Raw genomic sequence first — 131,667 nt, 5'->3', positions numbered from 1 at the left:
AGCATTACTTATGGAAAAAAAGATTTAGTCACAGGTCCAGAGGATGGAATCTTAACATGGAAAAATGAGGTTAAAGCCATCAATGTGGTCAGTTGTAAGCAAAAAAAAAAAAAAAAAAGTCAGGAGAATCCAAGACACCCAGACTGTGTTCTTGTCCCATTTCCTGGACTTGAAAATATTGGCAGTTTCCCTCTTTATATAGAACAAATGGATCTGGAATAGATGTAACCCTTCAGGAATCACCATGGGAATTGATAAAGTCCTTATGTTTCTGAAAAATATTTATACACAAAATAGAATATACTGTATAACCTCCATTAGGTAAATATATATATATATAGAAAAATATTGACATAATTACCAGAAATATTAATAGTAATTATCTCTGATTGATGGGCTTATGGAAACTTAATTTTCTTCTGAACACTTTAATCTTCTAGCTTTTCTTTGACTTGTTTTTCTTTTGTAAACAGAAAAAAAAAATGTTTTCATGCTCCTGCAGTCTTTTGAGATCTTCTGGGGGAGGAAGAAACTTTCCTCTACCCTCTGTGGTTCTTTCAGTTGGTCTAATAATTAAATTTATATGAGATAGATTAACAAGAGAAAATAACAAAATTTAATTACATATCTATGTCTGGGAACCCCACATACATGAAAGATTCAGGGATAAAACGTTAAAATGAGGTACACATGGCATTCTGAGTTTAGGACAAGGTAAGATGCCTTGTGGCTTTAGACGCGTGGCAGGTCATTTGCAGAACAGTAAGAAAAGCAGGTGTTCAATAATTAGAGTTTTCCCTACCCTATATATAGGTCATAAAAATTTATTTTTGGTAATAACTCTTATTATGGTCAAGGCCCCTAATTTAAATTCTTCTAGGTAGTTAAGCTACCCTTGAGCCCAGAGGCTCTTGGTTACCTGTAGGTCAAAGTAACCTGCATACCCTAAAGACAGATCTTGGGGTGAGTCATTCTGAGCCCCTACAATATCTGGGGCTGATGGCCGGGGGCATCCCAGACCAGCATGATGCTCAGACAGTGGCATCAGTTCAGGTTTATCAGTTGTTAAGATATTCAAGTTCTGTTGGTGAGCAGCCACTTCCCTGGGCTCCCTGAGTCCCCCCGCCACGTCCTGTAATCCAGAAGAAAAAGGAAAGGCCAAGGATCCGAGAGAGGGCTTCAGGCTCTTCCTCTAGGGCTAAGCCTGAAGTCCAATATGATGAGTTGGTGACTTTGAATGACTGGCTTTTAAAGTTTTTGAATCTCCATCCTGCCCTAAAATGCTGATTGGGGCTGCCCAGTGGCACATTTCACAAGGGAGCATTCAGCAAACAAGTACACCTTCACGTTGCGTAGTGGGCGAGAAAGCAGTGCCTCCCAGGAGGGGAGGGGCTTGCTATGAATTGGGAGAGGAAGCCGCGAGTCCCAGGCAGGAGGCCCAGTCCTAGGCTCACTTCTCAGTACCCAGGCCATCAAATAGTCTGACTCCGGAGATCTGAGGAGGAGCCTAGACTTCCTTTGGCTAGTCTCTATGGTTTCCAAAGTAGTTGTGATGCATAGTTAGAGTTTCAAATTTCCAAATGAGATACCAAAGTCTAAATGGAACCATAGCAACAGGACAACTTAAAGAATGAAGCAGAGCACCTGTGGAATTGGCATAAATGGAGCCGCTGTGTGTTGCTGGTGGGCTCTAGAGAGAGTTTTGGGGAGGAAAATAATTTTCCCTCTACCCTCCTAGGTTCTTGACTGACATGCTCCTGTAATAAAGGACAGACAAAGAGCAGAAAAACAGAGGTTTAACAACATGTATACCTCCTATGTACATGGCAAATAATCAGGAAACCTAAGTCCCCCAAATGGCACAAGTCAGCACCTTAAATACCATCTCCAGCTGAAGGTCGTGGGAGGCCAGCCATGGGAAGCTATCAGGAAAAGCACAGCAACCAAGGGAAAAGTTGTGCAGGTTTAGGTTGCCTTTTCTATGGAGAAGAGTCTCTAGAGATTGACCAGCAGTCACCCTTCTCTGGTACAGAGCAGGAGACACCCTCACAAACAGAGACTTTCCTTAAAAATGTAAATGTCTCTTACAGAAAGGGTGACTTCTCAGTTTTCAGAGCTTCTTCTGCCCTAGTGTTGCGTGTGTGTTTTTTAAAGTCATCCTAAAGTAATCCTTAGGCCTAAAAAGGCATATTTTGTGATGAAACACTCTAGTTCCTCTCAGGATAAATAGGTGCAAGCAAGCAATAAACATAAGAAAAGATGTTTAAATTAACTTGTATTTAGGAACATAAAAAATAGAGCAAGGAAATACTTTTTTTTTCAGATTGGCATGCATACCTACCTACCTACCTACATACATACATACATACATACATACCTAGCAACATCATAGCCAGCACTGGTGACGTTATATAGAAACTAAAAGGTTTATAAATGTGTTGTGAAAGTGTAAGTTGGTACCACTCTTTGGAGGGTGATTTGGGAGTGATTATTAAAATTATAAGACAAATCTCTAATCCAATAATCCCACTTTAAAGTCCAAAAAGCTATCTTTTCTTATCATCCTTTGTTGCAACTTCTCCTCTCTTGATTTTTAAATGTTGAAATACCTCCATGGCTCTGACTTTGCCTTTGTTTTATTTATTCTCTAATTACCTACACACTCTGTATAACTTCATCCAACTCCAAAGTAACCAAGAACAGTGCATTTTTACCTCTATCCCTGACTTTTCCACGGAGCTCTGAACTTCCTGCTTGATATCTTCATGGGGTGAATAATATTCATTCCCTGTTGACATGGTCAAAAAAGAACTCTTGGTCTCCCTCTTCCCCCAAATTTATTCTTCTCTCAGTCTTCATATCAGTAAATGACACATTTGTAACCTCAGTTGTTAACTTAAAATTCTAGATGACCCATGATTAATCCCTTTACTTGCCATTCATGTCTAGGTCATTGTTAGGTCTCCGCTGTGTCTTCAGAACATTTGCCAATGCATTCACTTCTCTCTGTCTCCGCCACTGTCTTTGTCCCAGGATCTGTCTTCTCCCACATGCACTAATGTAACCATCTCTTAACAGGTCTCTGTGCTTTCTCTTTTGCTCATCTACAATCCATTTTCAGAGAGCAGCCACCGTTATTCTTGTCCTTAAAGCCCTTCATTCACTTACCTTTGAACTTAGGAAACACCTAAGTTCAAGTTCTCAAGTTCTTGATCTATGATGCGCTTCCTACACTAGTCTCTACTCACCCCTCCAGGCTCATTCCTTAGACCTCCTCCTCACCCCCAACTCACTAAGCTCTAGGCTCACTGGTGGCTTTTCTGTTCCAGTTTATATTATAGGGTCTTATCACTTACTTTTTTCTCTTCCTGAAAGGCTTGAGCTCCAGCTCATGACCTCTAGCTTCTCAACATCACGCAAGTCTCAACTGAAATCATTCCCTCCCCACGAGAAGCCACCCCTGACCTCCTGATCTCAGGAGCCTCCCCAACCTCTCATCACAGCTGTACTCTTTGTTTTTTACTTGTCTTCCTAGTGCCTCTTTTTATCTGAAATTACCTTATTCATTCTTGTGCTTATTGTCTATGTTGTCCTTCTATAATATAAGCCCTTCTTTGCTGCTGAATGCTCAGTAGCTTGAAAAGTGCATGGTATATAGTAAGCATGCAATAAATATTTCTTGAGTGAATGAATAAATGTGCCACATGATTCCACAGGAGGGAGTGTGCTAAGTGTACCTAGATATATTTATAGATATATTTGTATAAACGAGGGAAAAAGTCAGGAACGATGCCCATCATTCTAATCTAAGGATGGACAGAAAGTCATTATGGAGACGTTTACTTCTCACTTTCTGTAATTTTTAATGTTGTGATTATTAGAGACACTTTGTCGTTTCTGTATTTTTCAAATAAAATCAAATTTTAAAACAAGAATTGGCTTAGCTAAGAAACATATGAGCTACGGTTTCTCGTTATGAGCTCTTTGCCGGACCACGTGTGACATTGCTGGTCTTAGAGCAGGGCCTGAGGATGAAGGAGTGTCGACTCCCTGGCACCCTAAGGACGTACCCAAACCCCCTAGCATGGCACCAGTGCCTACCCACCCTGCCCTCCCAACTCCATTTTCACCGCCGTTGCTCTTCCATCTTCCTCATTGCCCTGCGTCAGCAATTGTCAACCTTTTTCATTTCATGGCACACATAAGCTAATTACTAAAATTCTGTGGCATGCCAAAAATATATATGTTTTTGGCTGATTTGACAAAAAATAGATATCATTTTGGTTTATTCACACCAGATAGCTGCCATTGTGAGGGCTGTTGTCATTTTTTTTTCTTTAACACTCTAAGGGAAAAGAGGTCAATGCCCCTGACTAAATAGTCAGGTACTGCATGTTTTAAAAATTCTTGGGGCTCAAAGGTTGAAAATTGTTACCCCAAGTCTAAGCCACCTTTTCCAGACTCTGGCCTTTATATTTCTGTCCAGCTCCTTGGAAAATCTCCTTACCATCTACCTAGCAAAAGCCTAGCCCAGTGGTACTCTATGATACCTGCTCTTATTCCTTCAAGCAGTTATTTGGTGTTATTCCCTTGATATTCGCACAGAGCTCAACCCACCTGTGTTACGGAGCTGCAACCATGTTATCCTTCCTTGGATCCCTAAAATCTAGCAAAGTCCTTGGCACCCAGTAAATAAATACTCAGTAAAAGTTTTTGGAGTTTGAGAAAACATTTAAATAATGTTACAGACCTTTTTATAATAAAACACCAGGGTATAACATGTCTTCATAGAAACAGTATAATGAAATCTCATTAAATGAAAAAAAAATGAGAAGGCAGATCAGTCTAATTTAGTTAGCTAGAAATTTTAGAGATAATGCCTTTCAGCTTATTTCTAATACATTTAAACCATAATTGAGAATCCTCACTAAAGAACACTTCTATGTGGTAAGTTCAAGGCTTAGGATATGATTTATTTGTAATTAGCACCAATTAGATCCACACTGAGTTAAATATATCTCCTGTAATTATATTTACCTTCTCAATTTGCCTTACAAACAATCATTTTATGGAAGATGCCAAATTTCATATGGGTACAAAAGAGGGAAAATTAGCATGCCCATGTCCCAAGTGGGATGTGTCCAAATTAATGAGATTTTATTGTGTGACAGTCATAGCAAGAGATTTACAAGATTGAGGAGGCATTCGGGACATTGTTCTAATCCTTTTCTGATCGTTCAGGAAATGTGTCATCCAAATAATGGGTTATTGCCCCAATGCATAACATTCCCAGGAATGTGCCGTGCTCTTAAAATAGATACTGCCCTCAGAGCGAAAGCGAGTCATTGATTCCACAGCCTTCAATGTTCTGGATGTGCACAGGGCCCGGGAGGGGTTGGGTTGGGGTCCAAAAGAGCCCCACGTGACTCATACTTGGGATCACAATAGTAGGCCCATGTTTGCAGACATGCTGCATGTTGGCCAGAGATGTTAATTTTAAAAGGTCTTTGTTGAGTTTGATAGAATCATAAAACTGGAGTACTGCTGAGCTATAGATTATCATTTGCTGATCTGTTCAGCAAACAGTGATTGACAGCTCCCATCCTCTGTCCCAGGTACTATGCATGAACCTCCATACTACCTTTTTCCCTAAGATTTAGGAGTTGTTATCTCCTCTAGCAAGCCCTCCCTGATACTCTTCGGCCAAACCGCCACCCTCCCTTAGGTACCCCACCTTGAATCTTCTGGGATCTATATTCCATATGTGTTTTTCACATGGTTTTGTTTTTACTTTTATTTTTCCATTACAGTTTACATTCAACATTATTTTGTATTAGTTTGCGCTAGATAGCATAGTGGTTAGGCAATCATATACTTTCCAAACTAGTCTTCCCAACATTTCATGTACCTACCTGGCACTGTGCATAGTTATTACAATATTATTGACTATATTCACTATACTGTACTTTACATCCCCCTGACTGGTCCGTGACTACCAATTTGTACGTACTCCCTTGCTTTTTTTACCCAGCCCCTCTACCCCCTCCCCTCTGGCAACCATCAGTCTGTTCTCTGCATCCATGGGTCTGTTTCTATTTTGTTTGTTCATTTGTTTTGCTCTTAGATTCTACATATAAGTGAAATCATGTGGTATTTGTCTTTCTCTGACTGGCTTATTTCACTTAGCCTAATGTCCTCTAAGTTCATCCATGCTGTTGAAAGTGGTAAGATTTTATTCTTATTTACCCCCAGATAAAACTTCATTGTATAAATGTACCACAGGTTTTTCAATCCACTCATCTATCGAGGGGCACTTGCATAGCTTCCAGATCTGGGCTCTTGTAAATAATGCTTCAATGAACATAAAGGTGCATATATTCTTTCAAATTAGTGTTTTGAGGTTTTTTTGAATATATACCCAGAAAGCAATTTTAATGTCATTACTTTTCCTGAGCTTCCTGAGAAAAGATACTAATGGGTCTTTTTTATAACCTCCATGCCTGGCTCATAGCATGGCCAGGGGCTGGCTCTGTATACATGGTTGTTGAATAAATCATATAACCCCTACCTTTGAGAAACTCAGAGTGAAGAAGTAGAGAAATGAATAAATAAATAGTAACAATACAAAGAATAATTCTATGTAGAGAACCTAGTACTATGAACTCCCTCATGGTAGGAGAAATAACTAATTGTCTAAAAGTGATACAGAGCCCTGGCTAATGTGGCTAAGTGGACTGAACATCAGCATGTGAAACAAAAGGTTGCTGGTTTGATTCCCAGTCAGGGCACATACCTGGGTTTTGGGCCAGGTCCCCATTTGGGGGCGTGCAAGAAGCAACTTGTCAGTGTATCTCTTACACATTGATGTTTCTCTTCCTGTCTTTCTCCCTCTCTTCCCTCTCTCTAAAAATAAAATCTTCAAAACAAAATGAAAAGTGTTGCAGAAAAGGGAATTAGGAATAAGAAAGGGACAGGTAGAGAGTGACCTTGAGCCAGAGATGCCAACACATGCCACGGCACAGAGGCGTGGGAGAGCATAGCGCGTCCATGGAGTGCTAAGTAGCTTTGGAGAGCTGGAGACGGCAGTGGTTCTACAGCATTAGTGTGCTTAAAAATTAAGTTGGGAACTTGGTAATGATGCTAAATTCCCAGCCTACTCCCCACATATTCTGATGCATAAAATTTAAGGCCACAGAAAATTTCATTTTATATAATAATAATGTATCAAATTATTCTGATACAGGTGGTCCCTGGATATTGTCCAGGATGGGGGTGGCGAAGTGGTTTCAGAAAGATCAATTTGCATGAGATTGCTCACTTCAGTGGAATTAAGTGAAAACCCATAGACTAGTGAAGAATTGGAGAATTTTGCCAGTTCAGTGTTGGGCGGGGGTGTTGGGCTAGTACTTTAATGTATAATATTTCTCATGTACATTTTTCTACTTTGCCACCTTCTTCGTATTTTATGCATATTATTAGTATTGGCGTGAATTACTTGATCTCCAAACCTTTTAAAGCTTTTTAGAACATGCTTTCTCATCTGGAAGGTCACTATATTTGTATAAATCAGGTAAAATGGAACCACTCCAGTTGGAAAGGATGGCCCAGCTCCCAGTCCACAGTCTGGCAGCAGAGACAAGTTTTCGGTACCTTTGAATAAAGATTGCCTTCATTGGAACATAAACATCCTGCTTTCATCTGCTCCTCTCCTTTGCTTTGTTGTATGTGCCTGTGAGCTATATACGTTCTCCTGAATTTTCAGACTTCACACACTTTATTTTGAGGAATCAATGTTTATATATTACTCTTCTCCAATAGAATAGATTCTTCTTTCTCACCACTATTACCAGCATATCCTACCTGACATATGTCTTTCTATTAAATTCAAGATCTCATTGCAATTTACCTGAGGGATGGGAACTGGGTCTCATTCAACTTGTGAGCTTCCCAGAGCCCAACAGCACAAGGACCTTGCTAAGTGGTTTATAATTCAGTTCAGTAAAAAGGTGTTCTTGTTTTCTCTCAATGAACTTGATGGTAGACAATGTGGGCAATCTGGTTGGAAAAACACTAATTATTTGGCATTTTCTCTGATATAGGCTTTGATTGATATAAGCAAAATCAGTATCTTTGTTCCCTTAACACATATTCAAACTTACCTCTAATTCACAATCAACACTAAAAAATAATTAAGGGCTACAGATGTTTCTGATACCAGGGGACTAAGTATTTATTGAGAGACAGTTACTTTATCGCACATAATTCAGTGTGAAGGCCAAGCCTATTCCATGAAGCAGGGTGGACATTTAGTCATCTGACTGAATGCCAACTTGGAGCTTTCGTGTGGTATTTAGATTAAATTGTTGCTTTTCAAATAGTTACTTTGTGACAGGGATTAATAAAGATGGTAACAGCTTAGAACAGGGCCAGGTGCTTTGGAGAAAGGAAATGAGAACAAAACTGGTACACAAGTAGTTGACTCAGGGCTGGTGGTGAGAAACAAAGTTCAACAACAAGAGGATCCACAGCAGACCGGGCGAAAGCAGGTGGTACGGCAGCAGGTGGTCTGGCAGCAGACTGGACGGCAGCAGCTGGACACACAGCAGCTGGGGCGGCAGCAACCGGAACCACAGCAGGAGGGGCGACAGCAGCTAGAAATGCAGCAGCTGGGGCGGCAGCAGCTGGACACACAGCAGCTGGGGCGGCAGCAACTGGAACCACAGCAGGAGGGGCGACAGCAGCTAGAAATGCAGCAGCTGGGGCGGCAGCAGCTGGACACACAGCAGCTGGGGCGGCAGCAGGTGGTCCTGCAGCAGGTGGTCTGGCAGCAGCTGGGGCGGCAGCAGGTCTCCTGGCCGCAGCCCTGGCCAGAGCAGACGGATCCACAACAGGAGTTGACCATGGTGTCCGAGGGTGGAGGTTCTGGGTGAGTTTGCAAGAGTGAGTTTTCTGAATCTCCTTGCTCAGGTCCCCTTTTATACCCTGTTGAGGCAGCTTCTTCCTTGTTATTGTTTATCTTAATAGGTAAGTAATTATTCAATTATGTCATTATAACCATTTTTCTTGCAAAATTAGATAGAATGCATTTTTCCTTTCTATTATATATCTTCACTCTAATCTTTCCTTCCAATCCACTGTTGTGTTTCTCCCTTGTGAGTATCGTCTCATTTTCAGGACTGCAGCTCTCTCTTCCAATTGGCTGGGATGAGATTGACCACTTGTTACTAAGTGTCCATGTGTTTGTTTTTCCATGACTCAACCTAGGCCTAAACTGTGAGTCATGGGTTCAGGACACCGAGCAAATGGGACCGCAGATGTGGAAAGTCAACGGGAAACAATTCCCACTGAGAATGATGTACTGAGGGATCCTAGAGAGGAGGAGGCAAAGCCCCCTCCCCCCGCCGCCCCTACTCCATGAATGTTTCTTGAGCAGCGAGCAGAGATGTGGCTCTAGGTGCAGGCTGGTGATTAGTGAGTTGGAGAAGGAATCCCAAAAACTGCATTTTTGGCATATTTTCTCATGTCATTCCTGATTTTTATTGGTAATGTTGCTCTGTTTAGTATGTGAATTTTGTATGACATAGATAAAAACCTTGTTAAAATATGGTTTGAATTCAAAATGCGGTAAAATGTGATTTGTACTCATGATCATTTTTGTTTCGTCGACGGCATGCTATGTCTTCAGAGATGCATTCCAGTGTAAGCAGCATCGAGGGGAAAAAGTGACCTGTGACAATGGCCCTGGTCTCTTCTCCAAACTAGTTTGAACTAGCATATGGCCAGAGGGTATACTCTGTCTTAAAAAGATGATGATTCATAGTTAATAATCCTTTTGATGTTGACTATCTCTCCCGTTTCCGGAAATAAGTTCTCATCAGTTATCTACTAATTAGGAGAACAGGCCTACCACTTATTTTCAGAAAATTCATAATATTTAGGGAATGCTTCCTCCTTGAGCAATTGTCCGTGGGCCATCAGAAAAAATGTCATAAATAATAACCAGGAAAATTTTGTTCATTGGTCCCAAATTTGGAAGCCAGTGTGTAAAAGGTCTAACAGGGAAGACTTCACATTCTGAGAATGTTTCTGCTCAGAAGTCCGCCTTTTATACCTGACGCCATGACCCACTCGAGCTGCTCCGCTTGCTGCCGGCCCACCTGTTGTGGGCCCAGCTGTTGTGGGTCAGGTTGTTGCCAGCTTTGCCACCGTCTGACCTGCTGTCAGACCACCTGCTGTAGGACCACCTGTTGATGTCCCAGCTGCTGCTGCTGCCCTTGCTGCGTGTCCAGCTGCTGCCAGCCCGGCTGCTACTGATGCACTTGCCCACCAGAAACTCATTTCTTCGACCATTTAGCCAAAGTTTCTGTTCCTGGAAGACACTTGCGTCCTAAATTTGCTGAGGAACAAACAATGTGCTGACAAGACTTCTTTGTCCTCTTTGTATAATTCTTGGGCTCTATTCAAGGGTGCAGTCTACTTCCCTTTGATTTGATTCTTCTTCGTTTCCTCGTGATCAGTGTACTGGTTGGCTCCATCTGATTTTCACAGGAATTCATGGTCTCAGGCCTGACCAAAGTCCTCATCACCTCTTACCTCTATGATGTTGAAACAAAATATTAAACTATATATTTAGCTCTCCACAATGATCAATATTAATCATTTTTTTTAGGTGTATGCATTGTGTTTAGTCATTTAGGTTACTGAACTCATCACAGTCAGTTTGGATTCTCTTCCTACCTGTTCTTTCCTAGTAAAATCTGTACCGTCTTGCATCATATGGTATTTTATTTGTTTGTTTGTTTATGGCACTTTCTTTATGAAGCCTCCCTTTTGAGTTGCATTTTATACATTTTATCTGATTCAGGCCTCACAGTGGCCACATAGGATGGGCAGAGCAAAGCTTATCATCCCATTATTGCTCTCCCTTTTATGATCAGAAAATGATTGGCCTGAGTTGTTTGTACAACTCGGGATTGACACAATAAGTCCTCTGCACACAGATCTTTTGGTTCCAAGGGACAGGCACTTTCATTTACATCTTTCTACAGGTAGAAATAACACTGGTTACTGGGCAGAGGAAAGGTATATATTTTGAGTTGCTTGTCTAACAATGGAAATAATTACACCTTTCATACACAGAACCGTTTTCTCTGTACAGAGCTCTTCCCAAACACTCTTCCTACTTCTGTGACCAATAGAGACTACTTAAAGAGCCTTAGTCAGCGAAGGCAGCCCTGGCAGCTTCTCTGGGCTCTGACCCATGCCTTGCACAATCTGTCATCAGAAAGTCACGTGAGCGTGGCTGGTACTCCTGGCCCTCCCCTTGACCAGAGGAACCTGTTGTTTGATATCATAGAATTGACATTGGTATTATTTCGTTTATCTCAACAGAAGTTGGGATTAAGATTCACTCTTGCAAAGCACATGCGCTCAGGCTATATATCCCAGACTCCCAAACTTTGAGGCAGTTTGATCTCCAGACCTGGACATTGTTAAAGGAAGATAAATGTCTAGAGTTGTAAGAACTGAGTTAACTGTTCAATGGACATATAACTCTTTGATCCAACCATAACCTCTAGGCCATAAAAGGAAACAGTACAACTTCCCATGTTCTCTGAGATAAAGACTCATAAGCTAAGGGAAATCAAAATCAGGGATGTCAGGAAAAAGTAGGAACAAGGAACAAGAAGGAAGGATGCACTATTCAAAGTCAAGATGGGCATTAGGTTGGTTTCCAAATGGAGGAAACTTGGATCTTTGGATGAAAAACCAAATAATAAAGAGAATAGCTATATTAACTATCAAGGGTTAATATAGCTCTGGGAGAAAGATAAGTGTTTATTATTTTAAGAGGTCACCCTCTTAAGAGATGTAAAGATGTTTATGGGTAGTTAACACACTAGATGTAACAGAAAGTGTGAAGCGGGGTTTGCTTCTTTTGTTTATGACTGTATCCTTGACTTAACATAAGCCATATCTCAAAGTTACAAATTAGACCTCAGACCAAGGCACTAACAAGAAGCCATGGCACATCCAGAGTTTAGTCCTGACCTAAATGACTAAAGACTATGCAATTTGTTTACAACCCCATTTACTTTTGCAGAAACCTAGTGGAATAGGGCGTATGACCATGGAACACCTTAAATTTTGTCCAGTAGCAGTTACTATGCCACAGATGGAATTTTCATTAAGACAGATCAACAGCTTCTGGTCTGAAAAGGGAGTGGAAAGTAAGAAATGCTCCCCGTGAAACAAGCTGTGATCAGTACACCTGGTTATACATTTGGTTGAGAAGAAAAGTGGACGAGGAAATGGTGTTCATGGGCTGTGGGTCCGTGGGGAAGAGGTTGGCTGATTGGTCTGAGGTCTGGAAGGGGTAAGACAGAAGGATCAGAGATGCAGGGAGCTGGAGAAGAATCTTGTGGATATAACTAGGTACGTGGACAGAAGGCGTTCCCTCGCTGTGTCCCACATCAGTGCCCACCAGAGAGTGGACATGAGACAGTCAGGGGTTTGGAATAACTCACTCTGTCTCCCTCCCCGGGTGCTCCAGTACTTGCAGATAGACCACAAACAGCGTCATTACAGTGGCAGGGACAGAGGCTTTGCGTGGGACCAAGAGCAGGAGCTCTCTCTCACCACGGCCGCCTCTGCTGAATGTACTATTTGCCGGCAGCAGGGACTGATGCCAAGCCCTTAATATGGTGGCATCCCTCATAAAAACTAACTGAAACAAGTGGCTTAAAGTTGGGGATCACAATATAGGGTCTATGTTTTTCCAGGAATTACTTATTTCCTTTTTTTTCCTACTATAGGTACTCAGGAGAAGAAATCATACAAGAGTTTGATTTACATGATGCCAAGAACAAGTCCTGGTGAATGAGCCTCTCTTTAGGAGGACACGCAATGGATGTTCAAAGTTACCTGATGCAAACAGATTGCACAAGGGGCTGGTCAGAGCCTGGAGCAAAGAAAGCCCCCTGCATTCATGAGAGCTCTCAAATGCAGCCACTGCGCCCCTAATTGAAGCTCTCTGCGTCCCGGCTGAAACAGCAGCAGCTGACCGAGGTGCGGGACACTGATTTGGGAAGAACTCAGCCAGCACACATGTAATTTGCATATGTAAATTACATGTGTGCTCCTTCCATCGTCAAAGAAGAAGCTCAAGTACACATGTTGCTGGTGTTCTGTCCCAGTTTTACCTCCACTTGTCCCCACAGGTCCACGTAAGTGCCCCTGGGAGGAGCAGGAGCCCTGGTCTTCTACCTGAGTCTGTCTGTCACACAGAGAAATGTTCGCACCTGAGCAAATGGAGAATGTGACTGAGGGGGCTTTCATGAGGCTCAGAATGGAAATGCATGGGGTGCGCAATGAGTGATGTAGGTCCCTGTATCAGGAATGCTCTATAAATCAACAGCTTGGGATGATAATGGCACAGGATTTATTAAGAAATACAAGTAAGAATTTCTGCATCTACAGAGACAACTCGCAGTAATAATAAACATTTTAAAAAGCAGGATATAAGAACCATGAGTATGCTGAAAAAGGAACATGATTATGGAGACTAAGATGAGTAGCAGAAACCCAAGAAAAAGTTATGAGAGTTAGTTTTCCTGAGTTAACTCAGAGGATGTTAACTCCATATCATGGACGCATGAAGCCAGCACAGGAGCCAAAAGACATGGGAAAAGAAGCAGGGTGAAGCCCGCTGCACTCTGTCAATCCAGTTCACAGCTTTTAAATAGGCAGAGGAGTCACAAAAATGTTGGTGACCACATGCTGGCTTTCAGCAATGTTTGGAACTAAATTTGTTTCCAAAATTGCAAGTCAGTTAACAGAAGGTGTTATGTGAAGATGGTCGTTCTTAACGCAGGGCGATCAGCAGCAGCAAGGACGGCAGCAGCTGAACACACAGCAAGGCCGGCAGCAGCAGGACCCACAGGAGCTGGACCCACAGCAGGTGGCCCTCCAGCAAGGGGAGCAGCACATGGCATCCGGGATCAAAGGTGAGTTTCTGTTCAGAGGTGAGTTTCTTAGATCCTGATGACTTCTTATGTTCTGGGGTTTTTATACTCTGGGCCCCCAATGTTGGGACCAAAAACATGACCTCCCTTGGTTCTGTTTCTGTTGTTTTGGTCATCACAGGGAAATTGTCAAGGAGGAGGTTGCTCCCTTAATGAGATGAATCTTTAGAAAAGTGTCTAATATGTTTCTTAATGGAGAATAATTCATAGAAGCTTTTTCAGATAAAATGAAGGGAGTCACATCATCAGCATGTGACCAGCCCGACAGTGACCGGTGGGGGGGTGGGGGGGTGGGCATGGGTGGGAAGAAGGGGAAGGGCCTAGTCACAGAACACGTATGAATGGCCGCGGACATGGACACCGGTGCGGATACGGACTGTGGGAGTGGGGCGTGGGATGGGCGGAGGGGGTCAAAGTGGGAAACACTGGGACAGCCGTAATAGAGTAACAGTGAAAAATGATTAAATGAGTGAGTCAGTCAGCTCTGAATTCCTGTGACCCAGTTTGAACCTGATGTGGCTCCCGGTTTTGGATTTCTTCATGGCCTATAAGACTAACCAGCAGTGCGCCTGTGGGGTAGGGCCTGGGAGCAGGTGTTCTCTTTTACGCAATGCACTAGAATGCCCCACAGGTCACTTTGAGACACACACGCCCTGGAGGGGTTCCAAGGAGACTCTTGGAACCAAATTGCTGAGATTTATTATCTATTTGAACAGAGACAACAAATTTCTAATTTTCTAAAATAATTGGCTGTTTCCCTAGTGATGTTGTATTATTCCTGGGAATTTAAGTGAGAGATTGTTTTTAGCCCTCAACTCGCATTCTAGGAAGAGAAAATTACCACAGAATACAAAAGCATCAGCACAGTTCACTGAAGAGAATCTTGGGGGAAGGGTGAAAGTATGATTTATCATTCTGAAATAACAAGCTGATGATGTCGAATTATCACCTGAAAATCAAACACATGAAATATATAATATAGGAGTCCTGCCAGTTTGGACTCCTAAAAAAGCAGTTACTATTTGGTGAGGGATAATTTTCCTGCAGCGGTAGGGAACAGACAGAAATACATGTGGAATGCAGGGTTTCACTGGGAATGCCTCATGGTGGGTCCAAGCTCAGTGACAACCACCAATGAACAATGACAGCAACTACAGCAAGTCAGTCGGATGTATCTGGAAGCTCAGACCTGTACAGCTTTGAGATGAAAATGTAAGTGGCTTTGAACAGGAACAGAAGACCCACATTGTGGATCTGAGCCTGTCCATTATTAGCTCTGTGACCTTGCACAATGAAATGGGGTCCCTCCCTAAAATTCGGTGATAATAATGGTGGGGAAGGGCTCTTATGATGCTCAGAAAGAATAATGCATATGGCATGCAATATATATTTAAATCCTTATGTCAGAAATTCTGCACAATAAATCAAACACAATATGGATGAATTATGGTATAGAATTTATTAAGAAACATAGGTAAGACTCTTGCTTCTACAAAGACAACTCAAAGTGATTATAAAATGGGAAAACATGATACAAAAACCATGAGTACATTGATAAAGAACATATGATTATGAAGATCATTGACCAATTGCAGAAACCTATGAAAAAATTAGGAGACTTTGTTTTCCTAAGTTACTTAGAGGAACTGGGTGATCCTACTTCAAAAATCAAAGCCAAGACCATAACTCCATATCAAGAATGCATGAAACTGGCACATGATCCACGGGCACAGAAGGAAGGTTAAAGTCCTGTGAACTCCATCAAGCTGACTCAGAACTTGTAGACAGGCAGATGAGTCAGAGAAATCATGGTCCAGCGTAGTCGTTGAAGAAGACACCTTGTCTCCATAATGGCAAGTCAGTTAACAGAAGGTGTTTATGCAGGTGGTGGTTCTCTGACAAGGTGATCAGCAGCAGCAGGGCTGGCCGCAGCAGGATCCGCAGCCATAGGATATGCACCCAGGCACGCAGCAGCAGGTGGGGTAGTAGCAGGTTCTGCAGACGTACACGGGACAACAGGAAACGGGCTGGCAGCAGCTGGACCCGCAGCAGCTGGACCCGCAGCAGCAAGGCTGGCAGCAGCTGGGCTGGCAGCAAGGGGAGCTACAGCAGCAAGGCTGGCAGCAGCTGCTCACACAACAAGGGCGGCAGCAGGTGGGCTGGCAGCAAGGGGAGCAGCACATTTTGTCAGGTGTGCAGGGTGGGTTCCTTTTCAGAGGTGAGTTTCTCAGATACTGATGACTCCTTCTGTTCTGAGGCTTTTATACTCTGGACCCACAATGTTGGAACCAATAAGCGGGCCTTTCCTTGTTTTTGGGGGGGGTTTTTTGGTATTTACCTTGGATCTGTCTAGGAGGAAATTGTTCCTTGAGTGTTCTGAGGCTTTTATAAACTACCCTTTGATCTTTTCCTTAATTGGGAATCCTACTTAACAGCCTTTTCCAGAAATGAGATAGTGCAGAGTCGTCTGCAGGAACATTTCCGGTCATGTGACATCACGTGGTCATGTGATATTTCCTGCTGTTTGGGGAAGGTCGGAACAGTTGCTACTTTGTAGTTGTGTTTCTTTGGCCGTGTTTAGATTGAGAGGAGCTCTGAGATGTTAGGACCTGATGGTTCTGTGTTAAGAGAAGCTCCGCTTGAGTCTAAGTTTTGACTTAGTCCCAGAACGTCAGGTTCAAGGTTCTAGCATGCACCTGTCTATGGCAACCACTCAAAATGCATCTCCTAGTTCTATCACAGATGCGTGGGTAATTGACCCATTGTACGTCTAATGTAAATTAGCACTGAAAGAGAAGAGAGGCACAAGCAGTCCACTGGGTTTCCGGGCACCAAGTCACTCATGTTCCATCTCTGTTTTCTCATTGTGACAGTATCTTAGGTGAGACATTTTATTTTCTTTATTGTTTATGCTATTACCATTGTCCCAAATACTTCCCTGTGTCCCCTCGTCCCTGGCCTCCCACACTCCCTCAGGCAATCTCGATAGCGTTGTCCATATCCGTGGGGCAGGCATATGTTCTTTGGCCACTCTATTCCCTATGCTGTATTTCACATCCCCATGACTATTCTGTAATTACCAATTAGTATTTCTTAATCCCTACACCCACTTTTGCCTGTGCCCCTAACCCCACTCCCATCTCGCAGCCATAAAAACATTCTCTATATCTGATTCTGTTTCTGTTCCTGTTTGTTTAGTTTGTTTTTTAGATTCAGTTATTGAATTGCCATGTTACTGTTCATATTTTTTACCTTCTTCTTCTTCTTAAAGAAGACCCTTTAACACTTCATATAATAATGGTTTGGTGATGGTGAACTTCTTTGGCTTTCTGTTACCTGGGGAGATGTCCTTTGATTCTAAATGAAAGCTTTGCTGGATAGAGTAACCTTGGTTGCAGGTTCTTGCTTTTCATCACTTTGAATATTTCTCGCCAATCCCTTCTTGCCTGCAAAGTTTCTTTTGAGACATCAGCTGACAGGCCTATGGAACTCCCTTGTAGGTAACTAGCTGCTTTTCTCTTGCTGCTTTTAAGATTCTCTCTTTGTCTTTAACTTTTGGCATTATAATTATGATGTGTCTTTGTGTGGGCCTCTTTGAGTCCAAATTATCTGGGACTCTCCGTGTTCCCTGGTCTTGTATATTCATGACCAAGTTAGGGAAGTTTTCTGTCATTTCTGTTTCAAGTAAGTTTCCAATTTCCTGCTTTTTCTCTTCTCCTTCTGGCACCCCCATTACGTGAATGCTGGTACACTTGAAGCTGTCCCAGGCCTCCTAAACTATTCTCATTTAAAATACTTTTTTTTCTTCTTGTTGTTCTGATTGGGTGTTTTTTGCTTCCTTATATTCTAAGTCTCTGATTTGATTCTCGGCTTGATCCCCTCTGCTGCTGATTCCCTGTAAATTGTTCTTCATTTCAGTTACTGTATCCCTCACTTCTGACTGTATCTTTTTTGTGGTTTCCTTGCTCTTTTTTATGCTTTTGAGGTCCTCGCTAAGTTCACGGACCATCCTTGTAACCAGTGTCTTGAACTCCGCATCCAGCAGACTGCTTGTCTCCATTTTGTTTAGTTCTCCCTCTGGGGCTTGCTCCTTTCCTTCATCTTGGTCTTGCTCCTTCATCTCCTCATTCTGGCAGCCTCCCTGTGTTTGTTTTCACATAGTAGGTAGAGCTGCTGTGACTCCCTGGTTTGGCAGAAGGCCTAATAGAGTAGGTGTCCTCTGGGGTCCAGTGGCACAGCCTCCCCTACCACCCAAGCTGGGCACTCACGTTGTGCCCACTGTGTAGGCTGTGTACACCCCTGTACTGCAGCTGAGTTTCGATTGCTCGTGAATCATTTTTCACATATAATGTGTCATCATCTCTTACAAACATTTCTGTATTTTTCAGCTGCTGTCTCGCATATCATGTCCACCCATGGATTAATCTGGAAGTGTCTTCTTTCTATATTTTCCCTTCTTTTACTCACTCGGCCAGTCTACAGGCAGATACCTCCTTGAAGAGACCACAATTCTTATATTTTTAAGGGAATCACAGAAACAAATCTATTCTTACTCTACCGTACTTGTTTTTAGTAAAGAATAGTTTTTTCTCAATAATCTAACATTTTGTCTGTTTTGGTTACATCGTACAGCTGACATAACTCAAATTAACCTCTCTTTTCAAATTATAAACATCCATACCAAGGTGCTAACAAGGAGCCATACATATCGAGGGAGGAGGGCACAATTTAGTGCTTACCTCAATGGCTAAAGAACACGAGTCATAATCTTAACACAATTCCATATGATTTCTGCAAAAAACAAATTTATTATGATACATGAACATTCAAAACGTAAAACATCATCATTTGATCACTCCAGCATGAGGTTTTATGCCAGATGGAGAATTTCCACTACAGCTGATCAACAACTTCTGGTCTGCAAAAGCAATGAAAAGAGGAAATATTCCCAATGAGAAGGATACTCATTGTACACAAAGAGTAGTTCAATGGCTACACATGTGGAGAAAATGAAGCTAAGGAAAGGTGCTGTTGTCTATTTGCAAATGCTGAAAGGTCCGATGCATTGATACCATCCCTGGATGGAACAAGATCAGAATATAAAGACATTTGGAGAAGAGTCACATAGATATGGGCGGTCTCCAAACAGAAAGTGTTTCCACATTGTGTCGCACCTCAATCCCCCCAGGGAGTATCCACCACTTAGGAGACACTGCACACTCATGTGTTTTGCAAAAAGGAGCGGGAACAAAGTCCAGGGTGGCAGGACAGGGTCTTAGGGATCAACAGCAGAGGCTCCCTTTCCCCGTGGCTGCCTCTGCTGTAAGGGCTGCTGTCATAAGCAGAGAATGGCGCTGCACCCTTCTCTGCAAGGTGAGTCACGAAAACAATCACCAACACAGAGGCAATGTTTCACAGTGTGCCACTGTTGTAAAAACAGCAATTCTCCCTTGTTAGGATTATGTGTTTGGAGAGTACAGCTGTCTTCCCTGTCTGCAGTGCTATCCACCAGCTTGCATTATCACTGCCGTAGGATCCTGGATAGCACCAGGGAACCCACGCTATGGTGAGCAAGGTCAAAAATAGGCACGTAACTATGGATCCACTTGTCCTACCATACAGCACATGGCAGAAATTTCTGGCCTGATAAATAATGGAATGGTGTTTTAGATGTGCAGCAAAGACACCAACGCAGAGGTAACAACTTGCAGGATTGGTATATTGTCTTCTAAATGTGGTATATATTTTGACTCAATGACCATTATTTGCTTTACATCTATGGAGTACTAAATATATTTATAGGTAAAGGTTAGTCTACATGAATTCAGAAACAATGGGTGAAAGTAGAGGTGACCCTCTTACTGTAACCTCCTGCAACATACTTGAGCTTCTAGGCTTCCTATCCCAGCATGCCTTTAGGCTCTCCTGGGTTGGTAATTTTAGTCCCGTGAAAGGTGCATTGTTTATCAGGGAATGGAAGGTAATTTTACAACTATCATCTGGTGTGTTTGGACTCCTCGTATCAGTAGAGTAGTGGGCAGAGAAAGCAGTGACTGTTTGGTGAGTGCCAATTACCGTGAAGAGGTGGAGAGCAGGGAGACGGACCTCTGGAATGTGGGCGTTTACTGGCGTGTCTCATGGGGTGCTCGGGCCCAGTGACAGCCTTCACTGAGAGGTGACAGCACCACAGCTCGCCAAGGGGGCAGTCACCCGAGGCTCAGACGGCTGCACTTTGGCATGTAAGTGTAAGTGACTTTGAGCCGGAACAGAGGACCCTGTCCTGGATCTGAATCTGTTCATTATTAGCTTGTGACACTACACAATGTATTTGGTGGTTGTTTTTTCTTTTTCTGAAATTGTAGATAATGATTGTTGGAGGCTCTTTCCATGCTCAGAATGGATGAAGCATCCATTCTATGCAACATGTATCTGAAGCCCTATATCGGGAATGCTGCCCAATAAAGCAAACACAATATGGATGCGTTATGACATAGATTTTATTAGGAAACACATAGTAAGACAATTCAGAGGGATCCTGAAAGAAGAAAGCCTTATACAAGAATCATGAGTACATTGTAAGGAATAATGATTATGGAGATTATTATTCAGTTACAGAAACCTAGTAATAAGTAAGGAAGATTTGTTTGACTAAGTTACTTAAAGGGGGAGCCATAGATCCTGACTTTAGAGTCAAAGCCAAGACCATCCCAGCATGTCAAGGATGCACAAAGCTGGGACAAGATCCACACACACGGTAGGAAGAGAACTGAAGGAAGTCCTAAACACTCCATCAAGCCGATGCTTTAAACAGGCAGTTGAGTCACAGAAATTATGGTCCCACAGGCTGGTTGTCAACAAAGCCTAGAAGGTTAATTTGTTTCCACAATGGTAAGTTGGTTAACAGAACTTATTAGGGCAGGTGGTGGTTCTCTGACAAGGTGATCAGCAGCAGCAGGGCTGGCCGCAGCAGGATCCGCAGCCATAGGATATGCACCCAGGCACGCAGCAGCAGGTGGGGTAGTAGCAGGTTCTGCAGACGTACACGGGACAACAGGAAACGGGCTGGCAGCAGCTGGACCCGCAGCAGCTGGACCCGCAGCAGCAAGGCTGGCAGCAGCTGGGCTGGCAGCAAGGGGAGCTACAGCAGCAAGGCTGGCAGCAGCTGCTCACACAACAAGGGCGGCAGCAGGTGGGCTGGCAGCAAGGGGAGCAGCACATTTTGTCAGGTGTGCAGGGTGGGTTCCTTTTCAGAGGTGAGTTTCTCAGATACTGATGACTCCTTCTGTTCTGAGGCTTTTATACTCTGGACCCACAATGTTGGAACCAATAAGCGGGACTTTCCTTGTTTTTGGGGGGGGGGTTTTTGGTATTTACCTTGGATCTGTCTAGGAGGAAATTGTTCCTTGAGTGTTCTGAGGCTTTTATAAACTACCCTTTGATCTTTTCCTTAATTGGGAATCCTACTTAACAGCCTTTTCCAGAAATGAGATAGTGCAGAGTCGTCTGCAGGAACATTTCCGGTCATGTGACATCACGTGGTCATGTGATATTTCCTGCTGTTTGGGGAAGGTCGGAACAGTTGCTACTTTGTAGTTGTGTTTCTTTGGCCGTGTTTAGATTGAGAGGAGCTCTGAGATGTTAGGACCTGATGGTTCTGTGTTAAGAGAAGCTCCGCTTGAGCCTAAGTTTTGACTTAGTCCCAGAACGTCAGGTTCAAGGTTCTAGCATGCACCTGTCTATGGCAACCACTCAAAATGCATCCCCTAGTTCTATCACAGATGCGTGGGTAATTGACCCATTGTACTTCTAATGTAAATTAGCACTGAAAGAGAAGAGAGGCACAAGCAGTCCACTGGGTTTCCGGGCACCAAGTCACTCATGTTCCATCTCTGTTTTCTCATTGTGACAGTATCTTAGGTGAGACATTTTATTTTCTTTATTGTTTATGCTATTACCATTGTCCCAAATACTTCCCTGTGTCCCCTCGTCCCTGGCCTCCCACACTCCCTCAGGCAATCTCGATAGCGTTGTCCATATCCGTGGGGCAGGCATATGTTCTTTGGCCACTCTATTCCCTATGCTGTATTTCACATCCCCATGACTATTCTGTAATTACCAATTAGTATTTCTTAATCCCTACACCCACTTTTGCCTGTGCCCCTAACCCCACTCCCATCTCGCAGCCATAAAAACATTCTCTATATCTGATTCTGTTTCTGTTCCTGTTTGTTTAGTTTGTTTTTTAGATTCAGTTATTGAATTGCCATGTTACTGTTCATATTTTTTACCTTCTTCTTCTTCTTAAAGAAGACCCTTTAACACTTCATATAATAATGGTTTGGTGATGGTGAACTTCTTTGGCTTTCTGTTACCTGGGGAGATGTCCTTTGATTCTAAATGAAAGCTTTGCTGGATAGAGTAACCTTGGTTGCAGGTTCTTGCTTTTCATCACTTTGAATATTTCTCGCCAATCCCTTCTTGCCTGCAAAGTTTCTTTTGAGACATCAGCTGACAGGCCTATGGAACTCCCTTGTAGGTAACTAGCTGCTTTTCTCTTGCTGCTTTTAAGATTCTCTCTTTGTCTTTAACTTTTGGCATTATAATTATGATGTGTCTTTGTGTGGGCCTCTTTGAGTCCAAATTATCTGGGACTCTCCGTGTTCCCTGGTCTTGTATATTCATGACCAAGTTAGGGAAGTTTTCTGTCATTTCTGTTTCAAGTAAGTTTCCAATTTCCTGCTTTTTCTTTTCTCCTTCTGGCACCCCCATTACGTGAATGCTGGTACACTTGAAGCTGTCCCAGGCCTCCTAAACTATTCTCATTTAAAATACTTTTTTTTCTTCTTGTTGTTCTGATTGGGTGTTTTTTGCTTCCTTATATTCTAAGTCTCTGATTTGATTCTCGGCTTGATCCCCTCTGCTGCTGATTCCCTGTAAATTGTTCATTTCAGTTACTGTATCCCTCACTTCTGACTGTATCTTTTTTGTGGTTTCCTTGCTCTTTTTTATGCTTTTGAGGTCCTCGCTAAGTTCACGGACCATCCTTGTAACCAGTGTCTTGAACTCCGCATCCAGCAGACTGCTTGTCTCCATTTTGTTTAGTTCTCCCTCTGGGGCTTGCTCCTTTCCTTCATCTTGGTCTTGCTCCTTCATCTCCTCATTCTGGCAGCCTCCCTGTGTTTGTTTTCACATAGTAGGTAGAGCTGCTATGACTCCCTGGTTTGGCAGAAGGCCTAATAGAGTAGGTGTCCTCTGGGGTCCAGTGGCACAGCCTCCCCTACCACCCAAGCTGGGCACTCACGTTGTGCCCACTGTGTAGGCTGTGTACACCCCTGTACTGCAGCTGAGTTTCGATTGCTCGTGAATCATTTTTCACATATAATGTGTCATCATCTCTTACAAACATTTCTGTATTTTTCAGCTGCTGTCTCGCATATCATGTCCACCCATGGATTAATCTGGAAGTGTCTTCTTTCTATATTTTCCCTTCTTTTACTCACTCGGCCAGTCTACAGGCAGATACCTCCTTGAAGAGACCACAATTCTTATATTTTTAAGGGAATCACAGAAACAAATCTATTCTTACTCTACCGTACTTGTTTTTAGTAAAGAATAGTTTTTTCTCAATAATCTAACATTTTGTCTGTTTTGGTTACATCGTACAGCTGACATAACTCAAATTAACCTCTCTTTTCAAATTATAAACATCCATACCAAGGTGCTAACAAGGAGCCATACATATCGAGGGAGGAGGGCACAATTTAGTGCTTACCTCAATGGCTAAAGAACACGAGTCATAATCTTAACACAATTCCATATGATTTCTGCAAAAAACAAATTTATTATGATACATGAACATTCAAAACGTAAAACATCATCATTTGATCACTCCAGCATGAGGTTTTATGCCAGATGGAGAATTTCCACTACAGCTGATCAACAACTTCTGGTCTGCAAAAGCAATGAAAAGAGGAAATATTCCCAATGAGAAGGATACTCATTGTACACAAAGAGTAGTTCAATGGCTACACATGTGGAGAAAATGAAGCTAAGGAAAGGTGCTGTTGTCTATTTGCAAATGCTGAAAGGTCCGATGCATTGATACCATCCCTGGATGGAACAAGATCAGAATATAAAGACATTTGGAGAAGAGTCACATAGATATGGGCGGTCTCCAAACAGAAAGTGTTTCCACATTGTGTCACACCTCAATCCCCCCCAGGGAGTATCCACCACTTAGGAGACACTGCACACTCATGTGTTTTGCAAAAAGGAGCGGGAACAAAGTCCAGGGTGGCAGGACAGGGTCTTAGGGATCAACAGCAGAGGCTCCCTTTCCCCGTGGCTGCCTCTGCTGTAAGGGCTGCTGTCATAAGCAGAGAATGGCGCTGCACCCTTCTCTGCAAGGTGAATCACGAAAACAATCACCAACACAGAGGCAATGTTTCACAGTGTGCCACTGTTGTAAAAACAGCAATTCTCCCTTGTTAGGATTATGTGTTTGGAGAGTACAGCTGTCTTCCCTGTCTGCAGTGCTATCCACCAGCTTGCATTATCACTGCCGTAGGATCCTGGATAGCACCAGGGAACCCACGCTATGGTGAGCAAGGTCAAAAATAGGCACGTAACTATGGATCCACTTGTCCTACCATACAGCACATGGCAGAAATTTCTGGCCTGATAAATAATGGAATGGTGTTTTAGATGTGCAGCAAAGACACCAACGCAGAGGTAACAACTTGCAGGATTGGTATATTGTCTTCTAAATGTGGTATATATTTTGACTCAATGACCATTATTTGCTTTACATCTATGGAGTACTAAATATATTTATAGGTAAAGGTTAGTCTACATGAATTCAGAAACAATGGGTGAAAGTAGAGGTGACCCTCTTACTGTAACCTCCTGCAACATACTTGAGCTTCTAGGCTTCCTATCCCAGCATGCCTTTAGGCTCTCCTGGGTTGGTAATTTTAGTCCCGTGAAAGGTGCATTGTTTATCAGGGAATGGAAGGTAATTTTACAACTATCATCTGGTGTGTTTGGACTCCTCGTATCAGTAGAGTAGTGGGCAGAGAAAGCAGTGACTGTTTGGTGAGTGCCAATTACCGTGAAGAGGTGGAGAGCAGGGAGACGGACCTCTGGAATGTGGGCGTTTACTGGCGTGTCTCATGGGGTGCTCGGGCCCAGTGACAGCCTTCACTGAGAGGTGACAGCACCACAGCTCGCCAAGGGGGCAGTCACCCGAGGCTCAGACGGCTGCACTTTGGCATGTAAGTGTAAGTGACTTTGAGCCGGAACAGAGGACCCTGTCCTGGATCTGAATCTGTTCATTATTAGCTTGTGACACTACACAATGTATTTGGTGGTTGTTTTTTCTTTTTCTGAAATTGTAGATAATGATTGTTGGAGGCTCTTTTGATGCTCAGAATGGATGAAGCATCCATTCTATGCAACATGTATCTGAAGCCCTATATCGGGAATGCTGCCCAATAAAGCAAACACAATATGGATGCGTTATGACATAGATTTTATTAGGAAACACATAGTAAGACAATTCAGAGGGATCCTGAAAGAAGAAAGCCTTATACAAGAATCATGAGTACATTGTAAGGAATAATGATTATGGAGATTATTATTCAGTTACAGAAACCTAGTAATAAGTAAGGAAGATTTGTTTGACTAAGTTACTTAAAGGGGGGAGCCATAGATCCTGACTTTAGAGTCAAAGCCAAGACCATCCCAGCATGTCAAGGATGCACAAAGCTGGGACAAGATCCACACACATGGTAGGAAGAGAACTGAAGGAAGTCCTAAACACTCCATCAAGCCGATGCTTTAAACAGGCAGTTGAGTCACAGAAATTATGGTCCCACAGGCTGGTTGTCAACAAAGCCTAGAAGGTTAATTTGTTTCCACAATGGTAAGTTGGTTAACAGAACTTATTAGGGCAGGTGGTGGTTCTCTGGCAAAGTGATCAGCAGCAGCAGGATCCGCAGCCATAGGATATGCACCCAGGCACGCAGCAGCAGGTGGGGTAGTAGCAGGTTCTGCAGACGTACACGGGACAACAGGAAACGGGCTGGCAGCAGCTGGACCCGCAGCAGCTGGACCCGCAGCAGCAAGGCTGGCAGCAGCTGGGCTGGCAGCAAGGGGAGCCACAGCAGCAAGGCTGGCAGCAGCTGCTCACACAACAAGGGCGGCAGCAGGTGGTCTGGCAGCAGGTGGTCTGGCAGCAGGTTGGCCGGCAGCAAGGCTGGCAGCAGCTGCTCACACAGCAAGGGCGGCAGCAAGTTGTCTGGCAGCAGCTTGGCTGGCAGCAAGGCTGGCAGCAGCAGGACCCACAGCAGGGGGACCCACAGCAGGTGGGCTGGCAGCAAGGAGAGCAGCACATGGTGTCAGGTGTGGAGGGTGGGTTTCTGCTTGGAGGTGAGTTTCTCAGATTCTGATGACTCCTTCTGTTCTGAGGCTTTTATACTCTGGACCCCCAACATTGGGACCAATAAGCAGGACTTTCCTTGTTGTTCATGTCTTTTGGTGATTACTGGGGAATTGTCAAGGAGAAATTTGCTCCCTTTGTGTCTGAAGGTTATGTAAAAACTGTTTGATCTTTTCCTTAATTAGGAATATTACTTAAGGACCTTTTCCAGAAATGAGACAGTCGGGGATCATCCCCAGCAATATTTTGGTCATGTGATATTATGTGGCCATGTGGTATTTCCCGCTGGGCTGGGGAAGATCAAAACAGTTTTCTCTTCCTAGTTTTGTACCTGTGTCCATATTTAGATTGGGAATTCTCTGAGAGATTCAGGAGTCGATGAGTTCTGTACTGAATGCAAAGCTGCTTGAGCCTAAGACTGGGCTCCCAGAAAGTCAGATTCAAGCCTCTACTACTAGAACGCCTTTCCCAGTGCCATCAGACACACTTGGGTAGAAGATGGAGGGCACTTTTGTTTTTCATAGGCAAACCAGCACCCAAACAGGTGACTGGAGGCAGAAGCAGCCCACTGGGTTTCAGAGCATCAGTCCATCCACACTCCTTCCCTGTTTCCTGGCTGCGTCACTATCTCTGGGGAGACACCCAAACTGGCACGTACTTTATTTTATAAATTAAGGCACATAGGTGAGAGCAAATGATGGCCAAAGTTTATTTGAATATGCAAAGTTATATTTTTCAATAAAAGTGGAAAATTGTCACCTATACATTTTTTAATGTTTTTACTTCTTCTTTCTCACTTCTAGATGTGTCTGCAGGAGTGAAATTGCCGTGTCGTAGGGAAAGCATTTAGCCAACAGAGCAGACAGAGTGGAGCAGTGTTTCAGCATTCCACTGCCAGCGGTGTCCCTTGCTTTCTGATAGTTGAGCCTCCTCATTTCTGCTCGCAGACATCGTAGCTTTTTTGGTTTTTGTTTGTTTGTTTGTTTGTTTTTGCTGAGGTATATGTGACATATAAATTACCTCCAAGTGTAGAGCGTAATGATTTGATATTTGAAAAACGATCAGCACAATTAGCCTAGTTAACATCTCTCAGCATTCATAGTTATTAGTTTTCTTGTGATAAACACTTTCAAGATCTTCTCTCTTAGCATCTTTCAAATATGTGATGCAGTGTTGGTAACCATAGTCATCATGCCCCGTGTTGCATTCCCATGACTAATTTATTTCACACCTGGAGGCTTGTATCCCTTGACCCCCTTCACCCATTTTCCCCCTCTGCACACGCCACCGCTGCCTGCCACCAGTATGTACCTGTAAACTCAGTTGTATTTTTAGATTCTACATATAAGAGAGATCATATGGTATTTGTCTTTCTCTGTACGACTTACATCACGTAGCACAGTGTCCTCTGGCTCCATGGTGTCATAGATGAAAAGATGTACTTCTTTTTTATGGCTGAATAATATTCTGGAGAGTGCATGTGTGTCCCCTTTTCTTCATCCATTCATACGTCAATGGGCAAGCATGTAGGTTGTTTTCTATCTCAGCTACTGTAAACAATGCTGCAATGAACATGTGGGTGCATATATCTTTTAGAGTTAGTTTTTTTTTTTCAGATAAATATCCATAAGTGAAATTGCTGAATCATTAGGCAGTTCCATTTTTAATTTTTGAGTAACATCCATACTAGTTTCCATGGTGGTTATGCCAATTTAAATTTCCACCCACAATGCACAAGAGATCCCTTTTCTCTGCATTTTCACAAACCCTTGCTAGGCCTTGTCTTTTTGTTTATTGTCACTGTGACAGGTATGAAGTGATATCTCATGGTGGTTTTAATTCGCATTAATAAGTGATGTTGAGCACCTTTGCATGTACCTCTTGGCCTTCTGTATGTCTTTGTTGATAAAATGTTTATTCAGATTTTCTGACCATTTTCTACTTTAACTTTTTTGTGGATTTGAGAGTTTTGTTTTTGTTTTGCTATGGAGTTGTATGAGTTCTTTATGTATGTTGGCTATTAAGCCCTTATCAGATGGATGATTTGAAATATTTTCTCTCTTTCAGTAATTTACCCTTTCATTTTGTTGATGCTTCCCTTTGTCGTACAGAAGTTTTTCAGGTTGATGCAGTTCCACTTGTTAATTTTGTTGCCTTTGCTTTTAGTGTTATATCCAAAGAAGTCATTGGCAAGACCCATGTCAAGGAGTTTATTACCTCTGGTTTTGTGTAGGAGTTTTGTGGTTTCCAGTCTTATATTTGAGTCTTTGAGTTAATGTTTGTGTACTCCCAGTAATTCAGTAACATTCTTTCTCCTGCAAGTGCCCAGTTTTCTCAACACCATTTATTGAAAAGACTGTGCTTTTACCATTTTGTATTCTTGGTTCTTTTATTATAAATATATTGACCATTATACTAGGGTTTATTTCTAGGCTCCGTATTTTGTTCCATTGATATATGGCTGATTTTATGCCAGTACCATACCTTTTTTATTACTATAGGTTTGTAATATAGTGTGAAATCAGGGAGCAAGATGCCTCCAGCCTTGCTCTTATTTCTCAAGGTTATTGTGGCTGTTCAGAAATCTTTGGAGTTCCACATAAATTTTAAGGTTTTTTTCTATTTCTGTGAAAAAATGCCATTAGAATTTTAATAGGGATAGTATTGAATCTGTATATTGCTTTGAGTAGTTTCAACATTTCACCATATTAATTCTTCTAATCCATGAGCACGGAATATCTTCGATTATTTGTGTGCTCTCCAGTTTCATTCTTATATAGCTCTAGTTTCAGTGTATAGGTCTTTCACCTTCTTGTTTATATTTATTCCTAGTTATGTTATTCTTTTTTATGCAAATATAATTAAATTATCTTAATTCCTCCTTCTGATAATTCATTACTAGTATATAAAAACACAAAAGATTCTTGATATTTATTTGTATTCTGCAACTTTCCTGAATATTTTGATTAGTTCTAACAGTTTTTTGATGGCATCTTTAGGTTTTTCTATACCTAATATCATGCCACCTGCAAACTGAGTCCGTTTTACTTCTTCATTTCTGATTTAGATGCCTTTGTTTAAAACAATTTTTTTTGACAAATTTCTCTGGTGAAGACTTTCAATACTAACCAAAAGTGGTGAGCGTGGATATCTTTTCTTTTTCTTAGTCTTAGAGAAAAAGCTTTCACTTTTTCAGAATTGAATATGTCAGCTGCAGGTTAGTCGTACATGGTCTTTATTATGTTGAGGCATGTTCCCTCTATACCCATTTTATCGAGACTTGCCAGCATAAATCAATGTTGAATTTTGTTCACTGCGTTTTCTGCATCTATTGAGATGATCATATAATTTGTATCCTTAATTTTGTTCATGTGCTGTGTCACATTGATTTCTGGATGTTGAACCATCCTTGCATCTAAGGAATAAATCCCACTTGATGGTCTGTGATCCTTTTAATATATTGTTGAATTTTGTTTGCTAAATTTTGTTGAGGGTTTTCCATCTGTGTTCATCAGAAATATTTGCCTGGAATTTTCTTGCAGTATCTTTGTCTGGTTTTGGTATCAGGGTAATGGTGGCTTCATAAAATGGTTTTGAAAATGTTTCCTCCTCTTCTATTATTTGGGAAACATTGGAAAGATTTGTATTAATTATTCTTTAAAAGCTTGGTAAATTCACTACTGAAGCTGTCTGCTCCTGGACTATTGTTTTTTGGGAAGTTTTTAACTACTGATTCTAATGTGTTATTAGTAATCACTCTGTTTAGATTTTCTATTTACTTATGATTTAATCTTGGTAGATTAATGTGTCTAGGAACTTATGCATTTCTTCTAGATTTTGTAATTTATTGGCATAAAACTGTTCATTGTAGTCTCTTATGATCTTTTATATTTCTGTGGTATCATTTGTAATGTCCCCTCTTCCATTTCTGACTTTATTTGCATCTTCTCTCTTATCTTGGTGAATCTAACTAAAGGTTTGTCAATTTTATTTCTCTTTTCAAAAGACCAACTCTTGGTTTTATTGATGTTTGCTATTGTGATTTTAGTACCTATCTTGTTTCTTTCCACTCTCATCTTTGTTACTTACTTTTTTTTTCTACTAACTTTAAGAATCTTTTTCTTTTTCTAGCTCCTTGAGGTTAAAGCTCTTTCCTCTTTTTCTTCCTCCTCCTGTTCTTTCTTCTTCTCCTTCTTATTCTGCTTATTCTAGAAAGTGTGGCTGCCCACCAACTTGAAGAAGCAGAGAGACTTCTGAAAGAAGCAAAGGGCAAGTTGTACACGAAGTTTTTATTAATTACCTCACTGCTATGGACTGAATGTTTGCTGCCTCCCAAGATTCATATGTTGAAACCATAACATTCAGTGTGATGGCATTTGGAGGCGAGATCTTTGAGAGGTAATTAGATTTGGATGAGGTTATAAGGGTAAAGCCCCCATGATAAAATTAGTGCTCTGATAATAAGAAAAGGAATCTACAGCCCTCTCATCCTCCCTCCCTCCTACTGGAGGATACAAGCAATAAAGAAGCCATCTGCAACCAAGGAAGAGGGCCCAACCAGACACCTAATCTGTCAGCATCTTGATCTTGGACGTGGTAGCTAGCATAACTCAGAGAAGTCAATGTTATTTTCTGACCCACCCTCTCTACAGTAGTTTGTTTTAGCACTGCAGGCTGACTGAGATGCTCACCCTCATTCCTTGGATCTCAGCGTGCTCAGATGGGTTTCCTTCTGCCGGACTGAACTTCCATGTCTTAGGGCTCTTTCATGCAACAGCAAAGCCACCTGAGAAAAACAGCCAGTGATTCTGCAGAGCTGTTTATAATATAAAGACTTCGGCTCCTTTGTTTGTCAAGTAGGAGAATTCTAAAGTGTAGGTTTTCATTCATTTCTGATAGTTTGCCCCACGGCTAAGCTCTAGTTGCAAACTGTGATCCTGGCTTCATATGCCCCTTTGCCAGCATCATTTGCTCAATTCTCTGCCAATGTGATCTGCTGTCCTAAATAAACTATGTTCATTTGAATCTTTTTTCTCAGGATACTTTCTCTGAGAAGATAAACTATGACTTTCATTAGCCTCTCTCACTCTTAATTTGTTCTCTAAAATAAGAACATACATACCTACCTTGAAATTTTTTTCAGGAATTAAAGATAAGTACATAAAGCATTTAATAAATATCTAGCAAATGATAGGCAATCCAAATGTGTTAGTTCTTCATCTCATTCACCCAAAAATTCAGCAAGAGACAGCAGTCAGCAAGTTTGGTCTTAAAAGTCCTTTAAGAGCCTCCTAGATGTTTAGTCTTGAAAGCTGGTGTGTGGCCTGGACATCGGCAGTTTTGGCCCATCAAAGTTACCTCTACTGCTCTGAAGGAGAGAACCAAGCCTTACCTCACTAAGTGTTCTGGGAGAGTTATTAGTTTGGGGCCAAAATAACCAGACCTCTGTCTATCACGTCTCCTATGACTCATAGATTTCTCAGCTTTTCTTCCTTGTTACATTCTCCAGATAGCATAGAATTTCAAACTTTCCTTTTCCTCTCATATCTCATATTTGCCTCACAAAACATAAGAAGCTATTTTCTTCTATTCCTTACATGGTTCAAAGGGTATGGATTTTTAAAAGTCATAAAGCCCATTGCATTGTTTCCCATTCCCTAACTTAATTCTTACTTAATTTTCTTAAGAATATTTTGCTCAGGAGAACAGATTACCATAAATTGGGGGACTACAACATATGGTCCATTTTCTTTACCAGGAAAATTACTCAATTTCTTGCTTTGTTGATAGATACTCAGGAGAAAAAGACAATTCAGAATTTGATTTACTTGAGATTAAGAAGCAAGTCCCTTTAGATGGGACTGCCATGAGGACATAAGGATGCTAAAAATTATTGGATGAAGATGATTTGCATGAGTGGCTGAACAGCACCTGAGACAAACTAAGGCTCCCTGCACTCATGAGAGCTCTACATGCTATCCCTGCTCCCTAACATGTAGGGGCAGATGCTCAGATTCGGGACACTGAGTTGAGAGGAATGTTGTAAAACAGACGTTATCTGTCTGTAGGAGGGATTATTCCTGCCATTGTTGGAGTAGAAAGTCAATTGCACATATTAGACCTCAGTACTTAGTATCACTGCTACTTGTATTGATCTCTAGATGAAGGTGCCCTTGAGCAGGAACAGAAGCCTCTGTCCTAGATCTGAGTGTCCTCATTAGCTACATGACATTACACAATGATATTTTCTCATCTAAAACTGTGGGTGATAATTTGTGGCAGGCTGTTTTGCAGCTCTAGTTGGATACTGCACATGGTGTGCAAGAGCTATATGTGCAGTAAAACAAGACACAATACCAGATTTAAAATGGTACAGATTTTATTAAGAAATGTATAAGTAAGATCCTTGCATCCAGGGAGAGGTTACAAAGTGATCGTGAAAAGAAGAAATAGGATAAAGAATTATGCATACATTGAAAAGAAACTATGATTATAAAGATACTGATCAATTCAGGACCCTATTAAATAGTTATGAAGATAAATTACTTAGAGGGAGCAAGAGATTCCGACTTCAGAGTCAAAGCCAGAACAGACCTCCATACTGAGGATGCGTAAAGCTGGCAAATGATCCACAGCATGGGAGAAAGAGGATCAAGCAAAGTCGTCTGTCGGGCATAGAGCGGATTCACAAGTTTTTAAGTAGGCTGATGCATAACAGGAATTTTGGTGATAGTATGCTGTTTGTCTTCGAAGTCTAGGAAGTGAAATTGTCCACGTGACAAATTAGTTAAGAGAAGGTATTATTTCTGGGTGGTGGTTCTTTGGGGAGACAATCCACAGCATGAAGGCTGGCCGCAGCTGGCCACACAGCAAGGGTAGCGGCAGCAGGACACGCAGCCGGTGGACCCAGAGCAGGTGGGCCTGCCGCAGGCGGGCCTGCAGCGAGGGGGGCAGCTCATAGTGTCGGGTGTGGAGGGCGGGTTCCTGTTCCGAACTGAGTTTTCCAGAACCAGATGACTCCTTCTCTTCTGGAGATTTTAAATATGGGGTCCCCAAAGTTGGCACCCATGAGCAGGGTTTTCCTGGCTCTTATTTACATTTTTACAGTAGTCATTTGGAAATTTTTAAGAGGAAGTAGTTCCGTAAATGTAATTAATCTTTTCAAAAAATTCTGAGTCTGTTTCTTAGTTGAGAATAACTCATAGGAACCTTTTTTATGTATAAATAAGAAATGGTCACATTATCAACATGTGACTGCTTCAGTCATGATTGGGCCCTCTGACCCATACAGTTCCTGCTGGCCAGGCAGGTCAGAGCAGTTGGTGACTTTTATGCCTTATCCGTTTACTACCAGAGTCATTTAGGTCGCTGACTGTACATCACTTTTCTTTTTTAGCTAATGAAGTAGTTAGAGTAGGAGAGATGATACCTGACATATCTTAGAGTATTAACATGTTCAAAACATTTTGTGGTTTAACATTCATCTTAAAAAGTACTCAAATATATAATTTGTAACTTGGTAAATTGTTATTAATTTACAACATGATAAATTATCACAAAATGAACACATCCATGTCATCCTGGTCAAGAAATAGAATTTTCCCCCTTCCCCTTCAAATTATAGTGCCCACTCATTACCAAATCAATTCTGTATGTAAGTTCAGGCTGTTTTTAAGCTTTATATGAGTGAAATCATAGAGAAGTGGCTACTTTATCTTTAAATGATGATTGTGAGACTCATCCGTGTCTTATCTGCAGCTCATTCGTTCTCCTTGCCACCTAACCTTTCAGTGAATGAATCTGACACAATTAAGTTGTTCGCTGTACTGTTGATAGACTTGTATATGAAGATTGTGTTTGGGGCCAATAAAAACAGGGTTGCTGTGAATGTTTAGTACAGGTCCTCTGGGAAACAGATACAAACATTTCTGTTGGGTAAACATCTACAGGTAGAATTGCTCATAACATTGCTTAGTCAAGGTGTTTATACTATGCCCTGTAAAAGTTTTCCCATTTTTATTACATTTTTCCAGGATATTTTACTTTTTATGCTATTATAGGTTACAATTGGTTTAATTTTAACTGTTCCTGACATATATAAAAACAACTCATGTTTGTGTGTTGATCATGTAACCAAATTCCTTTATTTTTAATAGTTTATTAATTCATTTTTTGAACATTTTACATGCACAGTCATATCACTCATGCATGATAGGATTGCTCTTAAAGCTGACCTTTAAAACACAGATAGGAGTGAAATCAATTGATGCGAGGCACCTCGAAGAGAAAGAATGTTAATATGCCTAGTAGAATGTTCGCTACCCACATCGAGGACTTGCACAAATGAATGTGTGTTTCTTAAAAGGGCACGTGGCAGTCAACCACAGAAATTCAGAGTTAGGAGAGGCGCCCAGGCAAAGGTGAGCAGTGCCCGGCCAGCACCGCACAGCGGAGGGGGCACCACACTTGAGTCTTCCAGTTCCTCGGGCAAGACCACGTGTTTGGTATGAATGCAGGAGGTGCCACTAAACAGTCCATTGTTCTAAATTATTTCTTTGATTCTTTGCTCAGAAAGTAACCTTCCTGTTATTATTGGACTTCCCTTTTTGACATCTATGTATAGACAAACAACTGGTCAAATAACCTATAAAACTAAAATTACTATAATTATAATTGTGGTTAACAAATGAGCATATTAGTTTAAGGAAATGGATAAAGTTGTTATGCCCAATGACGGGTCTCATTGTTTGTGAATAAGATCAGATGTCTGAGTCTTCAAGAATCAAAATTCAGACCCTAGTATTTTGTCTCAGTTATAAATATCTACTTGAAAGCATTTGAGACAGAGCTTTTTCTAAGTTAATGGACAAGATACTTTTTCATGACACTCTATTACTTGTTTTAATGTTATTGTGCCTGAACAAGACAGAGAATGTAGAGACCTCACAGAGCCTCAGTAATGGAAAGCACCCTTAGAGTCTCCTGTTTATTTAGTTGATACTTCCATACCTCCGGTGATATGATGACCTACAAGCATGGGAACCCATCCCATTTGCAAATGTGTCATTAAACAGAGCTTCCTTATGTGAGCATCTGCCTTCCTGGGCTTCCTGCGTCTTTTGTTTATTGGGATCGCTAGTGATTAAGACAGTCATCGGCATTGCAGAGCAGTTCTCCTCTCATTAGACGTCTTGCCTCATGATACTCCCTGCTGCAAAATCATGTTCCCTGCCCTCTGATCTCTGGCATATGTTTCCTCACCTCGCTGGATGCACTTCTGAGTAAGGACAGCATTTCCCTACTGATGGCATAGATTTTATGATGCTCATTTTTCCTGAAGGCCCTTGTCACTAATCCTGAAAATGGATTTTGATTTTTAAGGTGAACTTCAGAGTTCTTTCTCAAAATATTCTAGATGTTACCAGATTCTGGTTTAGTGGAATGAGATATTCTTTAAATATATGGCCATGCTATATCATTCTTATTATTTACGTCTGTGCCAGTTTTGTAAGATGCTTCTAGTTTACCTTATCCATTTTCTGTACTAAATTGCCTCTGAAGTTGTGCATCTGTTTATTTCTGATTTTATCTTTAACTGTACCTTTTCTATTGTGAAAGTAGAAGACAATACATTTTGGTTATGGGAATTACAATCATATGGAATAGTCCTCAATTCCTGTTCTGCCATTTACTAGCTGTATGTTTGGGGGAAAGATGGAATATTCTTAAACCCACTCATGAATTATTTCTCAATATAATGTGTGATCATACCTTACAAATATATCTTTATTTTCCCACTGCCATCTTACATTTATGTCCACCCATGTATTAACCTAGAAGTGTTTTTCTTTCTTTTTTCCCGTATTTTACTCGTTTAGTACATCTGTAGTCAGACACTTATCTTCTTTAGAGACTCTAGTTCTTACATTTTCAAGGGATATTACAAAAATAATATATTATCACCTCTATTATGTGTAGAGAATAGTTTTTTTCTTTGCTTTTCCTCAGTAATCTAAGATAGTCTATTTTGTTTATCTTTGTATCCCTGACTTAATACAAACTAACTTCAATTTTCAAATTATAAACATTAAAACCAAGGTATTTATTAGAAATCATAGCCCATTTATGGAGAGTTTAGTGCTGACCTCAATGACTAAAAAATACATGGGTGGTTATCTCCATCACAATTCCATTCAGTTCCTTCAAAACCTAATTGATTATAATGTATGAACATAGGCTACCTAAACTTCATCGATTGATGCCCCAATAGTAGCTTTTATGCCAGATGGAGAATTTTTACTACAATGGATTAAAAACTTCTGGTCTCCAAAGACAATGGAAAGAGGAAATATTCCCAATGAAAAGAACTGTGATTAGTACAATGGTCGAGTGGGGGGAGCGAGGTGGGGTATATGTGTGTATGTATGCATATAGTGGGGTATATGTGTGTATGTATGCATATAGGAGAAAAATGGCCTCAGGAAATGATGTCCATTGGCTACTTGCAAAAGGTGAAAGGTCTGACTTATTTATCTCATCTCTGGAAAAAGCATGATTGGAAGATAAGGACATTTGGAGAAAAATCGTGCTCACGGAAATGGTGCGTCAGCAGACAGCGCTTCCTCTTTGTGTCCCGCATCAGCGCCCCCTAAAGAGTGCCCAGCACTTAGGAGACACTGGACAAAGTACAAGCTGGTATGACTCATTTTGTCTAGTACCTCAGGCGCACCAGTACTTGCACAGGAGACGTGAACAAGTAGCAATGGTGGCAGAAACTGAGGCTTTGTGCAGACCAACAGCGCAGGCTCCCCCTCCCACAGCCGCCTGTGCTCCATGTGCTGTTGTCAGAAGTAGAGAATGAGTCCTTATGGACAAAAACATGCATGAAAACCAACCACCCCAAACCGAGCCACTTCCACATTGAGAAGACTACAATGCTCCCTTACTGTGATTGCATGCTTGGCGAAAGGAATTGTTTTTCCTGTCTGTGAGGCTGTCCATCTACCACCTTACAGTATTATTGTCATAGGATCCTGGATATCATCACTTTGGACAAAGGGACCCACTCTGTGATAAACAAGGTCAACAGCAGGCACATAACCATAGATCTATCTATCCTACCATGCAGCACATGACAGAGAATTTGCTGGCCTGATAAAATATTGGAATGGTCTCATACATGTGCAGAAAAGACACCAACATAGAGGTGACAACCTGTGGGATTGATTTATTGTCTTCTGGATGTGGAATGTACAATGGCTATTGTGTCATTAACATATATGTAAGATCACATATACCCATAAAGGGTAGTACACATGGGTTCAGAAAACGGTGGGTGGCAGTTGGAGTGAATCTTCTCATATTAACCCCCAGTGACATACTTGGGAGTCTATGCTTCCCAGCCCATCATGGCAGTAGACTCTTGGATTGAAGGTTTTATTCCTGTGAAAGGTGCATTTTTTATCAGGGGATGTAAGGTAATTTTACAACTATCATCTGGTGTGTTTGGGCTCCTCATATCAGTAGAGTAGTGGGCAGAGAAAGCAGTGACTGTTTGGTGAGTGCCAATTACCGTGAAGAGGTGGAGAGCAGGGAGACGGACCTCTGGAATGTGGGCGTTTACTGGCGTGTCTCATGGGGTGCTCGGGCCCAGTGACAGCCTTCACTGAGTGGTGACAGCACCACAGCTCGCCAAGGGGGCAGTCACCCGAGGCTTCTTTGAGATGCAAATGCAAGTGCCCTTGAGCAGGAACAGAAGACCCCTTCCTCAATCTGAGCTGGTTCATTCTTAGCTTTGTGGCATTGAACAATTAACTTTTTTCCCCCTGAAAAATGGAGGTAATGTTTGCGGGGGCTATTTTGATGCTCAGAGTAGATAAGGCTTATAATACGCACTATGTAGTTAAATCCCTATATCAGGAATTCTGTACAATAAATAAAACACAATATGGATGAATTATGGCGTAGAATTTATTAAGAAACATAGGTAAGACTCTTGCATTTCAGAAGATGATTCAAAGTGGTCCTAAAAGAAGAAAGCCTGATAGAAGAAGCATGCGTACATTGATAAAGAATATATGATTATGAAGATCACCTATTAGTTACGAAACATATTAAAAAGTTATGAGAACATGTTTGACTAAGTTACTTAGAGGGACTGGGTAATCCTGACTTCAGAGTTATGGCCAAGGCCATGACTGCATATGAAGGATACACGGAGCTGGCACGTGATCCACACACACTAAAGGAAGAAGACTGGACAAAGCCCTCTGCCCACCATCAAGCTTATTCAGCTTTTGTGAACTAAATGAAATGAGTCAAGTGTGTTGGTTTTCAACAAAATCTAGGAAGTGAATTTGTTTCCAAAACGGCAAGTCAGTTAACCGAAGATGTTGTGTGCAGATGGTGGTTCTTCGACAAGATGATCAGCAGCAGGAAGGCTAGCAGTAGCTGGACACATGGAAAGGGCAGCAGCAGCAGCTGGGTCAGCAGCAGGTGGTCCTACAGCAGGTGGTCTGACAGCAGGTTGGACGGCAGCATGGCTGGCAGCAGCTGGACACACAGCAAGGGCGGCAGCATGGCTGGCAGCAGCTGGACACACAGCAAGGGCGGCAGCATGGCTGGCAGCAGCTGGACACACAGCAAGGGCGGCAGCATGGCTGGCAGCAGCTGGACACACAGCAAGGGCGGCAGCATGGCTGGCAGCAGCTGGACACACAGCAAGGGCGGCAGCATGGCTGGCAGCAGCTGGACACACAGCAAGGGCGGCAGCATGGCTGGCAGCAGCTGGACACACAGCAAGGGCGGCAGCAGCTAGACACACAGCAAGGGCGGCAGCATGGCTGGCAGCAGCTGGACACACAGCAAGGGCGGCAGCATGGCTGGCAGCAGCTGGACACACAGCAAGGGCGGCAGCATGGCTGGCGGCCAGGGGGGTGGCTGGCAGCGCATGGCGGCAGCAGCTGGACACACAGCAAGGGCGGCAGCATGGCTGGCAGCAGCTGGACACACAGCAAGGGCGGCAGCAGCAGCTGGGCTGGCAGCAGGTGGTCCTACAGCAGGTGGTCTGACAGCAGGTTGGGCGGCAGCATGGCTGGCAGCAGCTGGACACACAGCAAGGGCGGCAGCATGGCTGGCAGCAGCTGGACACACAGCAAGGGCGGCAGCAGCAGCTGGGCTGGCAGCAGGTGGTCCTACAGCAGGTGGTCTGACAGCAGGTTGGGCGGCAGCATGGCTGGCAGCAGCTGGACACACAGCAAGGGCGGCAGCATGGCTGGCAGCAGCTGTTCTCGGTTGGGCGGCAGCATGGCTGGCAGCAGCTGGACCCACAACAGCTGGATCCACAGCAGCTGGGCCTACAGCAAGGGGAGCAGCACATGGTGTCAGGGGTGGAAGATGGATTTCTATTCAGAGGTGAGTTTCTCTGATTCTGATGACTTCTGTTCTGGGGCTTTTATACACCAGACCCCCAATGTTGGGACCAATAAGCATGGCCTTCCTTGTTGTTCACAGTGTTTTTGTAGTCACTGGGGAGTTGTCAAGGTGCAGTTTGTTCTCTGAGTGTTTTGAGGCTTTCGTAATTTGCCGTTTGATCTTTTTCTTATGTGGGATTAGTACCTAAGAACCATTTCCAGAAATGACACAGGAATCATCACCAGCAACAGTTCTGGTCATGTGACACCATGTGATGATGTGATAGCTCTTGGTGCCTTAGTCTGAAGGCCAAAACAGTTGTTTCTTCTCAGTGTTATTCCTTTGATCGTATTTAGATTGGGGGGTGTCCTGAGAGGTCAGCACCTGACCGATTCTGAGAGTAATGAAGAGCTGCCTAAGTCTGAACTCTCAGAAGGTCTAATTCGAGGCTATGAAATTTATCTGTATCTTTGGAAGCCTGCTCAAAATTTGCTCCCCAGTTCTATCAGAGACAGTTGAGGAGAGGACAGTGGCCCATTGTTTTCCCATGCAGATCAGCACCCAGATGGTAGACAAGAGGCAGAAGCTGTCCACTGGGTGTCAGAACACCAGTTCTTTCATGTTCCATCCCTGTTTTCTAGCTGCATCAGTGTCTCGGGTGAGACATCCCAACTGGCACGTACATACTTTCTTTTACAAATTGAGGCTCATAGTTGAGGTAAGATGATGGCCAAGATATATTTGAATTTGTAAATGCATGTTTCAACAAATGTGGAAAATTGCCAGCCATAATCTCCTAAAATTCTTTTTTGCCCCATTCTCAGTCTTCTAGGTACGAATGAAGGAGCGGAATTGCTTGTGTCATAGGGAAAACGTATAACCAACAATGTAGACAGAATAGGGCAGTGTTTCAGCATTTCACCACCAGCGGGGTCTCCTGCTCTCCCTGATATCGTGAGCCTTCCGAATTCTACTGCTATGTAACTGTACTTGGGTTTTAAAATTGAAATATAATTAACATGTAGCATTTTATTAGTTTCAGGTATAGGACATAATGATTTAATGTTGGTATATATCACAAAATAATGACTACAACAGTAAGTCTAGTTGATATCTATCACCATTCATAGTTACAAAAGCTTTTTTCTTTTGCTGAGAACTTTTCGGGTATACTCTCTTTTCAACTTTTAAATATTCAATCCAGTATTTTTAACTATAGCCTCCAGACTATACATTACATGCCCATGACTCACTTATTTCATAACTGGGAGAGTGTGTCTTTTGACATCCCCTTCACCTATTTTGCCCACCCCCCTCCCCCCTTCTGGCTACCACCAATGTGCTCTCTGTATCTCTGAGGACATTTTTTTTATGTCGTGCATATAAGTGAGATCATATGGTACTTGTTTTTTTCTGTCTGACTTATTTCATTTAGCATAATGCCTCAAGGTCCATCTGTGCTGACACAAATAGGAAGATTTTCTTCTTTTTATGATGGAATGGTCTTTTATTTTATGTATATCTCTATATCTATGTCTATAGAGATATATATTATATTACATCTATATACTGTACCAATGTAGATAGGTATAGACATATGTTACACTTTCTTCATCCTTTCATATGTCACTGGACACTTAGGGTACTTCCATGTCTTGGCTATTGCAAGTAATGCTGTAGTGAACATACTGGTGTATATATTTACTTCAGTTAGTGTTTTTGTTTTCTTCAGATAAATACTCAGAAGTGAGATTACTGGATCATAGGCAGTTCTATTTTAAAGTTTTGAGGAACCTCCATTCTGTTTTCCATAGTTGCTGAATCTGACCAACAGTATATAGGGCTCCCTTCTCCCCACATCCTTGCCAACACTTTTTAGGTCTTGTTTCTTGGATTATTATCATTGTAACAGGTGTGACGTGATATCTCATTGTGGTTTTGTTTTGCATTTCCCCAATTACTAGTGATGTTGAGCAACTTTTCATATACTGTTGACCATCTACATGTCTTTGCCAAATAATTATTCAGGTCCTCTGCCCATTGTTCAATCAGGTTGTTTGTTTGTTTGTTTTGCTCTTGAGTTGTATAAATTCTTTATATATTTTGGAAATTAACCCTTATCAACTATATAATTTGCAAGTATTTGCTCTCAACCAGTAGGTTGCCTTTTTATTTTGTTGATGCTTTCTTCAACTGTATAGGAGCTTTTTAGTTTGATGTACTTTCACTTGCTTAATTTTTTGCCTTTGGGTGTGTGTCAACTCAAAAAGATTATTGCCAACACCTGTGTGAATGAGCTTGCTGCCTATGTTTTCTTCTAGGAATTTTATAGTGTCAGGGCTTACATTCAAGTATTTAATCCATTTTGAGTTAAATTTTGTGTATGGTATAAGGTAGTGGCCCAGTCTTATTCTTTTGCATGTGGCCGTATCATTTTCCCAATGCCATTTCTTGAAATTACTGTTTTTTCCCCTCATAGTGTATTCTTGGCTTCTTTATCATAAATTAATTGACCATATATGTGTGGGTCTATTTCTGGGCTCTCTATTCTGTCCCATTGATCTATGTGTCTGTTTTTATGCCAATGCCATATTGTTTGATTATTATAGCTTTGTTATATAGTTTGAAATTGGGGTGCATGATGCCTCCAGTTTTGCTCTTCTTTCTCAAATCACTTTTGCTATTCAGGGTCTTTTGTCATTCTACATAAATTTTTGGATTTTTTTTCTATTTCTGTAAAAAATGCCATTGGAATTATCACAGGGATTGCATTGACTCTGTAGATTGCTTTAAGTAGTATGGACATTATAACAATATTAATTTTTCTAATCCATGAGTGCAGAATATCTTTCCACTATTTGTATTTTTAAAATTTTCATATATGTCTCTTAGTTTTCAGTATACAGAGAGGGAGGCAAGAGAAAGTGGTGGGAGGAAGGGAGAGAAAAAAATTTGAAGAAAAAAAGTTTACTAGTGTATAGAAATACAACAGATTTTTATATATCGATTTTGTATCCTACAACTTTCCTAAATTTGTTGATTAGTTCTAACAATTTTTGGTGGACTCTTTTAGTATTTTTTATATATAATATTATGTCATCTACAACTAGAGTCAGTTTTACTTCTTCCTTTCTGATTTGATTGTCTTTATTTCTTTTTCTGCCTAATTGCTATGGCTAGGACTTCTAATACTCTGTAGATTGAAAGGGGTAGGAGTGGGCATTCTTACCTGGTTCTTGATTTTAGAGAAAAAGTTTCTCTTTTTCACCACTAAATATGATGTTAGCTCTGTGCTTGTTATATATGACATTTATTATGCTGAGGCACATTACCTCTAGACTCACTTTTGAGACTTTTTAGCATACATGGATATTGAAGTTTGTCCAATGTTCTTCTTGCATCTCTTTAGGTTATTATATGATTTTTATTCTTCATTTTGTAAATGTTATGTATCACATTGATCAATTTGCAGGTGTTGAATCATTCTTGCATCCTACTTGATCATGGTGTATGATCCTTTTAATGTATTGCTGAATTCTGTTTGTCAATATTTTGTTGAGAAATTTGCATCTAAGATCATCGGATATGATCCTCCACTTTTCTTTTATGGCAGTGTCCTTGTCTATTTTTGATATCAGGGGAACGCTGGCCTCATAAAAAAGGTTTGGGCTATTCCCTTGTATTCTATTTTTTTAAGAGTTTGAGAAAAATTGTAATAAATTCTTCTTTAACTGTTGGGTAGAGTTTACCGATGAAGCTGTCTGCTTCTGAACTTTTGTTAGTTAGGATGTTTTATTACAATTCATTCATCTTACTAGTAATTGTCCTTTCCTGGTGTTCTGCTTTCTACCTTGTTAATGTTAATGTAGCAAGGTTGTATGTTTATTTGTCCAATTCTTTTAGCCTGTCCAATTTGATATCATACAATTTTTCTTAGTAGTCTCTTAAGACCATTTGTTAAGAAGGTAAATCTTATGTTAATGTTCTTACCACAATACAAAAAAAGCAAGGAGAGAGAAAAAAATCTTTTGGAGGTGATGGGTATATTTATTACCTTAATTATGGGAACGGTATTATGGTGCATGCTTAAGTGCGAACTCATCAAAATGTATACATTAGACAAGTACATTTTTTTGTGTATTAAGTGTGCCTCAATAAAACTGAGGGAAAAGAAGAAACATCAGAATTTCATGACTTACTTTTCATCCTAATAACACTTATTTGTTTCCCATAGGAAAGTCCAGAAAATTGGTCACCATACACATGGGGAAGGAAAAGTCTTAATAGCCTTATTCTCAAGTTAGTGATGCCCTGTTTCACATTCAAAACTTCTCTGCCACCTGACCCACAGCAAATGAGCCATCAAACTAAAATGCAGCTTTATCCTCCCAAGTCACCAGAAAGAATGTGGCTTATTACAACCTTTATTCATCACCTAAGGGGAGACATACTGTGCTGTGCAACATGAGACTAAGACATAGACCATCTAAAGGCAGAAGTCATGTGACAATTTTCTTTGAGGAAGCTGAAGCAAGACAGATGTGTGAGAGATGATTCAGGAAGAGCTGAACTGATGAATTCTAACTTATCAAGAAAAGGAAGCAATGTTTCCCATCATTCTTGAAAAGGTTAACCAGGAAAACAAATTTAGCTAATTTGATAATTGCCTGTTGATTAGGATAAACAATAACAAGGAAAGAGAACTGCATCTCATGACAGCAGCCCCTTAGCAGGGTATAAAAGGGGAGCTGGGGCAAGAAGGCTTCCAAACCTTCCAAACCTTCCACATCCACCTTCCTGGAAACTCACCCAGAACCTCCACCCTCTGACACCATGGTCAACTCCTGTTGTGGATCCGTCTGCTCTGACCAGGGCTGCGGCCAGGAGACCTGCTGCCGCCCCACCTGCTGCCAGACCACCTGCTGCAATACCACTTGCTGCCGCCCCAGCTGCTGTGTGTCCAGCTGCTGCCGCCCCTCTTGCTGTGGCTCCAGCTGCTGCAGGCCCACCTGCTGCATCTCTAGCTGCTGCCGCCCCATCTGCTGCCAGACCCCCTGCTGCCGCCCCACCTGCTGCATTTCCAGCTGCTGCCGCCCCTCCTGCTGTGGCTCCAGCTGCTGCGGCTCCAGTTGCTGCAGGCCCACCTGCTGCATCTCTAGCTGCTGCCGCCCCACCTGCTGCCAGACCCCCTGCTGCCGCCCCACCTGCTGCATTTCCAGCTGCTGCCGCCCCTCCTGCTGTGGCTCCAGCTGCTGCGGCTCCAGCTGCTGCAGGCCCACCTGCTGCATCTCTAGCTGCTGCCGCCCCACCTGCTGCCAGACCCCCTGCTGCCGCCCCACCTGCTGCCAGACCCCCTGCTGCCGCCCAGTCTGTTCTAGCAGCTCCTGCTGCTGATCGCCCTGACCTGTGCCCACCTCGTTGTTGTCATCCAATCTTCTTAATGTCGTCCAACTGAAATGTGTCATGAGAGGCCAACTGCACAACCTCAGTTCCAACTGATTCTTAAACTGACTTTGGCCTCCAAATACACTGCTCCCTCCCCACCGTATTACCATCTCCCAAAAGAACACAAAGTTTGAATTTCCTCTTGAAATCTTTCAACCAACATGTCATCCCATTTTATATATTTCTTCCTTGCCAGATTTTCTCATATGGAAAGGTCCCTAAGTCTTAAATAAATCTTAATTTTCCAGCATACAAAGTAAAAGCCTCATGTTTCATTATTTTCTTCTTGTTATCTTTAGCTATCAATTGCTCTGTTTTTTCTGCAGAGAGCAGGCTCTAGCAGAGGATTGAAAGGATTCTATCTCTATGCTCAGGCATTCTTACTCTAATATAGGAAGGCGGTTTCTTATAGCAAACACTTTGATCTTGCTGCCTGTGGACATGCTCCGGATGAAGGAGCAAACCTTGGAAAGGCCGGAGTTGGGAGTTAGTGTCTCTGGGAGCGGTACTCAGCCGCTGGACGGGAGGGGCGGCCAGTGCTCTCGCTTCGTTCTCCTGGGTGGGGACACGTGCCAGCGGCCAGAGGGCCTCCGTGGAATGAACCCCAGCTGCCTGCAGGAGCAATCTCCTTACTACATTGTCCTACACTGGCCTTTGTGTCCCTTCCCCAGACCACTTCCCAGGCTCCGTGCTGTACCTTTTCCCGAAAAGGTACATCTTCCAATAAACTCCCAGATTTCAAACCCCAGTTGTGGGGTCTATTCCTGAGGGCCCCTAACTTAAGACACCAGTGTTCTAATCTCATCACCAGTGTCCTTCAAAAGTTTGTAATATGTTAGGAATGGCTGCCGACTGTCAGTGTCAGCTCAGATCCCGTGACCAACAGCATCCGATGGGGGTATTCCGGTTTCCTCTGGGGAAATGGCAGTGGACTCCTTTGGGAAAGGACCAGAGAGATCGCCGCTACATACATTTGCTGTGGTCCTTAGTTTTGGAGGACGGGCCTCTCTTTCAATGGGTCAGTGGGTTGTAGGTCTGGAAACTGGGTGAGGGGATCATGATTTTCCACTGAGATCACTGATCTCAGCCTGCGGCTCACAGAGCACTCTGCCCCAGCTCTCATTCCAAACTTGCAGCCCGTTCCATATTTGTACCCACGTTACTTCTTACAGTTAAATGCTGCCACCTGGTCTCTGCTGCTTCAAGGATATTATCATCCCCCTGGCTCCTCGGGAGCTCAGTTCTGTAACAATATTCCCTACTACAAGCTCCAGCTTTAGACAATAGACTGCCCTGTTGCTGAATAATGCCGCCAACCTCCTTACCTGCTCATTCCGCATTCCTTCATTACATAGCATACCCTCTGAGTCCTCCTAGGGAACTTATTGGGTTTCCTGGCCTTACCACTAGATCTATTCGAGCATATTAACTTCTGTGCACCCTTTGATCTCTTCGTCCTCGTCTCTGTGTTGTGTGGTACTAGATAAATCTGGGCTAACTGTCTGTTGTTATGTGATATTACCTCAAGTTTTAGCAGCTTAAAATGACGCTCGTGACTGTCTCACAGTTTTGGTGGGTCAGGAATCCAGATACAGCTCAGCTGGGCTCTCTCTTTGTGTAATGACGCATAAGGCTGCAACCAAGGTCTAAAGTCTGGACTGGAGAAGAATCCACTTCCAGGTTCACTTACGTAGCTGTTGACAGGATTCCGTTCCTCGAGGGCCGCTGGAGCGAGAGCCTCAGTTCCGTGCGGGTCGGGCCTTGGCAGCACAGATCTCTCCCCGAAAGACGCTTATTTCATCAAAGCCAGTGAGGGAGAGAGAAGGTTGGCTAGTGAGATGAAAGTCCCAATCTTTTGAAACTTAACCGCTTGAAGTTGCCATATGCTCTTGGTTAGAAGCAAGTTATTCAGGAGTCAGGGGAATTACCTAAGACTGTGACCACCATCTAAAGGCCGTCTAAAGGCTGCCTGCTACAACCCTTACATAATATCGAGTGAAAGAATAGAGACACGTAGTACACATATTAAGATTCCACTCATCTTTAACTATGACCCTCCAGACTAACATTCCCAATTTTCTTAGATGCTTTGTGGTTTGCAATCATTGAGAACTAAAACTGCCCTTTTTTTTTCTGAAACCCTACACACTGAAGGTAGATGACTTGATATAAACTTCCGAGAAATTGCCACAATATTTCAGGTTTAGACAATTTTCTTCATACCTGCAGCTATGTGGGGCACTCAGAGAGCTCACCTAAACGCCTGAGGACATCGTCGGAAACATCAAACTGCAAAAGATGATTTGACCCCTCCAGATAAAAATATTATTTTCTCTTAAATGGCTGTCCTCTGGACTCAGGCTGGGTTTATAGTTTGCTCCAGACATTAAACTTCATTTCTCTTTTTTTCCCATAGAAATGCTTTATTAAATAACTGTTTTTTCACACAATAGAGTTCTAACGTGGGAAGCCCACCAGCCTCTCCTCACTCCTGGAATAAGACACAACAATTTAACTGGACTGACCTAATCTCAGGACTGAGAGACCCGGTTCAATCAGTTGCAAAGGAATTGATCAACTTAGCTTTTGGATTGTGGAACCTCTTGGGGAAGTTTCAAAGGCAGGGCTGTAAGGGAGCAGAATCTGCCACCCAAAATATGTCTCCTGGACATAAGGAATATTTTAGCTGATTATTTTTAAGATACAGCAAAGGAGAAGCTCTGAAAACCAATTGGAAGTTACCCTTTGTAAGAGACATTTACATGGGTAAGAAAAATCTCCCTCTGTAAGGGTGTCTCCCACACCGTACCTGGAGGAGGGCAGAACTCAGTCTCTAGAAACTTATCGATGGAGAAGGCAAGGACTTAACACTGCGTAACAACTTCACCCTTGTTTGCTGTGCTTTTCCTGGCAACCACCCATAGCCAACTCCCCACCCACAATGTCTTCTTTTGTCTTTAGCGGAAGTGGCATTTAAGGCAAAGGCATGTGCCATCTTGGGGGCCATGACTTAGATCCCGAGTCTCTCCCATGTATACAGGGGTCATACGTGTTATTAAACTGTTGCTAGTTTTTTCCCTGTTAATCAGTTTTTGTCAATTTAATTCTTAGACCAGCAAAAGAACCTAGAAGGGTAAAGGAGAAATGTTTCCTCTGCAACACGAAGTTGGACTCAGGCAGGGATTCACTTTGTCACTGCAAACATGTCAGCATCACGCCCGTCTCCCCAGGAATGATTCCCAATCAGAGTACAGCTGTAGGAACAAAACCGAGGAGAGAAAGTGTACTGAGTCTAATGAGGCATCAGGAGCTCTGAGAGTGTGCCAAGTGGCCAGACTGTGAATGAAGCAGGAACGATGCTGACAATGTGGCCATCTTCCTTATATCTGGAAAAGTTTCTATGACTTAATCTCAGTTAAGAAACACATCAAACAGTTATTTTCTACATATTCATAATATTTTGAGGATAACTTCCTGTTTTGCAATTCCCAGGACCATGGAAAATAATATAAACAACAACGAGGAAAGTCCTGCTCAGTGGTCCAAAATGAGGCGGGGGGTGTGGAGGAAGGGGGTCCAGTGTATAAAAGCCCCAGGACAGAGGAGTCATCAGAATCTGAGAAACTCACCTTCAAGCAGAAGCCCACCCTCCTCACCTGATACCATGTGCTGCTCTCCTTGCTGCCGCCCAACCTGCTGCCAGACCACCTGCTGCCAACCCAGTTGCTGCCAGCCTTGCTGCCGCCCTTGCTGTGTGTCCACCTGCTGCCGGCCTTCCTGCTGATGTTCATTTGAGTGTCTTTAACAATGGAAGTGATATTCTCTTGCATGTATATGCAGATAACACCTGTTTACAAAGTTTTTCCCAAATTGGTGTCCCACACCTCAGCTGCATTTTAGGGCCCTGCTGTGTGCAGAACCCTTTCCTGTCTCCGGTGCAGTTCCTGCTCTCGTGGGCATCCACTCGTGGGGGCATCCAGTGTGTCCTCACAAGGGAGGTGTCATCTAAAGAGACTTCTTTGCCATCATGTAAATCAGATTGTTGTATGACCTCCTTCTCCTGAGCACCTATTGATGAGAGTAAAAGGGAGTCAATCACTTCCTGCGAAACATGGTATGTTCCCCAAGTTTAAGGCACTTTGTCATTCTGATTAAAATATTAAGAGAATTTAGTAAGGACCAAGTTGGGAAGTGAGAAGCTATGCAATGGACATGTATGGCATAATACACGAACCTTCTAAGGAAACAGAGCAATCTCCTGTGTTTTTTGAGTCCACTCTGAAGCATTTGAGAGAAATAAAAAATTTGTGTTCCAGGGGAATCGGAAGAATGTGAGAGAGAAGGAAAGGAGAAGAGCCTGTGCATCCCTAGTAGTCACGCCAGACAGAAGGCGGGTGCTTTCGTCCCAAATGAGCAGTGCTGCCCGAACATTCACTGAGGTTAAGGCTGGAACCTGCTAGGAACCTGGATCGCCTCCGTGGGAGCAGTGGTAGTACCTCTGCTGCGCTAACCAGGCTGGTACCCAGGACACGTGCTGGGTTCTGAGACTGGGTGTTTGGGATGCTCTGAAGAGACTGCCAAGGCCAAACTTGCTGACTGCTGTTCCTTGGTGGCTGTTTGGATGACTGAGATGAGAAAGTAACATGCTCTGGGGGACCTACTATTTGCTGGCTATGCATTAAGTGCTTTATCTACATATCTTTAGTTCTTGAAGAAATGTTCCAGGTAGGTATAAATGTTCCCATGTTTGAGATGAGGGAATTGAGACTGAGGAGGTAAAGTAATGTCATAGTTTGGTCTCTCCCAGAAGTTACTCTGAAGAAAAGATTCAAGTGGATGTTGTTTATTTGGAAGGTGCAGGTCTCACTGGTTGAGGAGGGCGGTTGTGACACAGGAAAGGGACACCATTAAGCCAGTATCACAGTCAGCAGTGAAGTGTATACCTAAGAGGAAATATCACAAATGCTATAAAACACATACTTTAGGATTGTCCTAATTGAGTAATGACGGAGATGACACTTTATAAACCAACTCTCCGGAAGCATTGGGTGAGTGTTTTTCTCAGTGTGACATACACAGGCAGCACAACTTTCAGTTATTACAAGGGGAAAAAAAACCCCTCAGGCATGGAGATACAAACCTGGCTGGTAAAAACTGGCCCGAACACACTAAGATCCAAACTATATGGTGTGTTCAAAACCTCATCTACAGTCTATGATTTTCCCCACTCAAATCCAATATTGGGTTCTTCAGTGTGGTGGAAACCCATGGCTTCTAGAAGAAGGAGAATAGGAGGAAGAAGAGGAATAGGAGGAAGAAGAGGTGGGGAAGGAGGAGAAGAAGAGGGGGAAAAGAGAGAAGGAGGAGGAGAAGGAGGAGGAAGAGGGGGAGGGGAGCTAGGAGAGAGAAGAAGGAAGAAAAATGAAGGAAAGAAAAAGAACAGGGACGAAAAAGAAAGCAACACAGTAAATGTGCAGTCAGTGGTGTGAGGTCCCTGACTCTGCGGGTTACAAGGTTAGGACTGGAGTCGCCAACTCATCCTCGTTGCCCAAACTGGCCCAGTTATACCACTGGAGAGGCCCATAACCCGGGAAACCCCTCAGTGCTGGGTAATCAGAACTATTCGTCACCCAGGAAGTAAAATGACTGATGCTTTCAGTCCCAGCTTCAGCGTCTACCCACCTGCTTTGGCTCTGCTGTGCTTATGAAACAGATTATGCCAAACATCCTCGACTCAAGTGTCTGCGACAGAGCTGGGACACATGGGCGGGACAGGTTGCTCCCGAGGGACATCTGTCATGGTCTTGAATCAGGCTTTCGTGGGAGGTTTGGACTCAAGCATGGATTCAGTTCGTCCCTGGGAACGTGTCAGCACCCTGCCACACACCACAGAGATACTTCCCAATCTCAGTCAGCGGAGAGACGACGCGGGGGAGGACATGTGTCCTGGCCCTTGCCAGGCCACAGGGCACTGTGTCATGCGACCAGGATACGAACAAAGCAGGAATGATGCTGATGATGTGGCCACCTTCCTTTTATCTGAAAAAAATTTTCTAGGAATTATTCTCAATTAAGAAACACATTAAACACTTGTTTTCTAAAGGCTCGTATCATTTAAGGCACAACTTCCTTTTTACAACTCCCCTGGTGAATATGGAAAACAAACATAAACAACAACAAGGAAGGTCCTGTTTGTTGATTCGAACTTGGGGAGGTGCCGTGTGTAACAGCCCCAGCATAGGAGGAGTCATCAGATTCTGGGAAATTTACCACTGAACAGGAGTTCATACTCCATCCCTGACACCGCGACCAATTCATGCTGCTCCCCTTGTTGTCGACCTTCCTGCTGTAGGACCACCTGCTGCCGACCCAGCTGCTGCTGCCGCCACCCTGACTGTGTATCCAGCTGCTGTTAGGCTTGCTGCTGTTGACCGTCTCACCGTGCAATCTTGTCACACAGATTAACCTGATAATCCACCTGTCACCTCTTCAGTTACTGCCACGGACATTTAGCAGGCTGCCACCATCTCTTTATTAGTTATTCTTGATGAAAAGGTTTTATTTAAAACCTCAAAGACCACTTGTATGTGTAAGCCCAATAGGCTGGTTTTAAGAGACAGCCTCTGTGTTTAAGCATCTGTTGTGTTCCTGGGGCCGTGCCAGCACAATTAAGCCAGAGACTTACCTAAAGGCACCTGTTCTTTGACATCAGAGGTCTCCTTCATCAGGCCACGCAGAGTGTGAAATATTTTTAAAAGGATCAGGTAAAACACATTCCCTTGGCCATGTCATGCAACCCTAAACTTTCAGTCCTTTTTTTCCCTTAACCAGAACCATTACCAAAGGAATTAAGTATGGACGCAGCCCTATGAATTGAGCTAACCACATCATGAAAACCTTACCTTTGAGCCATTCCACTCTCTCTACAAAACACCATCCTGAGTTTTATGAGATGAAGCTGAAGCACAAATCAAACACAGATGTACCTGGTATTCTCTGAAGAGGCTGCCTAGTTAGTTCATAACAGGAAGAAAAGAAGTCGAGGTAATATTTGTTAATTAGATTTAGATTCGGTCTAAGTCAGTGTTCCTCAGCCTTGACCCTGTTGACATGTTGGGCCAGATAATCCTTTGCTGGCTGGGTGAAGGTGCCCTATTGCAACCATGAGGGAATGTGTAGGAGCATCCTGACTTCTACCCACTAGAAGTTAGTAGCACCCCCTTCTGGTAGTGTCATACAGAGCGAAGGTGGGTGGGGAAAGTGGGTAAATGTGCAAAACACAAGAATAAAATCTATACTATAGAGGCATTATCTAAAGGTATAGAATTGGATAATAATAAATGTGACATCAAAGCTCAAGTGATGCAACAAAAGCAGTGTTTTGAGGATAATTTATATATTTAAATCTTTATGTGAGAAGAAAACTTAAAAATAGTGAATTAAATGCCCCATCTTAAGAAACTAAGAGAAAAGCAATAGCATTGCCCCCAAACTACACAGAAGAAAAAAATAGAAAAATAAAAGAGCGGAAATTAATAAAACAGAAAGCAAAGGAAAAATGGTGACTTCAACAACGCCAAAATTTGCCCTTTTAAAAAGTGACCAAAATATTTTATTTCATTTATCTACTTATTTCTGTGCTGGTGTTATGTTGTTTTAATTGCTGAGACTTTTATTGGATTTAATTTTTTAAATATTTTATAATGGACTTTGACATTTAAACAAATTAATAAATAAAATCAATCTGCATTTTTAAAAGACAGAAAGAAGGAACCCCTACCTTTTGCAACAACATGGATGGAATTGTAGAATATTATGCAAAAAATTTTTTTTTAATTTTAAAAAGTGAACAAAATAGATAAAACTTTTAGAAAATTGATCAGCTAAAATGATACAAGACAAAATTCAATAAGATTATGAAAGAAAATTTGGGCATAAGATATGGATAAAACAGATTTTTAAATTATTTTAATTATCTATTGCTTTATTACAAACTACTTATTACTAAAAAACAACAACTGTTTACTGTTTCTCATGAGTTCATGCGCTCACTGAGCTCAGGGCTTTTGCCCCACATGGTACTGACTGGGAAGAAAATAGTCACAGCACAGACAGAGGCAAAGGATTCATCTCAAGAACGTAATTCTCACAAACCAATAACCATGAACAACCCAATAGAAAATTGAGTAAAATATGTGGCTGGGAATTTTATGTTAGAAGAAACACATGTAGGCAGTCAAAGTAAAAACAATAACAACTCAGAATCATAAGTAACTGAGAAAAACACAAATCAAACCTCAACAAGATTCCCACTTACACCATTATATTGCAAAACAGTTTAAAAGTCTGACAATATCAAGAATTTAGGGAGGATGCGAATCCACTGAATCTCTTGCATGTTTGAGGGGGGTGGAAGGTGGTATAAATTTGTGCAGCCACTCTAGGAAACAAATTGGCATTTTCTCCTAAATGATAGATCTGTCAATCAAATATGCCAATAATCTCACTCCCGCGGCTTTACTGACAGCCCTTCTATGACTTATCTTATTAAATCGTGAGGCTTCTCAGTCGGGTGGAGCCTACTTCACCTTGATTTGTTTCTTACTTATTTCCTGTACATCAGTGCACAGCTGCTGGTCGGCTTCAAACTGGTCAACACTTTCCCCTCTAAGAATCTTTAAAAAACAAATTCTTACCACTATTCTCTTAAGTCTCTGCAACCATCTTAAAATTTGTGATAACCAGTCAGGGAAATGCTTTCTGGAAGCACTGTGTTGCACAGAGCAGGGAGGTAATGGCCGCGCTCGGAGGGAAAGGCACGTGGTTTGCTGGCAAAGGGCTCTGAAAGGAGGGCAGCGCCCACAAGGGCAGGGAGGTGTTCAAAAATGCCATTCAGGTTGTACAGCGTCGATGCTTCTGATGGAGCGAAAGTTCAGAGGACCCAGAATGAGTATAACCTGAAGCGTGGAGAAACTCTTTGAAAGAGCTTCCCAAGGATGGAATGAACCACACTGAGCATATAAATTTTTGATTACTAGGCTTTTGAGCATTAGAACTGACAACCACTTGGCAGGAAGTTTATCAGGATTCCTGCCATGCCTGAGATGCTTTGTCTCCGAACACTCCACCTTACCCCTTCATTATTTAATTGATTGCTACTGATGTGTTATCATTCTCTGAAGTCCATAAGCATTCAAACAGCTTATGCTTTAAAGAAAATGTACACATTGTCATGATAATAGGCATTCCCTTGGAGGGGGAGGGTGGGGAAGGCTATCTTCCAAAAAGCATTCGGGTAGAAATTCACAGCCACGGTTAAGACTCTGGACCTGATTTTGTTTACTTACCAAGGGTGGAGCCACCTGTTGGAGCAGACGCACGTTAGCCAAGCCCATAAAGCAAGGGTATCTATTGATAAATGCACAGGAGAATGCACTGTAACAGCAACTTCTCAGCTACCACTGAGCAAGGAATCAGTACCAGAAGTTAAAGGAGCTAAATGTCAGATGGCATCTGACACATTTATTTCACAATGGTTTCACCCATGGAACTTGGAAACTCACAGTCCTGCTGTAACAGGGTGCAGCTAGCTCCCCCCTTCACAAAGGGGTTTTGTAATGGGGTCCAGAGATTGGGGTGTCCAAGGAAAATGTATGATATTCTCACCACCGACCCTACAAGGCGGGCCTCCATGAGGGATGGAAGACAAGGAGCAGGGCCATTGAGTTACTCTGCATATCAGCAACAGACCAGCTTCATAAGGGACTTGGAGCAAGGCCATTGAATTACTTTGCATGTCAATAACAGCTGGACAGCTTCATTCCTCATGTGCAAAGATGATTGTTTTGCACATCCACAAGGCTAACCAGTAAAGTTTGCAGAAGTTGAACAGAGGATGTAACTGGGCGAGCAGCTCCGCAGGTAGCAGTGCCTGCTGAAGGGGTTGGGGACAGGGTTGCTGGGGAGGATCCCTGTTGGGGTTGGAACCCAGGCACTGCAGCCTTGCTAGAGGCTTTTGACCACACAGTTTTGGGAAGCAGAAAAGCAAGATGTAGCAGCCACGCAGGCAGCTCCCGTGGTTACAGCACGCATGCATGGGAGCTTAGAGATCGTTCGCCTCATGCCATGAGGGAGCAATGCGAAGACCATGTGGGAAGGAAAGGGGAGAAAGGACTCTTGCCTGTGTGCCACGAGAAGGTGCCACATGGGTTTGGCTTAAGAACTAGAAATCGCGGCAACACAGGTGATAGTGCTGGGAACCGCAAGAGGCCTGCCTAGCCAAGCTCCGGACTTCTGTTTTCTTCTGAAAGATGATTTGCTGATATGTCATTCTTTACATGCATCAGCAAGAAGAACCAGGTCTCTCCCGTCAACCCTGCGACTACCATGTCCCCTGCGGAGGCACTGCCAGCATTTGCTTCAGCGCTGTCTTAACTCTGAGTCCGTATGATACCAAGAGCCACAGTTAAGTTTCACACTGCTTATATCTTCAGTTGGATCCAAATCAACACCTCAGACTTCGAAGACATCCTTCCTTTTAAGATGACTACATAATTCGGTTTGGTCCTTTTTGACGTAGACTCCTGGGGGCTGGTGGTGTCTGCCGTCGTCCCGCTCGTGCATCTCATTCATGCCACTGCATTGTGGACATCAATCATGGAATCCACGTTTTGGTTCATTTCTACCATAATATCTTTTGGTTATTTATGATATTTCTAACTGTATTTTAGAATGACTGGATTTATTATCTTTCTCTTCTCTTCCAAAAAAGAAAAAAAAAAAAAAGGAATCCTTGGTGATGTGGACTTATCGGAATATTGCATTGACTCTTATTATTTTGTGTCTGTGTTCACTCCCAGCATATTCCTCCCCCTCTCCCATGAGTGACACACTTGTTAGGATTTGGATCAAACATGAAGTCAACCCCTAGATCACGCACTCCAGTGCAATGGTAAGAACAGCGATTGATTTCAGGGAATCAGCCTCTTTGTTTCATTCATTTCTTTCACTTTAGTGCCATGCAACCTCCAATCCCGAATCTGCTCTGCCCGCAAAGGCTCTGCTGTTCCTCGGCTTCAGCCAGAGCCATGCATCAAACCCACGATTTAGGTCACTCTCGTCATTGTCCTCCAGCCACCCTAGGGCCAAGGACTTTGGGGAAGATCTGAAAGAGTGTAGCAACAACGTGTCCATTTACAAATATTAATGGAAACCAGGCCCTAGAGGGCAGGCCTCGTTCAGTCTCAAGGCACCCAACAGACTTCCTAATCCCATCCCTTTCTGACCCCAGGAAAAATCTCTCCGTTGGAGGCCTTTTCTAAGAGGGGTTGATCCTGTGTCAGCCCTTCCTGGGGCTCCTTCTCTGAGGAAGCTTGATTTACAACACCAGGAGGGGCCACTATCAGACTTCTCCTCCGTGTCCAAAACATACTTCGAATAAGCCTAAATCATGTAGATAGTGCAAAGCCGATAAGGAAGCATGGACACCCCACCTCCTTCCTATTGTCCCTGTGTTCAGGGTTCGTAACCTGGCTGTGAAGCCTTCAGACCCTCTTTGTGAATAAAAACATTCCTTGTCCGAGACAAGGGCATGAGAAAAAGCGAGCTCTTGAGCCTCACTCAGATTCTTGCTTGAAACAGAGATTAAGATGGAAAGGGACACCTCTCATTAATCTTCTGCCTCTGAAGGTTGATTCCTAGCAAAGTTGACCCAATTCTTCCTAAACATTTCCCTTTAAGTGTCTAACGGTAATAAATACAGCAGACCAGAAAGATACTTAATATACAAAAAAACAACTAAGACCCCAAACGATCCCTATGAGGATATTTTCCCCACGCAAATAGGTGATTATAAGAAGAAATATAATTTAAGATTCATTGGTAAAATTATAATTATGATATAAGAAAGGAGGACTCCTCAATATTACCCATGGATGCAAAGGATAATATTTGAATTATCTAGAAAAAAATTGGGGAGATTAATGGCCCAAAATGGATATAAACAGTATAGGAGAGAATTTGTTTTCTCTAACGAGTTTTAGTTCCCCGTCTTTAGAAAACAATGTTTCTCAAATACTAAGACACCTTTCAAGTGAGAACAGGAAAACCGTATTTGAAAAATCACAGGGAAATTAAGACATAAAGAAACTAAATGGGCATTGGCATCAGAGATAATTTTCATACAATCTGAGCTGACTGAAATAAGGACTCTCTCAGAAAGTAATGAGCATCCCAGCATTTGCAATAAACACGTATATACCAGAATCTGATTTACAAGAGCTGTTTTGGCTTGCTGACCCTTGAACTGACTTACAATGTTTGTGAAGGCTTTAAACAATCTCTCAGCTATTGCACAGTTATCTATTATACAATATATTGTTGTTTGTATTAGCATTTATAGAGTTTTCTATATTTCAAATTACCGAAACATCATTGTGTTTATGCCTGAATCACTGCTTTCTCCTATTTCTCCTTGCTCTCAACCAGCAAATATTAATTTCCTTCACACAGATCTGTCCTAGGAAAGGTGCATGACAGTTGGGCATCCTTGCATTGAGTAACCAACTCTTCCTTCCCCCTCTTTTCAATGAGTTAACTCCTTTTCTGATGGTTAGAGATAACATGTATAACAAGCTACTTATATTAATCCCTCTGGTAAAATAATATGTTATCAGAGAAATAACAGAATTTGACTTTTTAAGAACAGATCCTAATCTTCATTGCCCTTGTTAGAAGGTTGGACTCAATCAATGGTCATTAGTGATAGTTTGGATTTAGCTCATGAGTGTCATTAGAAATTAGATATGCATATGACTTTTCTACCCCCATCCTCCACTTCTGCCGAAGTGGAAGACTTCTGCTTTTCTTAATAATTGGTTAATTTTCCACCTCAAAAATGTCTTCCTTTCATACTTTTTTATTGTGCTTCTAATTTGTTTTCTACCCACTATAGTCATTTGAATTATCTTCTTTGCAACTAAAGCATTTCCGAATTTATCACCTAATAAACTCTGTTCATCTTGTATTTCCTTTTGTGACCTGAATTATGTGTACAATATGCCCTTCATAAGCCCTTAGATTTAGAGGCTATTTTATATTTTACAAAATTCTTCTACATCTCTTCCCATACCACAAAGGCAAGAGGCCAAACCTGAAGACATCGGGCTAGGACTGTGAACCTCATCCAAGGCTGCCTTGGAGCGTAAGGAGCCCATCCACAGAACCACGCAGATTTGGTTTGCAGCACTGAACTAGTCATCGTAAAATCACTCCCATCAAATACTTCTCCAGCTCCAGCTAGGTTCAGGGCATTGCTCAGAAGTTTCTGAGGCAGTGCGTTATATGAGCAAATTCACTTCCTGATGTCATAGTTCTATTGCTGTAAAATGAACCCATTTATATAGGCAAACTGATGAGATCAACAAAAGTAACACCCCATGTTACACATCACACACATAGGAAAATCCCACATTATGTTTGGGACTTAGAGGCTCTTTACACATGCTTTTTGGACCATTTGTATGTCTCCAACGTTGCCTTCCATTCTGTTTTCCTCATTTATAGGCACTGGGATAACTCCCTACTGATTTTTAGCTGCCTCAGTCATCATGACTATCCTTTGCCCTTGACCTTCTTTATCCTAGCCCACTATGCCAGTCTCGCGTTCAGGGTTACCAAGAGAAGCAATACATAAGTTTTGCTCTTTGGAAGTGGGATTTCTCCGGACAAGTCTGATGTGTAACCTAGTTGTTAAATAGCTACCAAGACAACCAGAAAAATTACAGGCAAAATTCCATTCTAAAAGGCAATGGTAGAAAGAACGGTTTAAGTTGTCTTAATTCCTTTTAAACTATTTTTCCTGTGTGTGATTATTGTCCTAATACCTTTTTAAAAAAATTTTCTTTATTTTTATTGTTGACACTATTACAGATGTCCCCATTTCCCACCACCACCACCACCACCTTCACTAGTGTTTGTGCAGTCGATGTGTGGCCCATGACACCACTGCTTCTTCCAGTGTGGCCCAGAGACACCAAAAGGTTGGACACCCCCCAGAGGATATAACAAACCGAAACCAGTAGTTTGCCCCAGGGGACCAGGATTTGGGTGTGGTGTTGGGGGACCAGGGATGTTCATTTTTTATTTATATGTTGTTTTTCTCCCTCAAGCCTGAGGTTTTTTTTACATTAAAAACAAAGATTGTGATGTTTCCTTCTGAAAACTTGCAATAGTGTGGGGGATGAGGGGGACAGAGAGAGAGACAGGGAGGTTTTAATTCTTTTTGATGTGACTAAGGAGATCACAGCTTATTTCAAAGTGACATTAAGAAGTTTGATGTGAAGTAAACTCCTCACTGCGGTGCTAATATTTTTTTTTCATGATGTATTTGCATCAGTCCTTCACCCAACTCCATGAACTGTCAACATGTCTGTATCTGGCAAGGAAAATCCAGTAAAAAGGGTCTGTTCTTCTTAGCTCATGCTGAAACCTGGGACTGAGATAAGATCTGAGATCTCCCTCAGGGATGATCTAAGGGATGTAGCACCTGGAATGTGAAGGTTATGCTAGGAAGGCTCTTATTTTGTGTCTGTCTTTTCAGACAATGGGGGATAATCAGATTGGAAAAATAACTAAACATTTATATGGACAAATTGCTTCAACAAACATCTATATTGTCTAAGTAAATTTATGTCACTTTACGCGGTGCATGTTATCTCCAGAGCACTTAGAGGATAGAAGTAAAGCTCACATTGCCACTGAGGAATCTTAGACAACGAGAGATGCCGGATGTGTTCAGACAAGCAAATGCCCTCCCATTTTCAAGTTCTTGCAAATCATACACCTTTAAGTTTGATCTCACTTAAGGTAAAAAAAAAAAAAAAAAGTTCTAGAATGGACTGTTCAAAAGACCCTGTGTGAACCACTAGACAAAGAACACAGGATGACTTAGACCAAGTCATGGCAAATAATTCAACTTTTTATTATTGATAGATTAGTTGATCAATGAAATTAAGTAGAAAATGAATGTGGATTTCAGCAAGGCAATTTGAAAAGGACTCTCATATTACCTTAGGAAGAGAGAGCAGAAATATAGGCTGAATACGGTGACAATTGCCAAAATATGTCTCATTTCCAATGACAACATCTCGCTTTACCCAATGATAATAGGTACTTGACCCCAAATTCAAGGTGAGACCCTAGATAAGAGATGTCCTAGAGGGGCAGTCAGACAGCTTGAAACTGAGCTACTGAATAGCCTTTTCTGCAGATTCTCAAAGCACCTGGAGTTTTCCAGGGAAGAAGCTCTAGGGCTACCTTGAGCTCAAAGTAAAGAGTCATATACCTGAAGTCCATGTTAACTCTGACTTTGAAGAACTCTCTCTTATATACTATGACCATAAAGACATCAATTTGGCTGGAGTAGGACTATGAACTTAGCAACAGGCTTGCAAAGGCAGGAGCAGAGAATATAAACACAGGGACCAGGAGACCATTTGAGGAGTGACAGAAGTGTCCCCCATAGGACAGATGCCACCTCACCAAATACAACCTTAGTCATTCAAATCCCAGCAAATTTCCTAATGGGGCTGAGGTCTCTAACAAAGAACGGTACTTAGCTCTATCTTCAGGCAGACATGACCTTGGGGAAATACTGGACTGTGCTCCAAAGAGAAGGATGACTACTGGGCTGGTCAGACAATGGCTAGATCTTGACCTAGGCTCTGTGCATGCCCTTTTTAAAGGAACATTGAATAGGTGGAAAATGCTTTGAGGAAAGCAGCTCTGCTGGGAATGGAACTGGAAACCAAATCATATGAAGAAAGGAGATATCTGGTGATAATTACCCAAGAGAAAATAAACTATTTGGGGGAAGGGAATGCCTTCAAATTGGGAATATCTGTCTGCAAAAGATAGATTAGATGTCTGTTGCATGGCCTTATGGGGCCAAGAAACAAAACCAATCATGGGAGCTATAGATACGAATTTTGGCAAAAATAAGTGGAAACTCCCCCTTGGAGCTGCCCAGAGAAGCAGTGGAGGCTGAGTGTCCCGTTCTCTGGAGATGGTCAAGCATGGACTCAAGTGAAAGTAATACAGATGTTGCAAAATGATTGTGTAAATAAACGTGTAATTCGGCCAGCTGATTTGCAAGATTCCTTAAGCCACTAAGATTTAATGAAGTCAAAGATGATCCAGGCTTTATTGTCCTGAATTTTGACCAAGGCACCAGAGTAGAAAAGCTACTTCTCAAAGTGGCTTTGCCACTAACGAATCCATCTCCCCTCTTCTTCAAAAGCTTCAGCTGCTTTGAAGTTCACACCATCAATTCCATTGCCCTTCCTTTTGGTTATTTTCTGTCAGTTTTCAGGAACCTGCACTCATTCATTTGTGGGTCGCTGTCTTTCTCTCCTCCTCTAGACCTGTCTTTATGTTTAGTGAATTCAACTTCTATGAAGATAATTCAACTTCATCTAACATTTTGACTTCTTCACTGGCCATGAACTGTTCCTTCATCCCATTCCAGTCACTACCAGCATAACTTCCTGAACCTTATCATCGCAAAAGTGGAACCTATTTGATGAACAAGTGAGGAATTAACCAGCCTGTTTCTTTTAAAAAGATTTATCACATGTAGTCAGATACTTCCTACCAAACTGTCTTTCAGAGCCATGGGGGATTACATGAACAGTAATAAGGAAAGGGTCTTTCCCTCTCACTGATGATAATTTTGGCAAAATCATTATATTAAAAACCTAGGAAAGAATGTATTCTGAGATTTTGGAAACTTGACTCTGCATGGAAACCCACCCTCCACACCTGACACCGTGACACTCTCATGCTGCAATCACTGCTACCAGCCCACCTGCTGGAGGACCACCTGTTCCAGGAACACCTGCTGTCAGCCCCCCTGATGGGGGTCCAGCTGCTGTAACGAAACCGGCATGGGGTCCCCCTGCTGCCAGCCTCGCTGCAGACCCAGCTTGTGTGCTCCCTCTCGGGATGGTCCCTCTCCAAAACCAGACGCCATGCTGAGGGGAGTGCCAGCTGTACAGAAAGGCCACGTCTAGGCACTCGGGTTGATGACAGTCCCAGCTGAGCCCCTCCCAGGCATCGCACACATGAGTAAAGAAGCTAAGTCATTCCAGCCTCTAACCATCTGAGTATTTCCAACTGAGGTCCCAGAGGCCATAGAATTATGTGTACAAAAACATTTCCAGCTTGTACAGAACAGTACAAAGACGATACGATACAGCATAAGAAGTGTTCGGACCCCCAGAATTCTGCTTGCAGAAAATAGACTGAGATTAGTGCTAGCAATAAACTTGTGCTATTTCTCATGAAGAAGGAAGGATAATTCAGAGAAACAAGAGCACAGAAGGCAAAGCCAAGAACTATGGAGAATTATTCCCAGGCGTGGAAACCTAATCAAGGAACTTCGAGTATTTGCCCAACTAGCTTTCAGAAATAAACCGGTAACTGCTTTATATTCCCCACTCTCCCCACCCTTAGAAAAGATATCTCTACATCAATTATCTTATGCTTGTCCCACTATTGTATGCTGAGTGTGTGAGAGCCAGATAAATGTGTCTTTAGTTTCACAAGTCTACAGATCTAGAAGAATTGTACTCTGGAAGTTGTACATAAGGAGCTATGCCCAACGAGATTCATCCACACTTGGACCTGATTTCAATGATGAGATTCTAGACTTTGAGCTTATGCTGTAATCAGATGAGATTTGGGGACCTTAAGAGGGAGGGATTGTAGCCCTCACTGGTGTGGCTCAGTTATTTAAGCATCGCCTCTCACAAGGCGAAAGGTCCGGTTCAATTCCTGGTCAGGACACATGCCTAGGTTGCAGGTCAGGTCCCCAGATGGGACACGTGCAAGAGATAACTGATCAATGTTCCTCTCATACATCACTGTTTCTTTCCCTCTCTTTCTCCCTCCCTTCCCCTCTCTTTAAAAATAAACAAATAAGAAAGAGGGAGTATATTTAACATGTGAATCATTGCGGAAGTAAAAGAAGCCTAAGATGACTTCCAATTATCCCCAGCTCCGGGCTTTCATACCTTTGGGGAGTCCCTTCCTCTTGAGTGTGGGCTGGATTTACTGACTTGCTTCTAATGAACAGAGTGAATGCGGTGGGACCACCTGCTTTGGGAGAATCCAGCTGCTATGTTGCGAGAGCAATTGGCCACTGAATGGAGAAGCCCACGTAGCAAGGAAATGATATCACTGGCCAACAACCAGCGAGGACCTGTGGCCTGCCAACAGCCACAGAGGGAGCTTGGAAGCGAGTCCTCCCTCTCCAAGCCATGAAATGACTGCAGCTCCAGCCAGCACCTCAGCAACTACCTCATAAGAGACCCTGAGCTGGAGGCAGCTGGCTGAGCCACACCTGGATTTCTAACCCACAGAAACAAGGAGATAACGATGTTTGTTGTTTTAGGCCAAGTTTTGGGGTCATTTGTTATTCAGCAATAGATAACTAACATAATGAAACGATCCATGTATCAAAATGTAATTTAAAATTGTATTCTTAATAATTAATAAATTATTATATTAATTGCAAAGCTTAATTATTACAACAAATCTTAATTCTTAATGAAAAATTTATTCTTTTTTTAAAAGATTTTATTTATTTATTTTTAGACAGGGAAAAGGGGGAGAAAGAGAGGGAGAGAAACATCAATGTGTGGCTGCCTCTCGCAAGCTATCGAACCAGCGACTCTTTGGTTCGCAGACCGGCACTTAATCCACTGGGCCATACCAGCCAGGGTTGAAAATTTTATTCGTAAAAGCAATAATTAAGGAATAGGTTTATTTCATAATTTTACACTATATATATATAAATTCTTAAATTCCCAAACCTTGATACTATGTATATTTTTTTGGGAAACGTAGGTTTACAGTTGTGAGTAGGCAAAACATCGAGTTTGTTCTTGCATTATGATTTATTAATTACTGTGTTATTTTCCATATGAATAACTGTAAATCTACATTCGCTCCTCCCTTTATAGTTTGTACTTCTACCCCATCGAACCGTGACTAGAAAGGCATACCAGGTTGTCCCCGAGAGGGGAAGAAGATAAATGGCACTGGAGAGGGTGCAAAAGGGCGTCAACTTTATCAGTAACGTCGTATTTCTATCACATCTCCTAAAGCTCCAAAGCAAGTGTAAGAACATGTCAATTCTGAGTGTGGGGTTTGTCATACGTTTCTCAAAACTTCCCTGTATTTTCAAAATCACTCCCTACCCAGGACGTAAGTGTAAGTAAAGATTTACTTAAGAGCATGTTCAGACTCGGCAGACCATTATTTATAATGGGAGGTTCGGCTGCTTTATGGGCAAGTTCTAGCAAACCTAAAAGAAGCTCATAAAGGCTCTGTTATTTAAACTGTTGCCAAGCAGAGGAAAGATACAAGGCTTCCCAACACGCCTCTTATACCTGACAGGTTTATAACATGAGGCTTGTGTGTTAGCAGACGGCTGGTGGACAGCGTTTGCCAGTACAACAGAGAAATCCATAACTGGAACAATAAAAAGAATAAGATAGGCTTAGATAGATCAAAACACTAGTGCAAAGTATCTCAAGAATCCTAGTGTTAAGAAGTAAATTATTGAAGGAGACGTAACCCCTTCAACTTGTAACATAAGGGACGTTGTTGAAAATTGCGTTCAGGCCTGCAGTGAGCTGCGTGAGGCTTCCCAGAGCCCCATCCTTCCTCAGGCCTTTCTGACGCCTTCATGGAAGATGCAGGAGCAAGATTTTAAATAGGGGACCCATCAAAGTATCACTCCTGGAAGGCATTCCATCCATGGTTATCCTTTTGAGATGCCAAGGGTCCCTCTCTCCCTGTCTCCTCTTGTTAATTTTCTTTTTGGACTTCAGACTTCAGTTGCACGTAATTGAGTCAATTATATTCCTTAGGTGGCACATTATCATTTTTAGTCCTTGCAAGTTCCCTCTCTTGTTTTTTTTTTTATGTACTTATATATTAATTAATTTAATTCCTCTTCCCCGTATACAGCACTCTCTTCCAATAGGCAGAGAGGAGTGTATAATTCTGTTTAATGCACATTCTTCAGCCAAGAGCCTTCAGACTTCACGTTCGTCTTTGGCTCTCCTGTGTCTCCAGCTGCAGGCCCGTGCTATAGATCACAGATTTGGACTTGCCAGCCTCCGTAATCACATACGCCATCCCTTTAAATAAATAAATACTTAAATATTTAAAATATACACAGTTTTCCCTCTGGAGAAGCAGACTAATACAATCCCCCATGGAACGAATCAACCCCGAGTGCCTCCCCGCTCTCCTCGTGGCAGACCACAGACTGTCTTTAAAATCTGTGTCATCACCCAAATGCCACAGCGCATACGCTTCTATGGGCCTGTGTGAGAATTTTGGGGTTTCAGAGCTGCGTCACTTTGCAGACCCAGCGCCCCCTGATTAACGGGGAGGCCAGAGCCGCTTGCAGAAACTGTTGCTAAAGCACACACTGCGAAAGCTCATCTAAGCTCCCCCGCCCCCACCCCTCCCACCCCCAGACCCCAGGAAACCAACCCAATCAATTTTAAAAGGTTTAGATTCCATAGTCATACACTGGAAATACAAAACTTGTCAGATGTTTCCTAAGACTAATTGTTTGTAAAACTGTTTTGCAAACTGTCAAAAAGGTAGCAAACAACTGCCAGACGTTTCTAAAGAGTTTTTTATTTTATTTATATTGGCCATGAGCAAATTGATCATTTAAACAAGTTTTAAGTGAATTAACTCTCAGCTGTTTTCAAGGGCTGAAAACTCATGTTTATTTTAATCTATGGCTTCCCTGGACCATTTCTGCCTTTGGCTTCCCAAGTCCATTCACTGTGGGGAAACTGAGGACACTCAACTCGAAAGAGTTCTTGGTGGCATAAAGGTTGGAAGCCAGGGACCCACTGTCCTCACTCCCTTCCCGCTTGAGCGCCTGTAATCCTAGACACCAGCTGCCCTTGCAGATCAAATGCAGACACCCCCCACCCCCGCCGCCCCGGCTCAGGGGGCCCAAGCTGTCCTGGTCAAAGGTGACCTGGAGGAAATCTCTGGAGGGGAGTGCTGAAAGGAAGGAAAGCACTGAGAGTCTTCCTCATTATGCGTAGCCAGTCACATTTTAATTAGCAGTTGGCAGCAAAGGAGTGCTTTTCAAGACTGGGAAGCATCAAAAGAAAAACTGGAAAGAAGGTTTTGCAGAAGTGAAATGAATTGACACCAGGAAATGCAAGCTATTGTGTGGACCCTGCGTGCTGAAAGGTCCTCCTCAGTGCAGAAGCATCTCTCAGTGGCTGGACGCCTTCCCTCGCCTGAACCTGGAGAGAATGTGGGGCTGGGCTGGGGGTAACGTCAGCGAGCAGGCAGCCCGGCGCTTGGCCAGAGGCGGGCACCGCAGGATGGCTGCAAGCTTGCAGACGGCCACAGGCCTCAGAGGAGGTGTGAAGCAAGCTCCGTCAACCAAGGGTTGCCTTGCAGAAGCTGGGCCCTTGGCTGAGTTGGCAGGAAGTCGGCAAGCAGGTGCCGGCTTTGCAGAGGTGCGAAGGAGTTGGCTGGAAGCAAGTGGAGCCACCAATGGACGATTTGCCTAAACCTGTCACACAGCAGGCTGGTTGGCAGGAAGAGGGTTTTTGGCCACTTTGGTTGCAGGAAGTGGGTTCACCACAGGTTGCTTGGCCAGGAAGCACGGTGCCACGAGAAGCTGGTTTGCAAGCATTCTTTACAGAACAAGGGGCCTGGCATTCAGCCACCGGCTGGCAGGCGAAGGACATGGAAGGGGCTGGTTGGCAGCGCAGGAGCTGGCAAGGGGAGACCACACAGCAAGCAGGGTCGCAAGAACTGAACACATGAGTTGATGGCTGGCAGGGAACAGGCATGCAGGGAACTGACTGGCAAGTCTTGAAAATGTAGCAGATGGGCTGGTAATAAATTGTTTTGCAGAGCTGATCTTCACCACAAACGGGGTGACATGAACCCACTTGGCAGCAGATTGGCTGGCATGGACTGGCGGCACAGCCGGTGGGTGGGTAAGATGTCTCAGGACAGGAAGTCCCCGCAGAAGAGGATGGCTGGCAGGACCTAGCGTCACAGCGGACTGGTTGGCCACCAGCTTCCTGATGCGATCCGGACACGAAGGCAGGTTCCTGGCAGGAGCTCTGTTGACCGGGGCTGGCATCACAGCCCTTCTCCTGACCACCGGTGGGTTCCGGGCAGAGGGCCTGGCGTGGGCTAACCTCGCAAGGAGACTGACCAGTGCTGGATTCATAGCAGGCTGTGCAGGAGCAAATGGGCTGGCAAACAAAACCCACACAAGAAGTTTCTGGAAGGCAGGTAGGCTGGCAAGGAGCAGGTTTACAGTCACCCGGGGCACTGCCGAAGGGCTGACAGTTTTCTTGGCATGTAACCAGTTGCCATGTTCTGCTCTGGCAGGAACTGGGCAGACAGATACCACTTCGGAAGTTGTCACGCTTGGGCCACATGGAGAGGGTGGGCACAGCTGCAATGGCCGTGGTGTTTCCAGGAGAACAGCTCTCCACCATGGGGTGGCAAACTCAGTATACCTGAGTCTGAAAGACATCTAATACACAGGCGCTTTTATAGTCCTTCGCTAGGGTGTGTGGCAGGACAGAGCATTTTTCCTTGTTGTTGTTTCTACTGGTTTGCGTACAAACATCTGATTAGCAGGCTTCAGGAGCCTGGGAGACGTTGTCCCCGCTTTTAAAACTTGTCTGTTGAATGGGGAGTTCTCTTGGCTAAGTTTAGGTTCCTTGACGCTGCTCCTGCCCTGGGATGAGCTGTCGCTTTTACAGGTTGTCCTCCAGCCTCCCTGAAGCAGGCCTTTCCTGGCACTAACCTCTCATCAGGAGGCCGCCACCCAGCCAAAGCAGCCCGCTCTGCTGCCAGCAACGCAGCGCTGCACCATTCAGTCAGGAAATGAAGCCATGACCCAGGTAAGCGGCGGCGATCACAGAGACGGAGAGCAGGAAGTCAGGCAGTGCATCCCAAGGGCATTCCTTCCAGAACCTCCCCGTTTGGCTTCCCTGAAAATCAACCTTGCTAGTACCAATAACAATAGTAATGGCTTCCATTTATCACATCCTTACCCCATACCAAGTCCTTGGCTGCATTTTCCATGGAATCTTTGCAATGACCCTAGTTAGTAGGTGTAATTTTCACCACCATGTTGGCAGCAGCAAAACTAACTCATAATTTAAATGATTTTCCCAAAATTATGCAAGGAATAAAGGGTAGAAATAAGATTCAAACCAAGGGTGGCCTGTTTCCAAAACCCCTGAAATTAACCATCTATTAGACCTCCTGGCTTTAGAGGGGCGGGGGAGAGAGTCTAACACGGTGACTGAAGGCTGACATTTGTGCATCAACGCACCCGCTCACGGGCGGGTGGCCCAGGCCGCATGCTGGGAATCATGTGCCCACTCCGGTGACTGTAATCATCATCTAGATGAGTACCTACCTCCACTCATCAAGGCATCCAAAGCCAATCTTTTAATTTGGAAATTTAAAACTACCAAATATTTTATCAAGAAAGGTTCAACTCATACCATGAAGTCAACAGCATATGAATTCTAGAAGTATAAAAACGCAACAACCAGAAGTGACGTGAAGATCGCTGCAAAGTTGTTTTAGTGTTAAATCAACCTCTTCCAAGAGGGATTTGCCTGGCGCATGTCTGATTCTTCCCCTCTTCCTCTGGGCTGGTCCTGGTTCTGCCTCACCAGCCAACTGCATGGGTCCACGTCCTGGCCTGGTTCACGGTGGAGATGCACAATGGAATGGAAAGATCGTTCATGGCTTTGGGAGGCAGACAGGGCTGGTCTCGATTTCTGCATCTGCTGCTAACTCACTCTGTTGGATCTCTTAGCTCATAACCTCATGTTCAAAGTACCAAGAGTTCATCGACTGCATTGCTCAGGTTATTTTTGTTCTTACCATCTGCTTCACTTTTATGAAAAATGCAGGAAATCCTGGAAGATACTTTTCAAAGTACTAGATACAAAATGCCATCTCCTTACACCCCCCTCACTCTTATTTTAAAAAGAGAAATTTTCTGATTGAATGATGCCTGGAAACCTGTCCCCCTTGTGGTTAAAATGTCTCCCTCTCCGACTTCTTTTGCCCTCATCGCTATTCATTTCAACATCTCGCAAACTACGAGGGTCCCTGCAACATGTTTTATTCCTGAATGTGTACATCCCAAAGCTCTTATCTCCCAAGGGGAAATACCTTCGGTCTTAACCAAGTAAGTCACCAAAATGGAACTTAAATATATTTGGGAAACTACATCAACTTCAATCTGAAAAAAAGGCCAATATGCTATACCCACACATACCACTTCTATTGTTTCAAAGAAATCCATTTTTACATCTATTTTTCTCTAATTCTTTTTTTGCCTCCTTTTGTCTTAAAGAAACTTCTCAAGAGGTTGGTAAAAGGGTACCAACTTTCAGCTATAAGATGATTAGTTCTGAAGATCTAATAGCTATAACATGGTGACTATAGTCCAAAATACTGAACTGTATAATTGAAATTTACTGAGAGAACTTACATGTTCTCATCAAAAATGATAAATATGTGAGGCGATGGATGTGTTAATTAATTAGATGGGAGAAATCCTTTCACTATAGATGTATATCAAATCATCATACTGTACACATTTGATATCTTACAACTTTATTTGTCAATTATACCTCAATAAAGCTGAAAAAATAAATCTCTCAATAGAGACAACTTTCATTTTGCTGTGGTTCAAGGCACTAAGGACATCTAGTATACTGCCAAGGGCTGCTGTGATCACATCAAGACACATGACCATACAGAAAAAACACAGGCTTTGGAGAGAACTAGGTTTGAGTTATTTGTATTTTAATTACCAGCTGTGACTATCCTGAATATTGTGTGTATCATCCCCTCGAGAATATAGATATTTATATATAATATATGGAAGATAATATAATGTATATATTATATATAGTATACATAATATAACATATATATTTGTATATATGTGTACATGCATGTATATATGTATTGTTCCTGAACTTTCGATATATGTGTGTTCTCTGAGATTTGTTTATATCAACCCACATCATTACCTTGATATGGTTCATTTATGTTGCATGTAGCCATTGTACAGTCATTTTTCCCTGCAGCATAATAATCTGTTGCATGACTATACCACAATTTTCTTGTCTCTGTTGATGGACACTTGATTTGTTTGTTCTTTATATTCTTCACCTGTAAAATAGGGGAGAAGAAATCTCACAGGACAATTGTGACTTACCTGAAACACTGAGTCCGTGCTTGGCACAGAGATTTAAAATCTGGCCAACTCCTCTCTTGACTCTGGAAGGAGACAGAGATAAATCCCAATAGCCTGCTGAGACAGCAACTTCAATACCAGTGTCAGGATAAGTTTCACTATTGACTTCCTCCCTCTGCCATTGTATAACAGAGTAGTTCTGAAATAGGAGTGATTTTTGCACAAACACTCTCCTCCAGGTGATGTTTAGCAATGCCTGGAGATGTTTTTGGTCATCACAATCCAGGGACACTACTGGAACCTAGTTATTAGAAGTCAGGGATGCTGCTTAGCATCATACAATGCATAGAAAAGCCCCACAACAAAAAATTTTCCAGCCCAAAATGTCAGTAGTGCCAGAGTTGAGAGCTCTGGTCTACTGATTCCTGTGCTTAGGCTAACCCAAGCTGCACCTTGAGGACAAGGGATAGTCTTTCACTCGTTCTATGTACTAAGTGTAAGGGGTGACCACTTTGAAGAAACTCTGTTCTTAGAGATTGTAAGAGGCTATGTATAGAGTTTATACAAAGAATGTATCTTACAGGGACTAGGAAAACATAAGCAAAGCTCTTGTACAAGAAATCCGGGTTACCTTTCTTAATGTACATGTGGCCTTCCACACTAGTTTTCATTACACTGCAGTTCCCAAAGTCACTGGCTTCCTCCCCAGTCTCCCTATATCCAAGAACATGTTCCTCCTTGCAGTTCTCAACACCAAGGCCCAAGGGACATTCCCAAACAAGGTGCTCTGCACCTCCCTGCCCTGCATATAACTCCCTGATGTCTTCATATCAGCCCTGCACCAAATCCAATGCCTCTGTCCAGCATGCAAGGTCTGAGGAGGGTGGCCCACTGTCTGCTTATCTGACCTCAGAGCGCACCTCTCCTCTAAGCACATCTTTGTCCGGGCTTTGCTTAGTAAACAGTGCACTCACAAACACATTCATTTGTATATATTTCCTCTGCCTAGAAAACACTTCCTTCCTGGTTTCTAACTGGTTAATTTCTACTTGAGCTGAAAGACAGGCTTCAGTATGGCAGTCCCCAAGAGTCCTTCCCTGGTTTCCCCTCACGCCTGACAGAATTCACAATGCCTGCACTTACCTCTCTCCCAGTATTTAGCACAATGGAATATGGTTAACTGTCTCTATGCACCTGTCTCCCCACTGGAGCGCGCTCCTTTGAGAGCAAGGACTGAGACTTTTCTCATTGCTAGAGCCTAACAAAGTCCCCAGCACCTAACAGCTACCTAATAAAGCTCGTTGGATGGATGGATGGAGGATGAATGAAGCTACTCTTAAAACCGAAGCAAGTCAGCTGATGAGAATGTGGCATTAACAAAAGAGCAAAGAAAACAGCATGTCACTTCAACTTAGCCATGTTTATTGGACAGTTAAATATCCTTATCCCATTGAAGGGGCCCCCAAGGAACATAAGCCCACCCAGCAAGGGAGCACACACATGAGAATTGAAAGAAATTTAGGCCAGGAAAGAGGATTGAGATGAGATGGCAAAGCTTGATGGCAGCAGCAGACAGCGACCCCAAATGTCCTCCTTCCGGTGCCCAGGAGGCCTTCATTTGGACCATTAAAATATAGTCATTTCTGATCAGCTCTCGGAAGCAGAAGCAGATGGAAGTGATGGTGCAGAACGGAGAAGATTCTGGCTAAGTCATGGTGAGCTTTGGGAAGGGCCGTCAAGTTTTGTCTCAAGTTGGAGGTTTTCTTTGTAGGAACTGGTGGGCTGAGGTCAGTTCAGCAATTGGCAGGCTTGGTGGCAGCAGGCTGGCCGGCCGTGGCTTCGCGGGTGGTTGGGCTGGTGGATTTGGCCTCAGTGGGCTGGCAGGGATTGGAGATTTCTGTCTTGCAGGGAGTGGAGTCAGCACCATCCCCTAGGCTAGAAGTGGACTTTTTGCGGTCCCGTTTGCAGGAGTCGGCACAAGGCAGGAAGGAGCTCACCGGGCGGTAGGAGATGGAAGTGACAAAGGCTGGGCGGCGCAGGATAGAGTAACAAGAGCGGTAGCAGCCAGGGCGGTAGGAGATGGATGTCACATATGGCTGTCTGTAGGCAAAGGGGCCAGAGTAGATGGGGCGGCAAATCGGGCGGTAGGAAATTGAAGTCGTGCAAGGCTGTTTGCAGGGGCTGGGTATAAAGAAAGTCCGAGGGCAAGTTGGTTGGCAGGTGGCAGAAGCAGAAGACCCCAGGCTGCAGCAGGGAGTCTGGCAGGAAGTAGGTGAGCAGGAGACAGGCTCACAGCAGATGGGTTGATAGCGCTTGACTATGCAGCAAGTAGGTTGGCATGGACGGGGCACACAGACCATTGGTGAGCAGGCACTGGGCTCTGAGCAGATAGGTTGGCAGATGCTAGAGACACAGCAAGAAGGCTGTTGGCAAGGGCTAGAGACACAAGGTGGTTCGCAAGGGTTCGGAACACAGCAGACAGGGCGAAGGCAGACAGGCTCACAGACGAGAGCCGCGCAGGAAGCTGGCTGGCAGATGCTGGGCCCTGAGCAAGATGGCTCACAAGGACTGGGACCACAGCAAACAGCCTGGCAGCTGTTGCCCACAGAGCAGACAGATGGACAGCAGCTAGGGGTGGGGCACACCGGCTGACAGCAAGAGGGCTCACAGACCACCGGTTGGCAGGAGCTGGGCACAGTGCAGACAGCTGGACAGCAGCTGGGCTCACAAACGACTGGCTGGCAGCAGCTGGGCTTGCAGACAATAGGCTGGCAGGGGGTGGGCACACAGAAGATGGGTTGGCAGGAAGCAGCCTCACAGCACACAGGCTGGCAGCAGCTGTTCGTGGAGCAAGACGGCTCACAAGTGGCAGACTCACAGCACACAGGCTGGCAGCAGCTGCTCATGGAACAAGACGGCTCACAAGTGGCAGACTCACAGCACACAGGCTGGCAGCAGCTGCTCATGGAGCAAGATGGTTCACAAGTGGTGGCCTCACAGGACACAGGTTGGGCACAGCTGCTCACAGAACAGGAGGGCTCGCAAGTGGTGGCCTCGCAGCACACAGGCTGGCAGCACTGTGGGCCACAGCTGGATGATCCGCAGCCATCTTGGCAAGTCACCAGCTGCCATGTTTGGCTCTGGCAGGAACTGGGCAAGAAGACGGGCCCTCTGCAGCACACCTCAGTGGAGCAGAGAGCGATGGCTGGCACGGAGGGACATTTCCTAGAACAGCAGTTTCCAGACATGATGGAGGTGCCTCTGCTCCCTTGGGAGTGTTGTGAGGTTGCTACCTGACTGGGACAGCTCTCCGGGGCCCTTGTTTTTATACCCCCTCACTGGTACATGCTGTTTTGAGCTCCTGCATCTTTTTCCTCATTGCTGTTTGGGCCACTTTTCGGAGGAACATCTTATTAGGCCAAGGTTTGTTGACCTGAAGTTGTTTATCCTCCCATAAAGAAGCTGTTGGTTTATTGATCTGCTAAATTTGGGATCCTTGGAGCTACAGGTCATCTTTGAATAAGCATCATCGCCTCCAAGCTGAATGATCTGTGTTTCTGAGCATCATGGACACAGGAAGAAAAGAGGAACTTGTAATTTATCCACCTTCTAGTCCTCTGTACCAAGCCCTGGGCTGGACAAAGAGATGCCCATGTGTCAGACCTACTCACTCATTCTCATTGATATCACTCTCTGCTGGGCAGACAAGCAAGCAGACAAAATCCTTGCAATACAATGATATGCTTAACAGTAGACAGACACACAGGGATTAGTGGAGAGGACCCGTGATGAGCTCTGTGGGATAGGGGATACCTGGGCTAGATGTTAAATGACTGTGCTGTACAGCAATGATTTTATTTAAAACCATTAGTAATCCCATGAGAAAAGGAACCTTCTACCTCCATTACAGATGAAGGAAAGGGAGGAGGGTTGGAATCAAAAAGTTCATCACTTGCTGAAGATCCCACGCAGCTTGCTCCGTACTCCAGAGATGCTCCTCTTCTCCTTCACCATCCTGGCTGGAAAGGCCATTCTCAGGAGCCTCTGTCAAAGCCACATGTCACAGGCTTAGCCCACAGTGCTGTCCTTCATCCTGTTCTGTGAACAGCCTTGCCCTAGACCACCAGCTCCACCTGTCCTTGGAAGTCACCTGGTCTGGCCACTCTGCTTCTGTTTCCTCTTTTCCTTTCTCTCATCCCTACCTCAAGCATCCAGTAGACCTCCGGAGTTCTTCTTGTATTTGGTGGTTTTTTTTAAATTAAATTTATTGGAATAACACTGGTCAATAACATATAAATTTCAGTGTACAACTTTAAAATATGACACCTGTATAATCTCTTGTCCTTGAATGGTTTTAACAGCTCCTAAAAGAAAGACACATCCAAGACCCACAGATTGAAAAAGAAAGACAGGTTTTTCACAAATACATTGTGAACAAAAGCAAAGAGCACAAATGCTTTCTCGAAGTGCTGTGTCTGTGCCACTGCTAGAGACAGACATGAGGTGAGAAACAAACCCTCAGTCTCTAAAGGCCAAGGCCTGGCATCCTTGCCACCAAGGCCCTGCCTTTCCTCCACCATGTGCTCTCAACATCAAAGAAAAAGGCAGCTTCGGAAAAGCTGAATCTTCTTTCCATTCAGTCATCAGTCTTCTCTTTATTCATTAAATTACGCGAACATTTGCTCAACTTCCATTTTATTCATCTATTGAAGCCAGCCATCCTTGGGTTCTGTGTGACGATACAAAACAAATGAGTTGCAATTCCAGCCACAAGGAGCTCACGTTTAGAGGAAGAGACAGACACATCTATAAGCAATTATGGTACCATATACATAAAGGTGCTAGAGTAGCTGGATGCACAGGGTGCTATGGGGACACCCAGGAGAAACGCCAAGGTGGTTTGGGGGAAGTTAGGGAAGGCCTTTGAAGAGCATGATACATTTGGGGAGTACCAAATGGTTCCATAGCTGGAGGAAAAGTGCAAGGGGACAGGAAAGGGTAGTGATGGGCCAGGAGACATTACTAGGCACTCAAACATGAAAAGCCTATGGACCATGGTCACACATTGGATTTTATACTGACACCTGGGAGTTTTAAGCAGGGCAAAACTTGACTGGGTCTGCCCTTTGGGAAGGCCTCCCTGGCTGTGGAGAAGGGACTAAAGAAGGAGGGCAAGTCTGGAAGTGGGCAGATCATTAGAGGTCTGGGGCAGTTACCCAAAAGCTTCATGGTGACAACATAAACTAGGCAGCGGTTTGGGACTGGAGTAATCTGAGACACTTTAAAGAGGCAGAATCTAATCTACAGGACTTGGTGCTGAAAGCGAAAGATTAGGACTAGAGAGTGCCATCCTTTGAGATGTGGTTCTCAGGCAACAGAGGAAGAGGACTTTTAGAAAGCTCTGCAGAGGGTAAGGCAAGGGGATGAACCCAGGACCCTAATCTCCACCTTTGCAGTTCCTCTCCATCCACCTTCTCTCCCTCCGAACCAGCAATGAAAATCCAGACGAAGATGCCCCTCCTCCCAAAAAATCTTTCATAGCTGCCCTCAGCTGAAAAACTTGCATGACATCATGCATTATTCCATAATGTCATCTCCTCAGATGGCTAAATGGAATAAGCTGCTCTTTTAACTACCTAGCCCGGTGATTTTCAACCAGTGTGCTGCAAGAATTTTTAAAACATGCAATACCTGACTATTTAGTCAGGGGCACTGATCTTCTTTCTCTTAGGTTGCCAAATTTTTTTTAAATGACAACAGCCCATACAACAATAACCGTCTGATGTGAATGAATCAAATTTATACCTATTTTGTATGTCATATCAACAAAAACTATATTTTCTGGTGCACCACAGAATTTTAGTAATGAGTTTATGTGTGCCATGAGATGAAAATGGTTAAAAATTCCTGACCTATCCCACTCCTACTTTATTCTTTTTTGCATCTCTTGTGTCCCTTGATGTTATAAGCACCAGGAGGACAAGAATTTTGTTTATTCCCTGATGTATACCCGGCACCCAGAGGAGGGTTTGATACATAGGCAGTTCACTACAAAGATTTGTTGAGTAAATGAGTAAGGACCCCTGTGGAGAGCTAAAAAAGGGCAATTCCCTGTCAGTAAGTCAAAAAAAATAAATAAGCATGGTCATGAGCAATAAAAGAATCAGCTGCTCTTAATTACAACTGCTTAACGTAGACCAATTGACCCCTTGGCAACTTTGGTCCTTTGGCAGCTGCCCTGACTGTGGCTCTGTCCTGCGGATTAAAGAGCCAATACTAAAGAGGCCAATTACAGGCTGAACAAAAATGACCTAAATAATAGAGCCTAAAACTGCACCAGGGCATAGTCAAATCTCAAATACTCTCCCAGGGCAAGATACTGCTAATACTGCTGGAATTTTTAATGCAACAAAGAAAATGAAAACACAAGGAGCTATCACTAGACACTTGCTAGAATGGCTAAAAATACAGAGACCGCCAATATCAAGTGTTAGCAAGGACATGGAGCAACTAGAACTCCCAGATATACAAAATGGTACACCCACTTTGCAAAAACCATTGGGTAGTTTCTCATAATGTGGACCATTCACCTACTATACTATCTACCCAGCAATCCAACACCTAGGTATTTATACAAAATAAGTGAAAACATATGTCCACACAAAAATTTGTACATGAATATTCATAACAACTTTATTCATAAAAGCAAAGAATTATAGACAACCCAGATGTTCATCAGTAGATGAATTTTCTTAATGTAGTTTATTCATACAGTGTAGTTTATTCACTTAATAAAAAGAAACGAACAACTGATAGCTACAAAAACATGAATGAATATTAAAAACGTTATTCTAGGTTGAAAAGTTCACAGTATATGGTTTCATTTATATGAAATTCTAGAAATGGAAACACTTACAGTGACATAAAGCAGATCAATGTTCATCTGAGAGAGGGGTTGGGTGGAGAGGACCGCCTGCAGAAGGGCGCTGGGGAATTTGGGGGGCAACGGAAAGCTCTAGATTTTGAGGGCAGTAACGGTTACTTAAATATATACAGTCACCGAATCTCATCAAACTGTGCACTAAAGTGGGAGTAATTTATTTTGTGTACATTATATCTCAAAATTAATTTATAAAAAATGAAACAGAAAATATCCTACGGCAAAAAAAGTACAAGCGGCATAACCCCAGTTTTATTGGTAAATACTCTTACAAAGGAGCCTGGAAAGATGTCAGTAATAAATCCTGAGGGTGAGAATTCAGGTGGCTATTATTTCTGCTGTATATTTTTCCGTATTTTTTCATATTCCTAAGAATCATGGCTATGTTCATTATCAGAAAATTATTTTTGCTTGTTGAATAACATTGCTTTGTAGGAATAAAAATGAATGCTCTTCTCCCAGGGCAAAAGCAGAGTTAATTTTATTCCCTATATGGCTCAAGGTCACATTCAGCAAGAGTCTGAAGCAACTACCTTTTGGATTTTAACCTCCCAGCTGAACCCACACACACCTGGGTCAGGCCCCACTTGGCAAATGGATGCTCACCCCTCTCACCCCTGGGCTTCAAGCAGAGTAACTATGGCTGGTTCCAGGACACAAAACTCTAACCCAGAGAAGGGAGACTTTGCCAAAGCGTGAAGCTGGAGGAAGGGCCTGAGCTGCCCAGAGCATCCTTAGAACCTGTGTGTTGTCAAAATTGTGCTGCAGGAATCCCTTCCATTCAGAACCAAGTTTGTCTTACCAAGCCTCCTCCTCCAACTTTGCCAGAAAGTTCTGACCAAACCCGAAGTGCCCGGCAGGACCATCCTAGAGGAACTATGACACAGGAGGACACCACGCACCTCACTCAAGGTTGAACTGGGCCATCAGACTTTACCTGGGAGCTTTTAAAAATGCAGATACCAGGGGCCCCCACCCTAGGGCTACTGGATAAAACCTGTAGCAGCAAAGCCCAAGGATCTGCATTTTCAAAAGTCTCCGCATGTGAATCTTGTGTAGCACATGGAAGCTTTAGTCTACCAGGATGGTTCGGTGCATTTGAATTATTTGGGGTTCTTTGTAGAAGCAATCTTCTTGTAGATTTCCAGGCCACACGCGATTCTGCCTGTCTCAGAAAGGGCTGCGGAATCTCCATTTTAACTACCTCTGGGCATTTCTGGTGCTGATGGATCCACAAACTACATTTCAAAAGCCCTACTGTGGACGCCAGAGTAAACTTTCCTGGTCCAGTGCCCAAGAGGGGGCGAAGGAAGAGGCCGCAGAACTAATTTGGTTAAGCCAGCATGCTCGAATTTATTAAGAAGTTAACAAAGAGGAATTTTTGCGTCTCAGAAGCAGCAGAAAGCTGAAGAAGAGGGGTCAGTCCCAAAGACACCTTGAGGAAGTGGATGCCTTACAGTGACAAGACATTCAGCTTCATGCAAGTCAAGCCATGGGGATTCACCCTTCCAGTTCCGGGGACCACTTTGGGTGGCACTGGGTTTTAATTCCTCACCAGCGGATGGCTTTTGTTCTCAGGGCCTTGGAACACCAGGGCGGGCGCAGGAGAACAAGCCTCCTCTACAAATGGAACGGGAGACAGGACACTGCCTTGAGACGTCCTCGAGGCACCGGGTCTCCACCTGGAGCAGGTGGAGGCTTTCCTTGAGACAACCTCGGTGAGGGGCGGGAGGGAGAGGTCCTCATTTCGTGTCGCAGACAGGCGCGGGCTGGCAGCAAACAGGGCCGCAGCAGCCCGTGGAGCCGCAGCAACCGGATCCGCAGCAGCCGCTCCCGCAGCAACCGCCCCCGCAGCCAGATCCGCAGCAGGAGGACCCGCAGCAGCCGCCTCCGCAGCCCGAGCCTCCGCAGCCCGAGCCTCCGCAGCCCGAGCCACCGCAACCGCAGCAAGACCCGCAGCAGGACCCGCAGCAGCCGCAGCAGGAGGGCTGGCAGCAGCACATCTCACAGCAGTTCTCCTCTTGAGGGCAGCAGGTGAAGCAATCCCCGGGGCAGCACCCCATGGTCCCGGCTGGTCAGGGCGCAGGGCAGGAGCGCGGCCGGCGTTCCCCAAGTCTGACTGTCACTAGCTGGACAGAAGCTTTTATAACCCCTCCCCAAGGGTGTGGGCACAAGGGCCAGGTGTTTTATTTTTTGTGTTATTATTTATGCCAGTTTCCACGAGAGCGTCTCATTAGCTGCCTGTTTATTTTCCCGCCCTGAGTACCTCAACTCATAAAAAAGCCCCACTCGCCCCAACTGCTGTTTGTCCAGAGGGTAAAAATACACCCTTGGGCAGACCTGTCATCATGGTCGTCATGGGCCAGCCGTCATCAGCGCCGGCTGGAGAGGGGACGGAGAAGCCCGCGGCCAACTCTGGCTCTGGCGCAGATGCGCCTCTTCCGCGTCTTCTCTGCCGGCAAGTGGCCCGCCAGCTCCTTTTGTCCTGGAGGCTGACCCTGGAAGGCCAGGAGGGGAAAAGCTCGAGGCCCTGTGCCTTCCGCCATAAGCGGAGGCTGCTGAGGAGGTCTGGCCCGGTGGCTCCTCCCAGCTGGAAATGGCATCTTCATCCAGGCCCCCTGTGAGCAAGGCAAATATTTGTGTGTGTGTGTGTGTATGGTATGTGGAGTGTGCCACACGTTTGTTTGGGCTTGGTCAGTGACCATCAATCATGAGTAATAACTGCCCCGTGAAATGCAGAGAGACTCATCATAAAACTGCCCGGGGGGGGGGGCGCGGTGAACGACGTTTCTCTGGGCTGTGTGCAGTGAACTGAACACTCGCCCTGCTCTCTCAATGGGCTGGAAGAGCAGGGGCCAGAAGCCGCAACACCCTGGCCCCAGGCCTTTCCTCGAAAGGAGGAGGAAGAGTTGGAGGAGATAGAGGAGAAGACGAAGGAGGACAAGGAGGAGGAGGAGGAGGTGCTGGAGGAAGAGGAGGAAGGAAGGGAAGGAGGGAGGGAGGGAAAGAGGGAGGGTGGCCACTGAACATCCAGAACACGGCATTAAAGTGGAAATCTGCACTTTTTTTTAAGACCATCTGGCAGAATGAGGGATAAACATACAAAATACCCAGAATATCATCTGGTGAATAAAATGCCATTGGAAGACTAGAATCCACAGAGGATTCAGGTCCATGTGTAAGTTCTGAGATGGGTCAGATTTCCTGTCTCCATTTGGGCTGACACCCTGTTGGAACGGTATTAGCAACTCTGGAACCCGTAAGCTCAGCCCTCCGGGTGGGTGGTGGGGATGGAGAGCTAGATCAAGGGACATAGGCCCCTCCTTTTCAATTTCCTTTCCTTTCTTTTAGATGAGCCTGGAGATAAGGCAAACTCTAGAAAGGGCTAGAAGGACTGCAAACTGAGACGAGGGGAATGGAGACAGGGAAAAAGGATCGATCACTTGGATCTGATATGGCACAGTACATCACAGAATGTGGAATTAGAACTGGAGGAACCCCAAGCAATCATGTGGTTCAGGGTTTCTAAACCAGATTTTATAATCAGAATTGCCTTGGGTGGGGCTATTGAAAAACACAGATACCAACCCGTTCCCAGTTCTGTTAAATCAGACTCTGTGCTCGTCGGAGCTTGAGAAGCTATTATAAAGTTTCACAGATGACTCAGATTATCAAATACATTAGGAAACACTTATATAACTTAGTGCCACCGTGACCATGACCTGCAAGCACTTTTTTTAAATATACAAATGATGATTGCGAGGCCCAGAGAAGACACCTTCGTGATCGACTTAACCACGAATGCTCTGCTTCCTGGTGCAGGGTCCCTCCCACACTCCAGATCCGCAGATGGACACCTCGGGGTAAGCATAACACAGCAGTGCTCAGGGCAGACAATCCTTTTCATTCTTTTTAAATGATAAGCAATGTATTCCTGTGGTCGTGGTGCACAAGAGGTTCAGCGAACAGTCTCCTTTCTCTTCCTGTGTCTTGCCAGGCCGCCTCTCACCCACCCTCCCTCTGTCCCCAGTATTACTGGATGCCCTGCGCCCGAATTTACTCATCTATAACATGGGAATTGTGGAAACAATCTCATAGGGCTGCTGTGAAGGGTCAGTGAATTAGTGCATATACACCAATACAGCACTTAGAACAGTGATTGGCCATGTATTGTTTGATAAACATTAGCTATTATTGACATCCAAAATGATAGTTAGATGTATGTATATTATTTATACACAAATGGTAGCATAATATGCACACTGTTCTTAACTCTTTTTTTCCTCTTAACAAGGTATCTTAGAGCTCACTCCATATCAGTACATAAAGTTGTTGATAGTATTTTATTGTACGAATCATTTATTTAACTCTATTGAAAGACATTTGTTTCTAATTTCCAATATTTTGCTTTCATAAACTTTATTTTTGTAGCATTTGCTATTATATAACTTAGCATATCTTCCTACATCTTTCCCGTAAACTCTTGGAAGAGAAATTGCTGCGCCATAAGTTTTTGTATTTGTAATTTTGATGGATGTGGCCAAGTCACCCTTCATAAAGGCACTGGTGCTCATGCCCATCAGCGACGTGTGAGAGGACCTGTCTCTTCATGCTTTACCAACACAATGTGTTATCAAAGTTGGTGACATCAACAGTCTGATAGGGAAAAGGACAGGATCTTGAAATAGTTTTAATTTGCATTTCGATTATTGCAAATAAAATTAAGCAATATTTCATATGCTGAAATGTTGTTTATGCTCCCTTTTCTGTGAATCGACTTTTCCATTGTCCGTTTTTCTAATGGGTTGTTTGGTCTTTTTCTTTGATTGATAAGAGTCCTTTGTGAAGTAGAAAATAAAAGCTTTATCTGTACTATGAGTTAAAAATATTTTCCCAGTTTATCATTGGCCTTTAAGGCTATATTTTAATAATAATAATGTTTACATTATGAATGTCATACCTAGTTACTGTGGAATTATTGAACAATACAAAAAATTAAAGATAAGAAAAAATCATCTGTAAGCCCACAGTAATAATATTTACTTCCTAATTTTATTATTTTCCTTTCTTTTTTCTAAATATTTGAATTGATATTGACACAACTATAAATGTATATAGATACAAGTCCATATAGATCTGGTACACATTTCTGAATCCATGTTCCAAGGTATGTTAAAAATATATAACTATTTTTCTCTCTGTTTAAACCTATTTCAAATCTTCATTGCAGCTTATGAGGCAGGACAAGTCAGTTCTGTATGGTCAGAAGTCATTCAGGATGTTTCCCTCCCTCCTTCATCTGGAGATGGTATTTGAGTCTGTGGGTCTTGGACAGTGTCGCAGCATAAAAGAGAGTGGCCACTGGTTCACGGTGGGCATCCACCAAAGTGAACATGGTCCTCCCTTATTGCCGACCGCCATCCTCCCTCTGATGGCGCCACCTGAGATACCTGAGTTCTCCCTGCTCTCCGCAAACCATGCATCCTTCCGTCGCCCATCCGGGAGGCCCAAGGTCTTCTCTGTCACTTTCCCCCACCACAAAAGACTATTTCGAATTGCACAAGCTAAGCATTGTCATTCTCTCTGCGTTTCTACAGGAAAAACCCTACGCTGGGCGCACTGAATACTAGAAAGACGTCACTGATGCCCAAGTCGCAAGGAAAGAGCAGCCGTGAAGGAAATTGCAGGAGAAAGGTAAGACCTCTGCTATTTTGAGGTTTCAGCCTGACACATAGTTTTACAACATCAAAACCATATTGTGTAAATTGATTTATGCACTGAATATTGTACTTCACCTGAGAAAAAGCTCATAAATATGTTGATTATTAACTATTATAAACACATGAACATTTATATTTTCATGGTGATGTAAACATCCCCTATTGTTGGATATCAAAGCTGTTCCCAGTTTTCCAATATTAAAAGCAAAAACACTGAGATGAACTTCCTTCAATGTTTCCCTTTATGCATCTTTCTTATCTCCTTAAAATACATGCCTAGAAATGTAATTACTGAATCTTCAGCGTGTTAATAATTTTAAGGCTATGAATAAATATTCTAAAATCATCCTCCAGAAAAATTGTCCCCATTTACACCCATTTCACAGTGCCTTCACTAATACGTTTTTTTAAAATTAAATTTATTGGGGTGACATTGGTTAATAAAATTAGATATCAAGTGTACATTTCTATGATACCTGACCTGTATATTGATTGCACCGTGTGCCCACCACCCAAAGGCAAGTCTTCCTCCATCTCCCTCTGTTCGCCCCGCTTTGCCCTTTTCTCTGCCTCCCCCTTCCTCCTGGTGACTGCCACACTGCCGCCTGCGTCTGTGAGTTTCAGTTCTATATCCTGCATGTCAGTGAGATCGTGTGGCTCTTGACTTTTTCTGATTTCTTTCTTTGTCAAGACATTTGTCATGATTCATAGTCCAATCATGAAATCTGATTATAGTATTTATTTGTACTTATTTCATGATGAGTGCATTTATTTCATAGGCCACTTTTATTTCTCCTTTTGGGAATTATCCGCGCACGCCAATTTTTCTGTTAAGCTATTCACCTTTTCTAATTTATTTATAAGAACTTATTTTATGCTACATACATTAACGTTCCTTTCTGTCATGCACACGTGTTGCAAAATTTGTTCCAAAGTGTCATTTCTTTTTAATTGTGTCTGTGGTGTTTTTATGCATACAATTTTCTTTTTGTACAGGAAAATCTTCCTACATTTTTTTTTCTTTCTGCTGCTTTTAGGCTTTGAAACTTCTTCACCATCCCCAAACAAGACAATTATTAACTTTTAGTTTTTATAGTTGCATTTTCTACAGTTAATGCTGTTATCCATTAGGAATTTATTTTGAGGTGTGGCCGATACTGCTGTACAGAAAATGCCCTGGTATTCCTAACTGGGGGACTTAAGTGCATATTAAATGAATTCTTGGTGTGCAGTAAAGAACAGGGTGGGAGGTGCAGGCTGAGTCATTAAAAACCTAAGCAAGGCATCTATTCTGGCGGCCTCTAGTGTTCACCATGTGCCATTACACAAGCAGCTGCTGCTATTTCTTTTAAAGGCAAACACAGAGTAAGGCGCGATGCTAGCTTCCCCAGATGCAGCTCATCAGAAACTTGGCTTGATGTGAGCAGCTTATTATATTAGATGGCACTGATTTAAAATCATGTGTCCAACAAACCATCTCTTGACAAAGTGGGCATATTATCATCCCCTCCAGCTGTGCCAGGCACTGCACGAGCACGTCCTATGTGTTTTCTTGGTTAACACCCAAGATAACTATATACAATAAGTATGATTATCCATATTTTGTACATGAGGAAACTGAGGCTCCCGGAGCTTAACCACTTTAACTAGAAGATACAGGGTTTGCATGTGAACCCAGATCCATCTGCTTCTGAAGCCCGTTCTCCTTCCGCTGTGTCAGGCTTTCTTGAAGGAAGCAGAGAACATTGCCTCTTTGTCTTAAGGTAAGTCTTAGAGTAAGAATATATACAAGTGGTTGTAAGTTTTACAACCACAGAGGCCATAGGTATTTTATTCACTAGTCTACATCCGTGGTTACGGCATGGCAGGCGCTCATATAACTATTTACTAAATGGATGAATAAGTAAAATCATAAACAAATGTGAGATGAGCCCCGCAGTGCAACACAGTCGGAGGGTCCACTGGGAGAGAGTGGAGCCTCGGCTGCCAGTCCGCACTCATCTTTCCTTGTCCTCAGCCACAGCTTCGCTCAGTCGGGTCTGGAAACAGAGCTGTCATATAGGACCTGCTGCAATAACAGAAATGTCCTATGTCTGCTCCACCAAACGTCGAATCCACTGGACCAACTGAGCACTTAATATGTGGCTAAGGAGTTGGAGAGACTGAATTTTTAACTGTATTTCATGTTTATACATTTATATTGAAACAGCCCCACGTGGCCAGTGGCTTCTGAATTGGACGGCACAGCTCCAGAGGTTCTCCTTCAGAGGCTGCAGCAGGCTAGGACATTTGGATTCACCTGCAGCATGAAAACAACTAAACACGCTGTTTTGTCCTTGGTGTTAGAAATCTGAGTCTCCTTGAAGCATCAAAGAACTGACAAGATAGTACAAACTGTCAAAAAATTATCAAAGAACTAAGTAAATTCTGGGTGCTCAGAGAGGCAAACTGAGCGCTGAAACTGCTCCTCCCTCAAGGGCATTTGCTGAATTTGACAAACGTGAATTACAGTTTTTGTGACCTCTCAGGGAACAGAAACAGAACATAAAGCCCAGGCCCCACCGACTGTAGAGACTCCCCTAGCAGATCTGCCCCTCCGTTAAGCTGGGGCCCCCCCAAGGGCCACGCCCTCGATGTAATGGTGAGCCATGTATAATCTCCGCCCGCCCACTTCCACCGCTGGGCACCGGGATTGCACATTACCTGCATAATTCCAAAAACTTCAGGCCATGAGTTTAAAGAGGCCTCTGACCAGCAGTGCCTGAGAGCACCAGCAGGAACAAATGCCCGTGGTGGAGGACACGCCATCATCCTACCTCCACGACGTCCCACAAATAGTATTCCAAAGAAAACAGAGACGGTAATCATTAGTGTTATTCACCAAATATTTATGTCTTTCTGCCTTTCAGAAATATGACAGGAATGCCCTTCTCTACATCCTTTGAAGCTCGGCATGACCAAGTGACTGGCTTTGGTTAATAACAGGTGAACGCTATTAACCAAAGACCAAAGCTGTATGAGTCATCGCAGAAGTTGCCACCCTCCCGGGCAGACCTGCAGAAGTGTAGCTGGAGTTGGAGGTACTCTCAGCCTGGGTTCTTGAGTAAGTAAGGTGACTGGAGCCTCCTCATGGCCTGTGTTGAACTTAGAGGATGAGCAAGAAATAGCTCTTGTCGTAATAAGACTTGGGAAACTTGGGAGTTGATTGTTACTGTGGTAACTGCATCTTAGCCTTCCCTGACCGATACAATGAACAATTCAGCTCACAGTCATTCATGACGAATCACATAGGGAAACAAGGCACCATGAGTGAGAACCAGTAGAGACAACAGAGCATAAAGAGACCACAAAGACTTCAGATACTGGAGTTATCAAACACAGATTTTAATACAGTATGTTGCTATCTTGAATAAAAGACAAGCTAGAAAATATCGACACATGTGGCCTCTATGTAACCAAACGCAGGTCCAGCTGCCCGCCACTTTGAAAGCCAATACTCAAGAGGCAGGTGCTGATGTAAAGGAAGTGGTTTTATTCATGTGCCAGCAACCTGGAAGATGGGGGACTCTGGTCGCAAAGCCCATCTCAGCGTCTCAGGTGGCCTGGCTGGTTCACATAGGAGAACCGTGGGAAGAGGGGAAGTGAGGAACTTCTGATAACGTGCAGTTTCTCAGCCCTGCTCTTGGTGGTTCCAGCGTTACCTCCTGCGAGAGTCATCATGCAGTCTCAGCGCTCCGCCTGTGTTTTCGCTGCTAATACCCTGGAACAGGACGTGCAGGCAACATTTCTGCGGGTGTTGACAGGGGTTGCTGACGCCTGTCAGTTCTCGTGGCCAGGGCCGTTCCGTGGTTAAGCAGGAGCCGCAACTGTTGATGTCTACAAAATACTTACAAGGAACCTTTTAATACATGAATCTTCTATGAGTTTGTTAGTACTACAGCCTGTTCTCTAATTACCACCTGAATAGTACATTATGTTTATTTTGACCACTGTTACAGTTAGAAATACAGCTGACAAAAGAAAGTCAGCCCTGTTTTAGACCCCTTAGAAGTTCATCAATGATGGGAAATAGAAATGTGATTGTCTGATGTTTCCATTTGGTTTCTCCCCAAGGTGACGACAAACCAGGGGCCCGAGAGAAAGTCCTTGTCTGGTCTCTACTGCTGTGTAACAAACACCCCAAATATAGCGCTATAAATCAACCGAGACGTTATTATGTTCATGGGTTTTGGGGGCCAGGGGATCTGAGAAGACACACTGGACGGGCTGGCCTCTGCCCTGTGATGTCCGCGGCATTATCTGGAAGGGCGTGAGGGCTGCTTGGGCTTCCTCATGGCTCCGTATCTGGGCCTCAAGCATCCCAGGAGCGCGAGGTGGAAGCTGCTTTTCCTTTTATGAACGATCCTCACAGTCCCATGGTGTCACTTCTGCAGTGATGAACTGGCTGTGGTTGGAAGGGGGCGGGTCTATGTCAACAGGAAGACTAGCTCTTGTAAGAAGAGCATGAGGATAAAACAGAATGTTGCACAGTCTCTCTGTCTCCCAGGTAATCCTTCCCCTAATCCATGGGATGCTAAGGGTCCATAGTCATTGTCCTCTGCCTCTTCCCTCTTTTTTCTCAACAACAAAACCAAGATGTATCTGGTGTCAGCCATTTCCTAAGGTTTACTAATAACCCTTTAACTGGGTTACATTACATTCTTACTCCTTGTTTTGCTTCTCTCTCTCTCTTTCTCTCTCTCTCCCCCTCACCCCCTCACCCCCCCAATCCCTCTTTCCTTCCTTACTTCATTCCTTCATTCCTTCCTGCCTTCCTTCCTTCCTTAGCAAGAAAGCTGAAGGAAGGAGGAGAGAAGCCTTCCCAGCTGACCCTGAAGGCAAATTTAATTCAATAGCTGCAGGGTCATTGAAGTCAAGGAAGTGTGAGAACCAGAAAAGATGGTCCATGTTGAACGCACACCCATCTCCGTTCCAGCCTCCAATCCCCAGGGAAAGCTCCCCAGTCCCGTGTGGTGTGTTTGGAACACACATGCCACCACAAGCCTGATTACATGCCATTTGGCACTCTCCCTCCCCACATTAATCAGGGTTCTCTAGAGAAACAGAGCCAATAGGAGAAATAGATATGTGCATGATTTATTATATATATGTGCTGAGATTATGGAAATTGGCTCTTTTTTAAATATATACATGATGACATTTTTAAATGGAAATTGGTTCACATGATTAGGGAGGCTAAGAAGTCCCATGACCTGCAAGCCAGAGAACCAGGAAAGCTGGTGGTGTGATTCAGTCTGAGTCTGAAAACCAGAGAACCAGGAGCATGAAGTCCAAGGGCAGGTAGATCATTGTTGGCCCAGTGTGTTTTCCCCGGTTCTTTCCAGGTTACAGTATTCCATGTGGCCAAGAGACACAGCCTTTCTCCCAAGAGTCACATCCTCCTGTTGTTAGCCAGTGTCTGTGACTCCCTCACGTACTCCCTCTAAAGAGCTTGACAGAAAACACGTGTAGATGCTGTCAGGGATTTGCCGGTCCTTCCCCACCTTCTTCCCGAACGTGAAACCCACATCCATGGGTGGGTGATGTCCAGTGGCGATGTCTCCTTTAGGACCCTAATTGGGGTGAATGACCCCTTCATCTGATGGAAGGATGCTGCTTGCTTTTTATTTATACAAGATACCCAATTTTGGTATTGATGAACAAAAAGGACAATTATCACTTTTGTGACAGAATAAGATTTTATTAAGAGGTTAACAAAGGATCTTTTATTGCATCTCCAAAGACCAAAAGAGTGACAAGCAATATTTCTTCCAATTATATTTAGTTTCCTCATGTGCCCATTAGCAATGTCACATTTAATGTAATTATTTTAAAATCACATCTAGGTAAGTACCTGTTAAAGAATAACACATTATGCAAGTGTGTCACTGGGATAGTAGATATTATTTGATCCTGTTATAGATTTCTCTATGGGTCTCAGAAGATAGGGATAATAAGTAGACTCTGCCATCCCTTAAAGTAAAGAATCAAGCCAGGAAATTAAACAGAAGCCTAGAAATGAACCCCAGAAGCTGGTGCTGATATAAGTTTCTTCCTTTATCCAAAGTAGTAACTGTTGGAGGTGTTTGGAAGACGTTAAGATGAGACTTCGGAGCCCTTCTCCTCCCCATGCCTTCGATGCCTCTAGCACACAAAGGTATTGCAAGGCCCACACCGAGGATACGGGGCACAAGGATTGGAGACACAGGGTCCGATGGGCTTGTCACACGCATTGGTTGTGGCACATGGGTTGCAGGGGAGACTGTAGACAAAACCAATGGGGCAAGTTAGGGTAAAATGAGCTGCAGAAATGGGAAGATGCTAAACATACTTTGCTTCTCTCTTCCTTTGCTGCCATCTAAAAGCTTGATGTATAAATTCATTCCCATCAAGAAGACTGTTCACACCCACGGCAGCCCCACATGCCCTCAAGGAGAGCACCACTAGCTTTACACTCACTTGCAGTCCTCGCTCTCCAGCAGGCCCCGGTACGTGTTGATCTCACACTCCAGCCGGGCCCGGACATCCAGCAGCACCTGGTACTCCTGGTTCTGCCGCTCCAGGTCACCCCTGATCTCCGCCAGCTGAGACTCCACGTTGGTGACCATGCACTGCACCTGGGCCAGCTGGGAGCTGTAGCGGGCCTCGGTCTCCGTCAGCGTGTTCTCCAGGGAGTCCCTCTGTGAGGGGCACATGAGGAATGTCACAGACCTGCTCCTTTAACACGGCCCTCCACAGGGTTCTACGCAAGTCACGGCTTCCAGAGTTAAGGCGACTAGGACCTGGAAGGCCTACCAGTGACTCTGATTCCCCAACCTCACACTTGTCACCAGAGGTGTGGGCGATACCCACCAGGTTGTGCTGGGCCTGCAGCTCGATCTCCAGGGCGTTAACCGTGCGTCTCAGCTCGATGATCTCTGCCTGGCAGGTCTGCAGCTGCTCTGAGCTGGACACCACCTGCTTGTTCAGCTCCTGGGTCTGAAACACCAAAGGTAAGGGACGGAATCAGACCCTGCCTCGAGGGTCCCAAGGTCCTGAGTGGCCGTGTGCTGAGATGCCCACCTGGTTGGCGAACCATTCCTCCACGTCTCTGCGGTTGGTCTCCACCATGGCCTCATACTGACACCTGGTCTCGTTGAGCACGCGGTTCAGGTCCACGGTGGGGGCAGCATCCACCTCCACGTTGAGGCGGTCTCCAATCTGGCAACGCAGGGTGTTGACTTCCTGGTGGAAGATTTAAAATATTTTAACAGCATTTATTAAGTTTTAAAGATTTAAAAATTTAAAGTATCACAAAGGACCCTGATCCTCTCCTCTAAGAATGCAATTCAACTTGTGATCACTTGTACGCTTTCAACAGTCCAGTTCCCTCTGATCCTCTCATTAACTGGGTTTTATATTCATGATAATTTGTGTATTCCATTTTACAAAGTGCTTTCAAATCCATGACCTACTTCCACCTTCCTACTCACATACCACTCCTCATTTGGGGAGGTGAGATGTAATGGACCACAATTCACACTGTGGGCCCCAAACACCAAGTTCGGTGTTTTTTGCTGGTATACCAGATAGCCTATTAGGTTAGGTTCTTGATCATGGGTAATAAAAAGGATAGAGTCTGGCTAAAGAGGCATTAAAGAATGCTTACTTCAAAATCTGCCATCCTGGCACAGACCAGACTTAACAGATGATTTGTTGATCCCACCAGTATATAGATTTTGCTGGAGGAAATAAGTATCTGTTCTTCCACTGCTAATCTCACAGAGCCAACATGGCATGGTGCTGGGCCTTGGGAGGATGTCAGGCAGATTTGAATTGGGTCTCATCTCTACCTCTTACTGTATGGCTTCTACACGCCTCTCAAAGCCCCAATTTCTCCTTCTGTAAAATGAAAACTACCTCTGGAGTTCTAAAGCACTTAGCACATTTGGCATATGGTACGCACTTGATTAATATTAACTGTCACCATTTACATCATTTGGGAACTTAAGCTTTGCACAAAATATCGCTCTTCTTTCTCGTGCAACCAAGCAGTGGTGCTGAGCAGTTTTGTGTTTCTTTCCCCATTTCCGTCAAGCCATTCTGATTAGCAGAAAGTGCTCAGAATGAGAAGATGGGGTTTTGTTTCCAGCTCAGCCCTACCTGCTCTGTGCCCGGACAGGCCCCTCCAGTTGCTAAAAGGAGGATTTGTATAAAAGGCCTCCGCAGCCCATGTGCTCCAACCTGGGAACGTCCTTCACTCTCATCCCTGCCTCTGGCACAAAAATCCTAATCTGTTATCAGGCATTTTTAGGTATTATTCATTCTCAACAAATCCCTTTTTGTTTGGAGGACCTTCCCCAGCTGGCTGAGCCTCTCAGGCACCTACATTACACCCCGGGGGTTGGAAACAGGCCTCAGCAAGTTCGATACAGTTGCTCTTTGGGGAACTTCACCTGCTCGTGGTTCTGCTTGAGGCAGAGCAGCTCCTCCCTCAGGGACTCCACCTGGGCCTCCAGGTCGGACTTGCACAGGGTCAGCTCGTCCAGGATCCTGCGCAGGCTGTTGATGTCCGACTCCACCAGCTGCCTCAGGCCCAGCTCCGTCTCGTACCTGCAATATGTACGGGAGCATCGGAGACAGGCCTGGCTTTGGAGCTGGTTTGGTTTGTCAGGCATCTGGGAGTTGGGGCTTGTGTTTTTTACCGGCTCCTACTATATTTAGGCTTTTGACACCGAGCAGTAGCTCTTAGAGAAAAGTGCACTGGTCATTATTTTTAATAAATGAAGAGCTAGTGGACTGAAGGGGATAAAAGCCCGTACAAATGGTGAAATTTCCAAAATTAATCCATCTCCCAAATTCTCCCGATTGAATTCTGTGCATGTAGAGCAAGGTGACTGAATCTGGAGAAGACTCTCTGAGCTCTGGGGAGCCCCAGAGATCTTGGGGAAAACACCCAGCGAAGGGCTTTGTCGATGTTCATCAGTGTGAGGACAGGCTAAGGGGGCAGAGAAGAGAGGGAAGGCAACAGCCCGCTGGCCCCTCACTTGGTCCTGAAGTCGTCCGAGGCCAGCTTGGCGTTGTCAATCTGCACCACCAGCCTGGCGTTCTCCGCCTTGCTGCACAGGATCTGGAAGACCCAAATGTTCTAGAGTGAGCTTGGTTATTTTTCAACAGCAGCAGTCCCTACTAATTCATGTATCTGGAAGGAGCAGAATGAAAACAATCACAGTGGATCTTATAGAAAACTATGAAATACTATCTACGTGCTCAATAAATAGTTAAGAAATTAAATTTGAAAAGAATACTAAAAAAAGGCAAGAACAGTGTCAGTAGATAAATCATCTTTCTTTTTCTTTCCTAATAAGCAATACTGAGGAGCTGATAATAAGTAACATTTATTTATAAAAATGTACTATGTATGTGGTATGGTTCTAAGAGCTGAGGACACAAAAGTGAGTAAGCACTGGATCACTAGATCTTGCCCTCAAGAAACTTCCAACCCAGTGGGGAAGATCAATGCATAAACTAGCAGCTGGGGGGGCGGGGGTGTGGGGGGACTGGTCAGGGAAGCAGCCTTGCCCTCCCGGCCCCCCAGATCGCTTCGCACTATGTCCTGGTAGGTAGTTTTCACTCTTTCTGGCTTTTGCCAACCATTTTCTGCCCCAGCTGGACAGTGCTCAGGAGAAGCCCAGAGCATCTAGAGCTGGACAGTGAAGTCAAGGAGATTAGGTGCCCACGGGAGGACAGCAATTAAGAGGCCAGAGCCATCAAAAGTCCAGATGAGGGAGAGAGAAAGTGGTCCGGTCTTTACAAATGGTTCCGCTTCCTCAGCTCCCTTCTTGAGTTCCATCTTTTCTCGCACCCCAGGGTAATGATTCCAGGGCTTGGCAAATGCACAGAAGCTGTCAGAGGCAGCTTTTAATTACAGCTTATTTATGCAAAGTGCTGCTACCACCACATAGACTAACACTATGCAAATATTCAGACCTAACAGTCCTGGGCCGAGAATATCACGGGCCCTCGAGCACAAAATGGACAAGCCAGGCTTGAACCCCTGCGTTTCAGCCACCCTTAGAGCTCATCTTGTTTCTGAATCATATCTCAGATTCCCTCCCAACAACCTCCTGCCCAGGCGGCGTGGTGCCCACCCCCACCTTCTGCTGCAGCTCCTCGATGGTCCGGAAGTACGACTGGTAGCTGGGGCACATCAGCGGCTCCTGCTGCTGGCACCGCTCCTGGATGCGGCACTCCAGCTCCGCGTTCTCCCGCTCCAGCTGCCGCACCTTCTCCAGGTAGCTGGCCAGGCGGTCGTTCAGGAACTGCATGGTCTCCTTCTCGCTGCCATTGAAGGAGCCCTCGCAGAACCAGCCGCAGTTGCCCACGTTGGCGGGGATGTTGCAGGCCCCGGGCAGGGGGATGTTGTGGCAGCTGGGGGCCACGCAGGGCCGGGAGGGGCAGCCGGAGCGGCAGCTCAGGTTGGGCAGGCAGCAGTTGTAAGGCATGGCGCTGGGAAGGAGTGAAGCACCCAACAGGCGACAGAGTCAAGTTCTCCAAGGAGCGTGTGGGTCCCCTTCTCCTGGGAGCCTTTATACCCTCCCCACTGAGGGTGTGGACGTGGAAGTCAGCCTTTTTATTCTTACTTATTTGGTGATTGTCAAAAGCCCTTCCCCTCAGTTTGTCATGTTTCCTCAGAAGAGTCCCTCACCTCATAAAAGTCTTACTTGGGCTTCTCCCCCGCTCAGGACTCCTCTTCCATGCTGTGCGTCAGTGAGGCAAGCGCTTCACACTGTGGCTTCAAAGAGCTGGCCCCATGAACGCCCTGGCCTTTATGAGTGGGGCGCGGCGGCCCAGGGACACTACTGTTCCTTTGCTTCTGGCTTCACAGTGCTGGCTCCTTGGCAAGCCTCTGGCTCCTCTCGCTAAGGCAGAAAAACGTGGCTCCTACCTGTGTACGTTTTGCTAGGTCAAATTTGCAAATGCCAGATTCCCAAATCATGGTTCTCAGAAAGAGGACAAGGAAGATCCCTCTGGAACCATTACAACAGCCTGGTTCCCAATGGCCCTGCTTCCTGAGACAGTGAGCACCTTCCACAGCTGTGACAATGTCCATCAACCAAATAACAGGCATTTGCCAAGGCCATAGTTCGTACCGGGCACTGTGAGGAATGGAGGCCGAGACCAGGGCTATGGTCAGAAGGAGCTGGCATTTCTTGAACACCTGCACAGGCCCAAGGTGGTGCTGGACCCTGTTCAGGAGCACAATCCCATTCCCTCTCCACCATGACCCTTGAAGGTTAAACGATATTATTCCCATTTTACAGATGCGCAAACCAAGACACAGAGGGTGGGAGTTAGTGTGTTGTGGAGCCAGGATGCCAGCACAGATCTCTGTTCTTTCCCGCCTACTGCAGGGGGTAAATAAGTGAATTACCTCCTTCCCTAACTCCTTCAGACCTCAGTAAGTTGGGAGGTTCTGCACCAGAGGAACTGGGAGAAGGTCAATAGGGACAGTGTGAGCCAAGGGCGTGAGAGACGAGGGTGAAGGAAAAGCAGATTCTTCCCATCCTCTCCGGCTGCTACATAGACACAAATGACCTACCTCCTTTCCTAACTTCTGATAGATCCTCTCTTCCTTCTCTCCAGGCTCTCAGCTCGCCTTGAACATGGCATTGTCATGACTTTCGCACCTACCTCTCTCTCCAGTTGAGTCTTCTGAAGGCATGAAGGACCTTTACATCCCCTTGATTTTAGGCTTTATCTCAAGGGCTGTGGGGAGCCATTGAAGGTTCTAAGGAAAGGAGAGATGTAGTTTCATTTTTGATGAGCTGCATTTGAGGGAACAGGGAAATGTTCAGCTGGTCCTTGGGATTGATTAGAATTCATGACAGATAGAATCCTAATGCAGATGTGGGTATCGGGGCCATGAGCTATGGGTAGAGCACAAAGAGAAATCAACAAGGGCTGAGGGCCAAACTTTGGAAAATTTCCCAACCAGAGAGCAGATAAAGAGCCCGGGAGAAATGGTGAGAGAAAATGAAGAGAGTCCGTTTTTGGCATGACAGAAGGTCCAGGAGGGGAGAACTTCAAAGTGGAGGTGAAGGTCAAAACTGTCAAGTGCGGCCAAGGGGCTCCGTAAAATCAGAACCATGGAGGGGGTCTTGGATACATTGACAGGCAAGCTGCCAGGACCCTGCCTGGATCACACACTGTACACAGCACCTGTGCTCTTAAAATGACACCTCCACTGAACTTTGGTAAACTGAGACTTTAAATACCCTCAGCTGAGATGCTCATTGTTTAGAGAAGTCCTGCCGCAATCAGTTTGTGCACCTGGTTATGAATCTCCTGCGCTTTGCTCTTATAATCCAGACCTTCCTACAGCAATCCGTGGGCTTTAAGCAGTTTAAGGGTGTCAGGATTGTTTGCATCTGACGATTCATAATAACTGGTGATGTACGAACAATTACCTGAGAAGCAGAAGCACTCGGAACTGTTCGTGCCCGTAACTTCTGTTTGTGGCAAGGCATAACGTGAAACTTATTTCAGATCCTAAGGAGAGGCGTTGAGAAGAGAGTTCAGTTGTGTGCCTAGATACAGTGCCCAGGGAAGGAGGGGCTCTTGACTAGCAGGGGACTGAGCGGAACTCAGATGAAGGTGCTCACAGCAGAGTCCAAGCTCCTCACCTACAGTTGCAGGTCCGATACCAGGCTGCTTTGCATTTGGCCCTTCCTTCCCTCCCTTCCACCTCTTAAAGGAGATCTCAGTGGCAAAATTATCAAAAGAGAGAAAATCGTGGAACAAGACTGATGGCAGGGATCTTAATAATTATCTCATGCAACGCTCTCATTTTACAAATGGGGAAACTGAGGCTCAGAACGGAGAAATGGCTTGCTTAGGGTCTTAGAGTTAGAATCCAAATCTGTGACGCCTGCCCCCACATTCCCAGTCCCCACATCACCATGCTGCAGAAATGTCAAATCATTTCATAACCATTCTGACCTGCTATTACCTGGGGACAGAAATTAAAAGTGGCGGAGAAAAAAACAAAAATGTTGTTACCCATGAATATGTTTTGTTCAAGAAGAATAAAGGGTGAATGTGGAAATACAGAATTCAGCAATACTGAAGTACTTTGTTACCTCTCGGATTTCAATGATTATTTCTACATTGATGATGCAATTATATCCCAACAGCTTGAAGAAGCAACTTTAGATGCAATTATATCCTATCAGACACAGAATTCTATCCTGCCAGTTGGAGAAACTTCAGATCACAACTATTCAAATGATAATGACCCTACTCAAGAGCAAGACAGTTACCCAAAACAAGGAGCGCTAAGAGTCATAACAAAATTAAAAATAATGTGATTTTAACAGTGAGGACAATTGAGAGACAAAAAAGAACCAAACGACAGTGATGACACCGGATGCTTTCAAACAGTAGGATTATGAATGGTTTTTTCTTTTCCTTCTCTACACTTTTTTGTCTCATCTGTATTTTTTGAAAACATATGTATTACTTCAGCACAAAAAAAGACATAAAGTTGACATTAAGAATTCCAAAAGGAAATTCTTACAAGCCTTCTAAAGAAATAAAGAGTAGTTAAAGGACCCAGGCAAGGCTCCTATTCCAGCATAATTGTTAAATTGCACTTGCTCTTGTTATTCTGGAAATAAAGACTTTGTCACGATTCGCATGCACACCCTTGTGGTAACTGCTGAGTTTGCCAGTTCCAAGAGGAAGCTATTTGGAAGTGGTGAGGGGAAACCAAGCTCCTAAGAGATCAAACAGCTTCTACTCATGAATGGACTTGCATGTGGGACTGAGCTTCAGGTGAGGAGAATGCCTTCGCCTGAAGCTCAGAGAAGCAGACCTTAGAGAAATGTTCTCCCAGTTGACTGCCAGCCCAGAGCCCACGACAGCGGAGTATTGGGATCACCTCACTGAGCGACGTCCTTAGAGAGGGTTTCTCACACACATATATGATGATAAAATTTCTTTTCTGCAAACAGTGTCTCAGTCACGTGAAGTCTAGAATCTTAGAATGTTGGTGCCACCATTCATTCTAAGATTCTAAGCCGCCAGTTGGCTTGCCCAGCTCTTCCGTTTTGCAAATGGGGAAATGCAGGCTCAGAGCGGGAAGAAACTGGTGGAAGCTCACATGGAGAGTCTGAGGTTTGTGAGAGAATCTAAGGGAAAAGGTGCCTTAGACTGGGGAAATGAGGGGCAGGAGACAAGGCCTTCGGTCTTTGCGAGAGGGCTGGGACTCAGGCCACTGGAAAAAGCCACATCTCTCAAAAGACTCTGCCCTAATGAGAAGATGAGTTTTACTATATATATACATATATATATATATATATATATATGCTCATTGTTACAGGGAGATTTTTTTTTAATAGAAAAGTCTGAACTGTCTCTTACTGGGTTCTAAATTTAAAACATTATGCTATATTTTCAAAAGCCAGTCACAAAATACCATATATTGTATGATTTCATTCATAGGCAATGTCCAGAATAGACAGATCTATGGAGACAAAAGGGGTTGCCTAGGCCTGGGGGTGGGGGTGATGAAATGTTCTAAAATTGTGATAAAGGTTACATAATTCTATCAGTATATGTAAAATCACCAAACTATGTACTTTATATGGGTGAATTTTATGTCATATGAATTTTACATTATGATATGAGTTATGCTTCCATAAAGCTACTTAAAAAAATAATTCAGAAGGAGAAAACAGAATAGGACAGAAGCAATATTCAAAAAATATATAATGGCTGGGAATTTTCCATAGGTACTGAAAAACGTGAATCAGTTCTAGAAGCACCTCAATCCTAAGTAGGAAAACAAAGACCCACCACTAGACATAACTCAGGGAAGCTACACAACACTAGAAGCAAAGAGACAGCCTTAGAAACAAAGAGAGATTAAAAAAGGATTATCAACAATAGAACCTCAGTTAGACTGGCAATAGGCTTTTCGGCAATGGCAACAAAACCCAAAAGACAGGGGTGTTTGGGAGGCACCTGTCGCTGATGAAGGCGGCTGCAGGCAAGTGTTGGCAGACAGTGGTCCCAGCACGTACAGAGGACTGATGAGATGGGTGGAACAAGGGTGTTCGTACGGGGCCTGGAGGTGGTCCCTAGGAACGGACTAGCCCTGAAGGAAGGAGGAGAGGCTGGATGCACCAGCTAGGCGTGGGACGTTCTGTGCCCGGCCTGGAGTGTCACTCAATGACCTCCCAGGACCTCATGCCTGTGGTCCTGACAAGGGAGCTCCAACAACAGCGGAGCGGGAGGGTAAGACCAAGACGGGAGCAGGCGGCGGCACAGCAAGGGGAGAGGGTGCCAGCTTCATCTCAAGGAAAGGAGACATGACTAGCAGTTTGGCCAAAGATGGGGACAGTGGCCATGGGACCCTTGGCCAGACATCAGTGGGCACCGGCAGGAGCAGAGCACCAACACAGCTATGGCTTTTCACATTGGCAAAGACCCAGTGTCCTAGTTTGATTCCAAAGGACTTTTGTGGGGAGAAGTGTCCCAAATCCAAAGTTAGTCCCAGTGGTTAGAACATTCAAATGAGAAGAGAAACGCTTCAAAAATCTGTTGGGTGCCACTCTAGTGTAAGAGATGGCTCTTTCTACTATTTTGAGTTCTTCAGTATTGCCCAAAGGAGAGATTGTCAAGAGACGTTTGGGGCACACGGCATCATCTCTCCCCAGGTGACAGCTTTGAAGAATGTATAAACTCTGTGTGCTGGTGTGAAATCAGTTTCATTCTCTCATAGCCGTACCTCACGTGTAACTGACATTCAGAGACCGAGCTCTGGATTCAGTCCCGTGGTTGCCACTAGGTGAGTAAGAGAAAAGCTTAGTTGCGCAGTCCCTGGGACTTGGTTGCTGTTCAATGAATGTTAACTCCTGTCCCTCCTCTTGTATGCACTTGGAAAAGAAAAAGTGGAATTTACTAGAAATGGTAACCGTTGTATTTTACTGAGTAAGGTCCCATAATGAATGTGTTTATCATATTTAGATGAGGCCTCTTGCCATAGTGGTCCCACTGGTTTCCTGCTGGCCCTCATTGTGCTTAATGTTATTAATTAATGATGACGAAGAGCTTTCAGGAGAGGATTCAACTACACAGTCCGCCTAAGCTTTCAAGTGGGTTTATAAGGAGCACATACACACTGAATACACATTCTCTCTGTTTGCAAGAGGAAAGTTTATTAGGAGATGGGCAAAGGGACTGGGGAACTGCAAGAAAAGGTCAAAGCAACAGAGAGGACCACAGAACATCTCGGAGGACACCTTCACGGCCCAAACCTGTCAGACCCTCGGGTCAGGTCACAGAATAATGACAGGAGAGCAGCCCTGAATGAAGAGGAGCAGGCAGGCTGGGCTCAGAGCCTGCCACGCCCAGGACGTATGTTCTGCCTCCGAACCATGACTGGCAGTGATGCCTGGGGTGGGGTCCTGTGGTGATGGCTGTCAGAGACATGCGGCTGGTCCATCGCTGGTCCTCCTGTCTTCCTGCAATCCTCCTGCTGGCACCAGGATGTCTAGCACCCAAAGGTGCTACAGGGCCCAAGGCGGGTTCGAGGGCCACAAGGGGCACAGGGATTGGTGACACAAGGCCCGATGGGCTTGTCACACGCGTTGGTCGTGGCACAGGGGTTGCAGGGCAGCCTGGGACACAGAATCGTTAGCATGTCAGCATGAGAGGGATAATTTAAAAAAAAAAAAAAAAAAAAAAGGAGGAGGGACCTCAACCCAAGTTGACATGGGGACAAGCAGGATTCATTCTCTGACATTTCAGGAAGTCAAGCCTGTTCCCATCGCTCCTTCTGCAAAGCCAGAGACAATGACGGCAGAAGAGAGGAAAGGCTCATGGTGCAGTCCCAGCCCGCCCTCTGTTACCCTGGAGTCATAGGGAAGCCAAGTCTCTCAAGTATCTTTTGGACAAGAAAGTGCCTGTTGGCCAGGTAATGGTAGCGACAAATAGCGCCCACTTCCCCCTGCTGTAATATAAACCTCTGGTCTCTGCAGACACATTGGCTTCTGAAACTTTACCTACAAAGCCTTTATTTTATCCTTCACTAGAACTGGCCTTGCGCTGTTTGCCAGGTACTCACTTGCAGTCCTCGCTCTCCAGCAGGCCCCGGTACGTGTTGATCTCGCACTCCAGCCGGGCCTTGACATCTAGCAGCACCTGGTACTCCTGGTTCTGCCGCTCCAGGTCACCCCTGATCTCTGCCAGCTGAGACTCCACGTTGGTGACCATGCACTGCACCTGGGCCAGCTGGGAGCTGTAGCGGGCCTCGGTCTCCGTCAGCGTGTTCTCCAGGGAGTCCCTCTGTGAGGGGGACATGAGGAATGTCACAGAGCTGCTCCTTTAACACGGCCCTCCACAGGGTTCTGCGCAAGTCACGGCTTCCCTAGTTGCCTTCCGGGTGACTAGGACCCGGAAGGCCTACCAGTGACTCTGATTCCCCAACCTCACACTTGTCACCAGGGGTGTGGGCGATACCCACCAGGTTGTGCTGGGCCTGCAGCTCGATCTCCAGGGCGTTGACCGTGCGTCTCAGCTCGATGATCTCCGCCTGGCAGGTCTGCAGCTGCTCTGAGCTGGACACCACCTGCTTGTTCAGCTCCTGGGTCTGAAACACCAAAGGTAAGGGACGGAATCAGACCCTGCCTCGAGGGTCCCAAGGTCCTGAGTGGCCCTGTGCTGAGATGCCCACCTGGTTGGCGAACCATTCCTCCACGTCCCTGCGGTTGGTCTCCACCAGGGCCTCATACTGACACCTGGTCTCGTTGAGCACGCGGTTCAGGTCCACGGTGGGGGCAGCGTCCACCTCCACGTTGAGGCGGTCTCCAATCTGGCAACGCAGGGTGTTGACTTCCTGGTGGAGGAAGGGGAAGGAATGAACCCACAGAAAGAATCTAACATGAACTCTCTCTGAGGGAGTCTAATGTGATGGGAAGAGGATTGCACTGAAACAGGATTCATGAGTTGAAGCCCAGTTGATACAAAACCCAGTTAAGTTACCTCTTGTGTTTCAGGCCTCCTGTCTGAGCCTCCTCTCATCTGTATTATGAGGCTGCCTGAACAAACAACTGCTAATGTGTCTTCCCACTCCAAGATTCCATCCTTTTCTCCTGATTTTCTCTTTTCTCAGTGATAAGCCTCGCGTGATAACTGGTTTGTAATTGTTGCTACTTAAATATAGAGAAACTAGGTTTACCATCTCCCATTTATTTTATGTCTTATGCCATCACACAGTATCTATTAAGGGTTGTTTCCTCTTCTAAATATTTGTCCCGGTCGGGTAGTTCAGTTGGTTAGCACATCCTCTCAATATGTCAGTGTTGCAGGTTCAATCCCCAGTCATGGTATATATGAGACGCAACCAATAAATGCGTAAATAAGTGGATCTCTCTCTCCCTCCTTCTCTCTCTCTCTGTCTCTCTCCTCTATCTCTTCCTCCCTCTCTAAAATCAACACATTAAAAAAAATTTAATGACAAAAAAAAAATCTAATGTTTGAGACATGCATCTGATTTCCTAGTATTACATTCAACCCTGAGGTCTGAACCAACCATTATTTAAGTTCCTTCATTTCTCCCATTCCTCTCATCTATCCATCATCTAGTTTGGATTCTAATATCTAGGTGACACATACTACAAAGAGTTTGCTATCTCCTTCCAGTCTCAGTCGTTCATTTGGCATCTATTCAAAAGATAACATCTCATTCAACAGTAGGAAGTATTTTCAACATCTTTGTCTGGACTTCGGTCCCAGGTTTGGCCCTAAGTAGAAATAGGTCAGCTGACCACACTCTTTTAGATTTTTTTTTTTTAATGGAGGTCTGTGACTCATTCCCCAACAATCTCCCAAATATGTTTTGAGCAACCAGCAAAACATTGTGTTAGCTCTAGGTTACTTTAGCAAAGACCCACCATATCCTGCCCGTGGGAGTTAAGAAGTCTCGATATTGGGAGGTTGGGAGCTGGGACTCCCTTACCTGCTCGTGGTTCTGCTTGAGGCAGAGCAGCTCCTCCCTCAGGGACTCCACCTGGGCCTCCAGGTCGGACTTGCACAGGGTCAGCTCGTCCAGGATCCTGCGCAGGCTGTTGATGTCCGACTCCACCAGCTGCCTCAGGCCCATCTCTGTCTCGTACCTGCGCACACCCACAGCCAAAGGTCAAAGGAGATTAAAGAGGAAGAATTTTTCCCAGGCTTTACTTGGCTGACCTGTATTTTGAAATTTTTCAAAGTTTATGAAGAAAATGTCACCACACTGAGTAAAAAGACCAGTTTCTGCCCTGAGACCCAGGGAAAAGGTTCTAATCAGTAGTAACTACATTTGTTCCACAAACCCCATTCCCAGGTTTCTGTCACCTAAATTCTGTCATCTTGCCTTCCCACGTGAGCCTGTAAGCACCAAGGGCCTGCTGTTCAGACTATCTCACCCTCCTTTCCAACCAGCCTGAGAAGCCGTCTGGTGTTGTGAAAGCAGCACCCAATGAGAAGTCAGCTAAATCCAACCTTATCTTAATCCTTAATCTCTCAGAGCCTTGACTTCCCCATCTGTCAAGTGGGAACCAACTACACTAACTTCATCGAGTTGGTCTGAAGATGAAGAAAGGACATAAGTAAAATTACATTGTCAACTGTAGAGTCCCATCGAAATGCAAAGGATTCTAGGACGGTAATTGTCATACCTAGAAAAACTGATAGATTCTCTGAAATGGATTTTTGCCTCCTGTATTTTAATCAGCTGATAGTGACTAACCTATACTAAGAAATCAGTGTGAAATTTACTTTTCAACTTGGTCCAGACATTAAGTTGAAAAAGAAAAAGAATGGGTGGCTTCTTGAGCTCCTTCAAACGAAACTTAAAATACAGAAGCTTAGCATTCGGTGAGGAGACTTTGCCGCCATGAACCTAACGAACCCAAAGCAACGATCCTCCCACGGGCTCCCAGGCAGCCTCTGCTCGCACACCCCCAGCACAGAGTGCGTCCCTTTGCAGTTCAGCCTGCCCCTCGCAAGACTTCTCTGATGATTAGAAATTCTCACTTGGTCCTGAAGTCGTCCGCAGCCAGCTTGGCGTTGTCAATCTGCACCACCAGCCTGGCGTTCTCTGCCTTGCTGCACAGGATCTGGAGCCAGAATTAATTGTGAAATGAGTCATTCGAAGAAAGAATGCCTTGTGTCTTAACGTAGAAAGCTATTTTATTTCAGCCACATTTTTTTTTTTTTTCTAAATAGCTTAGAGTCTTCTCAGCTTTTCGGTTTGGGGATAAAAGGAGGATTGATAGAACTGACCATTTCAAAACTAAAACAGCCAAGGGGAAATGTGCCCTCTGTCCTGAACTCTTCTTGGACTGCTGCTGGCTTCCTGTAGGAACTCAGCATCCTGGGTACCAAGCCTCACATAGGGGAGACCAGCACCCCAGTCGGCTTAGGACTCAGGGGTTCCTGGGGTGCTAAGCCCAGAAAGATCCCAGGCAAACCAGGACAGGACATTCAGCCTACTTATATTCCCTGTGACCTCTCTCCACTCTCCCCTCATGTCACCCTGGATGAGGCTTTTGTTGCACAAAGCTTCGTCCTCTACCTGGAGTGGCCTGGGATGTCCTCACCCGCCGAGCAAGACCCCTTGTATAACCCACAGTCCCCTCCTTCCCCAGCTCCTACAGGGGGTCACTTCCTCCATGAGGTCTCACAGCACTTCGCCCTTAGCTGGTCGCGCACCTTACCACCCTCGCCATGGTCATTCACTTCTGCACCTCTCTCCCCTATTAGAGCATCTTAGTCCTTCACGCCTCACCCCAACACCATGCCTAGGACTGTGCGTGGGTCAGTGAGGGCATGCTCTTCAAATCACATGGTGCTTCCCTGGCATTCACTTTGCCAGAATAGCAGAACAGTGGACAGTAGCTCCCCTTTGAGATTCCAGAGCTTGTGCAATTGGCTCATTCTTCAAACTCTGCTCAGGTGTTGCCTCTTCCAGGAAGTCCATCCTGATGTACACTAAGTGTTACGTCCCACCTCTGTGCTGACTCTTCACTCATCCTCACTTCCGTCCCTGCATTTCAGGCCAGGAATTCTCACTTGCGCATGTGCCTGCTCTAATACATGGCATAGAGTCTATGCCAATTAATGAGGCTTCTGGAGTCAAGAGCTCTTTGGGTTTGTTTGTTTTTTATAGTCTATTAACAGTAGTTTTGAAAGGCTTTAAATATTTGAGAATTCACTAATGAAATCCCTAGCTCCAAAAAACAATTTGGGTGCATAATTTTTTTTTTTTTTTTTAGTGTTGTAGTTTCTGAAAACAAGACCAGGATATCATAATGGAACAGAAGAATCTGATATTCCGGCTTTAGCTAAGAAGCAGTATAAAATCGCTATGACTGCTTTTGGCCTAATGCCTTACCCTCCCTCCAGTCTGTCTCTTTCCCTCATGGGATACCCAAATAGATGTTCTAAGACTACTTGATGGGTCATACTAAACTGAGGAAGTCTATGTCTTCATCATTCTCGACATCAGCTTTGAGCAGCCTTAAATCAGAAGGGCATAGTTTGAATTTGGATAAACAGTTCATTAAACTGGCAGCGTGGTGCCCACCCTCACCTTCTGCTGCAGCTCCTCGATGGTCCGGAAGTACGACTGGTAGCTGGGGCACATCAGCGGCTCCTGCTGCTGGCACCGCTCCTGGATGCGGCACTCCAGCTCCGCGTTCTCCCGCTCCAGCTGCCGCACCTTCTCCAGGTAGCTGGCCAGGCGGTCGTTCAGGAACTGCATGGTCTCCTTCTCACTGCCATTGAAGGAGCCCTCGCAGAACCAGCCGCAGTTGCCCACGTTGGCGGGGATGTTGCAGGCCCCGGGCAGGGGGATGTTGTGGCAGCTGGGGGCCACGCAGGGCCGGGAGGGGCAGCCGGAGCGGCAGCTCAGGTTGGACAGGCAGCTGTTGTAAGGCATGGCACCGGGAAGGAGAGAGGTCTACAGGTCAGTATCAAAGCCTGATTGCTTTTCTCCAGTGTGAGCCCTGCTCCTCTCTGAGAGCCTTATATTCTGTCACCAGTGGGTGGGGCAGCCATGTACTGCATTGCCCTTTTTTACCCTGTTTACCAATTTTTCCATTTGTTTTTTGGCCGCTTCACACGAGTCCTTAACCTCATAAAATGTTTTACTCTGGCTTCTTGCTAAGTCAGGACTCCTCACCCATCATGCTGGTTGGTTAAGTAAGAGTTCAAAGTGACCAGCCTATTACCTGCCATCAGGAGTGCTTATTCATGGGGTTGTGAGCGAGGTTGACAGCTGGACCTGTCCCCCGGAGTTGCAGGCACTTCTGTGCCTCTTTGTCCCTAACAAGGTGTGGTCTGGGCCTCACCCAGCTCATACTCAGTGAGGACTCTGTGACCAAAGCCATCTCGGGAGGCCCACCTGGAAACCAGACTGTTGCGTAGGGAATCCCAGAAGGTGAGACCAGAGAGGACTTAGAAGGCTGTGCTGTTCCATGTCCCTTAGCCATTCCATCCAGGGCAGATAGAGGCAGTGGCAGCCTCTCCCTAGTAGGGGCTGCAAGAAGCCTCCCAAGGCTCCATTTCTGCTCTTCCTCAATGTGCACAGAACATTCAGAATGTTCTAACACGAGGATGTGCCAGGTGCTCACACACAGCGCAACTGTTGCTGGAATGGCTCCTGCTTGCGGAGCACACGCTGTGCAGAGCACCTCTCCTTCAGTCCTCACACAGCCCTGCAGCGTTTGTAGATGGGAACAGCACGCTCCTGATCCACAGAGGCTGCCCGTGGTCCCCGCACTCCCCCGCGGTGGGGCCAGCCGCCACACCCCGAGCTCGTGATTCCAGCGGCTGTGCTCACTCCGTCACTGACGGCCTCTCTCTTCCGACCTCCTCCCTGCTGGGATGCAACCGCGCACAAATGGGGTGAATTCAGTGGGACTCAACCACTATGAGGCACTGTCCCCTCCTAAGTTAGAATGGGCCAAGAGATAAAAGCCTGTTGTCTACCGAAGAAGAAAAGGTCATTTTTATTGTCATGGAAGGAGGTCTGCTACGTGGGAACATGTAATACCCACTAAAAGCTGGAAAGAAGGATACCCTTCATTGCTTTGAACTGGAACAGAAACCCCTGAGCCCAGTTCTCCAAAGGGTATGACCCTGAAAAGCCACCATGTTGTTACATGCTTAATGGTACCTTGTGACTATTGATACATTTTGGCAAACAGATATTCTGCCCTGATGCTATTCCAGGTGGAGGTAAGAACTATGAAGATGTTATGTTTAATCTATCAGTGCTCAAAACATGAACGCTACTTCTCAAGTAGTCCCCTTTGAAAGCTCCACGCTAATTCCTCCCATGCGGCCAGCACTCAGATCGCCCCTTCTTCAAACTTGTCCTCACAGCCCTGGACATTTATCTTATCCTCATTGAAGGCAAAGCTTCATCTTCTGAGCGTGTGTTTATTTGTGGAATCAGCCAGATACCATTTGGAACCAAACCTAGTCAGTTGGATAAACAACCAAACTAAGTAGCATCTTTAATGGAGTCAGAAACACTCTATTTTATTGTCACTATATTTATATTTATATTGTCACTGTAAAATAATACTGTACATTTTTGGGGTGATTCTAAAAGTCATTTCCAAGATGGAGCTTCAAATACACTTTCATAAAAGATAGCAGCTTTGAAGAAAATGTGTGGTCTCCCAGAGTGTACACTTTGAAGGCCCTGACATCCTCACCCACGTGCACGATCCTCAACTCTCTGGCCCTCCCACCCAAATCTCTACCTGCGAAGACATGGAATGAGTGTGTGGTCTCAAATAAGTACCAAACTGACTGAAGCCCTGTTGGATGAGAGCAGATAACGCACAGCGAATAGCTGGACTCTTAGGCTTTTCTCTCAGTCTCCCCTTCTTCTATACCCCAGGCTTCCAAAGAGGAAAATCTAGACAATGGCACTTTTTAAAGAATAGGAAAGGCATAGTGTGTTGTAAACTGGCCCTTATGTCCACACGGGTCCCTCTGACCACTACGATAGCTTCTACCTCCGTCAGAATGGAATAATCCAGAGGTCCATATCGCTATAGGTCCAACTGTGGAAGGCAGAGTTTAGAAAAGATGACTATTCCCATTTCTGAGTGGAAGTAACCATGATCACTGCAGAGCTCCATGGTTGTTCGATAGTAGCGGTTGAGAGGACTTGGGTCTGTAAAAAGCTGAGTTTCCATTAGCTTCCCAGGAATTCTGGAAGACAATCGCTTTTTATTTACTCCATTTAATGTTGTATTGAGAATTGTTGCCTTTACAGAAGCAATGGCATTGTCTCTAGTCCTTCAATAAATATGATGAGCAAATGGAATCCTAACAAACAGAAAGATTTGATGCTTGCCCATGTAATTGTGGCAGACGCAAATTGCAGTTGAGATTTAAGGATGCTATTTATTATGGAAGCTAAGGCTATTTTCATGGGAGAGATGACGCGTAAACTCATCAGTGGTATTTAACCATGGAGTGGAGTCTTCTGAGGCCGTCCTCCCTGTGGCAGGACTTTAAAGGCATTGGGAGGCCACCCCTGTCCTCCCCAAACCATCTTCCCTCATGGCCAGGTACGGGCACTAGAAATTCTCACCATGAGAAATGGAGACTTGACTTGGAGCGGTGAACACATAACACAGTATACAGATGATGCATTATAGAATTGTACACCTGAACTTACATAACTTTATTAACCAGTGTCACCCTTCATAAATTCAATGAAAATGAAAAGAAGGGAAATGTAAAATGTGTTCTGTGGGAAATGCAAAGTAGCACATTGGACCCCTTGTCAATTAATTGTATTTTAACGTACAAATGGCAAAGAGAGGCCAACAATACTATCAGTAGGCACACACAGAGCAGGAGGACCGACTCACGCCAAAGACAGATGAAAAGTCACCCATGGTGGGGGCGAATTAGAGAAGCAGAAATACTGTCAGTTCCAACACTAGCCCAATCATGTTGAGCCAACCCGGGTTACAGCTGCTTACGAGACCAGGATATAGGGCTCCCGTAGACTGTTCCATAAAGGCGGCTGTCACCAAGTTATCAACCGCTCAGCCTCACTGCACTGAGGGGAGAAGTCGTGGCGGCAATCCAGGAACTAAGCCAATGGTTTTGGCTCTGAGAAGATGCTCAAGCAGGGCTTCCAATGAAAGACGAGCAGGAGAGGACCTAGAGAATGAGCCAGGTCAGTAGTAAGGTGCACTGCGCAAAGAGAGGAAGAGACACCTCAAAAATGGGAATTTGGGGCTCATTCTTCAAACCCTCTCCCAAGCCACCATTGTTTCTGTTATACTTGGTCCTGGATTCCCAGTGGGAACGGAGTTTCAACAAGGGTCTGAAGGAACAAACCCAGTCAGAAAAATGCAACATTCATCAGTAGGTTTTTAACGCTGCCCAGTCGAGAACAGAGACGTCAAAAAGAACATGAGATGATCCAAAGCGAGGTAACTTAATTTCCTAGTCTTCTTAGAAAGCCGGATTCAGAAGGAATGGGAGCCTGCGTACGGGACTGCTCTGAGATCAAAGAGGGCGGCAGAGGCTAGAACGTGTCTAGTAGTCACAGAGGATAAGGCAAAGTAAGCCTTGTGTCCAGTGTGAAGGTGTTGTTTTGACCTTCGGCGTTCAGGTCACTCACGAGCTGCGGATCTGAGCCAGCTGTGGAAGCGCCCCTCAACTACGTCTGCCTCGCCCAGCATCCCAGAGCCCCTGCTCTCTCGACAGTCCCCAGTGATCGCCCCGTGGCCGTTTCCAGTGGGTTTGTCTGAATTCTCATCTCCTTGGACCTGGAGGCTACTGACCATCCCCTCATCAAGACTCTGACTTCTTGGACTTCTCTGTCACTTCAGCTGCCCCTCACTTCCCTCTCCAACTGCGTTTAACCAGATGTCACCTCTATCTTCAGGGACCCAGCTAAGCCAAGGCAGAATCTCACGCCAGGGATTTGGGGAAGCCCCGGGCCGGGTCTGTCACTGTTATCAGTGTCCCCACGGTTCTTCCACATCTTCCCCTAACATCTAGATGCTAACATCTTCCCCTGGACAATCTTAACAACGCCTACACCTCTAACTATATTGTACTATAACTTCAGCATCTCTCCCAACTCTAGTCTTTTTTTTCCAACTTTTTTCCACTAGAAATACACTGTTGTTTCATTTTCTGAGGCCCAAAAAACTTCACTCATGTTGACGCATAGCAGGTATCGAGTCAGTGCTAGTTTCCTTCTGTTTCACTCCATTGTTGCTCTACCTCCAATCGGCTTCCCTATCCCGAGCTGTCCCTCTGAAATGCAACCCCTCTTGCCCCACTCCCTCCCCAGGCTCCACGCTCTCAGTCCTTCCTTTTTGCCAGCCTCCAGATTGACCCTCCTTCCCTCTCACCTCGTCCCACCTCTACCTAGCTTCTTGATGTATCATCTGCCAACCTTCCTTACCAACAAATCTCACAAATAATCATTGAAAGCACTGCCAAATAGGATTTTACCTACTTTGCAGTTTCATCTTCCACTGCTGTATTTATCCTCTGCTTCAGGCTAAAAATTGGTCTGTCTGGCTCTAAACATACCTCCTGCTGTATCTCCTTAACAGGCCAAGTTTGTGCTTGAAAAAACTTTCCCTCAGACCTGCACGCACTCATCTGTCCAAACATATCCCATCAAACTGTATTCCAGAATTATGCTAATATTATACAGTCATAGTTGATTGAAGTTGGAACTATGGGAAGTATATAAAGTTTTAATGTCCTTCTCATGAATCTTCATTAGTGATACCATTCCCTGTTTATTCCACGCATGGTATTCTATGATTTGCACTAGGTTTTGATCAGGTGAAGATACTGTCTCTCTTGAAGGGCATGTAGTCAATGAGACAGGCAGACAAAATTTATATAAACAGAATATTTGGGTTTTCAAAGCCCTGACTGAATGCTGCCTCCTTCTCGGAACCTCTTCTTATCACTCCCTCAGACTTCGGAAATTCGTCATTCTTTACTTACACCTTTTTTGGGCCACATAGGTGTTTGTGTGTAGCAATTATCTCTTAGTCTTATGTACTCTAGGCTCTAAACAAGCTGTGGGCCATGACCAGGGTTCACTTATTCCTGTGTTCTCAGCACCCCACAGAGTACAAGTGCATATACCAGATAATCAATTGTGGTTCTGTTGGTCAGATAGCATCAAATTAAATGGATAATCTATCAAGTGGTTAGTAGACTGAGAGTTTTAATAATTCATAAATGGGGCAAGAGGGAGGTAAGGTAGGATCAATGCGGATTGGAGGAGATTTAATGACCATTGCCTTCTTTTGGAATTATAGGAAATAAAATGGTAAAAAGGTTATGGAAGAACATTATAGATATGAGCAAAAACCTAGAGGAAATAGTAACCTTGAAGAGAGGGAGGTAAGGAGACACACCTGCCTGTGTTTAAAGGATCTTTAGATTATAAAGTATCGGGCATCATAAATAAGGACAAGAGGAACCCGTTTGGCAAAAATAAGTTTTAGTTCAATTAAATTTAGTCCAAATGACGTGATGGCCTGATACCAAATGAAACTGACCTATGGGCAGACAAAGACCTGGAACCTGAGCTACGGTGAGAGCGAGGCTTAGGCATCATCAGCATGGAGGAGAAAGAAGAAAACAAGGAGCCAAGGATCTGCACATCTCCTCCATTTGGGATAGAAAGGGGAAGTCGAGCTAACTGGGAGTCAGCAGATGGGCCGTTGGAGATAAAAGAAGAGGACCCAGAGTGTGCACAAAATCACTGAAGGTATGTCTTGAGGGAAGGACAGGTATCTACGAGGCCTGTCTGGAAAAAGTTCAGCCATTGTTCATATAACGAGAACCGTTTGTGTGACACAGATGTAACCTGGCAGCCAAGGAGAGTGGACTGGAATGCACATTCATGAACAATGACAACTTCGCTGGGCTAGTCAGTAGGGACAGTAGACACCAAGTGAGCATGTGTACTGTGTGGCTGTTGCATTCAAAATGACTGAGTGAGTAGAGTAATGAACCTGCATAAAATTTTGCATTAAGCTTGAACATTCCTTCACGGAAACTATTCAGATGATTCAGAAGTCCACAGCTATGGGAAAATGGTGATTGGCAGCTTCATCACAACAACGCACCTGCTCATGCATTACATCTCGCGCTGAGTTTTTTGGTGAAACATCAAATCTCCCAGGTGACTCAGTGCCCCTAGAGCCTAGATTTGGTGCCCGTGACTTCTGGCTTTTCCCAAAACTAAAGTCACCTTTGAAAGGGAAGAGACTTCAGATCATCGATGAGATTCAGGGGCAGCTGATGACAACTGGGAGAACTGTGTGAGGTCCCAAGGTGCCTGCTTTGAAGAGAACTGAAGCATCATTGTCCTATGTACAATGTTTCTCGTATCTTATATCTTCTTCAATAAATTTCTCTATTTTTCATAGTACCTGGCTGGATACCTTCCGGACAGGCCTCATGTATTGGTGATGCTGGGGCGGCCAAGACATTAAGAGGACAAGGTAGCTGCTCTTTGAGTTTCTACAGAAGCTGGTCTTTACAGAGTAGGAGAAAGGGAAGCAGAGAATTTCCCAGCAATGAGGGTGAACATGGGACATAGGAGCGAGGTTTGGAGAGGAGCCTCACAGTTGCCAAGGGCCCCGCAGCCAAGGTAAGATGGGCGTGGGTGTTGAAGGCCAGGTTTCTGCATGGCCTTCCCTGGATGGGAGCCTCCCAGGCGGACAGCCCTCCCTCGCCGTCCTCATTTACCAGCGGACGACAGTGGCTGGGTTCCATCATTCAACTAATTTCATCCTCCTAATGAAGGGGCACTTTTATGAGACAGCCATGAGAAGTACTTTACAATGCATGAATATGAATGAGAAACACATTTACAATGCCAGAGAAATAAAGTTTATTGGGAAGTAAATGAAGTAGCTTTCTTGCATTCCAGAGAATACCAGAGAAGCCGGGAAAGCAGGAAGCATGGTGTGTAGAGGAAACGCCCTAAAGTAATACCTGGAGCTCAGATTACAGGGAGCTGGACATCTTCAGATACAGAGAGACTCCACCTTCTATGGGAGGCAGTTTTCCAGACATTGGTTCTTAATGATGTGTCTTTGCTTGTTGGATCTGGAAGGACTTTCCATATCTAGAAATATCGCAGTTGGCATGACAAGGTTTCTAAGGCAACTGAGCTCCGGCCAAGGCAGGACCTGGGGCCTTTACTAGTTTGGATCTCATCAGTTTCATTGTAGCCTTCAAAGAGGGTATCAGTATTTAAGTTAACAGCAACCTGCTTGAGAGCCGCCACAGGGCACGCAGGAGTTTCCACAAGCGTTGGTGGTAGCACATGGGTTGCAGGGGAGGCTGGAAGAACAGAGTTTTAGAATGGATTAGGGAAGGGAGTGTAGAAAACACCAAAGTTTACTGCAAAAACCTACATTCTCAGTGGGCAGAGCTATTTAGAATCAAATGTGATTATTACCAAATCCTTTCCCCTTCCCCAGAATGCCATGGGCAGAGGTGGAAAATTGTCCTTTTGAGAAATATTACCTCCATCGTTAGCTCTCTGAGGCAGAGGATGTCATTTGCTTTTGAACTTACATATCTGCTAATTGTCACACAGTAGACACTCGATTAATGTGTGTTATTTGGTGAGCTGAAAATATGGCCAACATGTGAGTGCCCACAGTGTTGTGGAGTCCGCCACACGTGTTTTCCCAGAAGTCCTTTGTCTCATACTCACTTGCAGTCCTCGCTCTCCAGCAGGCTCCGGTATGTGTTGATCTCACACTCCAGCCGGGCCCGGACGTCCAGCAGCACCTGGTACTCCTGGTTCTGCCGCTCCAGGTCACCCCTGATCTCCGCCAGCTGAGACTCCACGTTGGTGATCATGCACTGCACCTGGGCCAGCTGGGAGCTGTAGCGGGCCTCGGTCTCCGTCAGCGTGTTCTCCAGGGAGTTCCTCTGTGGGGCGGGAGGGCACATGAGGAATGTCACAGAGCTGCTCCTTTAACACGGCCCTCCACAGGGCTCCGTGCAAGTCATGGCTTCCCTAGTTGCCTTCCGGGTGACTAGGACCCGGAAGGCCTACCAGTGACTCTGATTCCCCAACCTCACACTTGTCACCAGAGGTGTGGGCGATACCCACCAGGTTGTGCTGGGCCTGCAGCTCGATCTCCAGGGCGTTGACCGTGCGTCTCAGCTCGATGATCTCTGCCTGGCAGGTCTGCAGCTGCTCTGAGCTGGACACCACCTGCTTGTTCAGCTCCTGGGTCTGAAACACCAAAGGTAAGGGACGGAATCAGACCCTGCCTCGAGGGTCCCAAGGTCCTGAGTAGCCCTGTGCTGAGATGCCCACCTGGTTGGCGAACCATTCCTCCACGTCCCTGCGGTTGGTCTCCACCAGGGCCTCATACTGACACCTGGTCTCGTTGAGCACGCGGTTCAGGTCCACGGTGGGGGCAGCGTCCACCTCCACGTTGAGGCGGTCTCCAATCTGGCAACGCAGGGTGTTGACTTCCTGGTGGAGGAAGGGGAAGGAATGAACCCACAGAAATAGGTCTGCTAACTTTCTGCTATAGTCAAGTGAGATTGAGCCTGCCAAAAAGTGCACTAAAAAGAATATCCTGCTCTTTCCAAAGACTGACACAGACACTGTGTAGAAATAAATTCAATTTCTTTCCCAGAAAACTGAAACAAGCTCAGATTTCCTGTAAGACTAAGTCACAGCTCCTGGGCATATGTAGGTCATTTGTCATTTCTTGACACATGCCCAGCCATACATATCCACAGACCATCCCCAACTATACCGTTCTGTGCCACTTTGCTGTGCCATGTCTTTGCTCAGCCATCCTCCTCCTCCCCATCACAAGCCTCTGAGAAGAGTTTCCTTTGAGGCTGACAGGGTTGTTCCCAGAACAGTCTGCTTACCTGTCTTATGCGGCACTTACTTCCCTCTCCCAGTGTTGTATCACATTTTTACGTGGCTATCTCCCAGACTACAGATGAGACTGTGAGCTCTTAAAAGAGAGGGGCCACGTCTCATTTCCATTCTTTTCCCCCTCAATCTCTACCAGAAAATTCAGGACCTAACAGTGACCAACATCCTGCCTCAACACCGCCAACACCTGTCCAGCCTTCCTGGCTCACCTTACTGCGTACTGTGGGCATTGCTTCCTTATCCCCGGAGCTGACCCTGATTTCCTCAGAAAAGGGTGCCATCCCAGCAATCCTGACAGCAATTGCCTCCTGATGCTGAAGGCTTAGCTCTGACGCCTATTTTTTATCCTTTTTTCCTCCTTACCTCCTCATGGTTCTTCTTGAGACAGAGCAGCTCCTCCTTCAGGGACTCCACCTGGGCCTCCAGGTCGGCCTTGCATAGGGTCAGCTCGTCCAGGATCCTGCGCAGGCTGTTGATGTCTGACTCCACCAGCTGCCGAGAGGAACGTTCCATCTCATACCTGCGCACACAGATAGGTGTGGGAGGCAGAGCCAGGGAGGAAGCCCATCTTCCTGCCCTTGGTCCTGTTTGAAGGAATTGGTCTAGCTGTCTTTGAACTGACAGTTTTCTGTCCCTTCCCTTCCATGTGTCCTTCGAGCTCAGCATGGATAGGCTGGAGAGGACCTGAGTCATCCTAGCACCAGACAGTGTCCATGGGGACGGCATCTTCCTCTCTCCTCTCCATGTTGTTGGTTAATATACCACCAAAGCAATCGATTCTCCAAGAACTAATTTCAGTCTCTGAATTCAGGGGTTTTAGGAGGCCTTCCAGAAAGAGAGACTGAAGAGCAGATAGCATAGGAACCTGGATCTCTGAAACTAATTTTCCATATCCAGACATGAAAGGGTATGTAATCTCCATCCCTTGCAGGCAATGTTAGGCCCGTGGGGTCATGAGAGAACCACAAGGACCTTGGAGGCCACCTAGCCAAAAAGTCTCAACATACTTGGTTCTGAAGTCATCGGAGGCCAGCTTGGCATTGTCGATCTGCACCACCAGCCGGGCATTCTCAGACTTGGCACACAGAATCTGAAAACAAGACTCTACTGTGAGGCCCACTTGAACTTGAGAATATCTTATTGTTCAAAGACAGCCAGCTGCTGCTGTGCCCCCACCCACCCCACACCTCACCTTCTGCTGCAGCTCCTCGATGGTCCGGAAGTACGACTGGTAGCTGGGGCACATCAGTGGCTCCTGCTGCTGGCACCGCTCCCGAATGCGGCACTCCAGCTCCGCGTTCTCCCGCTCCAGCTGCCGCACCTTCTCCAGGTAGCTGGCCAGGCGGTCGTTCAGGAACTGCATGGTCTCCTTCTCACTGCCATTGAAGGAGCCCTCACAGAACCAGCCACAGTTGCCCACGTTGGCAGGGATGTTGCAGGCCCCGGGCAGGGGGATGTTGTGGCAGCTGGGGGCCACGCAGGGCCGGGAGGGGCAGGTGGAGCAGCAGCTCAGGTTGGACAGGCAGCAGTTGTAAGGCATGGTGCCGGGAGAGGTGATGGAAGAACAGGTGAGCTGACGGAGTTGGATGTGGATAAGTTTGAGTCTCTCCTTCCTCCATGGTCCTTTTATACCCTTAAATTGTGGGTGGGGGCTTGGCATCTAGCATAGTTTCCTTTCCTAATGCTTCAGGTAATTTTTTCTCCAAAATATGCTAGTTAGATGCCTTCACAGAGTCCCCCCTCATCCCATAAAATTATTCCATTCATCTTGCATCACGCTGGCCTCCTCCTGGGTCCTGGTGGTTGGTGAAATCAGAGTTTCATCAGATGGCTTCAAAGAAGGCAGAATCATCACAGCCCCAAATGGCTCTCCCCATTACTCAGAGGGGAGGACAGCCAGGGATATGGGGTGGAGTTGTTTGGGACTCCTCATCCATGAGGTTCTGCCACTGGACTCCTTAGAGAGTTTGAGATGAACAGTGTCCTGGTTACCTTCCAAGTGTACCCATGTTTCCATGTTCAGTTCAACTTGACTTTGTAGCAGAAATTCATCCTGTATCAGCTGTGAGGATTATGATCCTTACTCAGTGAGAATATTAATTGGGGCTTAGGGAAATTGTCCATAAGGGAGAGATTGAAAGTAATTGAGTGTTCATGGTTGGGAAATGAAACAAGTGAAATGGGTAGGAATAGCACTGATGCAGAGATCAGCACACTACAGCCCACAGGCCAAGTTTGGCCCGCTGCCCTTTTTTGTAAATAAAGTTTTATTGGCACACAGACATGTTCATTCATTTAGGTATTGTCTATGGCTGCTTTTGTTCTACAATGGCAGAGTTGAGTAGTAGCAACAGAGACCATACGGCCTGCAAAGACTAAAATATTTAGTTCTGGCCCTTTTCAGAAGTTTACCAACTTTCACTGAAGCAACAATCTCCCCAACGGTGAGAAAAAGAAGAAATATATAAAAGGAAACATGCTGGGTTCAAATGGCAGTACTGCTGCATAAGCATGAAACTTAATACTCAGACTTAACAAGAAAGGAAATCCAGGATGAGGTGCTCAGAGCTATCTTTGTGTTCACGGTGACCTTATCTCCAAGTCCCTGGAAATTTCTCTTGCCTCATTGCTAGACTTAATCCTCTTTCTGAGAGCATTGAACATCCCTGAAGGTGTGGCTCTGCCAACCCGAGACACTCCCAGAACAAGTCACAGCACCCTTAAGAATGCAACTTGATTCTGTCATCCCGAAGAAGTGGACAGTGTCTGTGATGAGTGTGTCTCTCTCCATTACTTCAGGGATCACATACCCTTTGACACTTCCAAACCCTCTTGCCCAATAATTAAATTTTTTATCCTCACCCAAGGACATTTTTTCACTTCTTTTAGAGAAAGGAGGGAAGAGAGAGAGAGCGAGAAACATCAATGTGAGAGAGAAACATCAATTGGTTGCCCTCCATATGAACCCCAAATAGGATTGAACCTGCAACCTAGGTGTGTGCCCTGACCAGGGATCAAACCCACAACTTTTCAGTGTATGGGATGATGCTCCAACCAACTGAACCACCCAGCCAGGACTCAATAATGAATTATAACGCAATGGTAATTGTATCTCATCTTCTATTTTCTGTCACTCCAGCACTGTCCTTCATTCTGCACAGAAACAAAATCATACTTGAAAAAAAAAATTCTCTAAAGATTATTTGGAGGACACAATGTAAGTCATTTAAGAAGGGTGTGCCCAGGTTCAAAGGCAGTGCAGAAGGAAGAAAAAAGGACACATCCAAAGCTAAATGGCCTCAGTTCACATCTTCACTAGTGCTATGACCTCAGAGAAGTGAATTCCCTTTTTGACTCTTGTTTTCTTCCTCTCTTAAATTGAAGTAATAATAATGCTGCCCATATCATAGTTTTGTTGTGCCAGTTCAGTAAGATATTGTGTGTGAAAATGGTTGGGGGTAGGGTGATAATAATTATGGGTGTAACCTGCCCCCTTACTATTGTTGACCTAGATGACTCAGTTGAAGAATTTTGTGAAAATTCAATTTTGTTGAACAGACACCTGGACGGGTTGCCCATGCCAACCCAGTGGCGATTGAACCTCATTCACTTGCCTTGCCAGCACGAAGGGCACAGAACTGTATTCATGAACTAATCAACAAAAATGCAAACTTTAGTATTTCCTTGGTGGCTGGAATAGGAAGTTTGCAGGTGGTGTATGGTCCCTACTTTCTTCGCTAAGTTCCTGTTCTTGTGGGTTTGGTTATCTTATTCAGGGTAGTTCTTAAGGAGGACAAGTTCTTTACATGGCGTTGTATTGTCACCAAAGTCTCCTTTCTTGTACTGTCATTGAAATGGGCTCTACTCATCTTCTGGGAATCCTCCAGCCTTACATTTCTGTGCAAGTATTCATAACAGTGATGATGATGATGATGATGATGATGATGATACCACTTCATGAATACTTACCATGTGCCAAACAAGGTGCTAAGTGCTATGGCACAATTTTCAGTTGATCCTTCCAACAACCCTATAAATTTGGTCTACAAAATTATTCCCTTTTACAGATTAAGGACACAGGTAGGAAAGACTCAGAATCTTCCCAAGCCACAGCCAATAAATGGCAGAGCTGGGATTTAAGCTGTTCAGGTGTCTAACTTCTGAGCCTGAATACCTAAACACAGTGCAAAAACATTTGGCACAGATGATTCTCTGATTTGTTAGAGGAAGGAAATTGTAGATTAATTTCTGCCCGTAGTGTCCTGCTTGTAGTTTTGCTTCTGGTCCCCACTGGGGCCCTGTTCCCCACTCCCGACTCCCCCCATCAGCCCATCAAAAGCCACTCTGCCCAAGCAGTCCTCTCACCCAGCTACTCTCTACAGTACCTTCCTGAACTAAGACCAAGTTACACTTGTTAGCTTTTCTCTACAGGAAAGTAGCCATCTTTTTTCATAATTGACTGATATGTCCAGGTTGGAAATTAAATTGGGGGGGAGGGGGGTAGTGTTTAGCATCTAAACAAATGAAAATGCACAATGGCATGACCTAAGGTGATTCAGAATCCGGGAGAAAACCTACCTGCCTAGCCTTGAACTTTTATCCTTGTACAGCTCACTTCAGCAGTAAGTTCCATGACTTACAGAATCAAAGAATTCTATAGCTAGAAGGACATGAATTTATGGAAGAGAGAACTGAGGCGCAGATAGTGAGGTCATAAAGAGACAAATATCTATAGGTCACTTTCTAGTCAGGTGGTCTACTGGGACCCTTCACACACAGTCTACCTATCTCACCCCAAAGAGTGTAAATTCCATGGTTGTCACCCATGTCAGAAATGTGAAATCTGAGACACTGGGAAGAAACTTGTCCATGTGACACAAGTAGGTGCATTCAAGCCTGTCCAGGCCATCACACCTCATTGTGAATTAGAGGTGAGAGGCTGCCTGAGTCAGGGTGGGTCGAAGCCCAAGAACTGGGAGAAAACATGGAAACCAGATCGTGAATTTTGATGCCAGTTCTGAGGACAGACAGGAAGCTACACCTAGGCATCCTGCATATTGCTTTGTTCCTCAGTAGAATGGGGGTTAAAAAGTGACAAATCCCACAAGCTCATGAGGAGGTGTGACTCCTGGAAGTAATGAAATGTGCTTTTATAGGGGAAAATGCTTAGGAGTCCGGGGCAGCACTGCTCTTCCTGTAGATGCCGAGAGCAGCCTCAGGCCTCAAAGTACACAGACAACGACTTTGACCCCCGACCCAGGGAGGGAAAACGTGCCGCAGTTCTATCCCATAGCAAATACAAAATTTTCGGAGAAACAGAAAGGAAAAGAATCAGTAAAAATATTTAGAATGTAAGCCTGCAGGAAAATCAAATATTTGAGAGTGATATGGCCCGTTGGTTAAGGAGCCAATAAAACAGACCACCAAAGAGCATTGGATGTGCCAACCGAGAAGGGGCCTAGGGCCCTGTCACAAGATGGGCCTGCAGTCAAAGAGTATTAAATAGAGCCAAGTAGAAGATATATTCGTCGTGTGGAGATGAGTGGGGGCGGGGCAGTAAGAGAAGAGAGAAATGATGGTATGAAGAGCAACAGGTTGGTATATAAATTCTACTGTTGGGCATGAACCCAAAAATCTTTTTTTTAAGATGACCATACTTCTTTATCCAAATAGAAATATTTGGTTTAAAACGTGTTTTCATAAATCTAACCTTCCATGAATCTCTTGACAAGTACATAAAGGAGAATGTGTAGTAAAGGAATAAGCAAATGCAGGCAGGACCTCCAGACCGAGCTTGACCTTGGGTTTGGAGGAAATCACAGGCATGGTGGCGAACACATTAGAGCAGACGTCCGGGTCAGAGGCTTCTCACAAAGCCAGGTAGCAAAACGTGCAAATCTGAATCCATCCTGGAATTTGAGCTTTAAAAATGAAGATCAGGGGACAGTTAGCGTAGAAAGAATAAATCGTTGCTTTATTAAAAAAATATATATATATATGTAATTTCAATTTGTTTTTATTATTTTGGTACACGAGACTGTTTCACCAAAGCAGGGTCTGACTCCAGCCTCAGGATGCCTGGCAGGGTGGGCAAGTTGGTGGGAAAAATCAGGGACCTGAGTGGTCTCTCACCCCTTCCTACAAAATGGTCTTCCAAAGCTTTAGCAAGTCAATGCAGAGCCTGTCCGTGGCTCTTCATTAGAAACAAAGAAAGACAGCCATTCTTGATGAATGCTGCTGTCACTTTCAGTTCTTGGAGAGCTGCTTGCCTATCTGGCTTGTGTTCACAGTGCCAGGGCTATGCCTTGTCACTACACTACATGGGGGTCGGGGGGAGTTTTATCCCTTTCAACAAATTGTAATAACTTGCAGCTAGAACTGTTTTTTTCTTTATGTGACTCTCCCCTCCCCACCACCCAGGACCTGCGCAGAGGAGGTGTTCAACAGGTGCTGGTTGTGCTGGGCTGAGAAAAGCAGGAGTGTCAAGTGAAGAGGTAAGGGGTCTCTGAGCCCCAGCGTGCAGAGGGGGAGCAAGCAACTGGACCCCAGGCTTGTAACGATCCACTAACACAGGAGGAAGGACATAGTCCTGGGCTCAGCAGATGAGTCAGAAGGTCCCTTCCCTAGGTGCTCCTGAGGCTGCTGGGACCACCAGTGACCGAGGGGACACAGTGCTGGACCTTAGAACTTCCTGCCTAGAAAAGATGACCTTTTCAGAGCCTCTTTCTGGCCTCTGACTTGTGCCTCCTCACTTCGGGTTTGGATACAATCGGCTCTAGCAGTTGTCCAGGTCGCGAGGGGACAGTGGGGAACAAATCCAGGGATGCTCAAGGGGAGAGAGGAAGAGCAGCCCTGCCCTGCCCTGCTCCTGCCACCCTGCCTCACCCATGGGTTCAGGGCACCAGGCCAGCCCTCTGCCCACCAGGCATGGAACGGCTCCATACCCAGGAGTCAGGTCATTACATGCCCTGACTTTCAAGTGGCTTTTTATAGAGTGCTCAAGTGAGAGGTGCGGCAAAACAAATGAATAGCAATGAGAAAGGCATCTGCTTTGCCAGGAAAATCAAGTTTATTAAGAAGATACAAGGAAAGGCTGCTGGCATTTGGGAGGGTTCTCAGGACAAGCAAAGAAGGAACAGACCCCAGTGAAGGAAAGGGTGGGCCAGGAATAGTCTGGGGTAAGTTGGGTGAGTTTTCTTGGCTGGCCCACGGGGTGGCTCCAGCCATGCAAATTCTGTCTTCAGGCCCTTGTGTCAATGAACCAGGGCCAGGTCAAAGCTCTGGAGCCCTGGGCCCCGCCTCTTTGCTCCCCTGGCAGCCCCTGGACTCTAGCGCACAAAGGAGCTGCAGGGTCCACAGCGGGGGCGGGGGATACAAGGCGTGCAGGGGACAGAGGGAGCACAGGGGGCGCAGGGATTGGAGACACAGGGCCCAATGGGCTTGCCGCATGCGTTGGTCGTGGTGCAGGGGTTGCAGGGCAGCCTAGAGAAAAAGGATAATGTGGAAAGGTGAATTGAGGGAGGCTAATAATATAGACCAGAGAGATCCCAGGAATGAAATGCCTGCCAGGACGTGGCCTGACCTATAACAGACAGACTATTGGCTCAGCTGCTGAAAAGCTTATGTTCAAATTTCTCACAGTCTCCCTAAATTGTTCACAGAAACCCTGAAACTTTAGCTTTGACTGCCAATGCTGTCTTTTCCTTGCTAGTGACCTTAGGAAAGTCCTTTAACTTCTCCAAGCCCAGTTACTTCATCTACAGAATGGGGAGAATACTGACCTTGCCTTCCTGGTCTTAGCTGTATGTAAGACTAGAGGAGGTTGTATATGAAAATGCACCCTATACAAAATACAGTATTATAAAATGTAAGAAATTCATTGATATTTTTTCAATATTATCATAGTAGCATGCAAAGAACTGGCTGTACGATTTTTGTCTGTACGTCAAACAATTCTTGCCATTTTATGTTTTTAATGATGGTCATATTGTGTTTTCTGTATTCTATTTGAATATGTCTGGTGTGAAGGCATAGTTGCCTTTCCAAGGTATGCAATCTCCTCTTGGAGTCCACCTAGGAAGTATGCTTACGTGCGTGCATGGCTCCCTCCAATACCTCCTGCCAGGTACTCACTTGCAGTCCTCGCTCTCCAGCAGGCCCCGGTACGTGTTGATCTCGCACTCCAGCCGAGCCTTGACGTCCAGCAGCACCTGGTACTCCTGGTTCTGCCGCTCCAGGTCACCCCTGATCTCTGCCAGCTGGGACTCCACGTTGGTGATCATGCACTGCACCTGGGCCAGCTGGGAGCTGTAGCGGGCCTCGGTCTCCGTCAGCGTGTTCTCCAGGGAGTCCCTCTGTAAGGGGACATGAGAATTGTCACAGAGCTGCTCCTTTAACACGGCCCTCCACAGGGCTCCGTGCAAGTCATGGCTTACAGAGTTAAGGCGACTAGGACCTGGAAGGCCTACCAGTGACTCTGATTCCCCAACCTCACACTTGTCACCAGAGGTGTGGGCGATACCCACCAGGTTGTGCTGGGCCTGCAGCTCGATCTCCAGGGCGTTGACCGTGCGTCTCAGCTCGATGATCTCTGCCTGGCAGGTCTGCAGCTGCTCTGAGCTGGACACCACCTGCTTGTTCAGCTCCTGGGTCTGAAACACCAAAGGTAAGGGACGGAATCAGACCCTGCCTCGAGGGTCCCAAGGTCCTGAGTGGCCCTGTGCTGAGATGCCCACCTGGTTGGCGAACCATTCCTCCACGTCTCTGCGGTTGGTCTCCACCATGGCCTCATACTGACACCTGGTCTCGTTGAGCACGCGGTTCAGGTCCACGGTGGGGGCAGCGTCCACCTCCACATTGAGGCGGTCTCCAATCTGGCAACGCAGGGTGTTGACTTCCTGTGGATGCAGAAAAAGCAAGAGTAACTCTTCTCAATGAAGAATAGATTTAAAGAAATGGCATTTTTTGTTGGAGCCTTGCTAGTCTACTTCCTCAAGAAAGAAACTTAGTGGGACAATCTGTGACAGTTCAAGGCAAAGTGGTATGCACTCCATATGGCTCAGCTCCCTCCTCACCATGACTGTACCATCACACTTGGATTCGAAACATTCCCAAGGACTCGCTTGGGTGCCACTGAAGGACAGACTAATGCTCTATTTTCCCAGTTTGCAGATTGGCTGCAGATGACCTCATAGCACAAAGATTTGGCTGTACGATTTCAGATTGTATATCAAATAATTATTGACATCAAGTAAGAAAATCATTTAATGGCCCCTCCCAGGATAGGGAAGAAGAGGCCCCAGATTATCCTTCACCAAGACTTTGAAAGAGTAGAGACTCAGATTCACTCGGCTTGGTCTTTTGGCCTCAGGGGATGAAAAATGACTACATAGCAGGAACACAACAATGCAGAGGGTCATTTGACAAGGCAGTAACCAATCACAAGCTGGTTGGGGTGCTCAGGGAAACTCAGTTTTGAATGAAAGACACATCTTTTCTGGAAACATGGATAGGTTTTCTCTTTTCATTTTTTCTGTCATTGTGAAGTGTTAGTATTTTTAAAGGAAATCACTAAAGCCACCTTCTGCCTGAGATTAAATCAGTCTTCTTCATTTCTCATTTCTGGTCTCACCTCCTCATGGTTCCTCTTGAGGCAGAGCAGCTCCTCCTTCAGGGACTCCACCTGGGCCTCCAGGTCGGACTTGCACAGGGTCAGCTCATCCAGGATCCTGCGCAGGCTGTTGATGTCCGACTCGACCAGCTGCCGCAAGCCCAGCTCTGTCTCGTACCTGCACAAGGATAGAATCAGAGCAATAACTGGAAGACTTCCAAGACTCACAGGACGGCATGATCTTTGATAATCCCATTCACCTTGTCCTCCTCCTTTATGTAAGAGTGAAACCAGAAGACAGAGAGCTCTGGAGGCTATCAAGACCCAATATTGATCCAAAAATCAACAGATTGATTTGAGTCCTCATCTATTTTTGTGATTTCTTTGCTGGGTTTCCCTCAATCTCTGCGGAATCCTTCATGACCAATGGATCAAACCATTGTTCAGTAAAGCTACCAGAATCTCTTTTCTTGAACTGGAAGTTAAACAAAAGAAGTAAACCCCAGTGCACATTCTGAACAAACTCACTTGGTCCTGAAGTCATCTGCGGCCAGCTTGGCATTGTCAATCTGCACCACCAGCCTGGCGTTCTCAGACTTGGTGCACAGGATCTGGAGAACGAGAGGTTGCTTAGTGAGGATTGAATATAAATATAAAACCATCAACCTCTATAAAGTGCCTTAAAAAGCTACTTTGAAAGTAAAAAGGGGAAGCATCATCATGACGACATAGAAGCAAGAAACAAAACACACTTTTCTGCCACAGATTGAGAATCACAGCAAACTCCCCTTACTTAGCAATGACAGCAAGGCCCCTACCTTCTGCTGCAGCTCCTCGATGGTCCGGAAGTACGACTGGTAGCTGGGGCACATCAGCGGCTCCTGCTGCTGGCACCGCTCCTGGATGCGGCACTCCAGCTCCGCGTTCTCCCGCTCCAGCTGCCGCACCTTCTCCAGGTAGCTGGCCAGGCGGTCGTTCAGGAACTGCATGGTCTCCTTCTCGCTGCCATTGAAGGAGCCCTCGCAGAACCAGCCGCAGTTGCCCACATTGGCGGGGATGTTGCAGGCCCCGGGCAGGGGGATGTTGTGGCAGCTGGGGGCCACGCAGGGCCGGGAGGGGCAGCCAGAGCGGCAGCTCAGGTTGGGCAGACAGCAGTTGTAAGGCATGGTGCCAGGAGGGAGAGAGGAGCCCAGCAGAAGACAGAGTCCCAAGGAGCGTATGGGTCTCCTTCTCCTGGGAGCCTTTATACCCTCCCCACTGAGGGTGTGGACATAGACTATAAAGTCTTTTTGCCTTTTACATCTTCACTACTTTTCAAATGCCCTTCCCATCAGTCTGTTATTTGCCTTCCTCAGAAGAGTCCATTGTCCCATAAAATTCTTTACTTGGGTTTCTTGCTAAGTCAGGACTCCTCTTCAGGCAGTTCACCCATGAAATCAGAGGTTTGTGGTAGACCTTCAAAGAGGCCACACAGTCTAGCCCAAGTAACTGCCCTTGTTAATGGGGAGTTGGTCCATCCAATGACATTCTTCTGTGTCACGTGATCCTGGACACCCATAATCAGACTTACCTCGTGGCCCACCTGGTATATCCAGGGAGGGACTGGGATTGCGTTGAGGAGGAAGTTGTATGAAGTGGCAGCAATGGACACCCTTTCTGTCTGCTTTAGTAGAAGAATCCTCCGACACAGCAACACCCCAAGGCTTGGAAGCCTTGAGGTGGATAAGGACTGGCTGAGAAGGATGGACAGTTGTTTGTGCGCCACCTCCTGTGTACCACTTAGGAGGACTGTAGAGTAATTTTGAAAGTAGAAGCTTTGATAATTAGTTTGACATCAGGGAAGGTTCTGGAGGAAGAGATCATTTTGAAAAAGAGCTGAAAAAATGCAAGCTGAGACATCCATATAAATGCATTTCAATTACCTAGGAAAAGGCTCTGGAGGCAGGTGAGAAGGGAATAAGGAGGTGCCGGTGGGACTTTCCAACAAGGGTGTATCCACAGCATTAGGACAGAGTGAGCAGGTAACTGGGAGAGTAGGGAGATAGCCCAGACAGGCCTCCATGTGCCTTTGAAGCTGATCTTTTTTTTTTTAAGTATAGTTTATAGATTATGTTATTACAGTTGTCTCAATTTTTCCTCCTTTGCCCCCTCTGCCTGGTACCCCCCTTCCTTTTAGCAATCTCCCACCTTAGTTCATGTCCATGGGTCATGCATTTAAGTTCTTTGGCCTCTCCATTTCCTATAATATTCATCCCCCTGTCTATTTCATACCTACCAATTATGCTTTTAAATCCCTGCACCTTTTCCCTCATTCTTCCCCTTCCTTCTCCCAGCTGATAACACTCCAAATGATGTCCATACCTATTTTTCTGTTCCTGTTCTGGTTGTTTGCTTAGTTTGTTTGGGGGTTGTTTTTAGATTCAGTTGTTGACTGTTGTGAATTTGTTGCATTTTAAAGTTCATAGTTTTGATATTCTTTTTCTTAAAGAAGTCCCTTTAACATTTCACTTAATAAAGGCTTGGTGATGATGAACTCCTTTAGCTTTATCTTGTCTGGGAAGCACTTTATCTGCCCTTCCATTCTAAATGATAGTTTTGCTGGATAGAGCAATCTAGGTTGTATCTCCTTGCCTTTCATCACTTTGAATACTTCTTGCCAGTCCCTTCTTGCCTGCAAAGCTTCTCTTGAGAAATCAGCTGATAGTCTTATGAAAACTCCTTTGTAGGTAACTTTCTGCTTTTCTCTTGCTGCTCTTAAGATTCTCTCTTTATCTTTAACACTTGGCATTTTAATTGTGATATGCCTTGGTGTGGTCCTCCTTGGGTCCAACTTTTTTGGGATTCTCTGTGCTTCCTGGACTTGCATGTCTATTTTGTTTGCCAAACTGGGGAAGTTTTCTTTTATTATTTTTTCAAATAAGTTTTCAATTTCTTGCTCTTGTACTTCTCCTTTGGTATCCCTATGATTTGGATGTTGGCACATTTGGAGATGTTCCAGAGTCTTCCTATACTATCCTCATTTTTATGAATTCTTGTTTCTTCTTTCTGTTCTGATTGAATATTTATTTCTTCTTTATGTTCCAAATTGTTCATTTGAATCACAGCTTTCTTCCCTTCACTATTAGTTCCTGTAGATTTTTCTCTACTTCACTTAGTGTAACCATTTCTTCATTTATGTTGTTGCAGTACTCAGTGAGTTCTTTGAGCATCCTGATCAGCAGTATTTCAAACTCTGCATCTGATAGGTTGGTTATCTTTATTTTGTTTGGTTATTTTACTGGGGTTTTGTTCTGTTCTTTCATCTGAGCTATATTTCTTTGTCTCCTCAATTTGGCAGCCTCCCTGTGTTTGTTTCTGTGTATTAGGTAGGGCTGCTTTGACTCCCTGTTAAAGGCACCTGTAAATTGTGTGGGGTGGAACCTTAGGTACTCTCCTGGATGGGTCAACTACCTTCACCACTTTGTGGCTCTGTGTGGGGGGAGGGCTCAGAGAGGGGACTGTGCTGCTGTCTGGCTTCTGGGAATATGCCCGGCACTCACCCCATTTCCAGTCACTTCACCCACTCCCCGCATGCAACTGATGCCCTTCCAGCTGTTGCCCTGGTTTTGAAACCCAGAGTAGCTGGGTTTGTGTACATTGTAAGACTGTATGGGCCTTTTAAGCAGAGTTTCCTGAAAATCTGGTAGTTTCTTTTGTCATCCCAACCCCTAGTGGTTTTTACAGCCAGAAGTTATGAGGATTTTTTTTCCCCAGAGCTGGAACTCTGGGCTGTGCCATCTGGCCTAGGTCTGGGATCACTCACTCCCAAGGCATCCCTCCCAATTTTTATCTACCACACATGAATATGGGACTGCCCATGCCTGTTCTGACATGTCCACTGCCTCTCCATGCCACATGATGTCTCCTCACCTTTCTGCTCCATCTCTGTGTCTCCACTCCTCCTACCAGTCTGGATGAATGTGGCTTCTTTAGATCCTTGGTTGTCAGATTTCCATACAGTTAATTTTCTGACAGTTCAGGGTGTTATTTGTTTTGAGATTTAGTTGTAATTCTTTTTGTGGTTGTGCGAGGAGGTGAAGCGTGTCTACCTATGCCTCCATCTTGACCGGAAGTCTGAAGCTGATCTTAAAGCATCATGTGAATTGAGATTATATTCCATAATGCACCAATGTCGATTAAAAAAATCATTCCAAAATTTCCAATTAAGCTGTCTAACATTTTTCCCAATTCTGTAAGTGAAACTGATACACCAGAGAGAGGTACCAATCCTGTCCTCGGCTTACTAGGCTACACAAAACCTGGCTTAAGAACCAAAGGTTAAAAGATACCAAGGATGGCTCTATAGTTGTCAAACTGAATCCAAGGACTTAATCACCAGGATAAAAAATGCTGAGACACGGCATAAGCAGGAGACTTAGCAAAGCAGGGCTGGAGCATTTGGGCTTGATTTGAGGGATGAGGGGAGGCATAAGAAGGCCTGAGGAAGAGGTGGCTAAAGTCCTGAATATATACATAAGCTGCATAATTATAAGCATTACCGGGCACCACCTGCATCTTGGGTAGAAGCACCCCAACCCCTACTGTGGCTTTGGCTGCCAGCCAGAGTGGCAGTTTTATTGACAACTTTTTGGAGTCCTTCTCCCCATTAAGCTTTCATGATAATATTCTTGCGGCTCTCCACTTGAGTCTCAGATTTAAAAAAAGGTCCTTCATCTACCTTCTCTAAAGCCATTACTGGCACTATTATAATGCCATTAAGATGCCCCATCGCACTACAAAGAAGCCCCAGGCTTATAATAAAATCAAAATTTCTTTGTTTTCTCCCAAGGCAATTAAAGGAGGAGAAATAGATGGGTCCTGAGGCCGGCATCACTGAGACTGTGCAGAGGAAAGACGCAAGGCTGGGCAGCGGCAGTCAGTAGGAAGCTCCTGTCTCATTTCTTCTGGGTTGGGGACAGCCCAGCCTGTGAATCAGGCTGACGAGCATTTGCCCTTGGGAACAGCACGGCCTCCTGCGTCCTGACTCCCATCAGCCTGCTCCGCTGCGCTGGCTTCCAGCTAGGAGCCGTTTCTGCCATCACGCCTTCCTCCCCTCCTGGGGAGGCTTCCCCTGAGCAGCATCCGCCAAGCTCTTTGGTCTTATTTACTGACTGGGCAGCATAGCCTTGCAGTAGCTTTAGTCCAAGAAGCGCGTGCAGGTTCCAAGTATGAGAAGATTCAAGGACTGGGTTGAGAAGTAAGCCAGAACAGAGTATGTGTCCAGTGCAATGAGATCAGAGCAATGGAGAGAGATGGAACCAGGGAGCAGTGTGTTTAGTAAGAGAGGTAAGAACAGAAAGAAGAGGGAAGGAAGAAACCCAGAAGGAACCCTGAGAACAACCATGGGGCCACGTGTATTGGACAAAGCTACCCCGTCTTCACAAGAATGAACTGGTAGGATGCAAAAACTGAGAAGTAACTGGGAGAACCTAAACCTGTGGACGGAAGAGTGGCCCACCCTGCTGAGTGTCCTGGGAGATGTAAGTGGCAATGACTTGCAAAAGACCTATAGACACGAGACCACCGCTTCTGAGGCTTCCGAAAGAAGTGACGCTGTTCCAAAGTGTCCAGACCAGAGCATCGCCTCCCTGATCCAGTCTGAGATTTGTCTGTGGCCGAAAAATACACTGTTGTCTACATGCCGTCAGCGTGGCTCACAACAGGGGCAAGGCCACCCGTTCCCGAACGAATAACATAAGGTGCGTGGAGAAGAGAAAGGAAGAAAGGAGCAGAGTCGGACCTGCATGGGCTTCAGGTAACGGCTGATCCACAGCCACACGAAAGATACGGGAAAAGACAGGTTTCCCACGTTGCCTGGAGAGTCCTTTTTTCCCCGCAGAAGGGGGAATGGCGCAAGAATTCAGGACGGAGACGGCGGATGGACTGGCTGGTGAGTTAACATGCTGCTTCCATCCCTTGTAAATCTAGCCTCTTTTTTGTGCTGTTTTCAAAATATCGACAAGCTTGAGTGAATTTGTTGCTTGAATTAATAGGGAAAATGGGACTCCGGCCTTGTGAGGTCTCTACAACCTCCCTCAGGTTAGGATCAGACTTCATGTACTGTCTTGATTTCCTAACTGGAATAGCTGCAAATTTTATTCAGTCAGAGGGAAACTGAGCAGTCAATGGACTGTCAGACCCCTTTCTTTATTTAGTTCAATTTCAGTCAAAATGCATTTGTTGAGCTGGGGAGGGGACTAAAGTGACAAAGAAGAATCATAGTTCTGGTAGAGGATAATCTTTTTATGACCATTTCAGGCTAATATGCGTCCCCCCTCAAATACTTGAGAAATAACAAAAACATGAGGTGAGATATTTAAGAGGTGTGAGATGGGCATTTGGAACGTTTGTGTTTAATATAATTAGAAGACTCTGTGTATGATATTAAGGAACGTGGTCATTTGTTGAACATCTACCAAGCGCCTGCCATAGTCCCAGGGCTGGGGACGGGAGGACAGGGGGGTGATAGGGAGATGACCCGCCCCTTCCTCCAGGAGCTCTCAGTCCTATTGAGCAGACAGGCCCACAACTAACTCTAATATAAAGTAATATAATTGGGCCCTTCACCCCCCTAAACTTTTTCTTCCCCCTTCCCACTCCTTCCCACTCCTGTTCCTGCCCCAAGCCACAGCTGGGGCTTTTCAACCCAGTTCATGATTCTCAGCCAGGGGCCGAGGGCCGAGGTCATTTCAGATGATTTACCTGTATCCCCAAGGGGTGCTGGTGACCCCGCTCTCTAGGGGAACCAGGTAGGATTCATACGACTGATTTCCCTTTTAAGAGTCTTGACTTCAATCAGGCCTAGTAATTCGTAATTTTGGTATTTGGTGCTTGTTGTTTTGGAGACCACAAGGCGGTGGGGGCGACTGTCCATCACTTCAGCCCCACAGCGTCCCCGTGGGCACTGCGTTTCAAAGCAGGCGAAGGAGGCTTCCGGGACGTGGTAGGGAGCAGAAGGAAAAAAAGCGGCCTTGCTAAACCAAACAAGCCAAACTGGAGCTGCAAAGGGGGATGAGGTCCGTGGAGAGACACGGAGGCGACACCTGCTGGTGAGCAGACACAGTGCAGCCGCCCTCGGCTCCGAGGCCTCCGCGGAGCCCAGGCGTTGTGGTGACGGGCCTTGGAGGCCGGTGGGAAAGACTGAGCACAGGTGGAAGACGGCAGTCCGACAAACGGGGAGGGAGACTGGGGAAGAAGCCAAGGGAGATTTGAATACCAAAAAGACAGCATCAAGGGGGCGCCTCAGCTGAGGGAGGCCGGGAGCCGGCCAAAGACCAGGAGCTCAGTCTGAATGCGGTGGGGTGGGGAGGGCGTTGCAGGGTGGGAGGAAGCACCACGCTGAAAGTGGGCCTGAACGTGAAGTGTTATCCAGACGCAGCTCCCGCAAAGCCCTGAGTGGCTCGGTGCAGGGAAAGGGCGAGGGACTGGGAATGAGAAGACTGGGGCTTGGGTGAGACCAGCTGTGAGAACCGAGGGGGGCATTTCGCCCCCCTAACCCTGAACTCTTCCCACGGCAACATGGGGGTGGTGATGCTGTCCTGTCTCCCTCAGGGCTTGGCCAGGGGCCTCAAATTGAATAGCACATATGAAAGTGCTTTGTAAATGGTAAAATGATGAACACATATGAGGGACTCTGATCATTTTTCTTCTCCTCTTCCTCAATAGACAAAATGGTTTCAGTAATGGCAGAGGGTGGGTTGACCT

The 131,667-nt window shown here is 44.8% G+C and overlaps 10 protein-coding genes across 11 annotated transcripts; 1 reads left to right on the top strand and 9 right to left on the bottom strand.

Moving 5' to 3' along the window:
- Positions 1 to 8,506: 8,506 nt before the first annotated feature.
- On the bottom strand, positions 8,507 to 8,902 carry LOC129086992 (keratin-associated protein 4-3). Its single transcript, XM_054593759.1, has one exon. It carries the CDS (start codon positions 8,900 to 8,902, stop codon positions 8,507 to 8,509), a length of 396 nt encoding a protein of 131 aa, XP_054449734.1.
- A 17,099-nt stretch (positions 8,903 to 26,001) lies between these two features.
- Positions 26,002 to 39,841, bottom strand: LOC129086948 (keratin-associated protein 9-1-like). The gene is given in 3 exon segments (XM_054593694.1): positions 26,002 to 26,415; positions 38,943 to 39,383; positions 39,416 to 39,841. Coding segments are annotated over 3 exon segments (1,281 nt in total).
- A 4,868-nt stretch (positions 39,842 to 44,709) lies between these two features.
- On the top strand, positions 44,710 to 49,105 carry LOC129086989 (keratin-associated protein 4-3-like). 2 transcript variants are annotated; one of them, XM_054593748.1, is made up of 2 exons: positions 44,710 to 45,268; positions 48,966 to 49,105. In XM_054593748.1, the coding sequence occupies exons 1-2, from the start codon at positions 44,710 to 44,712 to the stop codon at positions 49,103 to 49,105; spliced, it is 699 nt and encodes a 232-aa protein (XP_054449723.1). The 2 variants fall into 2 exon arrangements, with proteins under 2 accessions (XP_054449723.1, XP_054449726.1); XM_054593751.1 differs by lacking the exon at positions 48,966 to 49,105 and having other exon boundaries at positions 44,710 to 45,270.
- Positions 49,106 to 66,809: 17,704 nt separating this feature from the next.
- On the bottom strand, positions 66,810 to 67,892 carry KRTAP29-1 (keratin associated like protein 29-1). The gene has a single exon (XM_054593693.1). The coding sequence runs from the start codon at positions 67,890 to 67,892 to the stop codon at positions 66,810 to 66,812; it is 1,083 nt and encodes a 360-aa protein (XP_054449668.1).
- Positions 67,893 to 72,426: 4,534 nt separating this feature from the next.
- LOC129086988 (keratin-associated protein 16-1) lies at positions 72,427 to 73,881 on the bottom strand. Its single transcript, XM_054593747.1, has one exon. It carries the CDS (start codon positions 73,879 to 73,881, stop codon positions 72,427 to 72,429), a length of 1,455 nt encoding a protein of 484 aa, XP_054449722.1.
- A 5,434-nt stretch (positions 73,882 to 79,315) lies between these two features.
- On the bottom strand, positions 79,316 to 79,636 carry LOC129086931 (keratin-associated protein 17-1). Its single transcript, XM_054593669.1, has one exon. The coding sequence runs from the start codon at positions 79,634 to 79,636 to the stop codon at positions 79,316 to 79,318; it is 321 nt and encodes a 106-aa protein (XP_054449644.1).
- Positions 79,637 to 89,476: 9,840 nt separating this feature from the next.
- LOC129087005 (keratin, type I cuticular Ha3-I) lies at positions 89,477 to 93,819 on the bottom strand. The gene is made up of 7 exons (XM_054593774.1): positions 93,469 to 93,819; positions 92,359 to 92,441; positions 91,768 to 91,924; positions 90,395 to 90,556; positions 90,185 to 90,310; positions 89,792 to 90,012; positions 89,477 to 89,594 (listed from the first exon to the last, which is right to left on the bottom strand). Exons 1-7 carry the CDS (start codon positions 93,814 to 93,816, stop codon positions 89,477 to 89,479), a joined length of 1,215 nt encoding a protein of 404 aa, XP_054449749.1. The 5' UTR covers positions 93,817 to 93,819.
- Positions 93,820 to 99,869: 6,050 nt separating this feature from the next.
- On the bottom strand, positions 99,870 to 105,299 carry LOC129087000 (keratin, type I cuticular Ha3-II-like). Its single transcript, XM_054593769.1, has 7 exons — positions 104,952 to 105,299; positions 103,394 to 103,476; positions 102,336 to 102,492; positions 101,052 to 101,213; positions 100,842 to 100,967; positions 100,443 to 100,663; positions 99,870 to 99,996 (listed from the first exon to the last, which is right to left on the bottom strand). Exons 1-7 carry the CDS (start codon positions 105,297 to 105,299, stop codon positions 99,870 to 99,872), a joined length of 1,224 nt encoding a protein of 407 aa, XP_054449744.1.
- Positions 105,300 to 112,653: 7,354 nt separating this feature from the next.
- Positions 112,654 to 115,981, bottom strand: LOC129086999 (keratin, type I cuticular Ha4). Its single transcript, XM_054593768.1, has 7 exons — positions 115,507 to 115,981; positions 115,322 to 115,404; positions 114,678 to 114,834; positions 113,733 to 113,894; positions 113,523 to 113,648; positions 113,118 to 113,338; positions 112,654 to 112,738 (listed from the first exon to the last, which is right to left on the bottom strand). The coding sequence occupies exons 1-7, from the start codon at positions 115,972 to 115,974 to the stop codon at positions 112,654 to 112,656; spliced, it is 1,302 nt and encodes a 433-aa protein (XP_054449743.1). The 5' UTR covers positions 115,975 to 115,981.
- A 5,661-nt stretch (positions 115,982 to 121,642) lies between these two features.
- LOC129087007 (keratin, type I cuticular Ha1) lies at positions 121,643 to 125,093 on the bottom strand. Its single transcript, XM_054593777.1, has 7 exons — positions 124,743 to 125,093; positions 124,453 to 124,535; positions 123,946 to 124,102; positions 123,050 to 123,211; positions 122,840 to 122,965; positions 122,448 to 122,668; positions 121,643 to 121,796 (listed from the first exon to the last, which is right to left on the bottom strand). The coding sequence occupies exons 1-7, from the start codon at positions 125,088 to 125,090 to the stop codon at positions 121,643 to 121,645; spliced, it is 1,251 nt and encodes a 416-aa protein (XP_054449752.1). The 5' UTR covers positions 125,091 to 125,093.
- Between the last annotated feature and the right edge of the window lie 6,574 nt (positions 125,094 to 131,667).

This window comes from Pteronotus mesoamericanus, unplaced genomic scaffold (assembly GCF_021234165.1).
Source record: "Pteronotus mesoamericanus isolate MK-2021 breed Mesoamerican mustached bat unplaced genomic scaffold, CSHL_Meso_final scaffold_476, whole genome shotgun sequence".
In the NCBI taxonomy this organism is placed as follows: domain Eukaryota; kingdom Metazoa; phylum Chordata; class Mammalia; order Chiroptera; family Mormoopidae; genus Pteronotus; species Pteronotus mesoamericanus.
This window is presented reverse-complemented; position numbering and strand designations above follow the sequence as displayed.

What these genes read in the sequence shown, in the direction of transcription:
- LOC129086992 (XM_054593759.1), bottom strand. Translation starts at nt 8,902, where the DNA reads ATGGTCAACTCCTGTTGTGGATCCGTCTGCTCTGGCCAGGGCTGCGGC.
- LOC129086989 (XM_054593748.1), top strand. Translation starts at nt 44,710, where the DNA reads ATGGTCAACTCCTGTTGTGGATCCGTCTGCTCTGACCAGGGCTGCGGC. An exon ending in TTCTAGCAGCTCCTGCTGCT is followed by an intron (nt 45,269 to 48,965) that starts GATCGCCCTGAC and finishes CAAGCAGAAGCC; the next exon opens with CACCCTCCTCACCTGATACC.
- KRTAP29-1 (XM_054593693.1), bottom strand. Translation starts at nt 67,892, where the DNA reads ATGGTGGAGAGCTGTTCTCCTGGAAACACCACGGCCATTGCAGCTGTG.
- LOC129086988 (XM_054593747.1), bottom strand. Translation starts at nt 73,881, where the DNA reads ATGTCTGGAAACTGCTGTTCTAGGAAATGTCCCTCCGTGCCAGCCATC.
- LOC129086931 (XM_054593669.1), bottom strand. Translation starts at nt 79,636, where the DNA reads ATGGGGTGCTGCCCCGGGGATTGCTTCACCTGCTGCCCTCAAGAGGAG.
- LOC129087005 (XM_054593774.1), bottom strand. Translation starts at nt 93,816, where the DNA reads ATGCCTTACAACTGCTGCCTGCCCAACCTGAGCTGCCGCTCCGGCTGC. An exon ending in TCGGACGACTTCAGGACCAA is followed by an intron (nt 91,925 to 92,358) that starts GTGAGGGGCCAG and finishes TACATATTGCAG; the next exon opens with GTACGAGACGGAGCTGGGCC. An exon ending in AGGAATGGTTCGCCAACCAG is followed by an intron (nt 90,311 to 90,394) that starts GTGGGCATCTCA and finishes TTGGTGTTTCAG; the next exon opens with ACCCAGGAGCTGAACAAGCA.
- LOC129087000 (XM_054593769.1), bottom strand. Translation starts at nt 105,299, where the DNA reads ATGCCTTACAACAGCTGCCTGTCCAACCTGAGCTGCCGCTCCGGCTGC. An exon ending in TCGAGGAGCTGCAGCAGAAG is followed by an intron (nt 103,477 to 104,951) that starts GTGAGGGTGGGC and finishes TTCTGGCTCCAG; the next exon opens with ATCCTGTGCAGCAAGGCAGA. An exon ending in GCGGACGACTTCAGGACCAA is followed by an intron (nt 102,493 to 103,393) that starts GTGAGAATTTCT and finishes GGGTGTGCGCAG; the next exon opens with GTACGAGACAGAGATGGGCC.
- LOC129086999 (XM_054593768.1), bottom strand. Translation starts at nt 115,974, where the DNA reads ATGCCAAGCCCCCACCCACAATTTAAGGGTATAAAAGGACCATGGAGG. An exon ending in TCCGATGACTTCAGAACCAA is followed by an intron (nt 114,835 to 115,321) that starts GTATGTTGAGAC and finishes CTGTGTGCGCAG; the next exon opens with GTATGAGATGGAACGTTCCT. An exon ending in TGCAGGCCCAGCACAACCTG is followed by an intron (nt 113,339 to 113,522) that starts GTGGGTATCGCC and finishes CCCGCCCCACAG; the next exon opens with AGGAACTCCCTGGAGAACAC.
- LOC129087007 (XM_054593777.1), bottom strand. Translation starts at nt 125,090, where the DNA reads ATGCCTTACAACTGCTGTCTGCCCAACCTGAGCTGCCGCTCTGGCTGC. An exon ending in TCAAGAGGAACCATGAGGAG is followed by an intron (nt 123,212 to 123,945) that starts GTGAGACCAGAA and finishes CTGCATCCACAG; the next exon opens with GAAGTCAACACCCTGCGTTG. An exon ending in AGGAATGGTTCGCCAACCAG is followed by an intron (nt 122,966 to 123,049) that starts GTGGGCATCTCA and finishes TTGGTGTTTCAG; the next exon opens with ACCCAGGAGCTGAACAAGCA.